The sequence below is a fragment of the Hoplias malabaricus genome, chromosome X2, assembly GCF_029633855.1.
Source record: "Hoplias malabaricus isolate fHopMal1 chromosome X2, fHopMal1.hap1, whole genome shotgun sequence".
Classification (NCBI taxonomy): domain Eukaryota; kingdom Metazoa; phylum Chordata; class Actinopteri; order Characiformes; family Erythrinidae; genus Hoplias; species Hoplias malabaricus.
The window spans coordinates 14940441-15084222 of NC_089819.1; the positions used below are offsets into that span (position 1 = coordinate 14940441).

Consider the following 143782-nt stretch of genomic DNA (forward strand, 5'->3'; position numbering starts at 1 on the left):
TGACTGTATCATCAAGCCCTAATGAAACACTTGGTGGATCTTGTCATTGTAGCTCATCTGTTGCTGTAAAGTGTTAGTCATCCTCTAGTCCTTCATCAGTGTACACAGTACGCTGTTGACTGTTTTTTTTTTTTTAATCAGTGGACTATTCTCAGTTCAGTGGTGACACTGAGGGGTCTGAAACTCCAGCAGTACTGTTTTGTCTACAGAGCACTGTAACACACACTAACACACCACTACCCAGGTAGGGCACACGAGATGAAGCCTAAGAAACATGGAAAGCAACTGAAGGACTACAGTTTAATTGTAGATTTACATTGCACCTACATGGTCAGTGGAGCTGAAGACGTGAGGGTAGAAACAAAGTCATCTTAAAGTTTAGGCTTGTCTGTGTATGTATTATATGCAATAAGTCAGGCAAATGGCAGTCTTTTTGATTAGCACTGGTCAATGTATAATAGATGTGTCTCCATTTGTTTCTGGTTATTTTGTACCAGGACCTGAAGCAGTCTAAGGCATTGCACTGGGCCAAGCATTGACTGAAGCTTTAAACAATGTGACACCATGTTTTTTTATATGTCAGGGAACAGAGACAATTTCAGCTTATTTCCTTTTGTAAATCTCATTTGTCTTGATAAGTAATGAGGAGAGGGTCTTATTGAACTACATGCATCTGGAGAACTAAAGTAAGGAAAATGTAGAGCATTTGCTCACCAAGGTAGGAAGGGAGAATGTTGGGTGTAGACCATATTCATTCATTCATTCATTCATTCATCTGTAACCGCTTATCCAGTTCAGGGTCGGGGTGGGTCCAGAGCCTACCTGGAATCATCAGGCGCAAGGCGGGAATACATCCTGCAGGGGGCGCCAGTCCTTCACAGGGCAACACACACTCACACACACACCTACGGACACTTTTGAGTCACCAATCCACCTATCAACGTGTTTTTGGACTGTGGGAGGAAACCGGAGCACCCGGAGGAAACCCACACAGACACAGGGAGAACACACCAACTCCTCACAAACAGTCACCCAGAGCAGGAATCGAACTGGTCCCTGGAGCCGTGTGACTGCGACACTACCTGCTGCGCCACCGTGCCACCCTGTAGACCATATTGACAAAACCAAATGATGTGCAAAGAGTGTAAAGGTTGAACATGTTTTGACAAAGAAATGGAAAACTAAATTTGCATTAAACCCAAAAATAGTTTAAAACACCATTTACTCTCTTCCAAACTTCTTTAATCATTCTTGTTCTTGAAGACCAGTGTGTGTTAGTGATCAAATCTAGGTATTAATATTTTGATGAGACCACAAGGTACGCACAAGGCACAATCTACTCTAGGTAATCTACTTTTACAGTATTGAAAAATATATTAAGGAACATCCACATCACGCTAAACCTAATTTAGAATATTGTGTATTATTACACTCCTGGTCAGAATGGTGCTTATACTCAAATGAATATTCAGACACATTTGTTTTACAGAACAGAAGAATGTTTTGGCAAGAGTGGGTTGTTCTAATATTTTTTTATATTTAATACTTTTATTTACCAATAAAATGTTGTTCTTTTAATTTAATCTAACCTTAATTTAAAAGCATGTCTCTAACTTTTATCCAGGTGTATCAAGTTACAATTTCTAAATATGACTAATGTATGTTTTTTGGGTGTGTGTATGCACATGATATTCACTGGATATCAAGAAGAGTTTGGTGTGTTCTCCTTGTGTTCGCAAGGTCCACAGGTTGGTAGGTGGATTGGGGACTCAAAAATGTTCGTAGGTGTGAGTGAATGTGTGTGTGTGTGTGTGCGTCACCCCCTCCAGGGTGTTTTCCCGCTTTGCGCCCAATGATTCCAGGAAGGCTTTGGTCCCATGATGGCCCTGAACTGGATAAGCGGTTACAGATAATGAATGAATCAAGAATGGCCAAACTGACATAATGCTGAATACCTTGATCTTATTTGGATGAACATGTTTGTTTATTTTCCAGCTTCCTAACATTATCTAACAGTATTCGCTACTGTGTGTATGTACCTGGCACTAGAATTTCTAACTGGAGATGAGTTAATTATGAACATGTTAAATATGAATAATGTATCCAGGACACACTACACTTGACAGGAGAACTGAAATGCAATCTTCAGTCCCAATTACACACTAGAATGAAAATAATTAATGAAAACAGGACTTCTCTGAGTAATACAGAAAATAAAAACAGTCTTTATTCTTCACAATCACCATTACTGCCAACAGTATTGAGAACATGATTAAAATTGGGATGATTGTAAAAATATATTTTATAACCCTCCTAAAATGCATGTAAATCTGAGCAGCATTTTGCACATTTTTTTCTTAAACTTAATCTGTTAGATGCTCAAATACTGATTAAACGTAGCATATAGTTAACATTTCATCGCTGTCCAATTATAAACATGTATCTCCCAAAATAGTACAGGAGAAGGTGAAAAAAAGGAAGTCAATGCAATGTAATTTTGGAGCATTTCTATTGGTCCATTTATAATGAAATGTGAAAGACAAATATTAAAAATCTACAAAAATGGAGATACCTGTTTTTAATTGGAACAAGTCTATCTACCTTTCATTAGTGTGGGTAAAAGTTGTTCATTTCATTTTTACCAAAATAAAATTCTATATTTATTATGCTGTAAAATAACCTTTAAGAAGTGTGCAGTTATATAATATACATTTGAGTAAAATGTCCATTTCATGGCATTTAAAAAATAAAAACAGTATGAAGACTTGATACTGAACACTATCAAGAAACAATCATCTAATAGCACATAAAACTGTTAATGGCTGCAGCATACTGTAGTTGTTATGGAGGCCTCAGAGTTTGGTTACTGAGAGCTTGCCGAGTGAATGTGCTCAGCGCCGAGTACCTGAGCTGAGGACTGTATAGTGGGCATTTGAGCTGAGCTGTTCACATGGCTGCGGCCCAAAATGCTCCCAGAGTACCTACACTTCGGAGAACCACATTGACAACTGAAGTACTTCCTCTTGATCTCCCAGTACTGATCTCCATAGTCAAACCTGAGGGTAAAAATACAAGCAGAGGTTAGAGCGTAACAAAAAGATGAGGTGAAGAGTATAAAGCTTACAAAGTTACATCTTTTAAATATAGATACTTTAAAATATCTACTTTAAAATCCTTGCCCTTTTTCAAGTTGAAAATCAAGATGGTCTAAATATAAAAGGTCACTTTTATTTCAAATTTAAATTTATTTAGTAAAAATTAACCCAGAGAAAAACAATTGTTAATACTACAATTTTCACTGATGAATGTATGAAAAACAAATCCGTTCATTTTCCTTTCTCTGATGTAGAGTCTTACCCAATCTCGTCTCCAGCCTGTATGGCTTTGAAGGAGAAAAGTGCAACACGTGGGAAGCGCAGATCTTGGTGCTTGGTGAACACTCGCACAGGGAACAGATTGGGCTCACACAGGTGGTTCATAAACCTGCTGACATTGCCATAGAACTGGGCATCGATGCAGTAGAGTTCTCCAACCTACAAAACAAAGAAAAATAAATCACTTCACTGGTTTGCGAGAGCACACCCTGCTGGATAAATGCATTCCAGGAAGTTTAATGACTGACTTGTAATGGTGTTTTAAATTTTCATTAGTTTGAAAATGACCTTATTTTCCAGATTGAACATGTAAGAGTCGTTATCCCTGATATTTGCTTCTCCGTCTGAAATGACCTCACCAGCAAACCTGCACACAAAGCAAGGCCACAGGGTAAATGCATTTGAGACAAAAAACAGTAAATACCTGCAATTTCTCATGGATGAAAATTAAGTAATTATTGTGGCTCCTTTTACTTTTACATTTCACATTCAAATAAAATATCTTTTGGGGCATCTAAAGGTAATTCTATAGGAATTATATTAGAATTGTTGCTCCACAGCACTGAATACCTCTAAAAGATATTACATTACCTGTGATGGATACGTTGCCTATGCCTGAGTCACTATTTTACAATAGTTCTGAAAATTTAAGTTAAAATGTTTCATTCATGTAACAGAGAAAAAACATTTTAAATGTTTTCAGTTATGCAAGAAGGTGACCATACTCGCATACAAAGGTTCCTTCAGGAATATCCTGCAGAGCTTTTACTCCCCAACCCATTTTGGCAGTCCGGAAGACCTGCAGACGTACCCTAACACAATGAAAAAAGAAAATGTTCATTTTCAATTATGTTTCAATTACTGTGCCATTTTGGACCAATAAAATAAATGTCAATAAATCTTGTGTCAGTAAAATTTTTGAACATGCTTCTTCAGTCAGCTGTAGCTACAACATTAGACAAGAAAAGCAGTATTACCGGAGTTGGTTCTGCACCACTCTGTTCCGACATGTTCTCCAGCATGAGCAGGCATGGTTACACTCAAACAAGAAGGGTGGGTCTTCTCTACTAAACTCCTGCAACAGACGTCCTTCCTGATCACATTAGGGGGAAAAAAGCAATTAAAACATTTCTAATAACATTTCCAGCAATGATTATGCCAGTGGATTTCTTAGATGGCTATTAACTAAATAGTAGACAAAAACAAAAAACAAAATAGTAGAACACATCTTTTTTCATTTATTTATAAATTCAGAAATGTGGTATAGTAACAACTGAGTACATGGAGAACATAATCCTGTATTTAATTATACATTCTTACTTTGAATTCAGCTATATAAGTATATCATAAATATTTAAATAGTTAAAAAAAAAAAAAAAAGTAAACGGAGTTTTAGGGACACTGTGTTTGAAAAAAAAAATAAAATTAAAAAAAAAAGGTTCAGAGAATATTCTAGGAATAATTGGGTAAAAAGATCTGTATAATTCTGAGAATATAGTCAGAATATTTAGAGAAACACTGTTTGGGTTATTATTTATTATAATACGTAGACAGACAGACTCACAGTCTGTGCGCCATGAGCGAGATGTGAAAGAAGCAGTCAGTGAAGTGAGAATTATTTATTAAACACATCCACACGACATGGCGACTAAACCCCTCAGTGCAGCCCCTGAATGCGACGCCTAAGGCTTTAGTTTAATGTACGAGTCCGAGCTGTAACATGATGGAGTCTCGTGGGCATGCCGGAGTTCCACTCGCTCTGGATCGATCATTTTTGTGATCATTAATTGTATCCTGTGAAACTACATGCCATGGGTTTGTGCACAGATTCAGGGTTTAAATACTAATCACAATGTGGAAGAGAACTGAGTGTTTATTCCTGAAATTTATACCATAGTATGACTGTGTCTGCCCCATTATACGTGCAGCAAATTATCTTTTTGCTCAGAATTCTGACTTTATTTTCAGAATCTTTTTTCCCCAAATGCCATGGCCCTAAAACTTCGTCGTACAGGGGTGACAAGTATACGCCAAAAAATGAAATCACACAAGTAGTTGTTCTGATTGGTGAAAGTGAGAGACACCATGGTCTTACCCGGTCATACCAACAGCGCATACTGAGCTGGCCACAGATACAACTACTGGAGGAGCAGTCATCTTTACATGTGCAGTGCTTTAAAACAGACACACACAGATACTGTTCAGTACAAAGATTTGCATCCCCTTATTTAGTAAAGGACAAAAGGAGAAAAGACTAAAGTTCAGGTTTGTCAATGCCCCTTAATCATCAAAAGAAAAAAATACGGTCAAAAAGTACAAGACAAAATGATAGTAACCAACAAAATATAATCACCATCTTTGCCGCTTAATCCATTTCAGGGTCGCAGTCCCTGACACTGCACACCATTTCATTAAATACTGTCTTATTAACACTTATGTTTAACCTTTGCTTTAATAACCACCCCAGCACTTTTTTTTTACCAGACTGATGAGGTGTTTTATGTACTGCTTTCATAAAATGTTCAATTGTATTTAAGTCTTGAAACTGAGGATGCCATGGCAAACTTACACTAGCTTTTAATCCACGCATCAGCTGATGTCACTTTATGCTTTGGATTGCTGCTTTGTTTTAAGAAAGAGTTACACTTTAGTTTTAACTTTCTTACTGATGACAGAAGGCTTTGTTCTAAAATAAGTTGATGCTGGTCTGCAATCATAATTCCTTTCAGTGTCTGAAGGGGTCAAGGCCCTGTTGGAGACACACTGCAGAACATCAGGATCCTCCTCCATGTCTTACTGTGAGAATGGCGTTCATTTCTTCACAGGCTACCTCATACACCTCTCTGAATTATGGCCCTATTGGTACACATAATATATTTCCAATTTTCATGTTTTTAATTAATATGACTTCAGCACATTTAAAATATTCCATCTTGTGTCTAGAAGTAAACAATGACGGTGTACTTTTCTCCCAAATAATCCAGACTTCTGTACATTGTCATTTACTGTTAGGATGTGGATTTTAATCCCATATGACTTTGCATTCCGATTTCTTCTTAAGGTCCAAAACCACATGTTGGTAGGTGGATTGGTTACTCAAAAGTGTCAATGTGTGAATGTGTGAGCGTGTGTTGCCCTGCGATAGACTGGCTCCTGTGTTCCACCTTGCGCCCAGTGATTCTGGGTAGGCTCCAGACCCACCATGACCCTGAACTGGATAAGCGGTTACAGACAATGAATAAATGAATTCATATAATTATTATTATTATTATTTTTTATCCCAGCAAAAATCTTAAACAATTATTGTGTTAGTTCTTTTTCTTCCACTTTTTGGTAGAGTCTTCATGTGTTCATTCCATCCCATTTCTGGATTAGGGTCTTCATTGTTGCTACCATTTTCCTTTAACATTTTGATAACTTATATAACTTATTTATTGCTGTCCAGCTCTAAGAAATGTTAGTTATTTTTTATGAATTTTTTAAATTCCAATGAAAACAGATGCAAACCTTTGGGCTTGGTATTAAAGATAAATGGTGAAACAAACAGAGCTGTTCTCACGTGCAAAACCTTGAAAAGATTTCAGAAGAAAACTACTTGAGTAATGAGTCTGTAACTTTATTTTGACAATTAATTGTAAAATAGGCACATTTTAAATAATTTTTCACATGAACTACAGGAGAAGCAAACTTTTCACTGAGCTGTACATAATAAAATCAGGTCAAATTCAATCCAGGTAAAATAAATAAATAAAACTCTACACAAAAAAACCCCTCCTGCTTAATTCTTTCTGATGCTCTTACCTGTAAGTGTGTGATATTTTCATCAATGTTCACTTGCGTGGTGAAACAGTTCTCAGGAACATACTTGAAGTCGCTGGGGCAGGGCGCTTGGTCGACTCCATTCACACAGGTTACAGGTACCTCCTCATAACCATGCGATAGATCTCTGGATAATAACACAGAATACAGACTAAAACACAAACAAAGCACATCTCTGTACGTAATCACATGGAGTTATGCTGCAGGCCTTTAGAACTACTCTTCTGATCTGAAATCACCACACTATTAATTATATTTGGACAAGTAAACTGGTTCTGATTTAAAAGAATGAAAAAGACTGAAATTCTCCAGTAACCTGCACAGCAGCTTCTCTCCCTGGCTCTCTCTGCCTTTGCGTGCATCAGTCAGTTTCTTGCTGGTGTTCAGTATGTTCCACACCTTAGAGTTAACGCTACAGCAATCCAAAGGAGTCTCACCATCCTTATTCTTCAGATTCACGTCCGCTCCCCTGGACAGAAAAAGCCTGGAAAAAAAGTATGCAATTTAATTGTGAAACAAGGATTAAGCAGCAGCACAGGTAGCAGTAAGCAAAATGATCAAGGCTATTTGTATTGCTGCATTGTTATATACTGAATATGTTTAAATAAATAATGTCATTACAAGTATTACAGTAATATGACAAGATATACCATATCTGCAAATTGTGAAAAAAGATTACATTACACAAACTACTACATGTTTTGTCTCTTAGGGTGGTTAGTCATTTCAAACTCACATGACACAGTCCAGCTGGTTCTGTCTGACTGCGATGTGTAGTGGCGTGTCTCTGTGGATGTTCAAGGCCTGCAGATCTGACCTGTTCTCTAGCAACAGCTGAGCAATATCATCACAGCCAGCAAATGCTGCCCAGTGCAGACAGATATTCTCCTCCTGTATAAGTATAAACATTGCAAATGGCAACTTACAAACACACAGATTACGACACAGTATCCCACATGTATATTGAGAAGCCAATTGTACTTGATATTTGTTGTCCATAGTATATTTCACTAACAGAAACATACAATGACACTTAAGTAGTTGTATGCTCAAGTCTCAAACGGAAGATAGCTTTCCAAGAGATAATTTTCCAAACAACCTCATTAAAACTCATTTATGATTAAAAATACATTAAGGTTTAAGAATGTATCTAAATGTGTTCATTATAAAGCCCCACCATTTTGTTACACCTACCTTGTCCCTTATATGAACGTCAGCTCCTTTGGCAATCAGCAGCTTCACCTGCTCTTTGTGCATATTTTCAGTTGCCCAGGTGATAGGAGTCCATCCTCCGTCATCCTAAGAGCAGTCAAAACACAAACTTTCTCAGTTTTTTCTCTCACAACCTGCCATTTCAATTGGGATAATGTGTTCCTAAATATTATTTATGTAATGGAGATGTTCTTAAACGCTGAATTGTTTGTATAATGGCTAACCTAGTGGACATTAAGAATTTTCAGGTTCCAATTTTTATGATGCTGCCAAGATACAGAATGTCACTTTTACCTTACAGTTCACATCTATAAGGGAAGAGGACAAGAGATGCTGCAGAATACCAGAGTGGCCTCCACGTGCAACCATGTGGAGACAAGTAGATCCTCTTACATCCTGTAACAAATAGATACAAAATAGGTGCATGTCTATTACAGTAATGTGGCACATACTTTTCAGACAAGACCAAATTTATAAAGTCAGTGTGTGATAATGTGTATAGAAAAAAATACAAACAGACAGGTAAAACTTTAGTTCTAGGAAAAGCATCATAGATTTACTGAGTCTGCTCTTAACACAATGCATACACTCCTCACTGACATACTTATTTGATGTTTCGGATTTGTACAAAATTACAGTAATTTATACAAGAAATATACACACCTTATGTGTTGTTGAGGCCCCAGCTTTCAGCAGGTACTCCACTACTTCTATGTGGTTGTTCTCACAGGCGTCCATCAAAGGAGTCCGCTGTTGATCATCGCACATGTCCAAGTTTGCACCCGCCTCAGAGAAAAACAAGTGTACTCAGAAATCTCAGCTTCATGAAATCATATCTTGGATTAGCACTACATGCTTTAAGTGAAAATCATTGGTCAAAGCAAAAAAAAAAAAGCAATATGGCAGATAAGATTTAGATAATGGTTGTATGTGGAAATGAGGCCAAATCTGTATTTTTCTTAATTGAAATCTCACAGGGACACCATAGATCTATTGAGGATTTGTGATTGTTTGCTATGTAGATGATAGTGGCAGTATTAGGGCTTGCAATACCTGAACCAGAATATGACAAATTTCTTTGTGGCCCTCAGCAGAAGCTGCATGGAGAGGAGTCCTCCTCCTTTCACTCTCCATCTGCAAGTTTGGATCCACACCCTCCACTGATCCAAAAGCCAGAGAGAATGTATTATTCAGGTAAAGTCCATTTATATATTATGTGCAAATATTTTTTGGTTCTACAGATAATTCAGAAACAACTCCTTACCAAGCATTTCCATTACACGCTGAAGTTCGCCTCTTTTAGCTGAGCAGTACAGCTGCTTTGGAGGAAGCTTTGACTTCTTGTACCTTAGAATGTACAAGAAAGAATTTAAAGGGAACAGATTCATCAATTAAATAGCTGAATAAAAATTCACAAATCTGGAAATCTTACTTTCCATCCTCTAGTGCTTCCAGGACTGTCTCCAGTGACTCTGATGCAGGATCCTCAGGTCTAGCAGGAGGTGCAGAGTCAACTCTAGCTTTCCTTTGTATAAAAATAAATGAAAAAAAAAATTAAAGAATTAAGACAAATAAATAACTACATAAGCCTACAAAAATATGGTGTATATTTAGATACATAAAAAACAAGCAGCAGGGGCATAAAATACAAGTAGCAGGAGACTATCGTTACATAATAATATACAGGCTCATTTTTCTTTGGCTAAAATTTAATTAATTGCTTGTATACAACTATTTCTATATTGCTCTAAAAAAATAAATAAAAATAGCTGGACAATATGACATTTTCAGAGAAATAATTCATTCATTCATTCATTATCTGTAACCGTTTATCCAGTTCAGGGTCGCGGTGGGTCCAGAGCCTACCTGGAATCATTGGGCGCAAGGCGGGAATACACCCTGGAGGGGCGCCAGTCTTTCACAGGGAAACATACACACACACACACTCACACGTATGGACACTTTTTGAGTTTCCAATCCACCTATCCACGTGTGTTTTTGGACCGTGGGAGGAAACCAGAGCACCTGGAGGAAACCCATACAGACACAGGGAGAACACACCAACTCCTTACGAACAGTCACCCGGAGTGAGACTCAAACCCACAACCTCCAGGTCCCTGGAGCTGTGTGACTGCGACACTACCTGCTGCACCACTGTGCTGCCCCAGAGAAATAATATTAATACGAATTAAAAGTTATTGTATTATTGATGTACAGATAGTTTAAAAATGCTGTAGTTGAAAAGTATGGTATCAAAACATTTTCTTGCATAAGCAGGCAGCATCACTTCAGAGTTTGGCACCACTAACAGAGAACAGAGACAGCATTCACACTTAGTATTAACATATGTCCTGGGTGATCCGATCATTAAAGGACAGAAAGGACAGATGTGAACTGGGTACGAAGCGTTGAGCCACTGGAGTACAATAGTCAAGCCACTGGATCTCCAGCCTGAATCCTGAGTAACTAGCTCTGCTTTAGCTTATACGCTGAGGACGCATTGAGATTCAATGTTACAAACCACATTCTGGGGTTCTTTATTCTTTTTTCCACATTATTCTTGTAGCATGAATGACAATGCATCTCAATGCGTCTCCATCAGCAATAAGCCTCGCCCACACAAATGAAACGCTGCCTCATTAAAGACTTTCCAAAAAAAACAATAAAATTTCAAGCTTTAAGTTTCAAGTAGTGTTTGAGTGAGAGAAGGACAGAGAAATGAGCTTCTCGTAAATTATGTTTCGCTCACAACAATCGAAAAATGTATTTCTGATTAACCAGTATACAGTTGAAAAGTAGACCATTCAGGGTTTTGGGGGTGTGTTAATTATGTTTCTAGGACAAAAACATGTAGAGTTATTCAAGTGCTTTTACAAAATTTCTGTTTAATCCAGCCTGCGGGAGCGAGGACTGAGGAGAGAAAAACAAAGGAGAAGCATTTAAATGCCATGTGAATGGCTATGCATTTTTGCCATCACTAATCAGATCAGCTGAGACACATGTTAATACCAGGTGTGAACGGGGCCAGAGGAATGGGCAGGAGTTTTGAGGTCTTGCAGCCAGATTCCAAAATAATTGTGCTGCTCTTAAATTTAGCTTTATGAAATGAAAAAAGAAAAAAAAAATTAAAGGATCAAGACAAATAAATAACTACATAAGCCTACAAAAACATGGCGTATATTTAGATACATAAAAAACAAGCAGCAGGGGCATAAAATACAAGTAGCAGGAGACTATCGTTACATAATAATATACAGGCTCATTTTTCTTTGGCTAAAATTTAATTAATTGCTTGTATTCAACTATTTCTATATTGCTCTAAAAAAATAAATAAAAATAGCTGGACAATATGACATTTTCAGAGAAATAATTCATTCATTCATTATCAGTAACCGTTTATCCAGTTCAGGGTCGCGGTGGGTCCAGAGCCTACCTGGAATCATTGGGCGCAAGGCGGGAATACACCCTGGAGGGGCGCCAGTCTTTCACAGGGACACACTCACACACACTCACACACACTCACACTTTTTGAGTTGCCAATCCACCTATCAACGTGTGTTTTTGGACCGTGGGAGGAAACCAGAGCACCTGGAGGAAACCCATGCAGACAATTAAGAAGGTTCAGTGATGGTTCTGAGAGCAATTAATCTGGAGCACCAAGTATCCCAAAAATGCTGAATATTAATCTCATAAATAAATTACTCATGAGATCTAGGATTAACATCTCTCATAATAAAGAGACCTAAATATACAGAGCTATGAAAAGGGAACAGAAACAGCTTTGAGGGGAAAAAAATTCCCCGTTGTTGAACTTACTCTGCTGAAGATGCTCTCTTGTCTCTAGGCAAAGCAGCTGTGGTGATGACAGGCATGGTAGGAACAGGGTCAGCTTTAGGTATGGTGACCTCTTTAGCCTGGCAGGCCTCCTCCCCGCAGTGAGGGCAAAAAAGCTGACCATGGATCACTGAGGCACAGCTTCTGTGGAACCTGTGAGAGATGTGGCCATCTGGCTGGCACTCCATGAAGGTTCCCTACAAATCAGGAAAAAGCAGTTATATTCAAAACTTGGAAGAAGTAAGAACTGTGCAAGATTTATTACACAGTTTATATTCTGTGTTAATATATTAATCTTTAAAAAAAATTATATCTGCTCGTTATATGTGGAGGATGCATTCATTTATTTACACTTAAAATAAAAAAAAGTAACTGACCAGAAGTTGTAAAATATATGCAAATTACATTAGCATAAAACCTATTAGATGAAGTGTACTGATTCAGGATAAAATATTCAGCTTTTATATCCTATCCTATAAGAACACACAGTAGGAAGCTAGGATCAGCATTCCAACTCTTTGACTGTGTTTATGTATTCAGAAGCATTAATGCTGAGTCATGCTTTGTTGTTCAAATTCCAAAACAAATTTTAATTAAAACATTGACAGGAGCGCTGACAATAAAATGTATTTACATATCCAGATTAATATAATTGAATCTTTTCTTGGATCATTTATTTATGGTGCCTCCTCCAAGTACTTACAGATCGGCAGAAGAATCCACAGCCAGGACAGCTTTGGTGTTTGACCATGCCGGCTCTGTGGTCCTCACACAGCACCAGGAGGGGAATCCGCAGAGATGGCCGCATCATCTCCTGCTTGTGGATGGGCATCCGACACAAGCTCAGCTTTGGAGGCACAGAAGAGGACAGAGAAATATAATACACATTAAAATCTAGGCTTATCAGTACACAACACAGGCAGAGGAAAAGGTGTTCTATGTTGCAATGGAAAAAAGTGGCCTTGAGGGAAGCACAGAGACAGCTCAACATTCCCAAGTATACCATGATAACAGACTGACCAACCAATGACAGATTTGTTGGTCAGTCGGTCAGATTGGTTACTCAAAGAAAAAATGTGATGTCCAACGGTTTCTCTACAGGCTTCAAAGTGTGACACCTATCATCCTAGAACCAGTTGTAGTGACCTGATGTCCGCACAAAGGTCCCATGCAGCTAGAGGCTTTCTTTAAGCCATTTTTCTCTATTTTTATTTATTTATATTTTATTACAACATATTGAAGCTGCAGTGTTACAGTTTACAGTAATATTTGACAAGCTCATAGTTCCACTGATGGTCGATTCTGTCATCCTGCTTCAGCACATTCATAGCAGTCACAGAGAACTTCACCATAGCCATTTCCACTTAAACCTTGCCAGGGCATTTACTAACTCAAGCATAGTTTAGAGAAATAGTTTCATAAGGACAGCTAGTGTTTCATAGCATGAAGATCAGAAATCTCTATTTGCTATTTGGCTTACACTGGCACCATGTAATGACTTTCACTGTCATGAATTCAAGCTCTTTTTTTTTTTTTTGATTGTTTAAGTGGCTGATAAACACTTGCCAGGTGGCCCAGTGATGTAACCTGTGTTATTTTTAATAATTTACACAGTTCCCTATACTGCTTTGTATCATATGAATCTGTTGAAAATATTGCTATGTTGGCATTTTGGCCATCAGTTCTGAGTCAATCTGCATATTGAGGTACATTTCCACCTGGCCTGCACACGAAATATACACGTGGCTGCAGTCTGTTGTGATAACAACCTGATACTTCACAGCCTAAACAGAGAATGACTGGTCAACTATTGTGAGCATAGATACTGAGCACACAAACAAAGTCAGTGGTCAGGTGCAGGAAGTTTGCATTCTCACTGGTGTTTCATTAGCGGCAAACAGTGGGCTGGCCTTTGATTGATCTCAGAGGAATCACAACTTTACAGTAACAGTATAAACCATCATTTAAAGCAAAGCTTAAAAATGTACCTTCCCATCTACACTCTCCACAGCCATGCACTTCCCCTCTGCAAGTGTTACTACATCCTGGTTCCTGGGTGTCTCCATGCGGCAGCTGCAGAGTGGAGGCTCCAGCATTTCATCTGCTTCCATGTTTTCTTTATCCTCAGGCAAGCCTGCAAAACAGCAGCCAGGCCTCTTATCTGTAGCTACTCGGAATCTGAATATCTTAACCAGCTGTCTAAAGAGAATGTGTGACACTTAAACATATGCCAAGAAAAGGCAATAATAAATTATGCAAATAGAAACTAGAAGTTCTTGAAGACAAAGATAAGCATGTAAATTATTTCACTGTAAACACGTCTCAAAGTCAAATGAAACACCTGTCAGCTGGTCTTCTCTAATGAGGGTTGCTTATAATAAAAATGCAAGAAAAAAGTTTAGATATCCAGACAAGTCCTCATTAAAGTAAACAGTGACATGTTGCAGTGACAATCATTTGACATTACACTGGGTCTACATGCATCGAATGCTATGCTTGTGTTCTTACCAATTACCTGTGCGCATAGCTGTGAACATGCTTTCCTGGGCCAGAGAGTATAGAGGAAGTTCTGTGTATTCTTCACAGACACTTTGAGGAGCTTTTGCAGTACCATTCTTATGTTGAGTTTCAGCAGCACCAGCTGGTTTTCCAGCCTGATTCTCTTGTCCATCAAGCTTGTTTCTGGGCTTAAAAGCCTCTTCTAGTTGCAGCTGAACACACTAATAAAATAAAATATATAAAATATCAAATATATATATATGCATTCATGAAATTCAAAGATGAATGGAGTAAGCATCCTGCCTTTTCAAAAGAATCTTTCCCAGAATTCAAGTGTTCCATAAACTGAATTTACCTGAAACAATGTAAGGCCCTTATATTGATTCAGTAGATTTATTCAAAGAAAATATTACACCAATGACTTATAATGCAATTGCATGATGGATTGGCTAAAACATCAGTTAACATCTGCCAGTCTGTAAATGTCAGCAGGCTTTTTTGGCTTTCACTGTCTAATATCCTGCCATTCAACAAATGAAGTTCTTACATCCACACTAACCAAGATTTTAAAAGTTTATCCCAAAGCAGCAAGCATGCTGCAGTTGGAGAATTGTTTAATAAGAACACTAGCTATAAGAATAAATATAGCAGTGCAAAGGCCAATGTAAAGAAGTATATAATTTGGCAAAAAAAAAAAAAAAAAAAAAAAAAAACTTGGCAAACCTAGTTTAGCTGGACCACCATTAGCCATATAGCAATAATCACAGAGGCATTTCAAAACAGGAAAGCCCAATTAGAATATCATAAAAAAGTTGATTTATTTCATTAATTCCATTCAAAAGGTGAATCTTGTATATTATACTCATTCATTACACACAGACTGATATATTTCAAATGTTTGTTTCTTTTAATTTGATGATTATAACTGACAACTAATGAAAACCCCAAATTCAGTATCTTAGAAAATTAGAAGACCCGTATAAAATAAAGATTTTTAGAAATGCTGGCCAACTGAAAAGTATGAACATGTACAACACTCAGTACTTAGTTGGGGCTCCTTTTGCCTGAATTACTGCAGCAATGCGGCGTGGCATGGAGGCGATCAGTCTGTGGCACTGCTCAGGTGTTATGAGAGCCCAGGTTGCTCTGATAGTAGCCTTCAGCTCTTCTGCATTGTTGGGTCTGGCGTATTGCATCTTCCTCTTCACAATAAAATCTATTGGGTTAAGGTCAGACGACTTTTAAGAACAGGGCCAATTAAGAACAGGGATACCATGGTCTTTAAACCAGGTACTGGTAGCTTTGGCAATGTGTGCAGGTGCCAAGTCCTGTTGGAAAAAATTAAATCTGCATCTCCACAAAGTTGGTCAGCAGCAGGAAGCATGAAGTGTTCTAAAACTTCCTGGTAGACGGCTGCTTTGACCTTGGACTTCAGAAAACACAGTGGATCAATACCAGCAGATGACATGGCACCCCAAACCATCAGTGACTGTGGAAACTTTACACTGGACCTCAAGTAACGTGGATTTTGTGCCTCTTCTCTCTTACTCCAGACTCTGAGACCTTGATTTCCAAACGAAATGCAAAATTTACATTCATCAGAGAACATAACTTTTGACCACTTTTTGTCTTTAGCCCAGGGGCGAGATGCTTCTGTCGCTGTCTCTTGTTCAAGAGTGGCTTGACACAAGGAATGCGACAGCTGAATCCTGTGTCTTGCATACGTCTGTGCATGGTGGTTCTTGAAGCACTGACTCCAGCCTTTGTGAATCTCCCCCACATTTTTTAATGTGTTTTGTTTCACAATCCTTTCCAGGGTGCAGATGTCCCTATTGCTTGTACATTTTCTACTACCACATCTTTTCCTTCCCTTCGCCTCTCTATTAATGTGCTTGGACACAGAGCTCTGAACAGCCAGCCTCTTTAGCAATGACCTTTTGTGTCTTGCCCTGCTTGTGTAAGGTGTCAGAGATCGTCTTTGTCAATGATGGTCAAGTCAGCAGTCTTCTCCATGATTGTGTAGCCTACAGAACTAGACTGAGAGACCATTTAAAGGCCTTTGGAGGTGTTTTGAGTTAATTAGCTGATTAGAGCGTGGCACCAGGTTTCTTCAATATTGTACCTTTTCACAATATTCTAATTTTCTGAGATAATGAATTTGGGGTTTTCATTAGTTGTCATTTATAATAATCAACATAAAAAAAATAATAATAAATAAACACTTGAAATATATCAGTCTGTGTGTAATGAATAAGTAGAATATACAAGTTTCACTTTTTGAAATAAATCTGAAATAAATCAACTTTTTCATGACATTCTAATCTTATGACCAGCACCTGTACATACTCATCGGGGTGTCTGGAGAAGCTTTGGTGCTTTATATCAATGTTTTTGTTTACATGTTTTTATTATGTGAGTTGTACAGAAAATACTAAGAAAGCACATGTTAAAGAAGAAATTACATCACAACTCTAAGTCAGTTTCATCCAGTCTATGTTAGTTTTACCATTCCCTCTTACCAAAAACACTTTACCCTCTCAAAAACACAAATTAAATGATAAGATGGCTCACCTGGTTGTTTGAAGAAGGCAAAGTGGGATTTTGCTTAGCTGACACTTTTGTTTTTTTCTTGGGAACAAAACTGTACAAACCCATCTTCCTCTTCTTTTTCTTCACAACTGCGTAAAAAAAAGATGCATTGTTGAACTTTCCAGCACTTTGCACTGGCTAGCTGAAAAAAGGCTCATTTGTTTTTACTGTCACAAAAAGGTAATACCAACCAGCTTGTGGTTTAGCTGGTCCTTTTTGTTTCTGAGGTAGCTTTAAATGAGGTGGTGGTGAATGCTTCTCCAGGTCTAGGTCTCTCACTGAAGAGCTTTTTCCAGCAATCGCAAACTTTATATAATATAAAAAACACACACACTGTCAGTGCCATCACATATTGATGCACAATAATTAAAAGGATCTGAGATCAGCATCTATGTGAATGCAGAACACCAGTCCACTACCTGGCTTGTGTAGTGCAGTGTTAACACCATTGGCTCACATGTGAGAAACCTGGGTTCGATTACCGGTCTGGGCTGCACCAACAAGAGTGCTTAATAATTATACTTACTTGTACATAGATTGCCACTTTAAAAATCTTCCTTAAGTGTAATTTGTAGGTGTACAGCTGTGTAATGTAGTTTGTTTGATGCTGCACAATCTACAAGCTACCAATGCCTTGTATATCTGTGGAAAGAGACTAGATAACCTAAAGCCTCTTACTGTACACCTCGAGACAGACAGAGTAAATGGGGTCTGAAATTATGCACCAAAAAAAGAGCTTCAGTCAGAAATTATTAACCATGACAATGTACGTAAAATGCAACTAGTACGTATTACCATAAGAAAAATCTATTTGAGTGTAAAAAAAAAGATATAAACAATAGCACAAAGGAACTATTAAAATAAGTACCTGTGACAAACTTGGGAATAGTGTGAGGCACCAAACTGAACATAATTACCTTGAGTGCATCTGGAGGAGACGCTGGCCTGGCCATTGTCTTCCAGGCCAAGCGTATCTGCATCGGAGAAGTTCTCCTTGCTTCCTCCGAGCCTTTTAAAGCCACTTCTTCCACTCCGGCGTCCACTGATGCTCCTGCAGATGAATCCTGCATATTCTTCACAGCATGACTAGTCACACTGCTAGAATGTAAACTCTCTGTCTGTTGAGATTGTTGTGTTTCTCTGATAGGTACTTCAAAGTCTGAAGTAACGTGAGAGGTGGTTGTTGATGATGTGATTTGTCCAGAAAATAAAGAATGGGCCAGTTCCATGCCTTTCTTTAGCTGTACTGCTGGCTTCTGCCCACCAAACTCTGTGCTTGGTTTGGATTTGTTCTTCCTCCCCTGCCTGGAGGATTCACCAGACCTATCCATTCCTTAAACATTTACAGAATTGATAAAATGTACATAACACTGGCATAGGCAAAAACTTTATAAGATATTTATAAGAAATTTCTCTGGGCTCAGATATATGTGGTATCATTACACTCCTAATATGTGACAGTTCACATACTGAGCTGTGTTAATATTTAGATACTAAAATTAATGATGAACAAAATGCTTAATAATATCCAAGATGATTTTTGTAAAGCATATATAAATTTGTATCAATTCACATATCTAAATGACTTTAAAAGTGCATAGCAAGGATCATAAACAGATTTGAACTGGGGTCAGAACCTCACATCCCAAATCTGGTCATATCTCAACAAATCAGTCCCTCAAGTTCAACTGTCTGAATAGTCTCCAGATTGGGAAGCAGTATTGTCTGAATGATTAAATGTTAAGAGAATATGGCATTCAGCCACTAGAAGACCAGAAGAGAATCCAACATTACAGTATAGAATATGTCATAAATTTCACAATACATGTTTCTTGTTTTAGATGGAATACAGAGGTGAAAAAATTCAGTAACTGGTAGAATGAATGTGTTCATGGTCTAATCATTTTACAAAAGATACAGAAATGTAAAAAGGCTGGAAGTTTGGACTGGGTCCAGAGAAATCTCTCACCCATGACCACTATCTGATGACCCTGGATTTAGGGATTTATCAGTCATATAATATGCAATGCATTAATTTGACTTACCAGGTTTTTTGGGTTTGGCACTCATAACTGTGTCCTGTTGCAAATCCCAACAGGACACAACTGCACAGAGCCAGTGGACTGGAATCAGACGAGAAATTTAAAAACAGAAAATTCAGTAACAGCGTACACTGTTGTATTGGTATTAATTTTTAAACGTTACTGATGATTTAGAGCTGAGTATCCACCATGCAGACCCTAATATTTCCCTTCGGACGAACACTATACGAGGCTGTAGTTTGTGTCCTTTTCGCCACCTACATAATTGAAGCTTCTATACCGCCTTAAAGGATCCAAAGTTACAGCCAGTACGTAACGACCTCTTCGTCAAATATAAGGTGAAACTTAGACTCAAATAAGAAGCTTGCAAACTGTAAGCAAACTTCAAACTCGTTACTTACAACTACAAGCGTTTACAGTAGCGTTACAAAGACAAAGCGCAGATTTAAAAACACGACTCTGGTTAAATAACGGTCGTAACAACTTTCTATTATCGGAACATACACATAAATCGATAAATAATATAGAAATGTGTAAACGTCCACGTAAATTCAAAGACAATCGTATTAGCAACAAGGCTAACTAAGCAAAACAAAATTATCAACCAAAACATTAATGCGGTTGAATTATAGATTTTTCTAAACACTCAAACCAGAGAAGTTTTGTTATGTTCCGGTCCGTTTGAACATACATGTCATACCTGTTATCCGCTAAGTACCTGCATATGCGGGAAATACAGATAAAAACAAAGAAACTTTGGAGGCAGGCTTCCTCTCTTCCTTCCCCTCTCGCTGTTTCTAACACGCGCTCACTGACCATTCGCACAGCGCCGCCTACCGGAGACTTTAAGCACAGCTCGGAGATTGGCAGCTCGTTCAGTTTGTACGAGTGCGACTCTGTGGAGAGTCCTCCAAGTACACAGGAGCTCATTCACTTAACTGGCTGCCTGTATTTTCCATCTATACAGGCATTCAAAAACCTTAGAGCACTGATTATTTTTCTGTTTTTTTTTACTTTAAAAACGTAAATCTTTGATAGCTTAAAAAAATAAATATTTAAAAAGATTTTCACCTGAGAAATAATTGAAAAAAAAAAAAAATAATAAGTTAAAAGTTTTGTACCTAGCATTTGTATGCTCAATCTGCAGTAAGTGTATTAAACATCCTTTTAGATGTGGAGGATGTTATTTAAAATAATAATAATAAACATAAAAAAATTACAATTTAAATTATATTAACATTCATAATTAATTAATAAATAAATAACATTCATAAATAAATGTTACCTCTGCCCTAAATCCTGATCTTTGTCAGATTATGTCAAATGTTTTATGAATTATGTTCAGTGCACAAGAAAAGCAAAAAATAAAACATTGGCTTAAAACCAGGTTTATTAAAATGTAACGTAAATTATTAAAAAACAAAAATAGGTACAGCTTAATACAATTAGGTTTAGACGGAACACCTGTGCAATGACAAATGTCTTGAAACATAAAGATGAAAACATAACATTTATCACAAATATTTCAGGTAGAAACAGAAAAATGATTAAATTAAACAAATGTATATTTCCTTTATTGCCCAGCTGTGTAGTATTATCAACATTGTAGTGTTTTACTCAGACTCTAAACTGATTACCAGTTAAAATTGTGTTTTAAAGTCTTACTTGATTAATGCTTCTTTATAGTATAAATAGAGCCCTGTTGGTTTTTAGGAATACATTATACAATAAAATATTTTGTTGGTTAGTATCTTTAATAATTTATAATTATCACAATTAAAAATAATTTCTTTTTCCTCATGGGGTGAGTTTCAAAGATCACATTTTTTTGGACCCTGGAACTCAACATATTCTTTAATAATTTGATATGCCATGGGGAAAAAGCTTTTATTTTTGAGGATGAATCAGTTAGAAGACAAATATCCAAAGAAGACAAACTAATGACTAAATGAATAATGACCTCCATGAAAAGGCTAACAAACACACATATATTAATGGAAGCAGCTTCAGAGTTTCTGCTTGCAGAAAGAAATACTTTTGCTCTAATAATTTCCGATGTGAACATGGTCCCTCTGTCCCTAAAGAGCAAATGTTTTGATTACGTCAAGTTCAAGAATGAGAGATCAGGTGTTGCATTCAGGTATTTTTTTAGCACTGCATAAATCCTTTATGTGTTGGTGCAGCTGTCTTCGTAAGCTGGTGGTGGTTCTGAAATAAAAATAAAACAACCACATATTTATCTTTACAGAGAGAGAGAGAAAGAGAGAGAGAGAGAGACTACACAGTTGAAGGCAAAGGGTTTTTTTCAGAGAGTGTGCAAACCCAGCCATAAAAACCTCAAGTAATCAACAGTTATACCACTAGTCTGTTACACTAGTCTGAGAGGTCTGCTTTTAAAAAAGGGTTCTCCAGAATAACCCAGCCTGACCTATATGCTGTATTTGTTGTATGCATTTACTCAACCCAAGGATACATTTCAAAGTATACTAGTGCTTTGCTTCAGCTGCCAAATTGCTATCTCTATGTTTGGGGTTTATTTCTCTAGGGATTTTCAAGGTTTTTGTACAGAGACAAATTATTATCCTTTATATCAAACTGTATTCCACACATGCAGCAGAGAGAGATTAGGTCATGAGGTACAACAATACACCTAAACTTGGTCTAAGATATACACATTTAATTTAATTTCAATTCACAACCCTGCCACCCCCAAACTCTTAACAGATCATGATTTCTCTGAAACTGCATACAGCATACACAAAAGCTAGTAGGTTACTGGGTCTTACCATGTGGGTAAGATTGACTCCTGTAGTCTGGAGGCAGGATGAGCGGGCAGTTAGTTGGGACAGGTGGGGCATTTCCTTCGGTAAAGAAAGGAATAGTGGCCCCTGTGGATACACTAAAATGAGGTGCTGAGGCACTGCTGTTGTTGGTGCGCTGCCTTTGAGAAAAATTGAGGCCTGGAGCATAGCTGAAGGCATTGGGGGACACGGCAGCCTCAGAGCCCCTGGCCTGTTGCTGAGAGTGGATCTTGGTGGGAATATCCTCACTCTGACGAGTGCCTGGGACCAGCATGTCAGGATCTGGTGGAGGAGCGCTGGGGGTAACGCAGGTACTGCGGGGCCGTGGACGTGGTGCCGGTTTGGGGGCCAGTTGAGGAGACGTGCTCATGGAAGCAGAGCGGGATGTACCTCTGTTGGAAGAGCCATCTGTAAGAGTTGCACGAGGTGTAGCTACAGGAGGAACCGTCCTGGCCGGAGTGCGGAGACTAGGATCAACAGCTATGTTTCCAATGTAGATGGGCAGCGTCAGTGAGATGTCTGGGTACTTCAGAGAGATCTGTCAAACCAGACAGTTATTCACAGTCATTTGCAGGTTTGTGCACATGTCATAAACCATGTTTTGTTGATTAGAAGTTAGGATAAATACATGTTCTCAACAGATTACATGGTCCTGCACATTTTTATACAATATTACTATTTATATGACAAATGTAGCACATTTGGGAGGGAAAGAAAATAGGCCTGTGGAAAATAAGGCTTTTATTCCATCCAATAAGTGAAAACAACAATTAGAATAAGCAGAAAATGACATTTTTAAGTTTGTTCCAGACAGATTCATTGATTTCTCATGGAAAAGCTACATAATAATATCAGAATTTTCAGAATTTTTCTATATGTGATATGCAGCTACCCCAAAAATTATTTGGATTCTGACCATTTAACCATTTGTGATAACTTGTGTAGAGAAAGTCTGGAAAAGAATTCCAAACAGACTGCACTGTAAGTTCTGTAAAGTAATGAACTAGAAACTGCTTTTGCTATAATGTTGTTTGCAATCTTGTCCTCATTGATTGGAACAGGAAAAGGCAGGATTAGCTGACAGGAATCAGGAAATGCCACATCTAATTTGCTTGAGCTTTTGCTACAGTGGTGGTTCTCAGTCCTGGTCCTGGTGGGTCATTGCTCTGCATGCTGCAGTTTGGAGTAGACTGAACTATATTTTCATATGTAGTTTGTGGTTTTGCAAACATGGATGATATTTAACCCTTAGAAATAGTGTAATGATTTATTGTTACACAGACATATATATATATATATATATATATTTTTTTTAGAAAAGATAGTAAAAGATAATTTGATATCACTTGAATCTCAAAACATTCGCACGCATGTAATATGCATTGCCATGTTCCTTTAATTGATTTCCAGTCAAACAGGGACATTATAGGCATAATTTGGTACATAACTCTGCAAAATTATTTGTATGACTGTTTGATTGAAAGTATATTTAAACAGGATCAAAAATATAGCAGAACAGTAGTTAATATTAATGTCTATTACTAACAACTAACGTCTAAGGGTTAAACTGTAATAACTAACAGATATATAGAAAGAACACAGACAAGTACATTACAGTGAAGGTATGTATTTAAAGGAGTCCATGAATGAACATTCCACCCAGTAATGACTTAAGACTCACCTGAATGAAGTAGCTGATTTTAATAAGATCACAGCCACCCAAAGAGGTTTGGGGCAAAGGAGGCACAATGATCTGTTCTTTCCACACAGCCTGCTTTCCTCCCTTCACTCCAGCTCCTTCCACTTCTGCTATTGCCCGCGAGTCATGCGTTGGCCTTTTTGTATTATAAGAAACTTTCTGACAGAACAAAAGACACAAGAGAACTGTTTTACTACTTTGCTTGGGCTACATGATAGCATTTCTTTGTTACTGTGATAAATTACATCACAGCAGGCCTTTATAAGTAAACTCTGTATATAACCAATATTTTAAAAACACCAAACTAAGCTTTACACTTAGAATGTAATAGTCCTGTTTAACTGGAACAATGGACAAAAATGATGTGAAATGATTGTGAATAGCCCCCTCCAGGGTGTATTCCCGCCTTGCGCCCAATGATTCCAGGTAGGCTCTGGACCCACCGTGACCCTGAATTGGATAAGTGCTTACAGATAATGGATGGATGGATGATTGTGAATATTGGTTAATTTTATCTGTGCATATTTATCTATTCGTATGTATAATAAGTAAAAGTGTGATGATATATTTTCGTACTATATCTCCAAAAAAATAGTAAAATAAAGTAAACCTGTCAGTTCTAAAGGTGAAATACGTTTACCATTACCTGCATTAAACTTGCCACCACATGGCCAGTGGACTTCCCTGATTGGTTGTCGATCTCAGCAGACACTTTGATGATCTGACCTGGAGTGTAACCCCGCAGGTCACTGTTAGCTGACAGCACAATTGTCCCGTTCTTCACCAGATTGTATGAAAAATTCTTAGTTACAGATGATGAGCTTGGCTCCTTTGAAACACAATGCAAAAAAACTGATTTGTCCATGTAAGTATAGATATGCTCACCCATATTACAATAAAAGGGTTGTCACAAATATTAAAATAATCTATTTTTCCATATCTCTGAAATGCAATGCCGAATTTGTTACAGTTAAATCTATTTGCATCTATATATTTGTCATCCAATTACTCATTCGTCAAAAAAATATATATATTTTTTTATTACAGTTACTAATATGTGAATACGCAGTAAGATCTTTTTGCATGAGTAGTCATGTATTACTGACAGGACTGATTTTGACTTACATGTATATCCGGGACCTCATTGAGATTTACGTTGTTCAACATGTAAAAGGACTTCTCTGTCCGGTAGTCTTTTGTGAACCGAGGAGTGTCGATAAACGCTCTAACTCTATACATAATCCTTCCGTATGGCCCTTCATAAGATGTTGGTGCAGTGGCTGGGGGGGAAACAACAAAAAAAAAACTAACTAACTACTGATTCAAACATTCACTCTGCAAAAAGACTGCAAACTTTTTTGTGAAACTTTTTTGGTGAAACCTTTTTTTTTCTGAAAATACTAATTCTTGAATGGATGAATAGGCTTTAAAATAATAATAAAAAGAAGTAAACATTTCAGGGAATAACTTTACTAAGTTTGCAGTAAAAGCCTTACATTTACACTTCTTTCTTCTTTATTACTGAGGACTGAACAACTTTACCTTAGCCAAAAGTTAGATCAGATTATTTAACAAATCTCACAGAAAAAGGAACCACAGCAATACAGAGTTAAAGCCCTTAATTTTTCCAGAATAAACAAAGTAAGGGTGTGTAAGTACAAAAAAAATGTAGGAAGTGACATCATGTCATCACATTGCAATCTCACCTGGCAGGAGAAATTTGAAGGGGAAACTGTGTTCACCTTGTTTCAAAGTGCCTTAAAAAAAAAAAAAAAAAAGAAACAGACACCAGTGATTAAGGAGGAAACAAAAATAATATAATATCAGATACAACATTTGACATTAAAAACATTAGATTATTACACAATAATCAAAATACAAAACTGTCTATTAAGCTCTATGCTTGAGAAATGTAGTTTCTTATTTAATTATTATGCTGCATAAGAAATCTAGAAAGCATAGAACAGTAATTCTCAAAGAACTTTGAATACATCATCTGGGACAATAAAATGAAAGGCAGAATCATGCAGAAGGCAGCTGATCATGTTTCTGATGTTTTACTCACTGCAGATGTGAAACAGATTTTGTGACATTATTTTTTTCTGTATTTGTGTTGAGGAACAATACAATATCCAAAGTCTAAATTTAACACTCTGTACCAGTGGTCCTCAAACTGTGGTACACGAAGCATCAAGAGGTGGTACACCAAAAAAAATGTATAAATAAATTTACCACAAATGAATATCTAAAGTTTTCAGGTGTAAACTGCATAGTGTTTCACAGTTTTCACAATTATGCCCCTATGTGCTACGCATACACCATAATACATTACGTATGTAAGGTAACAGAGGGGATGGCGTTCCCTTAATTAATTGAAAAATCAGTGTCAAGAAAGTCCAGTGTCAGTTGCTCACTGGAAGTAGGCAAAGGCTAGAGACAGATGTGAGCAGTTTGAATGAGAAAAACAAGCCGAGACCATGTCTGAGAAGTACTCTGGAACCCAAAAGTACTAAATCCAAAGTCAAAAATAGACAAAAACAGAGTGATAATTTATACATGAAGTCTAAATAGAAGAAAACATTCAGCTGAAAGAAAACAAAATGGTTGTTTTTCACATCATTAGAGTCCTGAAACACTGTTTAACACAGCGCCACGACTCCTTTGCCTCCTGATACAAGTGGTTTTCACCTAAAGCCTATAGCACATAACTGATTAACTGATAAAAAAAATGTATTTTCTAATTTTTTTTTATTTATGTCAAAATGCTTATTTCCCATAAATTTTATACTTTCAAACATTCAGTCAAGGCCTAGTTATTTGTATTTGCTCTAATATTTTTAATTTTTTTTTTATCTTTTGTGAAATGCATGCAAATTTCTAGGTAAGAAAAAAGAAGCAAAAATTCAGGCAAGACTTTGCCTTATTTCCCCGGAAAAGAGGAAGAACCAGGGAAGCACATGTTTCTGTTGTAGGAGGTAAGTAAGATATCGATCAAAACAAACAGTTCTTATCTTTTTGTCTTCAGTTACATTTAAAAAAAAAAAAAAAAGGACTTCCAGGGAGTGTAGTTTGACTTAAACTAGTGCATAAACTATTGGAGAAATTGATATCTATCAGTAAAATGAATCAGTATTGTGTTTGTGCGTTCACTACCACGGATTGGTAAAATGCAGAAGTAATTTTCCTAAAGGGATCAATAAATGTGTTTCTTCTTCTACCCCAATTTTAACCATGACACTCCCTGACATTATTTCAAATAGAAATACAATACAGTACCGAAGAAAAACCTGATGGTCTTATTTTAGGCTAAATTTTACTTTAATTTACTCTTCTACACTTTTAAACAGTACAATTTGTTTACTTAACAAAGATAAATATAAAACAGTAAATGTTTTTAAATTAATAGAGTACACCTAAAATCATCCTAAAAATTTGAGGTTAACATAAATTCTATTACATTGTTATATTTTGTAATGTATTCAAAAGTAATATTTTAAAATCTAGCTTGTGTCTCCAGTACCACACGAGATGCAGGTAATATCTAGTTACTACAGCATATCCTGCATTATTCATTAGTCTTTTTACATGGTGTGGACAATAACACGAAGCAGACTGTGGATATTAGATGTTTTAGGTGTACCTTTATCTGCCACTGACAGAGAACTGCTGAAGTACTGCTCCTCCTCTACCCAGGCTGTGTCGTTCATTTTGTTGGTTACGCCACAGTAACCCTGGCAGTTCACCTTGATCTCTGAAAGTCAAAAATAGCAAATGTTAAACAGATGGCAGATTCCAAACAAGTGCAGACACCAGAGAGAATGATACTTTGGTGAAAAAACAAAACCAGAATAAACATTTAAGAAAAACTGACAGTAACAGAAACATTCATAAAGAAACAAATAAAAGAAATATTTATAACGGCTTATTCCACCAAGCATCACATGCAGACACACAATAATAACAATGGAACAATTTTGTTCAGCATATGCATATGTTTACAGGGAAAGAAAATCAGTTCACTGGTAAAGCTGCAAAATGTGTAAACCTATACAAGCACACCAAAGGAAAAAATAACCATCTGCTTTCTTTGTGCCAAACTACTTAGAAGTAATTACATTTTTTTGTTTTGATGTGTAAATTTCATTTTAGTGAATTAACATCTGAAGTGATGAGTTAAATTCTCAGTGTTTCAAACAACCACATATTCTCTTCTGATTCATTAACTTAGGAAGAACTCTGTACCACAGACCATTGACGGGTGGTTTAGATTAACTAGAATATATCATCATGGAAACATGGGGATGATCACATAACTAGAGAAGGAATGGATGGAAGCTAACCCAAATAAACATTGAGTGACTGTCATGTGACTGTGTTTATTTAACCCTGATGTTCTAGGTGTGTGAACAGTAATTGATATGATGAAACTTATTATTACAAATTAATAAACTATAAAAGACATATGGTCAAAAACAAAACATGTTCATTTTACAGTATTATTATTTATAATATAAAAATAAAATGATAATAAAGTCAGATTATCTAAAAACTGTATGATCCTTTAGTATTTGCTTCATCATAAGTTTCAGGTCTATGAACATCACACACTCCTTGAGCTTTCTTTAATTTATATATAAATTAATTGTCATTTGACGATTGAGGAATACAGTCCGGCTGTATTTATCGTTCTACAGATCAGTGGCAAGGCTAGTAGTCAGAATTGGTTAACAACAGATTTCCAATAAAATGAAATGTAGATAAACAAAAACATGAAAACAATAAAATAAATAAAGGAATTAAAAAAAAAATCATGAAGCAATAAGGAATACTTTTGTTCTGCAGTTTTTTAAAGCACTCTCTCTGCAAATCCAAGCAACAAGACATATTTCAAAATGACCTTCAAAACCAAGAAAACATGCACCATACATTAAACGTATCTAAAAACTAGCTCCACAATCTGGAAAAATATCCAGAGCATGAGTATCAGTATTGTACTGCCTGTGAACAATGTCCTTGTTCATTTCCTGTTCTGAACTACTCCTTTTCATTCCTGTCTATTTTGCCGTACCAGGAATGTCAACAAACCAGTTCTTCATAGCCTCAACACTTTGTAACAACCAAGCAGGGTGAGAGCAGTCTTTCACTTGTAATTCATGTCTTATCCTAGTCTCACAAGAACACAGAAGTAAAAGAGCTTACATACACAGTCAGGGTTCAAATATTCCCACTTTATATTAAATCTACAGTTTCAATGAGCTTGTCACACCTAAATTTGCACACAAACCAGTTAGACCTCAACCGTGGGCCAAAAAGCATTTCACGAGCATACTGTAAAAGTATATATAAAATATAAAATTTACACAATTTCACCTTTCATCTGAATGCAGTGGATTAGTTTAGGCATGTTTGGGATACCCATCTTAAAAATAAAAAGAAGCAGTTTATCGCAGAGTGCATAAGCCAAATGAGGGTCAAATAACAGGTGCAACAATGGCAATATTGTCAGCCTTGGGACCAAAGGCGGCCAGCTGGGGTTTTTTTTGTGTCTTGTTTGGTTTGACTGCTGAGATGGCCCTACAGCTGTGTCTTTGTTACAAGTCTACACCATTTCAAGTGCTATGTCATTTCAAACAACACTGTATTAAAATATAGAGAAAGCAAGTGCTAAAAAGATATGTCTCTATATAGTTCATGTACATTTCTGAATAATAAATTAATCATTTATTTTGCATTTGAAAAACGGTCTGCTTTTACATTATGTATGTAATCATTTTAAGACAACCGAACACACTGAAACTTTATTACTGAAATTAGTAGAAATTAAATCATGCTATATTACACTATTTACTGTTAAATTATTACTTATTTTTTTTTACTAACTACAGCAATTGTAAGGTATGGAACTATCACTGAATATGGCCAACTCTTTTCAGTAAACAAAATCATATTCATTTATTTTGTTATACAGTAGATCACAGCCACCATAAAAATGTACCAACACAAATAATGACAACCTTACAGGGGCTGTGAAGCGTACTGTAGTGTACACAAATGGCAAGGTACACAAGTGCTATACATGATTGTATATATGATTTTTGAAAGCTTTGCTAGTTGAAAACACAATAACATCTCTCTCTCTCCACCTGCCTCTGCAAGGGCCCATATCTGAAGCAAAACTGACCTGGATTGAATGGCACTCAACATTAACAATAAGGCTAGAAACAACAATAATGTGAATAGTCCCTCGGGACTGACAAAGAAATGTCTGCCGTTAAAACAGATTGTGGGCGCTAATGATAACATAGGATATACTGAGATGCCCGTTTAATGTATTTTCTTTGTTATTTAAGGTCTGCCTACGGAAGTTATTTTGGATTTATTTGCTACCAAAAGTCATGTACATGTATATTACAACTTCAAACTTCATCAGCTAAATAATAACATTCACATTTGTGCCATTGTAAAAGCAGTGAATTCCAAATGGGCTGTTTTGCTGCTTTCTAGTGTATTCAATTATGAGAATTAATTATACATTTTCAAACCATTAAAGTTTCATTTAAACAATTAAAGTTAACAGTAGGCGATCAGGACTGATTAGCATATAATTTAAGGTACAGTGTGAATCATTAACGATCCAGACTGGTTTCTGGAAAAACAATAAACACACCACAACTGCTGACCAGCACTTCTACAACATGTGCAACAAGATTCTTTCTACTCTTTTCAATGCTGGCAAAATATTTCCTCATAAAAGGGCCATCTGTAAGAGCTATCTACAGATATCTACTTTAAAATGATCAAATATTAATTGATCATATTAAGGGTTTAACACTACAATAAAAAAAGAATATTGTTTAATATAAGGGCTTATATCACAATTTTCTTCCGCTTTTTTGAAAATATTTACATAATGTTAAAATTGAAAAGTTCTAAATACACTGTTTAATCTCCAGTCCATATTTAAAGGAAAGGAAAATAGCATGTTCTGCATTCTCTACTTTTGAAATGTAACGAGAAACCAAAAAAAATGCATACGCGTGCAACTATTTCAGTCGTTGCGGTTAATCATATCCCATTTATATTAATTTTACATGATCAGATTTTTTGGAATCTATATGTTGTATAAAATAATTAAGCAGCACAGGTAGGTAACTGTCATGTAAATATACATTTTGGCCTACAACACATTTCAAACATCACAACAGACCAGACAGAATAAAATACAAGAAAACTGTAAGATGACAATAACACTTCTTCTTCTGTGGTTTAATGAGCCAACTGCAGCCTCACATATCTTCAGGTCTGACAACCCTAACATTTACATAACTTTGGTTTTGACTGGATTAGACTAGATTTTAAAGTCCCATTCAAGTCACTGAATAAAAATCCATACAAAGTCATCTTTGTTAACAAACTTCAAAGTCACATGAGAAAAAAAATTGCCTTAAAAATAGGTTACAGAGAACTACAATTCCATCCTTATTCAGTATGCATAGCTATATCAATATGCAATTTGTACCTGCGTGTCTTCACCAGACACTGAAAAAGTTCCACACCGCAAGCTCATGATACTGGTGTCTAAGGGTAATGACATCAGAAACCCTGGCTGCCTGAACCTGCCTGTTTGAGACAGTGTTTAGAGTAATTGAAAACACTATTTATGATATGCCTTTTTAATGTATAAAGAAGGCCACAGGATAAGTTAAAATGTTAAAAACCCAATCTTTACTCTACTTTAATGAGTTTTGACTGCGTGATATCTGAACAAACAGTGCTGTGAACCATTTGAGAGAGGCCTAAATGCTACATTTTCGGTTCCTTCGGTATATAAATGTAAACCACAGTCTGATTCATGGCCCCAAATTAACTCTCCAGTATTCGCAGTAGTCACGTATAATATTACAGCTAATCTGAAAACAAAATGTAACTATACATCTGTGAAAAAATACCCAGTTTCTGACGGTTTTAGAAGTTAAACCTAAGATTTAAAAATGTCATACATATAATTTTAAAATACTTTGCTAGGATAGCGTTTGTGGTAAATACGTCGCTGTTGAGTTTTTTTCCTCGAGTTAACATCAAGAAAAGGTGTTAATCAGAGAAGAAACAAAGTGGCGAAGCGAGATGTTTACCTCAGACGTGTGGCGTTTCACCGGGTGTACACAGCTTTCTCTTACCTTTGCATTGTATCGCTTGAGCAGTGGTGATTTTCAGAGTGCCAGAGACGGACTCTCCGGGACTATAAACCACTTTATTGTCTTTCAGAATAATCTCAAACGTCTGAAGTTTCCCCATTATTCAGTGTTTTTGTTTCTGTGTTTCTAGCCACCGCGGAGAGGCGGCTAATCTGAACAGCACTAAACAAGGAGGAAACTTTCTCACCTGACTTTCTCTACGTCATCATGAGGTCACGATGCTCACCTGGCTCGGCAGGTGGAGCTGTACACAAATTTGTCTGGCCCTGTCCCAATTAGCTCTCTTTAGAGTGCACACTATATTAACGTCATTGGACGTTGTACAACAGTGGAGTCAAGTGCACTTCTGGGGGTAGTTATCTAGGTGGCTTATAATTTATAAAACAGCAATATGGAGGCTGTGATTAGAGATTTAACTCTAGCTCACAGCTATTTTTTTTTCGTGCCGTTTACAGGCAATATCATTGCTATGTCCAAAAAGTTATGTTAAGCTAATTTATAAGATGCTAGCATGTGTCAATGTTAGTTTTTTCTATGTGCTTCAACACAAATGTATATAAAAATAAAACGTTTAATCGTTTCACTGTTTATATATTAAACAGCTTTACCAATTCATTTAATGTAGAATTTGTAATGTATAATGTGATTTCTTACAGATAATTAACTTTTCCAGTCATGATAGAAATTACCTTGATGTCAAAACTCAGCTAATTCATGTGGCATCAAGACTTTCAACCAACTTGCTTCTGACCTCAGATGGTGATGGTGATTCCTGGTGGAATTGTTTTTCCAGATTACAGTCATTAAAAGCTTTGGACATCTTGAAAACACAAAGGCCACCCTTTAGATGTTAAAATTGCACCCCATCTACATACATTTGGAATGAATTACTAACATTAACAGATATTACTTTTTTACTATAAAGAAAAACGTTTTTTGGAAACAGTCTGAATTTTCTCTCCATCCAGTATTTACTTCTAATTGCTGTCTAAACATTAAATACTTTGACATGTATATTTTCATTTCATTGTAGGAGTCTTGCTGTATGAAAAACACTTGCATGGGCATATGATATATATTGGTAATATGGATCCAATATTTTTTAATTTGTATTTATTTTATTTGCTGTACAAACATTGAAATGTTTGAAAAAACTGTAAAGGACCTAAATGATATGTAAACATTTTAGGGACCATTATTATTAAAAGTGTGCTGCAACATGGAACTAAAAAGAAAAACAAAAACACTGAATGGAATGGTGAACTTCTTTAATTTAAGATCACAAACTGAGCTTTATATTGCAGGTTTTTTGTAGCACACTGCATAACTGCCCTATTCTCATTCCTAGTTAATGTAAACACATGAGCATATCTTGTAAGCTGATATTCTACAGGAAATATGTTCAAGATGATCATGAAGAATTGCTCAGATATGTGCATATACTATACACTGCAATGTCTAGCAACTGTTTTAGAGGGATTTTTCTGTCATTTCACTTTATTAATGAAAACCACAAACATGTCTATACAGTATATGTGAAATAAGAATACAATGTCATAGTTTATATATCTTATTAACCGATCAAACCTGTTAACCCCACTGAGAACCTGTGGGAAATGAGTTAAATATGAAACTAACCACAATAAAGCAGTAAACAATATTGTGAGCAGCATTTTAATACATTTCATTTCAACAACATACATTTTAAAGAAGCTGAAACATTAAATCATCAAGATACCTGAATAGCAATAAAAACATAACTGTCTGTGGAAAATTGACAAGTATAAATTCTTTGCCTAAACTACATACCAAATAACCATATGCTGATTAAATAAAATCTTCAAAATATCAATGTCCCAATAAATGTAAGAATAGTAGATTTCAGTTCAAGTAGATATGATATAAACAGCACTTCTTTTTGCAGAGTAGCTTACTGTTTCTGATTCACTTCTGTTTTCTGTGTTCTGTTCCTGCACCCTTATTATTTTCAGAGATTTTCTCAGTGCTTTGCTGAAGTTTTGTGAGCCAAAGAAGTAGATGAGGGGGTCTAGGCAACAGTTTATTCCTCCCAGAACCAAGGATGCATAATACGCTGTTTCCAGTTGCAGAAGAAGATAACAGTGCTTGGGGTAGTACTTCTTTACCACAACAGCAACAGTGCGCACAATATTAAGAGGCAGGAAACACAGTCCAAATATGACCAGGCATATTCCTATCATCCTCAAGGACTTCGTTTTAATTGTCTGGCCACGAGGAGAGTCCTCATTGATGCGGGACAGTGAGCTGGCGAGACGACTGTAGCAGACCACAGATATAATGAAAGGTATGATGAAGCCAAAAATGAAAAGTAGAAAGTTGATGACAAAATATGCATGTGTCAGATTTTCCTGGTGTATGGAGAGGCATTGCTGGTGGCCTTTATCTGTGGTAACAGGCAGAAGAACCCCATAGACAATGGCTTTGATAACTAAAAAACACCACACTCCAAGACAAAGCTTCTTCACAAATGTTTTCCTTTTCATTGGTGAGGCTTGTTTGATGTGGACCACCATCACGTAGCGATGAATGCTGATGAGGGTGAGGAATATTATGCTTCCATAAAAGTGAGCACTGAGCAGGGCAATCTTCAACTGGCACACAAAAGATCCAAATTCCCATTTGCTCCCGTTGGCAAGATAAACAGCCATCAGTGGTGTGGCTGGGCTGGCGATGGCATCACTAACTGCTAGATTGAACTGCAGGACTGTGCCAGTTCTCCACTTGGACATCTTGCAAGTGAAGACCCACAGACTGAAGCCATTGAGGAGGAGTCCAGTCAGATAGACCAGGCACAGGAGCACGACAAGTGACACATGCTGCTCATCTGGTGTACACTGAGTATGCGAGCTGTTGCTGCTGTCCTCCAGGAGGTTGGCCATGGAGTAACTGAGAAACCAATTTTGAATGTAGACTGCGAAAGTGGATGTATTTAACATCAATCACCAGTGGAGCATAGTCAACAGAAATGAGGAAGAAGAAGTTGATGATCCACAACAGGGCAGTTCTTTATTCTTCTTTGGATTACAAGAATAGATCAGAAACTGAAAACAGAAATTCCCGGCTGGTGAATCTTCAGTGACAGTCACCACAATTAAAATGCCCACAAAAGGTCACCAACATAAAATATTGCATGAAAAAAAAAATTTGGGAATTGTTCCATAGATTATCACAAAGGATCTATCAGAGTATACAGTACGGGTATTTTATTTGAAAATGTCTGGAAATAATTTAAAATATTAAACAACAGTTAATGTACAAATATTTCCATCAAAAACATTGCCTCAAACATGTCATATGTCACTTACCTAAACATGAAGAACTGAAGAAACACTAGCATTTATATTATTGCTTTGACTGTGCACACTATGACTCAGTGAAGATAACGTCACTAGCACTTCCTTTGCAACATGCGTGTGTTCTCACGAGCACAGCATGACATTCAAAAAAGAAGCTTTTACAAATTTACCAACTTACAAGTAAAATGATTTTGGGCAGGTCAATCAGTTCTATCAGTCAGTTAATGGACAATCTGTAATAAAAATCTTATATAAAAAAACAAATTACCTTATTGGCAAGCTGGCTGTGACTATAAGATAAACAGTACTTCCACCCTTGAGAGATAAAAGAAATTCAAGTGCCTCTCAGATCTATCAAAAAGCCTCTACAAAAAAAAAGTAAATCAGCAAAAAATAGTTTGTGAATATGTGCTAAATCAAAGAAAAAAAAAACAGAGTTAAAGCAGAAAATTCAACCAACTTTTAAGAATGAACTTTGGAAATATTTGATGCACACTTATTACTGAAAAAATATTTTGTTGCTGAGGCTTCCTTGTAGATTTCTGAAAAAGTAACGGAACTGTGTGAAATATCTTTGTGATAAGAGTGGTACGTTGTGGTAATGTGTATCAAAGGCTTGTGAGAAGAAGAACTAAGGGCAGCAAAGGAAGATGATTCTGCAGTGTGCAATAACACAAAACCTTTATTTCAGTGCTCAACAAAGACAAACGTGATGAAAAGAAAAAGAAAACACAAATGAAAAGTAACAAAAACCAATGTGGTTCTCAACAGAACATTCAACAAACAAATGGCCAAACATCTACCTCTACTCAGTCTGACTGCCCCCATCCCTCTCAGTCTCCCCCTGAACTCAGTCAGAACTACTTTTAAAGCCCTTATGTTTGGTACAAACCATTATGGGGGCTAATCTAAAAGATGTGAACACAAAGAATAACAAAGCACATAATTTAAACAGATATAATTACAGTGGCATCACAACATACACATATTTACATGAGCTTTTTATTATTCTCTTTACCTTAGCTACACCTGGACAACAGGGAAGACAACAGGGATAAGTACTCACTAGCATTAATTACCCCCAGGTGTGCACACATTAGACACACAAGATGATTACCTATAGGCCTCTATGAGGATGCAGGTGATGTGTCTGGTGCCCAGCATCATCACATACTTGTGATCTGGAAATACTCATTTTGAATATTTCCAGATCACAAGTGCAATAAATAAATGCAAAAAAAAATCTCACTGTAATGTTCCAGTTCTTAGTTTAAAACCTTTCCAGAATGGAAAACGCTACTATTGCACCCTTGATTTTGTCTACAAACGTTTTGCTCATATAATTGTACACCAAATCGTTCTTTTCCCTTGACTTTAATATTCATGTTTAATGTTACCTTATATTCAGTTATAGGATTATTGACCAAATAAACATTTTTTCCTTATTAAGTGTCATAGTGCGTGATTGGTGGGTTTATTGCACTGTCTTGCTCCTGGACCTGGCCAGGAGTTTGGATCCTGGCCCCAATTTTCCTTAGTGAGCTGTGAATGGCTCTTGTGAAGTTTTTAGAAGAAAAACAGTAAATGAGTGGGTCAAGGCAGCAGTTGGCTGATGACAGAATCCAGGACACATAGTACGCAGTCTCAACATGCAAAAGAAGGCCACAGTTGTTGGCAAAGTATTTCTTGACCACCACAACCACAGTCCGAACCACATTCATTGGCAAAAAGCAAATTCCGAATATGACCATACAAATGGCTACCATTCTGTGTGATTTACTTTTTATCAGCCTGCCCTGCTGGTGGCAATCGTTGAGGCTGGACACAGATTGTGCAAGGCGGATGTAGCAGTACAGTGATATGGTAAATGGAAGAAGGAAGCCAGGAAAGAGTAAAATAAAGTTGATGATGAAATACACTTCAATGTTCTTTGCCTGGTGGATGCTAAGGCACACTGTATGATTCCCCACACAGCTTATGTCCAGTAACATAGAACACACTATCGCTTTTATCAGCACCGCAAGCCATACTCCTGCACAAAACCTCTTGACAAAGTACTTTTGTTTCCAACAGGAGTCCTGATTGTGGTAGACCACACAAACATAACGCTGGATGCTTATGAGAGTAAGAAAGATGATACTGCCGTAAAAATGAACTGTTAACAGGACAATTTTGAGCCGGCACATAAGGCTCCCAAAGGGCCAGTTTCCTCCCTGAGCAAAATAAACTGCAATGAAAGGTGCTAGTGGACAAATAACGGCATCACTAATGGCCAGGTGGAATTGAAGAATGGTGCCAGGCTTCCATTTGGGCATTCGACGCATAAAGACCCACATACTGAAGAGGTTGAGCAGGAGGCCAAGCAGGAGAACCAGGCAAAGGAGCACAGCAATGGAGATATTCTGAGATGGATAGGTAGTATCCTCAGTCATGTTCCCTTTACAGGAACCTGAGGCATCAATAGTGTCTTCAGTCATATTCCAACAGGAAATGGAAGATGAATGTTTGCTGTTCATCTACAACACAAAAATTTGGACAAACAGAAATGGATAAAGTGTAGGTTATGTACATCCCCCATTTCCAGAGAAGATGGGACATTCTGTAAAATGTAATTAAACCAAGAATTAGTGTTTTCTGACCAACTTCATTATATTTTGTTACTAATGAAGAAATTTGCAATTTGATGCCTGAAACACACAAAAATTTGATTTGAAAAAATTTGCCACAGTGGCAAAATAAACAGAAAATTTTGAATCATTTCAATTTGAGCAGGTATGAAATTTAAATAGGGAGCATTCAGGAAAGGCTCAATATCTGCAAGCAAAAATAAGTCATTGTTCATCATTTCATGTAAGACTTCATTGGAGAATTATCTAAGAGTTCATACAAAGCCTTTTTAAATGCAAGAAAGCAAAGAATTGTATATCTTGTATCATCAACCATACTGAATATTGTGAAATGATTCAGGATTCTGGAGCAATAAAAGTCCATATGGGGTAGGCCTGGCCAAAATTGTTGAATGAGCATGACCCTTGAGCCCTCAGATGGCAATGAATAAGAAATTACATTGTACATCATGCTACAGTAATAAATAAATGGGCTAGGGATTATTTAAAAAAACTGTTGTCACTTAACAGAGTCCACTGCTACATTAAGAAATGAAACCTGAACACTATTATACAAGGAGAAAGTCATGTCAATTCTATGTTGAAATGTTATTTTATTTCTTTGGGCCCAAGCTTATCTCAACTCCAAAATACAGTAGATATGTGTTCTGTGGTCTGATGAGTCCATGTTTCATTTTAATGAATCATTAATGTCATACTTTCTGTGGTAATGATGAAAGACACCACTGTTACCAATGATAGGTGCAAATGCCTCTTATGGCATGGGGGGTTGCATCAGTGACCACAGCAGGGGTGATCTTCATATATGAGACGTTTTCATTAATGTTCAGGCAAAAATGCTGCCATCAAGACAAAATCCCAGGACGAGACTGTCAACTGGAATGTTCCTGGTTATTTCAGAAAGACAAAGACGTCATTCGTGCTCCAACAACATGACTTTATAGACACAGATTGTGTGTGCTCGGCTAACAGTCCAGATCTATTTCCTGTGGCACACCATCAAATGGAGAATGTAAAAATGACATTTTTGGAGTGTGTAACAGGTGTCAAATTTATTTTTAAAACACACCTTTATAAACACCCTAATTTATAAATAAATATGTTCGTTGTTCTTTGTGCTTTTGTCAGTTAAATAAAGCTTTAGGCATATATTTTAAGTAACATTATATTGTTACTTAAAAGCAACAAAACATCATTCATTAATTAATCTCCTGTACTGCCTCATCCTGATCAGGGTTTCAAAGTAACTTACAAATAATCACTGGGTACAAGGCAGCAACACTCATATTCATGTAACATTTCTATGGATTGTTTCTACATTATTCCACTCAAAATGTACATTTGCTCATACCTTGAACAATTTAAAACTGGTTAGGCCTCCATATGTAGCCTTCTGACTTTAACTGCGGCCTATTTCTACATTGGAAGAAAATTAATACTTACACTTAAGTGATGTGGGACCACTTGCAGCCACAGTGTACTCAGAAGAGAAGCGACTGAACTACTTTTAGGTTAACACACTTGTATCGATAAAGTTTCAGTGGGTAAAACCTTTGCACAGCTTCCTGTTTAAAATGGTTCTTTCATTTTCATAAATAGCAATTCATTGTTTGCATATATTCATAGCAGATGACTTTCTTAATTTTTCTCAGATTTTCTTAATAAACTCTATGCACGCTCATATATTCATGTACATGAACAGTTACATATAATAAGACTATTATACTAAATTGGATTATTTACTTCAAAATTATGTTTAAAATGTTATGTTAAAATATTTTACAGATTTAGATGCTATATCTCTAGTGTTTTTCATAATGTGAGTTATTTAAAATGTGAATTTTAAGAAGTGACTCTTACTTATATGTGTATAACAATGGTCTCTTTATAAGAATAAAGAAATAATATAGACCATATTCACATGGTCAGTTTCATTTTAGATATAAAACACAGTAACTACAAATGAAAGCAATCTGATGAGTGAATTAATATGGAACCAACATCAGATGACTGCTGTGTTAAGAGCTTTATAACATTATCTTTGGGGGTTGATGAACTCTCGCCCCTTGCTACCGTTGTATGCTTAGCTGAACCTATGTGTGCTTTTAGGTCCTTTACACCTTTATTTGCTACACAAAACATGGCAATTTATTTTTTAATTCATCCGCGAACTTACATTAACATTTCAGCATAGCTGCTCGAGATGAGGCTAGGTACATGAGTTTTGCCTGACGTGCAGACTGACCAATTAAATGTTTACAGAGAAGGTTATCGACCAATAACGGTAGCTCTACAGTCAGACCGTGCAATCAGAAGATTGTAGGCTACTTCACCACGCCCCTTTCTCACTCAAGCGAACCAATCGGAGTAGGGGAGGGCGGGACTAGTTTGTGAACGAAACGTTTTTCGAAATTCTATGTAAACTCTTGAAAAACAAAATCCCGGACGTTTGTGAAATTCCGGCGGGACATTTTTTTAAGTTTAAAAAAAGAGGACATATCCAGGTAAAAGATGACGTCTGGTCACCCTACATAACACTGATACCATTTCATGTTCTTTAGAAGCTAATACGTAGGTCTGATTTAGCCTGTGGTCTTCATGAAACCACAGAATAAGTGGCAAAATAAGCCCCTCAACTTGCTATTGAAAAAGCTCAGTTACAACAAAAAGTCATGAGCTGCTAATAAACAAAAGCGTAAACCAAGCCTTGAATTATATCAGGGTTTCTCAAAGTGTGGCGTGCAGGTGCAGGTGGGAGAAATGAACATTTCTTTATTAATGAGCCTGTCTTTATTAATTAATTAATTAAACCTTTCTGTTTTGCCAATAAAGCTTACTCAGTAAAAAGCACTCAGTCATAAAGGATTCATTAATGGCCCTCAAACATACTAAAAGAAAAATAAATAGGATACGAGAAACCAAACATTTTGAACCAAAATATGCTTTTATTCGCAAACTTTTATTTTGAAAATGCGCCACCGAGATTAAGGCGTTTTGGCAGCGAGTCAGACGCGGTTGGTCTTCTTTCAGTCCTCGTTAAGGCACCCGTACAAATATCAAGCTCTACCCAATCATCAGCTTCACTGGCTTTCGGTTCACAGGCGGAGTTTATTAACTTAATAAAGTTAAGGTCATTAACGAGAGCACAGCAGATAAAAATGATGGGTAATTACAGTTAGGAAAGCGGCTTGTATATAAATGTTAGAGAAACAGGAGATTCTTAAGTTGATGTTACTTAAATAAATAAGTTGCATGTGTATTTTATTACCTCTTTTTGGGGGCGATATGGTACAGGTGATGCGCGGAAATTCATCTTCGTCTGAGGTGGTTAATTATAGAAAAAGTTTGAGAACCACTGAATTACATAAAATGCATTTGGTTAATGTTCCGACCCTTTCACTTTCTTGTTGAGGCTTTGTGCTAAAATAAAAATACATCAATACCTCACAACGAGAAAGACATAATTTCAGATAGTGTTTGTTTTAAATGGCGTGACTGTAGTCATTACGGTTCAGGCAGAGAGGTAGGAACAATACGGCTCTGGGTTCAGGTTTAGCGCTCCAGGAAATTACCAGACTCTGCGCTGCCTCGCACACAGACTTTAGCGGCAAAGTGTTGGGAGAGAAAAAAGGCTTGAGTATCGATCTTTTTCCACGAGTAATGATCAATACCAATACCAGCGTTGGTATCGATATTTCGATCGATCCGCCCGCCTCTACCAGATACCGCTGTTCTGGAGAAGGGTATCTCTGCAGGGCGGAGGCAGCTCCAAGTGAGCGCGGAGGAACATTTTAAGCACCACTCAAGCACGCCGCTGGCCTCGAGATATGTAGTTGTTGTAAAGGCTCTGGAGATGACCCAGACGCTAAAGAACCCTTTTTATTTGTTTTTAAAAACAGGGCTGATATGGAGCTGTTTCTAAAAGCTTGTGTTGATGAGCAGGGTCTCAGGGTCAATGCAATGTTTGGTTACATCATGCCCCTCACCCCAGAATTTTTAAGGCATGTAAACTGGACTGTAGGGCCCTCACCTCAATTCTTAAAGCACATATACTAGACTGCAGGGCACCTTATACACCACAGTTCAGACAGTGTGTATAGTTTGATACTTTTAGAAACTGTCTGGTTCACAGTGATGTCCTGCTTTGCATAAAATGCCCTGCACAAAATAAGGATCCTAGTTATTTTCTTTCTTCTAACAAATTTCTCTAAGTAATGCAGCTCAAATTGCTCTGTTTGAGCATTGTTTGGAAGTTTAAGAGAATGTCAGTGAGTTCTTTGGGATATTGTGTTAGATTATTGTGTATTTTGTAGTACAGCTGTGTGCCTGGTGACCATGTAATAACTGTTTTGTTTTCAGTATTAATATTGTACCTTGTAAACATTGAGTACATTATATGGAGTACATTTTCAGCATTATGTGATTTACAGACTTGTTTGTGTTTGGCTTAATATGTGAAATTCTCGCAATAAATAGAGAGAATAACCATTTACCTGAGACCACATGTACTGAGAATGATAATGTTTCCTTACATAGAGGCTACTACTCACTTCCTAACAAGAGACATGACAGTAAATATGGGTTCATCAGCACAGCTCAGTGCTGGGGTGCTATATATACTTCGCCTGGCATTAGGTTCATGTTTCTCTACTCCAGAGAATCCAGTTCTATTGTCAGTATTTCTCTACAGGGATTAGAGAGGCAGTGTGTGCACGTTTGCACATCTGTGTTAGTAATGGGTGCAACTTAATGTAGAATACATTCATTACAAATTTGTCCTCAAATATTTGTACATATGTTGTATTTCTGAAATACATTAAACTGAATAAATGAACTATATAAAAATAATTTGATAGCCCTTTGGGCGGCATGATGGTGCCGCAGGTAGAGTTGCAGTCACACAGCTCCAGGGACCTGGAGGTTGTGCATTTGAGCCACACTCCATGTGACTGTCTGTGAGGAGTTGGTAGGTGGATTGGCGACCCAGTGGGAGTGAATGTGTGTGTGTTGTTTGTGTGTGTCACCCTGTAAGGGACTGGTGTGTTCCTGCCTTGAACCCAGTGATTCCGGTTAGGCTCCAGACTGGACCCACCGCGACCCTGAATTGGATAAGCAGTTTCAGGCAATGAATGAATGAATGAATGATAGTCCTTCTACAAATTCACATGCACAATCCAGGTAATAATAAAGGGAGGCTTTCTGACAGTCTAAGCCAGTGTTATCCAATTCTGATCCTATTCTACCTGTTCAAACAAACTTGATTCAACTAATTTTGAGTAGGGTGTTCCAGGACCTGGTTCTGATGCCAAATTAAAGCATATGTGATCATCTGAATGCAAGAGTAATACATAATACTCTACAACAAGGACATACTTCTATAAATAATCATTTAAAACCATGCAAAGGAACTAGATGAAGTACAGTGAACTTCTCTTAATGTCTATTTATATTCTTAGATGTTTAGTTGAGCCAAATTTCCAGAAAGGTTGCACCACTATCTTGGAATTCATTAAACCATAACTACATTACAGTGAATTTCCATCTTATTAAGTTCACCTAACTTGTAGCAACATACACTGACTATATTGTCATATACACCCTCTATGACTGAGTGCTCATGGTAGGCTTGCTGAATATTATGATTATTTGCAAATTCCTCCCATGTCCATTAATGGAAAGGAGCTGCTTTAAATATTTATTTCAATAGTGGGCCATTTTCGAGGGCGTTACTATAGGGTTTACACATTTAAACTGATTATAATCCAATACTGTGCTGAGTACAAAACAAATAATACAGTCTTATAATTCTGTAAACAAATTAAAATAATGATTGTAGACATGAGAGACCTAATGGATTTCATAAGTTTGCAGTTCACCCCATAATCAAATTACCAAAAATATATAATTAAAATATCAGGAGTGCTATGTATTTCCTTTTCACTGAAACCTAATATTTTAAACTATATAACTAGTAGAGGGTATCTAGTTCTGTTGGAGAGAAACTAGGACCTTTTTTCAAATCACAAAGGCTGCTTTTCATATGTTCGCCTTCCCACAAAACATAGATCGCCTACTTGCTGGTTTCTACCCACTTGCAGGTTTCCGCCCACTTGCTGCGTACGCCCCTCCCACTTGCTGGCCTCCGGCCTGCAGAGATATGTAGTTGGAGTCCTGAGGCCAGTAAAATATCCAAAAGGACGTGATAAAAACTCTTTTGGGACTCTTTCAGGACCACAGTTTTGTGTGAGGTAAAACCAGAAACTTTGAAAATAAGGGAACGATTTCGGGTTGACGTTTTCATAACAGATAAGGTCCCGCCCTCCGGCAATAAGAACCAATCAGATTGCTGGTTATGTAAAGCAGCCAACAGCAAGTACAAACCATTAGGGAATTTATTTACATATGCTTTTTTTTCTTTTTCAAAATCATTGTGATTTTTTATCAATTTTACTTGAAATGAAAAAAGGACATTTTATGTATAGTATTTGTTAATTGTAATATATATGAATCTTGCAGAAATATATTAAAATGTAACTGAATGTGTGTTAACTACATAAAATGTTGCTATAACTACAAGGCTGCTTCAATGTGCAGGATATGGCACTGATCATAATACAGGTTATACATTATGTTAATGAAATTTAATTAATTACTCCTGATCTATGAGATGATTCTACATTTTGACTGGAGTCCACCTGTGATAAAATCAGTTGATTATACATTTTGAAGGACAAACACACACACACACGTTTCTATATAAAATCTCCCAGCTAACAATGGCTATCAGAGACAGGAATGTGTGAAGGCACAGATCTAGAGAAGACTACAAAAAATTCTGGTGTACTTAAAGTTCCCAAGCAATGTCCTGAATACACTTAAAACAGAAGACATTTGGAGCAACCAGGAATTTTACTAAAGCTGGCTGCCCAAACAAACTAAGTAACTGGGGAAGAAGGGCTCTGGTAAGAGAGCTGATCAAGAACCCAATGATCAATCAGGCTGAGCTCCAAATATCTATTGTGCAGATAGGAGAAACCTCCAGAAAATCAACCACCACTGCAGCAATCCACTAATCTGGCATTTATGGCAGAGTGGCTAGACAGAAGCCTCTCCTCAGTAAAAGAATGTGTATCTGGAGTTTACAAAAAGCACCTAAATGACTCTTGAACTCTGAGAAACAAGGGACTCCGCTCTGATGAAATCTGGATTTAACTTCTTGGCCTCAATCTTGAGCATCATGTCTGGAGCAAATGAGGCACTGCTCATCACCTGCCCAAACCACACATACAGTGAAGCATGATGGTGGCTACATCATGCTGTAGGGGTGTTTTTTCAATGGCCGGGACAGGAAGACAGGTCAGGGTAAAGGTAAAGCTGAATAGAGCAAAGTACAAAGATATTCATAATGAAAAACTGACCTCAGACTGGGCCAAAGGTTCACATTACAACAAGACAATGTCTCTAAGCACACAGTCAAGACAACACAGGGGTAACTTAGAGACAACTCTAAGAATGTCCTTGAGTGGCCCAGCCACTCAAGCCAGAGCCCTAACTGACACACAATCAAATAGCTCTGAAGAGATATAAAAATTGCAGTCTTCAACCTGACAGAACTTTAGAGATCTGCAGAGAAGAATGCCAGAAGGTCCCCAAATCCAGGTATGCAAACTTGTGGCCTAATACTCATGAAAACTGGCAAAAGTGAAGTGTCTTAATACTAATATCAAGGCAATATTTTGGTTTTCCTTTTCAGTAAATTTGTTATTATTAAGTATTGAGTTCAGAAAGGGCAAAACATATTTTTTATTATGCATCTGCTAATTATTGAACTGGGAAAATCGGCTGCACCAGTGAGCTGAAACCTATTACAAAAACACTTTCTGCTTGCTAATGTCACTCCACAACCTTTAATCCAATTAATAATGTTTTTATGTTTATGCTCAACTAATAAACTAGGGTTGATCTCAATGCACCCTAAGTGTAAAAAGTGGTATGTGTGTGGTATATATTGGCCCTGTTCTCAAGCATAGTCTATTAGTTGATATGACAGAATTGGTGGGTCTGAAAAATTGTGGTTAAGTGTAGCCTATTTCATTTAAAATATTAATGAGGTGGTAACAGAATTGTTGTGGATGCTGGTAGGAAGAGAGTAGGCTGGGCCCAATGTGAAGCTCTAATAATTTAGCAGAGTATATTTTACATCTTTTTCTGTGTTTAATTACAACATAGTATCCACATACTTTTACAAATGTTCTTTACTCACACAGTGTTAATTTTATTTATAAAAATAAACCTTACACTGAAATGTTGCTGAAGTAAACAGAACTGGTTCTTCTATGACATCTCACATAAGTTCCTCTATTTTTGTCTCAATGATCTTTGCAAACTCATGGGACAGGGAGGTGTCAGGAAGATGTCTGAGTAAAACCTTGTATAATTAAAATAATATATAATATATAAATTATAAATATATAATTAAAAAAATACAACTACCCTTCAAATTGTATTTTAAACTCCTGTTACAACAGCTTACATAAGTTAAGAATGACAATGATGCTACCTAAAGGCATCAAATGAACATGAGCATGAGGAACTGAAAGTGGAATGACTGTTCAGAGTTCCAGTGCAATAATGCACATCATGTGAGTGTAGACTACAGAGACTTAATCACACATCTTTCACAGTCAGGACACTGGTCTACAGTGTATCTGGTCTACAGTGTGATTACTGGAATATGTTCAGTGTTATACTGCTACAAAAGAGAAATCCTTTAGCAGTGATCTCAATAGAGTCCTGTTTTAGAGAATCTCTGTAAGAATGTGGTCATTTGATAGTGAAACCCTAATATACTGCACAGATGAGTTTTCTGAATTCATATTTTTATGCTTTCAGTCATCTGAAGCCTCTGAAACATGTTATCAAGCAAAGCCCAAGCATTTTGTAGAATGTTAATATTATGTCAGGTGAATTGTTAGCATTGTTAGCTATATATATTTGTTTTTCTGGGCATTTTTATTATTATTATTTATATATTTTTTTCAAGCTTACTGTACCTAGTCAGTTGTAAATATACACAGAAAATTATATTAAATATCCTGTGCCCGAAAAATATTTTCGTTGCATTATGTTAGTAAAAAAACATACTTTCCCACATAGGGGTGCCACCCACCCCTGTCCTGAAAATGATCTTTCTGTATGACAGGCCACGCATACATATTTCACTTTCTTCTTTTGCGTCTCCAAAATGCTTTTTCAGTTCCTGTTACACAGCCTTGGTAAAGCACTTACCTCGCATAGTAGAAACACCCATTTGTTAAATATTAGATATGTACAGACACTCAAGTAGGTCAGATTAAGAGAGAATTCAGATTCAAAGTATACATTTCCATTACCTGCTTTAAATTCAGATTAGTAAATTATTGTCAACCCCAAAGAAAGTAATTATTTACATAATGTTTCATATGTTAGATGTAGCAGGATATCAAATTGTTACCACCAGGCCAGAGTACAATGCTGAATGACAAGCATCATTGTACTGATATTTGTGGCAGATTTAATTGGTTTGTAATTGTGCTACAGAAAAATAGTGCAAGTTTACTGAAGTAAAATCAAAGTGTTTACCATTTGGGCCCTAAACCCAGACTCAATGTGTAAGCAAAGCAACAGGGACTGGATGAAGGGGCCACAGGATAGCATTCTAAGTGTTCCTTCTCAGATATCAGGCTCTGCATCTGCGCATCTGCACATGAAGCAATGTGGCTGTCTGCAAAGTACACAACCACCATCTTAAGAGGAAACCACCCCAGACACCACTAAAGGAAGGAGTCTTTTTGTGAGGGAAATAACGAAACAAACCAAGAGCACATCTTTTACTCACACTTTACCTTGTGATACCCAACCCAGTTCAATGTGTTGTTTGTTCCTATTATAGCAATTGCTATTAGTCATGCATCAAAAAAAGCATGCCCACTTGAAATAAAAATGTTAACAATCTCCCATGATGAAACACACTTACACTGATAAATACAAATCTCTAAAATTAGATAAATCAACCATTTGTGTTTGTTCTAACCTTATTACAATGTGTGTGATGATGACATTAAAGAAAAAAGGAACTGTACCATAGTGAAATATGAAAGCTTTTTTCAATGCAATGTGCATAATCTCATTACTACAACCATTTAATCATAAGGCAGTAAGGAGAATATGCATTATGGAGAGAGGCCAAAAATGAGCATAATTGTTTTGCGTTGAAAAATCAAGTATGAACAGACAGAATTTTATCCATGTTCTTAAACAGAATTATCAAAAACAGTGGAGCAAAAAGTATTTTCTAAATAAATTTATTTACAAGTGTGTTGGCTACAAACACATTTGAATCAACATTTCACAATTAGTATGTTGTACAAAAGAAATTTTTACTTATTTCTATTCAAAAAGCACAAGTCTACACTTTAATAAAACACTTATCAATATCAAAAATGGCCATCAAACATAGTCACTCTGAAGCAGGAAAAAGCTATTAATACAGGGAAAAATAAATTCTTGAAATTCTTGTCACCAAAAATGCATAGTGACTAAGAGAAGCCATGTTGCTTTATTTGTCCATCAGTCTCCAAGAGGCTTTTGTCCATATCTAAAGTAGATGTGCCTGTTCCTGCTTGTGGTGGGTTCCTCAGTGAGGAGTGGTGGGTGTGGAAGTTGTGGTGGGGACAGTAACAGGGTGGAGGCCCAGGTCTAAACCTGGAGCTTCCTCAGGCGCAGGTGGACTCTGCTTAGAAGCCTCTAGCTTTTCAGCCAGCTGCGTGTAGAGCTCCTTCACCTGCTCGCTGCTCTGTGGGCACAAGTAGATCAGAAATAATTTATAACATATACTGAACATCAAGTACAACTGTTAAGCAATAAAAATTGACATTTTATAAGGGAAAATGTGACATCTAAACTTAACACAGCATATAACTAAGATTATCTCATAATCCATATCATTTACACTATTATGACACACTCATTTCACTGTTAGTTTTAATCTGGCCTGCTGTTGTTCACTGGACTCAGCCCTCTACACTGAACACTTTTGTCTCTGTGGTTTCTAATACATGCGTCTTATATAAAACTCCTACGTATATAGACCCTCTTCATTTTTATATTTAGGTTCGTAACACATTTACCACACTTCCTTTACCCTGCTCTATTTACTCTTTTATCTGCATGTCTTCTCTTGCACCCTATGTGCATTGCTTTGACACTGCAATTTCCTTCAGGATCAATTAAGTGTTATCTCTCATCTTAACAGAGAACTCAATCATACAGTAAATGTAATTATCAGACATTCAAATACATTTAACAATATAAACTGTAAAATTTACAGCATCAAGTGACAATGTAAAACATAACATGACACATTTCAACCAAGTAATACCAGCCAAAATGAAAAATACATCCATTGCTACATCCACATTTTCAAATTCTACAGTGATGCAGTCGTGTCTGGAGCGACAATTTTCATTTCCTTCTGACAATGTATCTTTAACTTTGTTAAAAATGTATTTTCAGGTCAGAATGCCCCATAAAATACATTAGTTCTTTACTAAGAAATGCTAATTATTATGCATGCAACCTACCTGTTTGGGTGGTTCAAGTGTTTTCATCAGGGTTTCCATAGAAGATGGATGCATTTTCTGGTGGAGATGGTTCAGTAAGCGCAGTGTGTGTCGGTGCACATTCTCCTTGCTGGCAATGTAAAATGATGCGGGTATTAAATAATTAGATAAGGTTAAAACATCCCCATTAAGAGAAGAGCACATTTTATGGTGTGATTGAAAGATGGAATAAAGCACAGCATAACATTATACGAGAATACAAAAACAAGATCTTTAAAAATATATTGTAGTACCATGTTTCAATCAATCAATCAAATTTTATTTATATAGCGCTTTATACAACAAAAGTAGTCACAAATCAGCTTTACAGAGATCCAGATCCAAGCCTCCTATGAACAAGCCAAGGGCAACAGTGGCAAGGAAAAACTCCCAGTACAGCAAAGGGCTTGACCTTTGTGACTGTCCTGAACAATTCTGGTACTAAAGCTAACATTTATGATAAGCAGTATTATTCATTTTTAGTACCTTTATATTGCTCATTATTTCTCTATTTTTTGTAGTAGTTTAAGAACATTAATTAAACTAGTGTTAAGCCAGTTTAGTTAGTTAAGCTAGTGGTGTACAACAGAACAATAGCCCATAATTTATCAGCAATTTAACAATAAGAATTTTGCCAATAACTAGTGTGTGAGACATCAGTATCTGCTGTATTATTGGCTGGCTGAGTTAAAATGGTATTAATCTTATTGTAGAGCCTTATTTTAGAGAGACCTTGGTGTTCTCCGCAACATTTTTCACTGATTTGTCCATCTACAATTCAACTGCTGAAAATTCTTACTCTGTCCAATAACTAGAGCGCTGAGTCTATTGCTGTATATACACATCTTACAGCTAGAAGCAGTGTCATGGTGGCAGAGCTGAATCACTATTTCATGTCAAGTTCTCTGGCTAGTGAACAATCTAGAAACTGTAATGAAACACCAACTCATTCATGAGCTATGATAATACTGACCTAGAGTAAGAGGTGAGGAGGAAGCTGTCAAAAACAGACGCGCAGAACTCCTCTGTGCCAAACTCATCAGAAAGAAGGGTCAAATGTCCTGTCAGGAGATGGAGGAAAATGTCTCCAAATGCCATGTCATTGTAGGTCTCCACTGCAAAATACAAACACTTGGATCAGATATACTGCCACTAGGGGGCAACAATACTGTTTAAAAAATTATAGGTATTGGAGAAAGTAAATCTTAAAGACTGATTTGAGTCAGTTGTATTATCTCATAATGGGGGGAGAAAGAAAATATGTTGCCTTTCAAAGAAAATACATGCCTTTCAATACTAATGACAATACGCAAAAAAAACTACACAGTTAACTGACATATTAATGACGGACTTACCCAGAGCAGGCAGCAGTCTTTGCAAAGCATTCTTATTCCTTTGTTTAGCAATATGAAGAGCATAATAAAGACCCATCTCACATGCTACCCTGTTGTCTTGCATATATCTATAGAGAAAAGAAAAACAGAAAACACAAAAACTTAAAACAGATATTTTTGTTTTCAGCAGCCTGTGCAGTAGTACTAGTGTACATGTGATCAAAACTGACACATCTCTGGTGAATAAATATGTTTTAGTGAATTTTTAAGTGGAAAAGTGAAAATAAAACAGAACCTGTGACAAAATCAGACATGGATAAAATGAGACATTCCAAAATTTGGCAAATTTGTATTTTCCCAACTTGTTAAATCCAGGTAATACATTTTTGTTTCAGTTAGAAAATCAACAATATGTGTAATCTGACTCTTGAATAGACCTGTAATTATGTTGTGTGAGATGATGGGTGTGTCTGTACCTGGTATACGCATTACAGTTTTTATAGCTGATAAATATGTTGGGCTGGGTGTGTGTACCTTGCAGACATTTTAGATAGTGTGTTACCTAGTAAAAGTCTCAGGCAGTGTGCTGGGGTATGTGAGAGAGCTCTTTTCTTCACTAGGAAGTTTTTGTTCCACAGTAAATGTGTAGTCATCCACCACTATTGACATCATGGCTGGTAGAAAACGTGTAACAACTTCCAATTCCTAATAGCAGTACAGAACAAAAGCACTAATCAGTATTTGTTTGATCACTTTGATCAGAATCTATTAGAGAATACAATGTAGTCCATTGCAATTGCTGATCTTACCATTCGTGGCTCCTTGAAAACTTGGCTGTCTATCATATCCCAGGCTCCCTGACCAAGAGAGAGCATCCTGAGCAGCAGGAGCAGATCTGGACTGTCCTATTGATACATGTAAGACACACAAAACACAGATGATCTAAAAGTAAAACTAATATATATTCTGCATTTTTATTACTTTATACGTTTATAAAAATCAAGGCAGTTACTAATAACATCATTAATTTATCATTGATCTCTTCTTTGCCTGACTGCTTTTATTAATGGCTTAACAAAGCAAAGATATTTTGAGTTTCAAAACTACACTATATATTAGCTTAGTGATTCCATTCACTATGAAGCTTGTCACACTCTAGACATCTCACTCTGGGTAAGGCGTCCTGGCTAAGCAGTTCTTGCAGGTTCCTCACTGTACTCAGCACCAGTGTGTTACTGGCAAAAGGGTCGCACAAGATCATAGAGAGGTCCCTGGAAGAGAAAGAAGCATAAATGGTATAAAAATCATGCCAATAAATCTGTTTGGAACATTTTCATTCATTCATGTGATCATACCCCAACACTTGCTCTTGTCCTTTTTTCACTCCATCCAAAAATCCCTGCAACTCACGGGCCCGTTTAGCATCAACAAACTTTTCTCTGATGCAAGCGTCCAGGCACCAGGTGAACTGCAAATAGCAAAGAGACCAAATGAATGAATAAATAAAAACCCCTGTTACACTGAAAGATTTGCATACCTCTACAGGTGTTTTTCAGATGGTGGGTCATACTGGCTGCACTAAAAAGCCTGATAATATGCACACCATAAATAGTGATGCAAAAATTAACTTTGTTTCTTGTCATGAGATACCTGTCACTAGAACATTTTCAAAATATTCAAAACAACCAATCTTGCTTTAGACTAATTAATCAACAGAGAATGCAAGTGATAAATGGATTGCATATAAATACAAATATGTGTTGCCATTGGGCCACTATCAAGAAACGTACGATGATTCCTCTAATAAAAGCCACTAATGCTGGCAATATACAGATGAGTTGAACCAAGTGTGTTTGAGCAGAAAATTACAAAAGCATGCTAGACAATGGCCCTCGAGGACCAGAGCTGTACATGTATTATTTAGACCAATGCATGTTTCAATATTTTTATGAAATTCTATTGTGTGCTCTTGATGGACAAACAGTACAATATATAAGAGAGATTTAAAAGCTTTAGCCCACATTGTAGCACTGCTAATAACAGGACGGGTCTATGGATATGTACTCCTAAGTTTGGGAAAGTTAAATGTGCTGAGAGTGAGAGTGGTTTCCCACCTTGTGGCAAGGGTCCACAGAGCAGATCTCACTGATATCCAGGTCATGGAGGGACATTAGCAATTCAGCTCGCAGTGTGCAATAATGTACGTTGCGTGTTCGCAGGAACAGTGTCCTCAGGAACTGCAGCACCATGTCATATAGCTTCACATTCTTCCCAATCATTTGAGTGAGCTTCTGCACCACCTGATAATATATACATATAAATTAATTAATTCATTGTTTGTAACCGCTTATGGTGGGTCTGGAGCCCACCTGGAATCACTGTGCACAAGGCAGGACACACCCTGGAGGGGCTATACATATAAATGAAGTACAAAATAATTTTCAGCTAAAATATTGTCTTTTTTTTTAATCCTGTCATGTTATTTTTTATAGCTAATATTTTTTGTACATATTCTTTCCTGTCATATTTATGTATGGAAGTCACATTGGCCCAATAGGTATTGTCACTCTCACACAGTTCCAGGTTGTGTGTTCAAACCCCATCTTCTGTCAATGCCTATGAGGAGTTTGAGGTGTCCTCCCACAGCCCACAACACATGCTGGTAGGTGCTTACCTCCCCCTGACGGCGTGTTTTAGGAGAAGGACTAAAAAAGTTGTGCAGGATGGAGAGATCACTACTAAACAGTGCAGCCTCTTTTTCCACAATGTACTGCTTCAGTAGAGGAGAGACTTCATCCCCGAACAGTGCCTGGTTGTCCTGCCAAATCTGTCTCTTCACTTCCACTGCGCAAACTTTGTACAGCTCCTTATCAGCCATTACCTGCTTCAGTTTCTTCTCTGGCACCTGCATGAAAGAAAGAAAGAAAAGAAAGGAGAATTCAGAACAACACCAACTAGTCATCCTAGCAGTAACATGTATACATAAATGGGCACCATTCTCATACCTTTGGTAAGTGTTTCATAACTTGCATTACAACTGGTTGTATAGAGGGCATCTTGACCAGAGGAAAGCTCTTCTCTAGAAGTTCTTCCAGCTTAGTGTATCTGTGTTGGATTCAATAGATTAGCCATTTGTAAAGATCTGAGACCACTAGGTATTCATATTCATATTCCAGCTTACCTGTCTTCCTCCTTGCCTTCTGCAATGAAAGCAACTCGTTCCATCAGTTTCTCTCTAAGCTCGTCAAACACTGACTGGTGGAACTCCAAGCGAGGTGTACCATGAAGATCCAGGAAAGGCAATGCAGACTGCAAAGTTGGCAACAATATGCCATTCTCTGTCTACACACAATAAAATACTGTTGTGATAAATATACAATATATACAGAAGAAAGAATGTTTGTGCACAACAAATAAGCCAATTAACAAATTAAAGCATGTCTAGATGACTTTTGATAATTGAATTCATAAACAAGTTCCAGCTGGGTACTCCCGCTGTTTGTTAGACTACTTACTGATAGACGGTTGTTAGTGTTTTAGTGGTTGCTGGGATGTTGCATGGTGGTTGCTAACTTGTTACTAGGTTGCATGGTATCTTAAGTGGTTACCCGGGCACTTGTAGTTAAGTTATGAATATCTATGTGGTTGCTATTGTACAGGGACGGTTGCTATGGTGTTTTAGATAGTTGCTTCTAAGGCATTTATAGGTGACTGTAAGATATCTGCTGTACAAGGATGTAATACGATACATGCTATTATATTTGTAAGTGACTGGTGTGTATTTTAGATGGCTGTACTGTTCTCTGCTGGTTGTTTTGGTGTTGCAGACCGTTGCTATGGAATCCAAGGTGGATGGGTGGGTGTGCGCCACGATGTGTTAAATAGTAACGTCTGTGAAGTGCATGCGGGTCACTACTGAGGTTTATCCACGGGCTACATCTGGACGCTGTTTCGCTCTTTACCTGAAACTGGTCGATGGCTTTCAGCGGTTCTGTGCAGTTTGTCAGTGTTTCCTTCAGATCTTCTCCGTTAGAAATCCCCAACTCGGGCAGGCCCGCGAACATTGTTGCTATATAAAATGTAACCACAGTGTCCACGAAAAAGATGAAATGTATTTAATAAACAACGCCGATGTTGTTTTTATTTTTCTACTCCGTCAGCTGCATTGGCGCACTGACTGAACGTGCGCCTAAATCATCCGGATCGCACCTGGCGCGGGTATAAAAGGTTCCTCACTAAAAGTTCCTAGGCTTTCAGATACAGGAAACAGGGCAGCAAAATGTACGTAAAGACATATAATGAGCAGTTAAATAAGCAGTTAACGCCGATATTTTCCTTTTTAAAAATTCCAAACTTTGAAACTTGCAAAAACCGCCTCAAACAGGCTAGTGAATATTCCACGTTTCACCACAGGAACCAAAGCTATTTACGTTTGTTTTTCAGGCCAGCTATTTGTTGCTACTTCGGTACTGAGCGAATGTAGCTGTGGTGTTACATCTAAGCAATTTTAAGGCATCGGGGGAGGTTTTATTGTTTGTTTGTTTTTGTAAGTAACTTTAAAGTATGTAATCTTTGCAAAATTCTGTTTTTAAGAGTTTAGCCCATTAACAAGAACAAACTTAAGACTCCTAAATAAGCAATTCATTCATTCATTGTCATTAACCACATATTGGAATTAATAAAAAATATAAAATAACAGTATTTTAACCTAGTAATACAATATTTACAAAATACATGGACAGATTCGGCTTTGCCATGCCATTATTTCAAAAATGCTGACAGGTATTGACAGCCCTGGTGGCAGTTGGCTTCATAAATGTCAGACAACAAAATATTTTATCTGACTGACTACATTTCAAAAAGGATTTACAAGTGCATACTGGTCCCCCAGCCGCTGTGTTCCTTATTTTGATTTCAGAAAGTTGGCAACCCTAAGTAGGAGCGTTAAAGCAGGGAAACCAATTACATGTGCAAGGGGGTATTCCACAAACAGGAATTCTGTTTTTAACAAGATAACTTATCTAGCTAAGAAATCATGCTCTGTGGAATACCCCCAAGAGCTGTATGCCTCTAGCTGAGAAATACTGGATTAGTTAATGAACAGAAGGGCCTTAATGTGCTTCACTATAATTTTTACAGTGGAAGAATGTAGCAAAAAAAAAAAACAGAAAAACAAATGTTTCCCTTTACACTACTATATAACTGCCATATACTTAACTGCTGATTAGCAAATGTCTCAGAGCTAATACCTACAGTAATATTAACAAAGATCATTAGGACATTTTAATTAAAGCCTCTTAAGATTTTTATTCATCACATGTAAAACCACCACATTCTTTTTCATCTTCATGATGATCAGTGTATGAATTCAAAACGATTCACATGTAAAAAAAAATATTCAAGTGATAGCTTTCCAGTAAATATATGTACTGTACATATATTTTTTGTAAAACATGTAACATAAGCCACCTAGTACCTTCCTTCTAAAATATAGCTCAGAAAATAATATATTGAAAATATTTATTAGTACCAAAACATTTAATAATTTATGCCTAATGCTCAAAGCTATTTTTCATTACAGGCAGACCTCTGCTACAATCTTGTTTTCAAAAAGTCAGTGACAGTTTTTATTTAATATTTCCAAAGTACTTATCTGTAAAGTAATTAAATGGTCATTTAACCATTTTTATCTGATGTATCAAATTTCTATCCAAAGATGTAAACACATTTAACTAAGCCTTTCCAACAACTCTCCTGTTCAGTGCATTGATGATTACAAAATTATCTAGACAATTCACAGGGCTGTGCAGCTGTTATTAGGGCATGCCAACACTTCCTTTTTTCTTGCGGAGCATAACAATAAAAATAGACACAAGGGCTCCAAAGAGCAGAATGATGAAGAGGAGGAGGAGTGCGGTCCAGGCTCCTGGACGCAGAGCCTTCCTCAGGGCCAGACTCTCAGATGGAAGAAGGCTGCTCAAGCTCAACATGTAACCCAGAGCCCAGCCAACAGAGGTGTCCCCTGCCTTTAAATAAAACATAAATAAATAGAGTTACAATGTTTTATACAATTTAATAGTGTGCCACTTAAATTAAGCAATTAACCTAATCTATGCATGTTAGACAAGTTTTACAGAATGATGGGAAAGGGGGAAAATAGTTTAAAACAAAATTGTAATCAATTGGTCAGTTCAGATCAAGACAAAGTAACCCTAAGCTGACAGAATGGCAGATGAAACATTGCACCATTTTGCTTATATGTGTTTTGAACAGGCCCCCTTTCTAAAGTGTATACAGTCAAAAATATGTACTCTGTTACACTGTGCTCAAGGCTTACTTGTCTCTGGAAGGAGATCTTGGGGAAGGTGATATTATCAAAGCCATAGCTGCGGAGAAGCAGCACACGCATGAAGACTGTGGCGGCACAGTAATCCTGCAGACGTGGCTGCTGATCTGGAGCCTTCTTCAGCATCTTTAATTGAGAAAAACAGAGAGAGAGAGATGTAGCCCATATTGATTTCTTCCATCACAGGGAATATTATTTGTAAGATTTATTACAGAAATAATTATTTTAAATGCTAAACACAGTTCAGTCTGTATGCATCTGCATTTTCACTGCCAGGCTCTGTTTATCAGAGGATTTTAGACAAGGTTATCAAACAGATACTCTGATGCCGGAATCAATCTATGAAGAGCACATTCCTGAAAAAGCCTCAAGGAACAAAGAAGTCCAAAATAAGGGTTTGCTGCACTCATTATTTCAATTCTCAGTTCATACATAAACTACTTAGCAAAAACAATGTTAACAAGCGCATATACATTTATCCATCAATTCATTCTACAGCAAACATTATCACTTTGTAGTCAGTGCAGAAATTCCTTTGAAAGAGAAACAACATATGAACACCGGTTCCAAAAAGGTGAGGACTGCATGTTGTAAAATGCAATACAAGAATTTGTGATTTCCATTTTCTTGAACATTGATTTAATTGAAGAATGTACAGTAAGTAATTTGTGTTTTTCAATGGCCAAGTAGATTTAAATTTGTAAATATAAACTAATTTAAAATTTGGTGCCTGCAGCATTCAAAAAAGCTGGGACAAAGGCATGTTGATAACTGTTCCAGGAAAGACATTTCCTTGGTAGGACCATACGTCTCTCTGAAAGAGAAAAATACCACTCCAAATCACACATCTGATGCACACCAATACCATCACAAATGCTGTCTGGCTTTTGCAGCTATGTCTGATTATCTGTGTTGTCCCTTTTGCACAGAGAGCTTAATGTCCGGACAAAAAAAGCAAATGTTTCCACTGTTTTTCAGACCATCTGAGAGGATCTTCAGCCCAGAGAACTTTCCCATTTCTGCACATAATTGATATATGGCTTATTTTTTAGTGTAATAGAGTTTTAGGTTCCTGATGCATCAGCGGACTGGTGACAGTGGTTTTCCAAAGTGAAACCAAGTACATGTAACTTTATGTATAAATTACAATGCCAACCGAGAACTTGAAGGTCATGCACAAACAGAGTGGTTTCAGGCCTTACACTGCAACTGAGACTTCCCTAAAAACATTTTACAATACGATGTGCAGTAGATGACCAAAGATCTACATTCTTTGCAGTCTTGGGCTGAGAAAGGTTCTTTATGAGCTATTTCTCTCACATTTGGCGCAAAATGGTAAGCATTTACTTTGCCAGCAATCTTTGCTTGCAGTGACTGAATTTATGTTGAACGCTCCATCTTTTATATTCAACTGCTTTTTCACTCAATTTTTTTTAAATATACCACACATGTTTTATTGCACTTTATAAAATTTCCCACATTTTTTTGGAAATGGGGTTTTTAGTTGTCAGTATATATTATAATGGTTATTTAAAAAACACAGAGCAACAGCTATACCGTCAGTGGCTGTGACTAATTTTTAGCTTTCTCCTTCATGAGTCTAAGATGAAGGTATTAGTGCTGTAATGCTGAAATAGAGAGGCATATCTCAGAATAGCAGGAACAGATTTAGCTCAGCAGGCAGGGTGGTACCTCCTCGAGGCTCATGTTGCAGACTCTGATGGCTGCCTCCTCCAGGATATTGGGGGAAGTGACAGTGATACCAGTGGTGCGCTGAAGAAAATTATAAATGTAGTAAAATGCAGAAAATGCCTGGAACAGAAAGAGAAGGAGCACGTTTATACATCATAATGTGTCAAGTTATTAATTATTAAAGCAGCAATAAGTAATGTTTACAACCAATCTACCCATAAAAGTTATTTATTCATTAACATATATTAAAATTAAACTAAATTTATTAAAATAAGATGCAGCATCAAATCACTGTACAGTCCAATTCTGCTCCAGAAATTGGAACCAGAATATGGAGGTGGCCATTTTTAAGCAGATTTAGCTAAATTTACAGCTAAGCACTAACCATGGCTGCAAAATAAGCAAACAAAATATATTTTTTTGCTTCTTTCCTTCTTGCAAGCAATAAGAATTTGTGCTTTGTTCCATTATCTGAAACATGAGATGGTGAGTGACAATTCAGTTTATTCCTTCTTAATTTTAAAATGTAGTACGTAAGCTGGTTTAGCAATAGGTGTCTACTGAGATATTTTAGTATCTGGATTTCAAGGTTTATAGGTGAAAATTCAATTGTACAATTTGTTTGTTTTTTCAATACTGACATCAAAGTGCACTGATATATATATATATATATATATATATATATATATATATATATATATATATATATATATATATATATATAATTATTATTATTTTTTTTTTCCCACTCAAGCTTGATAGTTCTTCATAAAAAAAATTAAAAACACCTCAGTACCTCTGAGAAACAAGAACACAGACACTTAAACTTAAAATAAAACAACATGAATATATTCCATTTTTTTGTTTTTTTATGAAGAACTATATAAAAAATAATAATTCACTAGTGCTCTCAAATTTATTTTGGCAGAAAAATATGATGAAGTACAATATTCTTTAAGCAGTTGTGAAGAAACCTGATTCTAAGCATATTAACCTGGGAAGTTATGTTCCCCTCATAAAAATTCAAATGATAAATGAGAGAGAGTGAAGCCCAAAAATAAATAAATAAATAAATAAATAAATAAATAAAAAAAGAAGGCAACAGGGACAGACAGACACAAAACCAAAGAGCAAGATTGCATAATCATATAAGAACTATGATGACATATGCAGTGTGCCCAAAGGATCCCGCATGCTTAAACTTCAGAGCTGCTTTGAGCTAATACTGTTCCGCCTGTCAGCACTGCTTAACATCATCACTGCTTCTGCATTCCCTCAGACTTCTGCAGGAGTTAATATTGTTTTGAGCCTTAGACTTAAAAAACCAGCAAAGACATTAACACTTCCCAAGGCACAAGAGACAAAATAACGTTAGTGTTGTGTTTTTCCAGATGAAGGGACATGATTGTTAAGCCTTGTCCTAGTGACTAAACATAATGTTTCCAAAAACCAAAGCAAGTGCTCCTACCATAAACTTGCCATCGACGTTGGGCTGAAAGACACCATTAAAGGAGCACTTGGAGTAGGAGCAATTGTCGAATGAGAAGATAGTGGACATATTGCCTAAGCAGTGGTTATAATTCCCTGAGCCTTTTATTTGCAGCTCCTTTTCAGCCTTATAGGGAGAGGGTCTTGTAGCTTCTGTGCATGGGGAATTGAAGATAGCATCCAGTTGCATGGACACATCATAATCCAGTGGATAGCAGGGGTTGATAATGGGACCCTCAGAGCCCTGAGTCTAAGAGAGGAAACAAAAAAGTGAAAATGTGAATAGCTAACCATGTATAAGATTATTAGCAGGTTTAAATTGAAATGCAATAAGGCCAGCTTACAATGAATAACTCAGTACCAAGCACCATAAGTGTGAATAAACTATTATTTTTTTTTATTATCATTAAAAATAAATAATAATTTGTATGTAGTTTGAATACGAGCTGCTTCTTGTCTTCAATCTCATGTTTTTATTTCTCTGCTTCTCCTACATATTGGTCACATTCTGCATCTTTTTATATCATACCTGATTTTCTCTCTTTTTCAATTCTCTTCTTTGTCTATATTCTCTCTCCCTCATTCCATTTTCCATTGCATTGCATTATTCAATGCAAATCTGATATATTCATTCACATAATTGCAGGGTTCAAGACTTTTTGGTGAAAAAGCGCCCACAGGTTAATTTTACATTCAGTCACATTTAAAAAGCAGTTGCGATACTCCAGATAAATATTTTTCCTTTAATCATATACGAAAAAAAAAATTATATTCTCACATAATCACACATTTGTTGACAGCGACACTACCTGTTGCGCCACCGTGCCGTCCTTGTAGATCTCATTCATTCATTCATTCATTATCTGTAACCGCTTATCCAATTCAGGGTCGCGGTGGGTCCAGAGCCTACCTGGAATCATCAGGCGCAAGGCGGGAATACACCCTGGAGGGGGCGCCAGTCCTTCACAGGCGCCCCCTCCATGGACACACACACATTCACTCACACCTACGGACACTTTTGAGTCGCCAATCCACCTACCAACGTGTGTTTTTGGACTGTGGGAGGAAACCGGAGCACCCGGAGGAAACCCACGCGTACACGGGGAGAACACACCAACTCCTCACAGACAGTCACCCAGAGCGGGAATCGAACCCTCCTGGAGCTGTGTGACTGCGACACTACCTGCTGCGCCACCGTGCCGCCCTTGTAGATCTCAATTAATATTTATTACTGTGCTGTGAATTATTTGTGTATCCTGCTTTCAATATTCATATATTTTGATACATTACACAATATAAACTTTCCTCCAGGTATGACTTCTCAAAGCACTCACATTAAATGCTCCATTTGAGAGGAAATTTTTATCTGGGACGTTTTGCTGCTGATTGATTTTGCTTAGCAATTATTCTGGTAGCCAGTATGCATTTTTGCATGTGAAATCAACACAGTCTTTCATTTGAGAGGATGGTGCTATCCAAATACGTAGCTGAGCCCAGTGTTGGCCATTGCTGTGCTGACACTCTGCAGTCTTCTGTCAAACAAGTTTTTCTCAAAGCCTGTTGCTTTAAATTTTGCAGTGGAGCTTTACATTTAATGTAGCAAAAACATGATTGAAGCGAACAGCCATGGAAATATATATAAAGAAGATATATAAAAAAAACATGTATATCATTCAGTTCCAGAAAACAAATAAAGAAATTAATATTTTACATGTTTTGAGACAAGTGGGGAATGATTGGTGTGGGTGGCTATTAGCTAAATGTTAATTACTTTAACCTTGTAGCAGCTGTACAAGCCTTAATTATTTTATGGTTGCTCAGCAACATTTAGGATAAAAGGAACATTAATATATTATCCTTATAAAATTGCTTCCATCTTTTTAAGAACAATTGTCAATTAATACTCTTGGCTACTATTTACTGTTTAAGTGCCATTGACAGATATACCTAGAATCCTGTTTTACCTTGACCAAATGAGCCAGCAGCAGCCGTAACATCTGGTCTCTGCCATAGCATAAGAAGCTTTGAGTGTATATGCTGTAATTTCGCCCATACAGCTGCAGTATCTTTAGGTTGTCCTTGTCTTCCACATGTGCCTTTGTCTCAAAAGTAATCTGAGTGGAGGCTCCGCCAAAATCTAATGCACCAACTGTCTCTCTGCCTGGGGCCAGCCAACGACCTATAAAACCATACTGAAGAGAAGTGGGGCAAGGTCAGAATGACTACAGACCACAAAGCAGTGCTAAAATATTCTGATAATTTAAATATAAAATACAAAAATAAAATATTCCAATGACAAGAGTGCGTAGAATGTCCCATCTTGAATCTAATCACTCAGGTAGTGTAGCTGTGAGATTTTGTGGTATCCATTATTTCTACATGTTCACTAAACTGTATGGACTTGGGATAAAACAGTATGTTTCTTATACACTAAAACAGTGGTTCTTAGATTTACTGTCATATGATTACCCCATAAAACAACTAGTCAAGTCTTGACTCCCTCCTGTTTCCCAACTGATGTGAGTATTAACCACGCCTATTGAAAATAATAGATTTAAATGTTAAAACTATTATTAATAAAAAAATTTAAAAAATGTGGTGACCCACCAAGGGGTCACTCTCCTCAGTTTAAGAACCACTGCAATAAAACATGCTTTTTCATTAGAAAGTGAAAATTCTCTTTGATATGGCTTTAAATTTTGGTTTGTTGCATTATGCATTTAACATAAATTGTTCTTTAAAATAAACCCATTAAACATTTAACTATTGAGACTACTGAGAAAAAGCTTTTACCTTGACAAAGTTTTCTAACAGGTAGTTGACAGTGACCCAGCCATATGCTCCTTCCTCTTGCCCAGTCAAAATGGTGGCTCCTTTGAAGTTAAATGGATATTCTTTCAGCTTGTTTGCCACTTCCTGTAAAATCTCATCCGACTCTTTGGACTGAGAAATTCTGTAGAAGACACACACACAGCGCCATGTATTTTGTCATATGGCATGCATTGTCATGTGTTCTCATGCAGCTTATAATACTCAGCAAAGGTGGTGTTAGGATATCTTTTATGAAATCTGAAGTAGAACTAGCACCACTGTTCTTTTCTGATGCTGTTTTTAACTGAATCAACTTTTTGATTGGCGCAGCAGGTAGTGTCGCAGTCACACAGCTCCAGGGGCCTGGAGGTTGTGGGTTCGATTCCCGCTCCGAGTGACTGTCTGTGAGGAGTTGGTGTGTTTACCCCGTGTCCGCGTGCTCCGGTTTCCTCCCACAGTCCAAAAAAAACACACGTTGCAGGTGGATTGGCGACTCGAAAGTGTCCGTGTGTATGAGTGAATGTGTGTGTGTCTGTGTTGCCCTGTGAAGGACTGGCGTCCCCTCCAGTGTGTATTCCCGCCTTGTGCCCGATGATTCCAGGTTTTTTCGGTTTTTCGCCTGTTACTAAAACGGTGTGCTATATCTAGAATTTACAATGTCTTGACCCAACATGTGTAACTCACTTCAGCAGTCTCATTCCCGCTGTAGCTCCAAGATAAAGTGGAGTAAGCTGGTGCCTGGCTTTGGGAATCTCCTGGACAGCTTTCTCCATACACTTGTTCAGGCTATGGGCAGCTTTTCCTCTGCTGCCTGCATAACTGGATATTCCTCCTCCTAGAGAGGAAAAAACATTAACCGTGTTAACATCAAACCAACATCAGCATATCTACTTCATCCCCAAGAGGGATAGGAGTAATTTATTTGTGCAGACCTCATTCTCCCTTTTCCAGATGATATCAAACATTTTATTTCTTTTAAGATGTTCTATACTGTTAAGGAAAATGTGGTGTCCAAACATCTCATATTAATATTTTTTCCTATAATTTAATATTGATAACTACACATTTTTTGTGCAATTTTAATAAATTGTATTTTTAGCCATAAAATGATGAATACCTATTCTAGTGTAATACAACACTCTGCAAACATAAAGCCAAATAGAAATGGAGCATACTTAATTTATGTAATTTCAAAGCCATTTAGATCAAATTTTACATTGTGTTACAAGATATCTGTGAATAGATTTGATACACAATTACATCAGGGATCATTTTTAAAAAGCAAGTATAGTTTCAAAAAATGATTCTTAGGAGAACTAGTGTACTCATAATCGGGTAGTGTGTTGTGCTTGTAGGAGTGGATCAGACATAGCAGGTATGCAGGAGTTTTTAATTCCTTAGGGTTACTGATGGACGGAGAATGGTCCAGCATCCAAAAATATCCACTACCAAATAATACCTGATCTGTGGTTGCGATGTGGAGGGTCTTGACCTTTAAAGAACAGGGGGCAGAGCAACAGTTGCATTATGCTCTAAATGTATGTATAGAGTCAGTGCACAGTGTAAAAACAAGGAAGTGGCAGTAATGTTATGGTTCCTGCTTCATTTTAGTCATTAGTATTTAATGGCCGACAATACATTAGGTTTGGTCTCTGATTTTTACGGCACTGTAAAAAAAATTTTTATTAAGAATGCGCATAATATGAATATTTTAAATGACATTGACCTTAACTAAAGATGTTGTGCAAGCACCCAGTAACTGACCACAATTTGCCCTCACTTAAGTTTCTAAAGCAGCCATGGAGAAGTTAAAGGATTGTCTCAAGAGAGGAAACACAGATAAATGGGGAAAAGAAAAGGCTTATTCCTCCATGCCAGATGCTTCCGGTGAAGATTACTTGTCAGCAGTAATCGGGGGCACTGGCAGGGTCATGACATATGTCAGAAAATTGTTGTTGGCATATTTCAAAAGATTCTAATGTGAATGGGAACCTGAAGTGGACTGTCTGAGGAACGGCATGAAGTGGTACCATGAAAAACTCTCAACAAAACAGGAAGTGTACTCAGAATAACAGAATTTTTCCCCACACTTCTCTAAAAGACTACATTTGAGGTTAGTGCAAAAAGAAGATAATTGTCAGAGAGATCATACTTTACATAAAAAAAAAATGTCATCTCAGAAATGCTCCTGGATGAACATGAACTTAAATTAGCAGCTTCTGAATGTCCATCTGCCTGGATTCTGAATTTCTGAATCTTAAAACTAGGCACAATTATTTTGCTTGTACATTTTGTCAGTTCTGACTTATTCTGAAACCATAGGAAAATGAAATGCTGTTTTGCATGTGGTGCATTTAATAATGTGCATAAAAATGTCCACAAGAAACTTGATTAGATGGAACAGAGTTCAAAACTTACTGGGCTTGAACTGGAGAGCATATATATGAATTAAGTACTCAGATAATCAGCCAGTTTCAAACAACTGGCCTATAACAATACCTACTGAAATATGATGTATGTGAAAGGTAAGGATAAATACTCACGACAGACATAAAGACAGTAGTTTATGATAGAATACATTCTGACAAATCACTGAACGATCACTGGTAGGTAGATGTTCCTAATCTAACGATCGTTCAGTGTATACAATTGATGCATACACTTGCATGTAGAAGTTTTGTTTGGCCAAATGACATCTGTCAAACACTACACAACGTATTTTCCACAAATCCTAATGCTGTTATTCTATCTCACATGGCATAAAATAATCAGAAAATTAACAAAGATAAGCCCTTTAATTTTGTAAAGCTGTTTACAACAACAGTTCAAGAATGGTCAAGATGAGGTCTAGAAGACAAAAAAAATTCTTGGAGAGGACTGCTTGAATGCAGGTATGAAAGGCAACACTCATATGACTACCAAGAACCTGTAGTAAAGTCAGTGATAATGGACTGATCATAAGAAGGAAAACTTACCTCATCACAAAACCGAACATCACACATGTTGGTCCAAAATAGGTATCATTCTACACAGAATGTATAATGAAGATTATAGATTTAAATTATCAGGGGGAGTCAAACAATAATTTGAAGAAGTAATTCATAATAGGTTTTAAGTGCTTGATTTTATGATGTTATATTGGCCAGATACTCTTCCTATGCATGCATATTTCAACAAACTCACTCACTCAATCATGGATTCAAATGTCAAACCATCTGTAATAAGGCTGAAGCTGAAAAGACAACAGGATAAAGATTTTAATACCTCAAAATCTACTGGACTACATGAAGAAGCACAAACTGAAGCTTTCTGAATGGATTTCACAGTACCCTGACCCAAACTTCATAGAAGATTTGTGGACAGGCCATTAATTGTTTGTTAGTTAACCCACAAATATCTCAGAACTAGAGGCGCACTGAATGTAAGAAAAGGTTCAGTGCAGGTGAGTTTTAGTTAACATTTGAACAGACCTCACTGATGATTTTGATATTAAGAAAGGTTTCTGGGTAAGATCCAGACCTGCCACAACCCTGAACTGGATACCTGGTTACAGACAATGAATGAATATTTTGAATGATTTTTTAAATTTTATTATATTACACACTTTAAAATAGTGACTGATTCTGGTAATTCTGCTAATGTCTTTTGTGACACACGCAGTCAGACGCATAGTATTTGATTAATAACATGATTGTATCTCATATCACCATTAAGACATTTAATCACTTTATAAAACACTGCATTTCATGTCCACATCCTGCAACCCTAAGAGACACATACATATACACACACACACACACACACACACACACACTCACCCTCCACATGACACTCGCTGTGTTGGCTGACAATGCCTGTCCCGTTCTGTTTGTCTGCAGGCCATTTGTAGATGAACATTGCTGTGTGAGAGGAGCCAGCATCCAGGACTATGCCATACTGGAAACACATGAACAGAAAATGTTTGACACACAGTGAAAGTCAAATAACTGAGATGATTAAGACTGACAACATGAAGATTTATTGTATACAAGCCACCTGCACCTATTTGCCTAAAGCTGTCCTCTCACACAAACCTCTCCCTGTGTGAAAGGGCTGATTTTATAAATCACTTTTCTATGTAAAACCAGTTTGGCTTTTGTGAAGGCAGTTGTGGTTTCTTCAGTAGTACCAGAACAAATCCCTTAAGTTCACTGTGGTGCTGGAAAATGTAAATAGAAAAATCAGCAAAATTAAATGTTTCAATTAAATTTTTAGGGCAGGGCTGAAATAGCACTCTAGGGCTTCTCTCACAATCAAGGTAGGATAATGTGGACAAGACAATACATGAAACTAGGGCAGTGGTGTCCCCAGTTCAGACACGCCTTCCACTATTTTGCAGGGCTTTCCTCTGGCTTAGCGTACAGTACATATTTGCCCCAGTGACATGTCTACCATGCACTTATATGAGCTGTGTGTTCCCTACAGATGCAAATATTAAATTTCATTCTTTTGATCTTTTCACTTTGCTTTATGCTCATAAATAATCTGTTTCTTTCCCATGTTAAATAAATGTTACATATTCTCACATATCCATTTGGTGTATGTGTTTTAATTTGGCAGGTTTAAAAATCACTTATTGGCTATACGATTTGTCAGTTTGAGATTTCATATCTTAAAGTATACTTGAATTTAATTAATATATAATTGAATATATATATAAATGTGCAATGTGTTTGTCATATCTTGTTAATACCTTTCCTTGTTTATGACATATCACAGTATTTCTTCTTTCTTTTAGACTGATCAACAAAGAATGTCATGGTTAAAAAGTGTCATATTTATTTTTTATTTAATATATATATATATATATATATATATATATATATATATATATATATATATATATATATTAAAATATTTATATTTTATACAAAAAAAACTACAAATAAAAACAGAAAGCAGTGATTTGTACAAAAACGAGATATTTAGTATTAACCAATCAACGTCAATGTTTTATGTAAATATTCACTCTTTGGAAAAATGACTCCTGAATTATTCTACAAAAAAACTTTTAGTGAAATATTAGACTTAAACAGTTGTGAAATGTTCCAAAAACATGGATGATATAATCATGTTTTGGCATAAAGAAGTTTTTCAGGAAACCTTGTCCTACAAAATAAAAGGATGGGTTCAGGCTTGCCCCTTTGCCAAACAATGTGACAGAGAATAATCCAACTGCTTAAATGAGTTATTGCATGGATTTTTTATGCATTTCTCCCTGTATGTTGCATAGTATCATAAAATCGGTACAAAAAAATCAAAGGTCAAAGTATGGCCAAACACATCAACTAAGACCCACTAGAACTGAATAACAGAAAAAAAAATCAGCTTCCATAACCGAATTCAGTATAAAGGTGTGACTGTGAAATCTAACAGCGTTACTGCAATTACATCAAAGGATTACGTAATAATGTTGAGAGGTGTCCTCAGAAAAGCATATCATGATGTAATATATCAAAATAAAATATTTTCACAGACAATTGCTACTAAAAATCAGTGGTAATTATACAGTATATTAATAGAGGGGATAGCTATGACCTAGTGGTTAATGCAAGTGTGCTTGAGTCCTGAAGGTCACTGGTTTGATCGCATGGCCAGCAGGAATTTGGGGACAGGAGAGTTTAAAGTAAGGCTCTGTTTGTCTCTTCTCACAACACCCACAGCAGAAATGGCCTTGAGCAAGACACCTAAAAACCAGCTGCTGCCAGGGTGCTGAGATGTGTATTCACTACTATCAATGGGTTAAATATACAGAAAATATTTAATTTTCAATAACAATAAAATCAGATGGCACGGTGCTGCTGCAGATAGTGTCGCTGTCACACAGCTCCAAGGTCATGGGTTGTGGTTTAAACCCCCTTCCAGGTTTTTTATGAGGGATTTGGTGTGTTCTCCCCATTTGTACTCCAGTTTCCTCTCACTGTTTAAAAACATGCGTTGGTAGATGGATTGGCTGCTCAAAATAGGTGTCCATAGGTGTGAGTGTGAGAGTGAATGTGTGTTGCCCTGTGAATGACTGGCTCCCCCTCCAGGGTGTGTTCCTACCTTGCGCCCATCGATTCTGGGTGAACTCCGGACCCACCGCAACCCTGAACTGGATAAGCAGTTACAAACAATGAATGAATGAATAAAATCGGGTTTTAACATGTTTAAATCTTTTGGTATATGGTGTTTCTGATCACAATTCTCTACAAGCCGAGAGAGTGCTTTTCAAATAAGTGTTTACCTAAGATCAGTCACTGAGTATATATATCTAAAGCCATAGATTGAATACAACAATAATGCTTATGAAATCAAAACAAACTGCATGTGTTAACAGACATGGTACTGTTGTTTAGAGTTTGCTGCAAAGCCACTTGTACCACTCCTTTTTTTGATTGTGCTGATAATCTGAGCACAGTGAATGTAGCTAGAGAGGTTTCATTTGCTTTTTTTTTTTTTTTTTAAAGATCTCAACTGAGAGAGAAAATGTTTGTTAAAAGAACTTCTATAACGGACTCAAAGGAAAACTGTAGCGCATCGTTTAACACTTTACTTCCCAAAATAACAGTACAACAATATAGGCAGAGAGGAGAACACTTCTGTTCACTATTGAAACACAGTATGCCAGAGGCAACACATTTTGTTTTATCGGTCAAGCAGCAAAGTCCTACTGTTTTGACACAGACTGTTTCAAATGAAGTTTTCACTGCAAAGCAGTGCTAAAACACAGTGAAAGAGTGATTATCCTGAATTCTACCATGTGGTTAAAGCTATTTACAAAGCCTTTCCAGTTGAGAGGTATGAAGTGATTCAACCTGATGAGGCTTAAATGCAGAGTCATTTAAATAAATATATTAACTAATGTCCATCCATTATTCACCCCACCCCACACCTCCACAAAGTGCTGGTGCTCACCAATGCAGAAATCTAGGGCGGCAGCAGCAACTGAAATAAAGACTACCAAAAGCACCCCAGGCCAGATCTAAGGCATTTAACATAGAGAACACAAAGCAAAGAAAGGTTGTCTTATCACGCCTGGATGGTTTGTATCTTCCAAATTTGAGTTTCGAATTACATTTGTCCTCATTTGAATGTGAAAGAGAATTTATGGGATTGTGCCACATCCAAGGGCAAATTTCTCTCAAACAAGTGCCACTCAAAAGAAGCATAAGATGTTCTTACAGAGAAATTCTACAGGTTTATAAAACTTCTGTACAAGTAAATGATTATGTAAACAAAGTAAATCAGAGTTGTTTGTTTTGAAATGCTCAATTCTATAAATCTATAGAGAAAATGTATTGTTTACACTGCTGGAGATAAGAATCACACATCTGAAGGATTCAATACTTCTAAAAAAAAATGACTGTTCTGTTTTATCTCCAAAGGTCTAGTGTGGCTTCAGGTTTTCATTTCAACATATCAGAAGTAAAAATGATCAGCTTGTCTGAGGACTGAGGGCAACTGATTAAACAGATTGAATCAAAAACTTAAGGCCACATCAGCTATTTGCAGATATGATTAGACATTCCTCCACTATAAGCTTACTCAAAGATAATATTATGAATACATTGCATTATGCTTCAGACATTGTTTCGCAATAATTTTTAGACGATTTTGGCCTAAGGCATTATTTAAATATATTCTTGCTGAAGAGGAACAAATGTTTGCATTGTATACATCGTGACACCAGGTTTCTTCACAACCTAACATTTCACATCAAAGCATACTAAATGACTTTACACCATTAATTAATTAACTGTGCAGAGTTGCTGAGATATAACCAAATCTTCCCATATTTAAATTGAAAAATATTAATATACAAATACATCTACTATGGTTTAAACAGAACTCAGAACTTCTTGGTACCAAGCAGTGGCATTTTGAATGAGGATGACCACGGGACAAAAAATCAAATAGTGCTCATTGCTTTGTTAATAATTGCAGATTTTCTAATTAATAATAATAATAATAATAATAATAGCACTAAGGAACCGATACAAACTCACTATTAATCTTTTGGTTTGATCAAATTTGAAACCTCTTTTCATCTTTGTTGTTACTGACCTATGGAGCAGAAATATGTAACAATAACTAGTTAGACTTAAAAATAAGGGTCCCTAAAAGTTTATTTATAATGTTATACAGTTATTTAGAAAAGAGAAGCATTAAATCGCACGTGAAACGGTTGAAAGATGCTTAACACGGAGAGGAGAGTGGAAAAGCAGCTGAAACGAGTCCAACTCTTTCACTAGGTAACAGTGTAGCTGCTGCAAGAAGCCATCAGTTCGTGTTTATCATACAAACAGCGGGCTGTTCTGTGGAAACCTATGTACACAGACGAAACGTCTCAAGAGTTTTAAATGGATTGTTCTCGAATACCTAAGTCAATGGCTATGTCTGAAGAAAATTAATTACCATGTACTGTGGTGGCTCCTTGACGTCCTCGATGTTAATGGCGAGCAGGAAAATGCCTACAATTCCCAGCAATAAAACCGTGACCGGCGCGAGGAGCCAACACCGCTGTTGGGCCGCCATGAACGTCTCAGACAAGGACTTTGGGACCTGTCGTGCAAGTCAGCCGGGACTGGGAGACTGAGTGAGTGTGTGTGTGTGTGTGTGTGTGTGGGAGAGAGAGGATGAAGGTGTGTGTGCGTACACATCATAAAGTGGGCTTGGCGCTCGTGTTCTGTAAAAACTTTCTCAGCCCAACACACAACACGTGGAGGCAGGCTAGGACAGAGCCCCGAGTAGAGACAGTGTACACAGAAGCCCATTACAAACCAGGGCGACTTTTCACCTTTCCCGCCTAGATGTATTTCTGTGTTCATGAGAGCAGTGCTATTTTACGTAAGAATGCAGCTGCTGTGTGTACTGTGTCAAAATAATCAGTTATAGGCATATGAGTACTTTGCGAATGAGACACTTATATATATATATATATATATATATATATATATAATGTGTGTGTGTAATTATTTTTTAAATAATGGTAGCCTAAGGACACTTAAAATTATTATTTTTTCATGATACGTCTTTGAAATGTAGTAATCATAAGATATAGTATGTTGGAATTCTATTTTAAAAAGAAAATAATGTTATCTAAACTGGAGAAATCAGGAAAGGAGAGTTATTTTTGGCAGGATGCCATAGAACAGTAAAATTCAGAGAACAAAGTCTTGGATATAAGAGCAGGTATTAATTCCTTTATTTTGGCTTTCACATTAGGGAGGGGACAGATAACCACAAAAGAAGAAAGGATGAAAGGGAGAAAACTGGAACTTTTATGAACATGGGAACATCACCTGTGGAGTATGAATTTTGAGAATGAAATAATATTGAATCTATTATGGGCTGCTATCACAAAATGCAACTTTGTGAGTATTCTTTGTAATCCCTTATCCTGTATTAACATGTTGGAAAAGCAATTTTTTAAATTTTAATTCTTATTTGAATTTGTTAAAGAATAAGAAAACATATCTCAGCATGCCTTTTATATGTTCAGGCTTCTACCTATGGCAATGTACATTTTGTTGTTGTAGAAGAGGTTTCCTGTGTTAAACTCATACGGGATGTGGTTTTTCATATATATTTCAGGTTCTGTTTGACGGTTGACATCAAAAAGCACACCTAAAATGAGTATTTGTGAAGGTATCATTTAACCTTAAAGCACCAAGAACATTTCATTCACTGACTTTCTCAATGTATCTGCTCATTTTAGCTAACAGGAAACGATGGGGTCATACTCAGAAAAACACATGCTCATTAAAATATGCATAACTTCTGTTTGTTTGTTTGTAAACTTATTTTTAACAAAATGTATTATTTGACTAACTGGCCCAACTTTTGCATATGACTTCTTAGATTTACTGAACTAAACATGTTAAATTAAAGCATTGAATCTATATTTTTCAAGAGATTACATTTGAGGCTAAGTGGAAAACTAAACAAATTAGATAAAAGATTGGGCTACAGTTGCAGTACATATGTGAAGTGTATTAATCAATTAAGAAAATGACAAACATGTTTTTATATCTTATGTATTGTAGTGCTTGGAATACATTTAGAAATGAAACACAATGTATGGGAAATGTAGTTCGCATATAACATATGGCTGTGCATTTCTATATGGGTACAGTCCAAATAATTCAGGTCACAGAGTCATTGAAAGCGAGAGAACAATCTCACGCAAACCTCTCAGCTGCCTTGATTGTTTGATGAAAATCTCTCTCTCTCTCTCTCTCTCTCTCTCTCTCTCTCTCTCTCTCATTCTCTGTGACCCTGTTTAAATTCTAGAGTCTTTTCATGAACATCTGGCCATCCCTCAAGTCCGTCAAGCTTGTTCATGTGAAGAAGGCCCCTCCTCCTCATTCTCAGTGGCAAAGTGGACGAAGCTGTCCCCTTGGTCCTGACACACTCGTGTGACTATGTAGCAGTGATAGTTCCATAACAGAAGCAAGACCATGATACACAAAGCCACCAGAACTAGGCCCACCAGTAGGAGGCGCTGTCTGTCCAGATGTAGTCCTCTCTGGCAGATCTGGCCTCTGACATGTTTGCACTTCCAAAGCCATCGTTCTGGCAAGGATTCAGAGGGGTGGGGTAGTTCTATGACAGACACACCTCCAGAGTGAGCTGCACTTTCGGTTGTGCACATACTTCAGATTTGACCGGAAATATGCAATGGTCCTGTAGGGAAAGTGAGGGACAGGAAGGCAGGTGAGGTTCCAGTAAGGAGTGCAATATCATTGAAAAAATACAATAGAATATGATAAAACAAAAGAAAAAAACCTTTCCATATTTTTTAAAAACCCACAAACTTCCCGATGTGCAGATTAACCATTTATTGACCCATTTATGTATATGCTCTGTCTTTTGCCTTGGCTAGAATATACATTTGACCATTTTCAAAATGATAGATATCTCCCAGCCTTTCACTATCATCTCTAAACTTTCCTTTACCCATTGAATGTAAGAATAACTTGAATGGCAGACCTCCTAAATACAATCCTACAAAGATTATTGGTAGTGGCAGTAAATTAGTATGAATTATTATACTATCTTTAAAAAGGAAAGATATGTTAAAGAGTAACATACTACCTGGAGGTAACTTAAAGTAAGTTAATCTTTACATGTGTTTTTTCTACACTATTAAAAATAAAGATGTTATAAAGTGTTCTTTGAGTGATGCCATAAAAGAACCAGTTTTGGTGCCATATAGAACCTATTTTGTGTGAGTGATTCCATCACTCAAGGTTCTTTTTAAAGTATTAGCAAGAAATGGTTCTTTATGGAACCAAAAGTGGTTCTTCTATGGCATCACATTTTGTGGATCCTTTATATTGAAGAGTATATTAGCTAAAAATAAAGACATTTCAGAAAAAACAGAGAATTAACTTAAAGGTTAGCTGAAATTAATGGGTCTAAGTCAGATTAAACATGTCTGTAGTGTTCATGTTTGTGAGTAAACAATGCATGTAAAAATAAATATGTAAATTAAAATAAATACTGAATTTGTACCCATGCCATTCTTTGTATTGTTTTTATTATAGTTTGCTGAAAGGCCTTGTGTACAATGATGGTCTCCTCTGCATCATTGCATTGATTAGGTCCTAATTTAAGACTTAGCATTAACTCAGGTGATGGTGTAAATTGCATTGCTAAAACCTTTACATTAGATATATCTCATGACCTGTCACTGTACACACTTAACAACAACTGTAAGCTGATTAGAGGACTAAGCTTTTTAAAAGGTGTCAAAACCAGCCATCTGTCAAGTTTCATGTTTTTTTCTTGTTCTCACCCTGAGGCTGTAAGTGCAGGCGTTGCCTGAGAGACAGCTCAGGTCCACTCGAGTGTCACTTTGACAACATGAACAGTGAGTCACTGTGCCATATTGCCACAGAGTATGAGCCTCCACAGCTTACGTTGGTCTTTTCACACTGCTGATTTACTTCCTAGCACCAACCGTCTGCAAGCGTTCAACCTCAGAGTAGTTCAGCCTAAACATGGTCATTTGATCTACACCTCTTTCCTAACTGTAGTCCAAAAGTAGATTTTTTTAAAAAAAAATTTTTATTTTTTTGTAATTTAGATTATTCAAATTATTATACAACACTCATGTTATATTAATTGTGCAAATAAGGCAGCTTTACCTCTGTATGGTTTCCTGCCAGTGGCACGAAGAGGTTGAGCCTGATCCTGGTAGAGATGGAGCACGTGCACGTTTCTTTCACTGGTCTGCAGCACACGGGGGTTGTTCACTTCCTGACCCAAGGTCTTGGACGTTTGGACTATTCAAAGCAAATAGACCCATGCCAGCTCCACCCCTCTGTTTGCCGTGTTAAAACCCATTGGCTCCTCAGCTCCAGCAGAGAGTGACCTTGTCTTGTGAAAGATATTGATCTTTGTTTTAAACTAACTTAACCTGTATGTCCTCTCTGATATTACAGACTGCTTTAATAAATGGTATACAGAATGCCTAAAAAATTAAGCAAAATATACCAATTTGGGCAATAAAAATAGTGTAATATTATTCAGTGTCTGTAACCGCTTAGATTACAGAGTCTACAAGGAAACACTGGGTGCAAGGAGGGAACACACCTTGGAAGGGGCACCAGTCCTTCACAGGGTGACAAACCACTACACTCACATACGGACACTTTTGAGTCACCAATCCACCTACCAATGTGTGTTTTTGGACCATGGGAGGAAACTCACACGGACACGGGGAGAACACACCAAACTCCTGTCAAACAGTCACCTGGAGCGGGACTTGAACCAACAACCTCCAGGTCCCTGGAGCTGTGTGACTACGACACTTCCTTCTACGCCACCGTAGTATAATATTATATACTATAATATCCTAGACCCAAGTGAGCAAGGTGATGCAACAGTGGCAGGGAAAAACTCCCTCCGATCATAAAGATGAAACCTTGAGAAAAACCAAGAATATAAAATGAGCCCATCCTCTGCTGGTTGAAACTGGAATAAAACAAATACATATAAGTGTATAGACAAATGGTAGTCCTCCCACAGTCCAAAAACACACATTGGTAGATGGATTGGCTACTCAAAAGTGTCCTTAGGTGTGAGTGTGCAAGTGAATGTGTGTGTTGCCCTGTGAAGGATTGGTGCCCCCTGCAGGGTGTGCTCCTGCCTTGCGCCTAATGATTCTGGGTAGGCTCTGGAACCACCGCGACCCTGAACCGGAAAAGCGGTTACAGACAATGAAGGAATGATTGAAAAACAGGCAGCCAGCAACTTGTGATCAAAGTAGGCGCAATGGTTCATAATGTGAAATAAGTTTACCCAACTGCTGAGGGGTGAGGCCATTTACAGCTTCATGTGTAAACAGCAGAACATTGTGATATATTCTGGATTTAATTGGCAGCCAATGTAGCACTGATAGCATCTATCTAGTATGTCAAACTTCCTGGTTCATCTAAGAAATCTGGCTGCAGCATTGTGGACAAACTGAAGTTTTATGAACGCTGAAAAAAACGTAAAAGTTTTTGCCTTTAATACTTACAGGTTGCAATATTGCAAGGCCCTGCTGGGAACAATCCAGCATTTTAAGAACAGTGGGCCTCATTATCCAATACCATTGTAAGTGTCTGTGTCAGATTCATGACATGTTCTAAATACCCTGGGAACGTAAACTTGAGTTTTTTATCTAATTAATTTAATCTGGAGTGGCACGGTGGTGCAGCAGGTAGTGTCGCAGTCACACAGCTCTAGGGACCTGGAGGTTGTGGGTTTGATTCCCGCTCCGGGTGACTGTCTGTGAGGAGTGTGTCTCCCCATGTTTCCTCCGGGTGCTCCGGTTTCCTCCCACAGTCCAAAAACACACATTGGTAGGTGGATTGGCAAGTGTCCATAGGTGTGAGTGTGTGAGTGAATGTGTGAGTATGTGTGTTGCCCTGTGAAGGACTGGTGCCTCCTCCAGAATCTCTTTATTTTCGCCAGGTATGTTTAACATACTAGGAATTTGTCTTGGTGAGAGCAACACATGTATGACATGTAACACAGACTGTTAACAAACATAACTCTAAAAGAGGTACAATAAACAATAAATAAACTAAAGAATACAGTTAAGTACTAGAAAAAAAAAAGAGCGTTAAGACATAAATTAGACAACATAAAGTATAAAATCTATACTGTACAGATATGAGTATCTGTACAGAGTGTATTCCTACCTTGTTCCCAATGATTCCAGGTAGGCTCTGGACCCAACGTGACCCTGAACTGGATAATCGGTTACAGATAATGAATGAATTAATTTAATCTGGTTAATTTAAACTGGTTTCTAAGGGCATCCAACTTATTGAACAATTATTACTTATGAATATCCTACCAAAGTCTAATAAATATCTGCTGTATTGGAATACAGCAGATATATATTAAAAGATAAATATATTTGGATGTGGAAAGCTGCCAAACATCAATGCCCATAATGGACAAAGCCTTTCCTGCATGATACTTTGGTGTACCAACGTGAATGCACCACCTGTTTAAGATGATAAGTCCCTTATGTATATGGCTTGGATGTTACCCATAAATTCACACACTCTTTCAGAATTTTTAAAATGGCATGCCTCACACCCAAAGGTTATGGTAGCTGATTAGTTATTGGGCTCTCACTCTTGAACAGGCTGAAAACCTAATTGGCTTTTTTTTAAACAATACCTGTCACTGCTTTATCCTGGTCCAGGATGCAAAGGGTCTGGATACTAACTGGATTCACCTGGAGGCAAGGCAGAAACAAACCCTGGACATGGTACCAGTCCACCGCAGGGCATCAAACATTCAAACTTCTATGGAAAGTTTTGAATAGCTAGTACACCTACCAACATGTTTTTGGATCGTGGGAGGAAACCAGAGCAACAGAAGGAAACCAACACAGACACAGGGAGAACACACCAAACACATCTTAGGCAGACTTAAGATGGTGATCTATATCACAATTCCTGATCCCTGGAGCTGTGTGACATACCTGTTGCACCACAGGGCTGCCAACATTCCAAACATTTAAACATAGTTTTCATTCATTCATTCATTCATTCATTCATTCATTGTCTGTAACCGCTTTTCGATTTCAGGGTCATGGTGGGTCCTGGAGGGGGCGCCAGTCCTTACAATATTGCAGAAAAGAAACATCAATAGTAATTTACACATGGCTGAAAACACATAAAATATAAAGTACATTAGTTAAATTAATCAAATAGTTGTGATTTTCCCATCATATTTTGTCTGAAAATCTGTTTACTTTTATCACATTTTAGCCTTAAATTGTCCATTTAGCAACCTTTTGCTGCGTTGCAACAAGGCAATTTTATTTCAGTTGTTTTTGTTGTTGCTGTTATTGTTTAACTGGAAGTCAGTGTGGATTTAGAAATAACTGATTTAACATCCCATTGAGCTTTGTAGGTGCAGAGCAGTCATACAGAGACTTTGGCCACAGTAAATACTATACTCAAGTGAAAGTGAAAGTCAAAGTGAAAGCAAATAATACTGAAACACAATGACTTATTTGCATTTCAAAATATTATAAGTACATAAAAAATTGGTCCTCTTTCAAAACATAATACCATTTCCCTCTATATTTATAGATGAAAGACTGGGGTAGATTAAGTCAGTTCTTTTGTGCTTTATTCAGACACTTTATAGACTGTGACAGCTAAACAAATAGCTTTATGACCTCTTATTCTGAAGTACCCTAAAATGTTCTATAAATAGAAAACATTTTGATCATTCCAACGATGGTTAGAGCCGACCTACTTTTTTCAGAATTATTTTCTCAGATGAAATGAGTAAAATCATGACAGCACAAGAACATAAACCACTTAAAAAATAACTGAATATTTACCCTCAAGTATGCAAAAACAGAGGTCAAAATGTGATTTAAATAATACAGCCAGATACTGAAAACACAGTTGTTTTTGCTATTTATTCAGCCCAGAACTTGTAACATTCAAACAGTGAATATGCATAAACCACTTCATATACTAAAGGTCAGTTTCAACAGCCTAGTCGCGTGTTATTGCCAACTGACAAGCTTCGACATTGTTGTAAATACTACTTAACTGTTTACTTAATGTTCAGAAAGTACTGTTCCACTTGCCACAGGCAGAAAACTTGCACTAGTTTCAAAAGACCCTCAACATGAATTATATATAATATTGATTCACACACAACCCCAAACTAGTCCCTCATCAAATCTCTGGGAACAGTGAACCAGTGAGCTGCAACATCATCCTACAAGAACTATGCATAATTCACAGGTCAGTTTTTCCATCTGATATATTTTATTGGCACATAAGAGTATAGACTTATACATTTTCAACATATATTTTCATTGTTCTTTCATCTCACAGAATAGGAATGATCTTCAAAAGCACATCTGGCTGTAGAAAATGTAATGAGAGCTCAGTTAAACTTTATTAAAATATTTTCAAAGCCCTACAGAGTAAATCACAATGTTTGTGTACAACAGTGGATCGGACAGATTACATGGTTATGCTTTTTTTTTCTTTTTTGAGGTCTGTCACTTTATTATATGAACATCTCTCTTCCTCAGATGACCTCAAGCACTGCATTAGCACTAATCATACATGGAATACAACTCCCTGAAGCACCCAACAAATAACTTCTCACTATCCTACCTATCCAGTATTCAATATACTTACATTAAATACACTTTATCATTACATGAAAAAATATTACTTGTACATTATGAAGAAAGATTTATCTATTTATATGTCATAGTTCATTTTCACTGAGCCACTGTTAAATATTATACTTAAATGCTTAAAGCATTACAAGAATTTTACTGGTGGATTTGATGTTCATAGTCAAAACTTTGCAAACCCAAGAGCCAGTATTATTGACAACATACAAGGATCCACTGGAAACAATACCAGAAACAATCTAAAAATAATTGCCCCATGTAATATTTTCAGCTTACAAAATGGTTTCATAACAGGATCATAGGTCACGAGTAATTTCACACATCAGTTCGCAAAGCCCTCAGACTGATTGTTTTAAGACAAAAGTGCAATACAGTGTTCTAATGATCATAACTATCATTCATCAATCAGTGTACTGTTACAAAGACCATTTCAAAAATGCTTATGATCTCTTTAGCTAGCCCAGAGCACAGAAATTGATAACATAATGAAGGAAATATACAGAGGTGTAACCTCACTATATATATATATATATATATATATATATATATATATATATATATATGAGAAGTGATACTTACAACACTGCACTGATTACATTTCATAATACTGAATACATATCATAAGCTGAATGAAAGGTTCCCTATTGGTAGCAGAAGGAGGCATGCTACCATTTTTGCATAATGATACTGAAATCATTACAGGAAATTTCAAGCCGAACAAAATTCAAAACCACAAAGCCACTCAAAACAACCTGTAATAATAGCTGTATCATTATATCTACGCCACATTTTTATACATTAGGGTTCCTTTCACTGACTTGAGCCACAATTCTTAATTGTCCAACAATAATAATAATAATAATAATAATTAAAAAAAGAGTTCTGCTACATTTCGCAATTGGCATTTCCAAAAAGACCCCAATCGTTTTTGTAAACCGGCTTGTCATATTAAGAAAGACTGAGAGTTTATGAAACAAATTACATACAAAAAGAAAAAAATAAGAAAGAAAGAAAATCAGTCATCAAGAGTCCACACAGTAGTGTTGTCTAAAGTGATCCAGAACACATTTTGAAGAAGGCAGTGTAGAGAAGAGAGAGATCTACATGTAGGACACTGCGGGATACAGCAAAGTGCAACAAGGACCCACAAATGTGCCAAACTCTATTGCACCTACAGCATTATTTACAGTACTGCTTGATCTATTCTAAATGTACGACTGATCTATTTATGTATTGCCTAGTCTAATAGTACAAATAACAATCAGATATATAGTCTATATGTGCAATAACAAAATGTCCTCACATGTGAAACATTAGCAAAAGTCAGTGCTCAAAATAGCTACATATATCTTAAGTTTGTGGGAGTAGGTGGAGTTAGAAGGACAGACGTTACCATATAATGAACATATTTATGAAAAGGGGGAGACTAAGCTTGTATGTGGTATCAAAGGAACATTTGATCATAGATTAAACTTTGAGCTAAGAAAATGTCTGTATGCTGAAGTGTAAAAATGATGTATATGTAAAATAAATAGAAAAATCATATGAATGCTCTGGATGTTTGTTTTTATGAGACTGAGGGTATAATGTGGCAGTGTTATTTATTTAGTTCTGTTGCTTTTTTGGCAAAGTTTGGTTCATGTGAGATGTTCGTGTCCAGCACATGTTTCACAGAGGCCCAGAGGGGAGGGGAAATGAGTGACAGATTTCATTTTCTCCCTTTTTGTTCAAACGAACATGTCATTGGCTCAGATGGTGGGACAGCAGCAGCAGCAGCAGCTAGGGATCGGTGGGTTTGGCTCAGTGTCAATCAACCCCTCCCAACCATCTCCTTCAATTCAAGTCCACAAAGTTTCGCTCTCTCATTCTCTCACACTCTACCTCTCTTTCTCGTTCCCTTCTTTGTCTTCACACCACTGTACTCACAGAGGGGTCTGATAGGTTGAGCTGGCCGGTAATATCTGTGGGATATGGCTACAGATGAAGGGGAACACAAACAAAAAGAAAAACAACAGAAAGAATAATTTATTCCTGTCAACACAAGACAATAAAATCACAATATATTGCATATATAAAAATTATAGTTTGATTATTTATTTGTTATGAGTGAGGCAAATCCCCCATCCAATGTTTGTGGTGCTTGGCCCCAAATTGGAGCAATTACACTGCATATGTGCAAAGGACACAGCAAAGCTTTCTGGACATTGCTGTCTAATCAACACAGTGCATAGGGTCACTGATTCATTGCACATAAGCCTCTTCAAGCTTCATCACAGAGCCAGTCTTCATTGTTAGCCAGTTTCCATTTACAGTAGCCATGTTAAATTGAACATAGGGCCTCATTAATGATGCCAATACATCTTGGGCAGGAAATGTCTCACTGAGAAAGCCCTAATGACATAAATGCCAGTGCTAGAGTCTCTCAGCCCATGGCTAATAATTTACCTGACCTAGAAGTATTATCACCATAGTAACTGTCCTAATGAAAAATGAGGGCTTCAGCTCGGCTCGCACAGCACTGAGCCCTAAAATTCCAATTCAGTCCACTGCATGCTTCACATCTCATTGAAGGCCAATTAAACAGGAATATAGTCTCAGTTCAGATTATTATTTTCATGTATTTTAAATAGCCCCACAAAGTTTAGATCTCTGCCTTGACTCTCCTGAGTAAATTCATCCATGATTGTTTCGCTAATACAGTGGCTGGTGAGCATCTCACTTTTTGTACATTTTAGCTTGGCTTTTTGACTTGGCAGGGAGCTTGGTCTCACTGACAACAAGGTTTTGTGGGCAGCATAAGCATTCCGTATCACAACCTACACCGCCCCCTGTCTTTAGACAGGCAAAAAGCACAACAGGTCTAAACTCTACAACATCCACAGGAGTCATGCTGGTAGAGGAAGAGAGAAGGCAGTGTGGCATATGGCGTAGACACTGACATTTAAAACTCCATTCAAATCCATTTATAAAAACACACTGATATAAAAGAAAAAGATGATTAGGACTGAGATGGGTAAACATCAGTTAAAAGAGACAGTTCATTTTTAGCTGACTGTAATGTCTGTAGGTTTCCCTTCTAAATACCATATTTGTGTTGTCTGTCTACATTCTTTACTGCTGGCCAAAAAGGATAAGCCTGTCTGGATATGACAGGATATATCAAATGCTGTGAGGATAAACAAAATGAAAATGTGTTTGTCATCTGCCTTGAAGCTCCTTGTGTCAGTGTGGAAGGAAGAGGATCTTCTTATCTGACTAACTAAATTCTGCTCTCAGATGCAAATGATTTGAGTCAGCTGAAAAAGTAGGACGTGCCTGTTTTAGATTATTATTGTTTGTGTCAGATGTCTTAATGGCAAAATACGTGTGAACGGTTAGGTTTGGAACATGCTCCAGAAAAGCAAACCTGAAAAACTCAAGAGCATGTCACCTGAAAAGCAATAGGGTAATGAAAATAATACATTTGCCTGTATTAAAAATAGTTGCTTTCAAGATTGTTTGTGTTGAGTCCCCAGAGCCTGCTGCTCTTTCATGTGAGAGCTGGCACTGGCTGAACCTGTGGGAGGATAAAAAGACTGTGGGCAAGTGCAAGCGCCGACGGGTCCTACAGGGAGTACTAGTATTCACAGCATTCATAGAATTAAGTACTGTATCAGCACCAGACAATAAGCAGTCCACGGAACCTTTCCTAGAAATGAAATGAAAAATGTACTTGAGTTGATAGCACTGCAAAGGAAACATTTGAAGGTTAAAATAAACGCGGGGGACCTTAATGGAACAAAACCTGCTGAGGGAATTAGGTTATTTTTGCCTTGCTTTATATATATATATATATAAAGTTATATAAAATGCTATATATATATAAAGTCTTTTAGGTTTTTGGTGTTTCCTTAGCTTATTAATCGTGCATTTAGTGCATTTACAAGAGAAAGTGACTTTGAGTGTGACACTGACCACATAAAATGGGACAAGGGAGGTGAAAAACATGGAAATAGATATAAAAAAAAAACCCACAACAACAAGACTGAGCAGTGAAGGGGAAGATGACGCACACATATAGAAAACTTAAAATGTGAGAGCGTCAAAATAAAGTCCCATCCAGGTTAGGCACGGGAGAAAGTCCAGCACAAGGCGTTAAGGGAGAGACTACCTTGCCCCTTTTTGTACCCACATAAGACCCCCACCCCCAACAACCCTTTCTAAGCCCTAAATCAACAGCCTTCATCAGCATACTCCCTACAGTTTAGCGGTTACGTCCCTGATTGGGCTTTCCCAACAGATGTCTGGATGGAGCACTGATGGGCTGACAGACATGTGGCCATGACAGCAACTCCATGTGTGAGTGTGAAGAGAGTCTGAGATGAGACGTCGTTTCGCGAGGAGAGATGAGGTGACAGGAGAGAGAGAAAAAGAGCAAGAGGAAAAACAGGGCAGGCTTGAGCAAAAGAGATAGAGAAAGAGATAGAGTGAGAGAGAAGTACAGGGCAGGGTGTCATATTCTTCATCTCCTTACCGTGTCTTTGGAGGACCTACGTCTCTTGATGTTGGAGGCCAGGTTGGTACTGATGGACCTAAAAGAGGCTTTCTTTTTGGGGTCGGGCTCTGCTCTACCACTTTTCCTATCCTAAAATAAATATACAGTATTATGTAGAACAGTTATTTGTGTTCTCTTCAGGAGTGTGCTTGGACTCCAATCATCACCACCACCCACCAACTTACTACTACCACTACCAAGCTACTGCTCCTAATACTATTCATGCTTACTGTCTACATGCCTACAATCAACTGACTTTGGCTGAGGACATTTTTTCTTTTCTTTTCTTTTCTTTTCTTTTCTTTTCTTTTTCTTTTTAATGCCGTCAGCTGTAATCATCTACCGTTCAGTCTGCATCTCCGTCCTGGCTTTGAGTCACAATAGTGCTTTCATGCACCCTCAGGGTTCTACAGAGCAAAAAGGACACTGGCAAGCACTACGTTAAGAGAGAGATACTTACAAAATCTACTTATATATAAATATATATATAATTTTTTTATGCAATCCTGAAATTCTAGCGGGGGAGAGGACTACCAAGGATGGCATGATGATAAAAAATTTGAGCCATCCCCATTTGTTACTTATTTTTAATGGAAAGCAAAAAGCATTAGCAAAGGAAATGAGCAAAAATGAAAGCAATCAAGACAGAAAGAAGCTGCTTTTTTTTGTTTTGTTATTGATTTCAAAGGTAGGAGTGGTTCGACTGTTTCATGGAAAAAAATGAGTAACCAAGAATCAAGAAGTATTCGAAATCCAAACTCAACACGGTCCCTTGGCATTATACTCAGGGGGATGTGAGTATAATGGGTGGGAGGGCAAAGGAGGGGTATGAGAGCTCATAAGAGGGGGCGGGATAATACCAGGGAGGAGGGGAAGTGACTTCAACCAGAGGACATGCAGTACATGGAACCAAAAAAGGAAATGCAAAATGAATGACATGACAGTTGACCTTGGCCAGCACCGTCCTTTATAGACTTAGAACCAGATCAGGAACCACTGTACCTGATCCTGTCTAGTGGACACTCACTTTTGCAAAGTGGCAAATGAAACCAGATTTAAGGATTGAAATTTTCTTTGCACTTTATTGTACAGTAATAAAATGAATTAGTTAAGCATCAATATAATGCTTCAAAGTCAGTTATTAGTCACACACACTGGCCCTGGGTTAAGTGGCCAATTCATCAGAAATTCTTTTAGTAAGCCTGTAGAATAAAGTGCTATATAAATACTTGTATGATGCAACAGTGTGAGCATATTTCTGACTTCATTGGGTGGTACAGTATTTTCCCCTCTTTTCTCCTATGCAGCATAGCAGGATTTCTCCTTCACATTTCACCACAGATAGTATGCACAGTAACATTTCAACCATGAAATGACATTTCATTTTTTCTTCAGTGGTTAGTGGAAGAACTTGGATGCAGAGAAAGCGTGGCCGTTCTCTTGCTCCTTCTGAGCGTCCATGCTTTCATCGATTGTGTTTGAAACCCCTCTGATGAGCCAACGTCTCGGAGCCAAGCAGCCCATTTCGGAGCACATGGATCCTTGATCTGCACCTGGCCAGCATTGTTTGAAGTGCAAATGCAGCCAGGGCACATCAGACCAGTCATGCATTCAGAAAGCCACAGAGTGAGGCGGGCAGTATCACAGGCCTACGGCACAGGCACCATGGGATGAGCATTATGCTTTGCATGGCATGGTTTTGTCTTTTAAGGGCAAATTATTTAGTGGTGCCCAAAAATCACCAGTAGTGTTTTAATGCATGTGTGGCTTTTTTTTAATACAGTCAAAGGCAAAAGTATTAACACTTTTAACTTTCCTTAAAGCTAACACATCCTCTACAGAGTACTTAAGCATGATATTTTCCTTCAAATTTCTACATATTTGCTGAATTTAACACATTAATATTAAAAATGTTCCATGACTTTTGCATAGACCGCTTTATGTGTTTTATTCTATACAATAGGTTACATTCAGCAAATAAACAGTAACTGTGCATTACAATGTGCGAAATTATGTATATAAGAAATGTAATTGTCACTTTTACATAAGACTGTATGTAATCATACGAACAGGTCATCCACATACCTCTGTTTGTCTCTGTTCTCTTTTTCCTTTGGCTGATGAAACAGTAGGGAAAATCAAACAGTAAAATCCAGATTGCCTCGAGGGCCAGCAGCAGTGATTCATTCTAATTATATACCCTCATCAGTGCTGGCCCTGTGACTTTATGTGGGTAGAATGGGTGGGCGTAGTAACCATGCCACAGTGTCTTTGGACACCAGTAGGCATAAACAGCCTTCAGGCCAAAACATCTCTGATGTGAGGAAGACAATCAAATACAAACATGATTCAGTATTTTGTTACTAAAAGACCTTGTGTCAAAAACTGTGGGCACTGTGGCTGAAAAGATGTTTACATTCACAGAGAGAAATCTGTTTTTTTCTTGTTTACGGGTCTAGTTTAATGATTGTTACTAATAATACTGTCACTGCTACATCAACTGGTTTAATGTCAGCAGTGAATGTTTCACACTGATGTTAAAAGCACACTAATGTTCAAAAGTTTGGAATCACTGCTTTCAATAATATAAGACCAATTAATAAAATGCTTAGCATGATGTGTTTAACATGTGCTGTATGATGGTGTATAAACCCTAAATATTGTTAAGGGCAAAGCTATAAAATTAATTTCTGAAAATCTGACATTAAAAAACATATTAATCTAGAGAATAGAGTAAATTACAATCCCAATTCACCATAGAAAACAGAGCACATGTGATGTGGAAAATTATACATTTTACCATTTGATGAAAAATATTAACTCTAACTTTATAACTTGACAGCAGCAATACATACCAAAAAATGTGGGACAGGGCAACAAAACTGGAAACTGGAGAAAATGTACTAATAAAAAACAGCTGGAGGATCAATTTACATAACTGGGTATAAAAATAGCATTTTAGAAAGCAGAGTCTCTCAGAAGGTTCACCAATCTGCCAAATGCTGCACCTAAAAATTGTGAAGCTATTTCAGAAAAATGTTCCTCATAAAACTGTGAGGACTTGGAATATCCCACCATTTACAGTACATAACATCATCAGAATATTCAGGGAAAATGAAAGGGACAAGGCCAACGGTCAAGACTGGATGCTTGTGGTCCTCTGGTCTTCAGGCAGCACTGCATTAAAAACGCATGATTCTGTACTAGAAATTGCTGCATGGGCTAAGGAACACACTGAGAAATTATTGTCTGTGTGCAGTTTGTCGTGCAATCCACAATTGCAAATTAAAGCTGTATCATGCAAAGAAGAAGCCATATGCCAACACAGTCCAGAAAGCTGCCATCTTCTTTGGGGTCAAAGCTCATTTAAAAAGGACTGAGGCTAAATGGAAAATTGCTCTGTGGTCAGATGAATCCAAAATTGCCAGACTCAAGAGGAGAGGGACCATCCAGCTTGTTATCAGCACACAGTTCAAAAGCCGGCATCTCTGATGGTATGTGGTTGCATTAGTGCCTATATCACGGGCAGTTTACACAACTGGAAGGCCCTATCAATGCTAAACAGCCTATAGAGGTTTTAGAACAACATATGTTCCCATCCAAACAACATCTCTTTCAGGGAAGACTTTTCAGATTTCCGTAAGACAGTATTAAACCACATATTGCTACCATCGCAACAACATGGCTTTGCAGAAGAAGAGTCCGAGTGCTAAATTTGCCACCTACAGTCCAGAACGTTCACCAACAGAAAACATTTGGCACATCATGAAACGGAAAATCAGACAAAGACCCAGGACTGTTTAGCAGCTAAAATTCTACATCAGACAAGAATGGGACAACATTCCTTGTCCAAAACTCCAGCAATTAGTCTCCTCACATCCAGATGTTTTCAGATTGTTTTCTATAGTAGAGAGAATGCTACACAATTGTAGAAAAGACCCTTTTCTTGATATGTGTAATTTCTTGATATGTGTTGCTGTTCTAAAGTTCTAAATTAATTAATATTATACATAAAATGGTAAAACGTCTGACTTTCAATACTTGACTTTCTATGTTCTTTCTATGCTTTATGTGTTCTATGCTCTGTTGTGAATAAAACATGGGTCTATGAGATCTGTTTTTTACCTACATTTTACATAGTCTCTTAACTGTTTTGGAATCAGGGTTAAGCACTGTTCTTATGACATATAAAAAGTTATTGGTCTGATTAAGCCTAAGTCTAAAGAGAATTTCTTAGTGCTGAACAGTGGCACTGCAAGTTTAGTTGAAATCTAGGTTTGATGCAGAACTGGGAAACAAGCTGCTACTTTATAATTACATAATAATACACAAAAAAATTCTTATTGTATATTATAAAGAAAATGGTTAAACTGGACAGGTAATTCCAAACCTCTGAATGAATAGACAGTATGTATGTTCAGCCTAAGCATCTTCTGATTTATACTGAGACAGATAACTATGTTACTCCCATTGTACCTTTATAGAAACCCAGCTAGGTTATTCAGTCAGTGAAAGGCAGGTCATGCTAGTTTTTAGAAGCTTCCTGCTGTTTTGTAGGCCAGTGACCCAGCATGTACTGACCCAGACGGAGGCCAGTAGTAAGGGGACAGTGATCTGAACACAGGCAGAAAGAGACTCTGATCCCGGTTGGAACCCCACTGAGACATTCGGCTAGCATGGCCTTTCAGTTAGAGCTCTGCCCAGCGTGCATTTTCTTCGCTCCGCTACAGCAGCACAGCCTGCTGTTGGGTATGTGTGTGTTACTGTGTGTGTATATTGCTCTGCTCAGAGATTTAGTAGGGGAGAATGGAGAAGCTGTTTCTTCATGCTGCGCACTCTGATTGGACAGTGGAAGACGTGGAAGGAATTGATCCTTAGTATGGATCTGCAGTGAACCACTCATATGATCTCAATCACCATGTTGTCACCATGTTATGGGCAAAAACCCAAATGTGTACAACAATATTTTCTGCTGCTCTCTGATATTTTACAGTGGGTGAATGCAGTATTCACTCACTGTACCTGCTGTATCATCATTTGATTGTAAAGCAACCTACATACACTGCTTGTCAAAAGTTTGTGGAAACATATTGTAATGTTTTAAATAAGTGAGCATGTCATTTTTTGTCTGTTTGCAATAACTGAACCATAAGATCTTGCAATATTTCTTTGCAAAAATAGCAATATGCCATATGATTTATCGATTAGTTCTTTGTGTTAATCAGCACACAAAACTTTCCACTGTTTAATCCTACTATGGGAAAAAAATATTTTAGACAAAACCTACCCACAAGTTATTAAAAAAAAATTCTGAAGTAGGCAAGATGTCTCCCACTTTTGATGAGCAGTGTAAATACATTTTCATCTCTAATTTTACATGCATTACTTCATGGCCATTTGAGGGTAAAGTCAACCTTTTGGCTAACAACATATTGCAAAGGGCTAAACATGCACCTCTCTACAGCTGTCTGTTTAATTGAACCCTCAGTGACTAAATTGGAAGCCATCAACAATTTGTCTCCATTAATGACAAAAACTTAGCAGGTAGCAGGAGTAAACAGCCTGCTAAAGGCCCATGCAGATCCTCATCCAGTAGCAACAGTGATGGAGCTGACAGACATACCTGAAGGTTCTTCCTCCAAACATTAACTGCTGCAAAGGCCAGCTGCATCTGCTTTCTGCGAGCATCTTTGTGACGCTTATATGCAATCTCGATGAAGATGAGGAAGATCCCGGCGACGATGCCACCAGCCACCAACATAAACACGCCTGTGAAGTAGATGTTGCAGTGTTAATGAGGAATTTCATCTATCGTTGCTCATTAACAGCTCAATGCAGAGTCACAATATTACAGAATTTTTCCCAGTTCATCTGAGAACCGAGTTACAGAAAAATATATTATTTCATTGTATTTATAAAAAATATACTGGATTTCCATTTTGTTTGTTGAATGGTCACTTAAAAAGGCTGCAGGTGGTCCATACCTGCCATATTCTCGAAGGTGAGTGTGGCTGGCGCATTGCTCCTGGAATCACACTCCTGGTATCTCACCCAGGTTTTATCCAGGTCCTCCATGAAACCATTCTCATGAGAGCTGTTGATTCAGAGAACACACTTACAAATACAATCCTCCCACTCTGCATCACTCAAAGCCTAAGGGAACCTATATTCATGTGTTCTGTAAACTTGGAAAGAGGTTAATCTTTTTTGCATGCGAAAACAATTTATATGTACAGAGAATGTCTTGGAAGTGACTTTCCAATGTTTACTAAATGGCTGATTTTATTTGCCAAAATGTTCCTTGTTGAGTGTAAACTCACTACCCTAATTTAACCATAACATTTCAAATGACTTGTTCCTTTATATTTCTCTCAGCTGTATATATATATAGGATATACAACGTTACCTGAGAATAGCCAGGGAAACATTTTGCTTCCATGGGCTGTCTTTACGCATGCCAATACCGAACCCCGAGCGGAAGAACAGCTCACCCGTGGTGACCAGGTCACATTTCTGCGAGGCTTCAAACTCCAACACGGCTGAATCCCAGATAAAAGCATGGAGTTTGCTAAAATATGCAATGGAAGTGTGTGTTAGCATGGATTTGAATCCCCTGCTGAGACTGGATTAGTTAAGCAAGAAAGTGAGAATTTGTGGTTTCTTTTTGGGTTGAACTTACTGCTGTGAATCCTCTAAGCCCAATTAAGCTGGGCCTGGTTCAGATACTGGGTGAAAACTTCAGAACTTCATTTGATTTGAATGCGTTTCTTTTTTCCTCTCGCATAGGCCCTAAACAGTGCTGGCCCTCTGCCATCAGTCCCTGTCTTTGCTTTGTCCGACACAATGATTCATGAAGGTCCCCCTTTGAAGTGCTACTCCCTCTCCTGCTTTGTATTCTGCATCAATATGAGCTCTTTTGAATAGGACTAAGCACTGCCTTATCCACATTCTGCTTTCTGTTTGCTCATTTAGAGGAGAATCTGTCACCCATAGCAGCAGCTGGCAAAACACACCAATGTATTGTACAGTACATATTCCTTTGATGACTGTTTTATCAAACTCTTTTTTGAAACATAATAATTTAGTTACTATAAATATCTCAAATGCTTACATTCCCAGCAGTCCACGTTGACACATTTACACAGTCATCTGGTCTAAATGTAACTAAAGGTGTCTGTTTTATCTACATAAATTGTACATTACATACATTGTGCTTGTTGTTCATTCATATGAAATAATCAAGGAATAATGTAAAATATTTAGAAATATCTTTGTGTGTATACTCTTAGTGAACGGTAAAGTATGTGTAACTGACCCGTCTCGCACAGCCTGGATGGCTTCCGCGGCGCTTTCGTAGTTGTGCTTTTCCATGTGGCGGTACATGGTGCTCAGCTCAACTTGACGGCGGAAGTAAATGTCCACAGAGCTCTGCTTGACTGTGGCGTAGATGAACTTGTCTGATGGGTTTCGCAGCTGCAAAACAATAGCAAAGCAGGAACTGTCCTGTTGAGCTCACAAGATGCATAATCACTGAAGTGACAGTTCATCCAAAACTTCTAAATAATTCAAAGTCAGCTTGTTACGGGGAGGGGGGTGGTCTTGCAAATCCAAAGCCAGGCTTTTCTAAATGTCTATACAAGAAAGTAGTGCTACAGGGGAAGATGCTGAAAGTGAATAGGACAGGCCAAGGTATGCATGTCCTATATAACATGCCCCAGAATCCAGATTGGTTAACAGCTACCACTGAGAACATGCTGCATGCGATGCGCTACCACTGCTGTGCCATTTAATGCTTCTCAGATTATTACCTTTTGCCTGCTGTGTAAAACATCCTCACCAAGCCTCATCAGTTTGCAGTGTTTTATGCTCAATTAAGCTAATGCATACTCTGACTGTACAACAAATGCTTTGAATTTAAATGTGCACTAGTCTTGAACTATCCTTATACAAGCTATTTGATATTAGTGTTCTCTGACCATTTCAGTATGGCAGTTACCATAGAAGCTTTTATGGTCAGAAAAAGTTATCTAAAAATACCCTAAAATTAAAGAGGTCTGTTGCACCTTGACGAATTAGATTGCCTTCTCCAATGCTATACATTGCAAAACCATGGGGTTTGTGTCCAAAATTTGTCCAAAATATTTGCATTTTCTTGCACTTTCATGACTTTTGTGACCTGTATGCACTATGATCTCACCCTAGGGTCGTTGATGCCGGTAATGCGCTCCTCAGGCCGATCCAGCACTAGGAAGGCTGCCAAATTGGCAGTATAAGATGCAACTATAATCATAGCAAAACCTGCCCACACCATACCTAAAATCCTTGCTGAAAAGCTCCGTGGGGCACCTGCAAACAGAATGTGAGAGAGAGAGATTGCCACAAAATCATACATGAATCGAATCAGTATGATTCGTATCAGATTGATGTGTTTGAGTAAATTATATTTCTTGATATTGTGTACCTTCTCCAATACCGGAGTTCAGTAGTACACCCCAGGAGAACCACATAGCAGAGGATAAGGTGAGGGCATCTTCTTCTTCCTCTTCACTATTCACTTTAAACCTTCCAAATGGGCTGTAAGACAAGGAAATTGTACTATAAATGTAGTGAAAAAGGATCGTGTGCAAGTATTTATTTATTTATTTTATATTATTATTATTTAAAGAATTATGTCAAAGAATTACAAAGAGTGACAATGAGCACTGAAGGTTCTGTCTTGAACCAGGTAATAACCCCACTTAGTCCGAAGCATTGATGCCATGTTATACTTATGATATTTGTATTTAATTATTTATTTATATTTACACTTATATAGTGCCTTTCTAGACACACAATGATGCTTTAGAATCAACACTGCACTGAATGCCATTCAATTTAACATTCAGGTATTAATTTCAGGGTCAGTTGTAGCCTGCTATATTAGGATGACCTGGTAGAAATAATAAGTGGGCAATGTGGGTGGTATAAACAGTTGCTATGAACATGTGGTATACCCCCTATCAAACTTAACAATAAGACCACCTCATTGTTTCTACACTCAATGTCCAGTCTCTCAGCTCCACTGACCATACAGGAGAACTCTGTAGTGCTACAATTAGCACTAGACTGTAGTCCACCTGTATCGCTGCATACTTTTTGTGCCCTTTCACCATGTTCTTTCCCCATCATGGTCAGACCCCCACAGGACCACAGAGGTCAGGTATGATTTGTGTGGTGGATCATTCTCAGAACTGCAGTGACATTGACAGATGGTGATGTGATAGTGTGTTGTGCTGGTACAAGAGGATCTGACACAGAAGTACTGCTGGAGTTTGTAAAACCGCAAGTTTCACTGCTAGATTGAGAATTGTTCACCAACCAAAAATATCCAGGTAGCAGCATGGTCAAGGAAGTGGTCATAAAGTTGTGATAAATAAATTGCACTTGTTCATAAACATTACAGTTTCTGCAGCAGTAGCTCATTCACAGGATCTACTAACACAAGAATAGTAAACACAGCTCATCAATTTTGCTGGATCAAGTCAGGCTAACTAAAATTGAGTTTTGGTCTCCTCATACGCATGAACATCAAAAGCCTTTTTTGTTTTTTTAAAATCAGGTCAAAGTTAGCAGTGTCTAGTGCTACTGCAGACACAGCCTAAAATATCATTCATGTTCTTAGTATTTCTGTGACTGGCAGCCGGTAACATGGTCCCACCCCTTCTTTCTAGTCTACGATACACAAGTTGAAGCTATGTTTCTAAGAATGAACTGCCCACTCAAACAGAAGTTCTGAGAAATGGTACTGCTACTACTAATTTTCAGTTACTGATTGGATGAACAAGATGCACATTTCTAACGCTTCACTCAGATTTCAACTCACACCTTTCTAAACCTGGCCATATCTAATTACGGCCTTGATTCATTGTATCGTCCATGGGCTGAGAAATGAGAAAGGTTGAGAGGAGCTTCTTTTACCTGAAACGGTCTAATAGGTAGAGCATCACCGCCACAACATGGACCGATAGACCCACCAATAACCACAGAGTACTCTGAAAGGGCTGCATGAACGAGTCCAGTGTACTGCGTGGTATTTCCTGCAGTCAAAAAAACAGCGTTAGTCACAGCTCCAACAAACACCACCCACACATGCGAATGTGGCACCATATGGAGCGTTTAACTTGGTCTTTAGTTAGGCTTGTCCTAGATGTATTAATAGATTTTAGTCCAAAATCCTTACAATGTATTCATATGAGTTTCCTTTGCAAAAATATGCTCAGCAAACAGATTTTAATTAACTAGAGGAACTGTAAAAGATTTCTAGGCAGACAATCTACAACCCTGCTCTCTAGGGAGTTTAATTCAATTACATTTTTTTACAAGTTTAAATAAAACTGACCCCAAATCTAGGCCTTATAATATTGTGTATTACTGCATCTTTATTTAATCCTTAACTGAATAGATTTGCTGTGATTCAGATACATAATTCACATCATAATTCGGACTGTATTAATGATGTGATGTTTAACGTGGTCTGCCTCAGTCACAGTTTGATGTAGTCTTGAAGATTTCAGTAGTGTTTTGCATGCTCCCTACCTTTTTGACAAGGATTGTGAGACCTTGGTACTTGAATGGTTTAGAGAACTCTATGTACTGGGCTCGTTCATTGTTAATTGTGAGTGGAGCCACGATCATGTCTGCCAGGCCACCCAGGAGCTCTCCCATCATGCCATTCCACTCCTTCTTGTTGCTGTTATTCACCTAATAACAGGGGGGGAAATACCACGCTCAGTAATTTGTCATGCTTGAAATGTTCCTTAGCACTGCCAGGGATCCATAATTACACCTGTGAACAATGACTCTGCAAGCCGTAGATATCCAAAGAAGACAAGATTTTTATGACTCTCCACTGCATGACCTTGGGAAAATACAAATGAGAAGCAAAATCAATAAAGTGCTGATGTTACTCACACGCTCCTGAGTGCCAAATTTGCCATCAGCCACTAGATGTACTTCGTAGGTGAAATTCATTGTCATCGCAAGCTTGATCAAGAGGTCGATGCAGAACCCATAGCAACACTGAGGCACTATGGGCCGACCTATAGAAGAGCCAAAAATACTAAATTATTTTAGTGCAATAATAAATACCTTCTCACTTAACCAACATACACTGCTCATCAAAAGATTACTTAAATATTTTTCTTCTTTTATTCTGACATAGGATCAAAAAGTTATTCAAAATTATTGAGAAAATGACAGCCCTAACAAATTTCATGCCTTTTAGCCTTTCAGCCGTCAAAGCCATATATTCATGTTATTAAGTTTAGCTGCTGTAGAAAAGTGTACTTTTTTGTTACATAGTGGTGTTCTGCTTTTTTCCTACATGCTAAAAATAAATGAGCTCTTAGATAATGGCTGTTTGACTGGAAATAAATGCTCTGACTTATATACAGTATGTGAAAAGTTTTTTTTAACAGGAAACAATTAGTTATGAATAATTTATTTATATTACTCTGGTTCATGTATGTATATTCCTTGCCCAAAACAAAACAACTACTATCAAAAGCACATATCAATGTGTCAAGAAATATCAATGTTAACATGTTCCCAGTGTTACCAGGAATAGTCTCGTTCGGGCCAGTGCAGATCACTTTTTTAATCAGGACTCCATTCACAGTGTACTCCTCCTTGCATGTTCCATCTCTCAGGGTCGGTTTCACATACACAAAGGGCTCTTGATGAATGGTGACAATCTAGCAGACACATAAAGCTACAGTTTCTCCACAGGCAATTAGACATGCCAAAATAAATGAGAAAGTTAGCAAAACTGTGAACTATCCGGAAAAAATAATGAATAAACACCTTCAATCTTGTTGACATCTGATAGCCCCTTGGCTTCTCCGTCTCTCCTCCTGGCCAAATGATCTTCCTCTGAGTGTTCATCACAACCTGGACATAGACAGATTTGATTGTAGAGTATTTTCATTATTATCTAAAGGTTACAAGTATTACACTGTAGTATATTATGTGATTCTAAACAAGGCGTCAAAGACTGCATAATTGTGACTGCCTATAATGAGAGAAGTTTAATAATTCTTATAAATGTAATACAGTTCTGTACAAAAGGCTGCCTGCTCCAGTTAATTTACACATTTAATTTGCAGAATAATGCCTTTTATTATATTAGTTTCCTGTAGAAGATAAACAAAATGTGTAATCTAGCTGGGGGTGACAACACGTGTACATATGCAGGTACTGATTCTCAATTAGACTTTTTTACATACTTGTGAGCCATTGTAGACGCCCACTTGGATCAGTCGAGTCTTCTGGTAGTTGAGGATGCTATAGTGGGCGAACCTCCTGTCCCCATCGTCATTAAACTCCACGCGGCCTGTTAGGCCATCTGGATACTTGGATGACATCAGCACTCTAGCACACCGGAGGGGGTCAAGTAAGAGACTGCACAAAAACCCTCCCCATTTATCCACACTCCAATAGCGCTGAGTGACACTGACACTGAGAAAGATGAGAAGTAATGGCATGGGAGAAGGGTGCAGGTGCGTAGGAACAGACATGGAGAAGAGAACAATGCAGGAGATGGGTGGGAGAAGATCGTGCTGACAGTATACAGGCAGAAAAATAGGTAAGCTAAATTGGATACGACATGGAGAAGAACATGAACATGCCCGCGTTTTGGGATTTTGAGACAGGATTCATACTGGATTTAAAATATCACATTCCCAGTGTAATCTACAACTTAACAGGCTTGATCAAAGGCATAATTCCCAAAAAGGATGGGGGATGGGGGGTACAACATTCCTATTAGTTATAACTAAGTAATATAAACCACTAAAAATCAAATTTTATGATAAATATTTGATGAGAAAAGATGAAAAAATAATGGTGAGAAAACAAATAATATTAATCAACATTTATAATATTACTAATACTGATATTATAAATACTGATAAAATCATTTTTAATCTCCCCCAAAATACTCTACATGCTGCATGCCTCCAGACCCCACATTAAAGGTCCTGTTCAAGCCCCTAGTGCTCAACCCAAATTTGCACCCATTGACTTGGTGCATCTTTAGCTCAAATGACCACAACCCCCCCTTTCCCACACACACCCCTCCCCCCCTCCCCCCAGACCTACATCACACTTTACAAATGTTTAGCAATGTAGCTTGAATCCTTATTTTTTCCCTCCCACATTACTAATTCGTTCACATTGCACACCGCTTGTTTATTCCAATATTTGCAGTGTGTCAGCTCCCACCCTTGTAAGTGCCAGCGGTAATGTATGGTAATGCATGAGAGCGGATGGATGGTGGTAGCGGAGCGGTGGTTGCAGAGCAACAGTGCGAACTCTCTGGCCTCACCGTTTGAAGAGCGGACCAGTCTTCCAGATGTTTGTATTGCCCACGCAGCCTCGAGGAGGCTCTGTGATATTCTCCTTCTCAAAGAGCTCTTGTATGGACTGGGCCACCACTGCCACCGCATCGTAGATGTGCGCGGTCTCGTTCTTGCCATTGATTAGCTGGAGGCCGAGCAAGCCTGTCCAGTTGACAACATTACATGGTGTTGGGCAATGTTCCACAAACTCAGAACAGATTCTCAGTCCAAGGCAACAATCGTTAAGAAACAGATACAGACGTGCATAGAATTATTCAATAGTATAACAAAGTGCCTGAGGGCAAACAGGAGGGACATCATAAGTTATGGGTGGAGGAAAGGGGATGGGATTAGGACAGGGTGAGAAAGCACTGAAAGCACACTGATGTGAAGATTACATGGATGTGCGTAAAGAAGCCAGGACAGAAAGAAATTGCGGTTGTAGCTTACCATCGTATTCACACTTCAATGTGGAGGTAGCAAAGCGCCACTTATAAATAAACTCATGACCAGCCAAACCAGTACAAAATGTACACGCATTCAAACCAATATTGGATTACCACAACTCTCTATTGCATCATTTTGTAGTCTACTGAAAGAAAGGACACACACTTAAAAGATGAAACAAATTAAACGTTAGACAGAGCACACAGTACAATGAGCAGAGAGATCACAGTGTTTAAAACCTTTAAACATCTAGATGTTTAAACGTTTAAACACCCAAGTACGCCACAAACACTGATTTGCTGATGTGGATTGCAAACTGTAATCGTATAAAAAGCTCTAAGGCCAACACGTCCAATCTGTTACACAGTCTGTGCGAGAGAAAGAGGGGAAGAGAGAGAGAGAGAGAGAGAGAGAGAGAGAGAGAGGGATGGAGTGAAGGAGTAGTACATACCATCTGGAGCTTCACTCAGTGCTTTACCAGACATCTCCCTTTCTCCGACCAGCCACACATATCCAGAGCCTGTCATATTGAGCTGGCGCGCTGCTTTGTAAATGGCTGCAGCCTCGTCTTCACTGTGATTGGATAGAGGTTGTTAGTGCTGGCATCAATGCAGTGTAGATGCCTCCAATGTCAAGCTGATTGTTGTGTTAAAAGTGCAATAACACCTCCTCACACACAAAATCTGACATTTGGGAGGTCCCTACTGATCCCTTGTGTACAAAATGGACATGAGATGCAAATGGCTTGTGATTTTTTTTTCCCACATAGTAGTAAATAAGCAGACTATTTACTTTCAAATATGATGGCAAAATTACTGCTTATTACTATGGAGGCGAACCCTTTTATTGAAATATATGCTTGAAACTCAGCTAAGCCATATTCTGTCAATTACTAGACTTAAATATAATTTTGGAATTTTATTTTTAAATTTGGAAACTTGAAAACTTTTAAATTGTTTTAAAGACACTTTCCAGTAATTTTTTCTACACTGTTAAAATGACCATGTGTTTGATATCTGCTAAAAACATATTATGCAGATATACTGAAACTGCAGACAGTCTCAAAGTAATTGAGTCAGATAGTCAGGGTTTCTTACATAATAAACTGAGGGCAGGGCTAATGGCATATTACATCTAGAGTTACATCTAAGACATTTTTGAGTACTTAGGGGATATCTTTAAAATAATTTCTAATGTCTTTCTGAAGAAAACAGGTTGGTTTTAAAGGTTTGATCGATGGCTAGAGAAGGAAATAAAATATGTTTAAAATGAAGCAAATGTAGTCTTTTATGGCAGGGGTTAGGAAGCCATGTTTTACCTGTTCTACCTGTCAATGAATTAATGACTTGAAGCAGATGTGTCTGAACAGGAAAATTACCACACAGCGCAGGAATCTGGTGTTCTATGACTAGAGTTCTCCACCCCTGTTCTTCACAGCCCCTCTAAAGTGCACCTTTGGATTCAAAATGCTAAAGCATACACTACATCCAAATAAAAGCTATTACATATTAAAATGTAATGATGTAATGTAATGAATAAACAGGTATGCATCCAATGCAGGATTCTAAATAAAATGTCAAATGTCTTGAAAACTACCAAATGTCTGATTTAGTTTCTAATTCAGATCTTGTACAGTTTCATTTCTTGCTGGCGTTTCTATTGCATTTGACCACATAACAAATGAGCTCACCTTGCAGACAAGATGATGACTCTAGCCTCCAGCTCCTTGGCCTCCTGGAGCAGAGCAGTCAGATTTGTGTCTTGGCTGAACAGGAGCACTTTCTCTGCCTGGGATTGGGACACAACATTAGTCAAGTGGTTGACTCATCGCTACCCTGAACCATGCTCTGTTCAGCGCTCTCACTTCTTTTTTTTTCCTCACTTTTTCTTTCTTTTTTTAAGGGATTGGGAAAAATGGAATAAAAAATTTCCATGAAAATCAGCTTAAAATGAAAAAAATTAAGCTTGGAGGAGAAAAAAATTCTCATTTTGTCAGCATGCAAACTGAAGGGAAACAAGACTCCAAGGAAGAGCGTGCATGTTAGAGGAAAAGGGAGAAGAAGATTGATGCAACCGGAAAGCAAAAACCGGGTGGAGGAAGGGGGGAGCAGGGTGGTGGTGGTGGCTTCTTTCCCAAAGGAAAAATTAAAAAGGCAGTAATGCTGCAGAAAGGTGGGAGTAACATCTGGATTGTGCCTGTCCCACACGACCAGATCTCCACGCACTGTGTCAAAAGAATAGACTTGCAAATCTTGCTGGCTTCAGTACATGCATTTGTTTACAAAAAAATTAAAAAGTGGGAGGTAAAAAGGGGCGATTCTTTTGCTGAAATTATACGTTTTAAAATAAAAAATAACCCATTCTCGATTGAAATCATAAAAAGAACCCAACATAAATATACGTGCTAGCAGGATAAGGAATTTCTGGAATCTGTTTTGTTGATTTTCTTTTTTTTTCTGTTTTTTAATTCTTTTTTTTTTTTGGAGTGGCTTCTAGTTGCTACGTTCAGATAACTGTTGGGCGGCGTGCATTGACCATGCAAATATACCTTGGGTCCTCGCTTGTTGTCATAGGACAGTTGGTCGAGGTTTTCATAGTTCCTGTTTTTACTCTGATGAATAATGTGCACAGAGAAAATATGCAGACACAGAAGAATATTATAAACAGGTATAAATGGTGTGCAGTAAAGCATTCCAACAAAATCTCCACTTTTCTGCTTCAAACTGGGAAACTATAACCCTGGGGCTTGCAAAAACATCAAGATCACAGTAAACGGACAGCTCTAGACAGTTCTTCATTTTATTATGAATGTCACTTACTAATAAGTGACATTTTGTTCAAATACCACCCTCCCACCCCCTACGGTAATGGTCCTGTGAAAAATATCCATTTTACTGTCCGAAAAGTCATTTTTGCCTGCTTTAACCTGCAGTTAATTAAATGGTTAAGAAAGCAAGCCACTTATGGTCTTCAGAGAGCTCTGCAGTTTAATATTCTCTAGTGAATTAATTTATGATTTTTAAAAAAATAAATATTAGAGTTTATAAATAATTTGTGCAGTGAGGTCTAAGGTCAAATGAGTAACATAGTTGCAGGTACCAGCACCAACATCTATCTCTTTAAAAGTCTACCACAAAACAAAACTGCAGCCCCTGAAGCATAACTTATCACCACCATGGGATCTGCAAAACCAGACATATGGCCTAAACTAAAGGGAAAATCCAGAGTGCTTCATCAAGATAAACTGCACTTTTCAGTTTCAGACATAATCTATTCAACACTTCATGGTTCTAATCAGTCTCTCTGTTGTAGCCGTCCTCAGTGAGTCAGCTCATTTCATGCCTTACAAAGAAAATGGAAGATATAAAAGCCAGAAATCTGTGCACACATTTAGAGCACTAGTCGTGCTGTGCTATCTGTCTTTTGCATTTAATCTGCACATTATCCCTCACAGAGCAAATGCAGGGGATGGATGTGTGCAAAGACACTCCATTTCAAGCTAACTGTATTAGTGACTAATAAAAATGTTACAACTTTTTGTCCATGGTGTTAAAAATTTGGCCTTAAGGATTTTTTTTTTCGTAACTTGAAAATTGATAAAGCTTTTCAAAAGTGAATGGTTGCTGTCTGGCTAGAAGCTGTAAAACAATTGTATGTTTTACAACATGCAAGTACCAAGCAGCATCTTTATGCAAGTTTAAAAGCAAACTGATCAATAAAATACTGACTAATTGTTCAACAGCTACTCACACATTTATAATTCATATCACAGGGTCAGAAAACTGAAGACACAAAATTACTAAAGACACACTGATATACGTATTAAGGGATATTATTGGTATCCAGTACACTTCCCATACATATATATTGATTAGCTAACAGTGCCATGTATAAAATGCAGAAATTGGGACTAGAAACACCTAGTTTATCTCCAGACAAAAATATATAAACATGATTTCTACATGGGTACAAATGTAAAAGAGAATACTCATCTAAATGGTCTGCTCTTGCTTAGCAAAATAACCACTATTTTTTCATTTTGAAATACTAATCAAATCTAAACACCCATTCAATGGACGTTTTAAGCAAATATCTGGCATTAGCAATATGGTTCAGATATCATTGCCCAACCTAATGTGTTACAAAACTAATGAAAACCATAACTCATCATCATTTCAATAATCACATGATCACAGCATTGACAGAGCCTTGTTAAAATCAGACAGTAAACGCAAGCAGCCTGTTCTGATTTTATGAGGTTCAAGCTTCCCTGATGGGTTTTCTGGAATAGCAAGAGATAGCTGCATTTAAAATGAGCAGGCCTTGAGGCTGCCATTGCTGCAAACGACATTACAATGACATTGAGGCTATTCCAAATATATTCAGAGGGCTAGAGATACAAGCATTCTGCTCTGCACATACACAGACTGTTTCTGAAAAGCTAGGGTTAGTAGCATAGCACCTAAAAGATTGTAAATCTATAAAGATAGCAGTAATGTCCACAAACAGTAACACTATGGTATTATCATTTAATACTACAAGTAAACTGTTAAAGACAACAGGCATCAGCTATAGCTTTAAACATAATGGATAGATCTGGGGGAAAAAAATCTCCCACACAATGCCCACAGCCCTCAGGCCTTCCACACACTGTAATTAAATACCCACATGTCCCTGCCATTGATTTTTTGCACAGCCCCAGGTTAAGTCCCTCATTTTGCTCCTGTTTGTGGATCGAAAGACACGTAGGAGAAATCTGACTATGGCAAAAAGCAATGTGAGATGAGTAGAAAAAGTACAAAGTTCTGCAGATAAAAACCACTTAAGACGCTGTTGATGCCTCTGGCATAAATAATGTTAGCCAATGGAAAGAAATGTGTTTACAAACAGAAAAGGAAACAGTTAACGTACATAGAGGACCTCTGAGGTACTGATTACAGGTGCACACTGACACACACACAGCACGCACCCATACGTGCCAGTGACTCCCTGCACCTCACCTTCGTCTCCCTCTCTTCCAGCAAGGTCTCCAACTTCTTCTGGGCCGCACGGCCCTCGTGGTCATCGCTCACAATCAGGATGATGTGGTTCCAGCGGAACTCGCGCATCATGTCGAACCAGACCTGAGCCTGGTGAGAGTAGGGAGGAACTGTACGCAGGAAAGAGAGATGGATACTCTGAAAAAATTAAAGAGAGAGAGACTGGTTACCCTCCAGAGGCATGGCAAAAGCCTCGCAGGCTGCAACAGTCTAGAGATTTTTAATTACTTTAACTGTAATTAATTCACCAGAAACTCCAGCTACCTTCTTTCACTCAGTCAACATGCCACAAGGGAAAACGCTCAAAATGCTAGTGTGTTGCTGTAAGTCAGACTCTATACATTTTAATAATTCAAACATAGCATTCCATTGCGGAAAACCTACTTCTGGGAAACAAGAGTTCTGGTTCTAAATGTTCTATTTGCTAACTTTCCAAAACATAGAGATGATCAAAAATTACAAGATATAAACTACTTCATAGAACTGCAGCATAAGTATATTCAGCATCTTTCAGCTTAAACTTTAAATGAATATGTTTAAACATAAGTCTGTTTTGGGGAAAAGGTTTGGTACTTTTAAATAGTTGCTATTGCTCTCTGTGGTACACAAATATGGGGAGGATATATATGTTTGCAGGGTTTTATTTTCCCCAAGGCCCTGTGTTCCCTAGGGTCAACTGTTTCCCAGTTTAATATTTTGTTTTAAAAAATCCCCTCCATCAATTAAGGCATTAATAACTCTTCCATGTTAATCAAACTAACATAAAAAAATCTCCTTACGCCTTAAAATTAGCTTAGATAAAACTCAACACTTTCAAATTCATTCAGTGCAGGTGGATCTAAAAATATCCAATCAGTCCACGCTTACACTCCACTGCCTGCCAGCATCTCTAAAGCCTATCCTGCAAGTTGACTTGGACTGGGTCCTAGGTTTGTGATGTAAGAAATCCTGGCGGTGTGAATGTGCCTGTTTTGGAACACTTTTAGTTTCCAAACAGACATGCTCATGATATGTACTCTAACAATAAATAAATAAACAAACAACAGTCGTGTTTATATATAATATTAAATCTACACGTAACAGGTAGTAGCCTAACTGCTAGCATTAGCAAGGCTAAAAACAAAGCAGCTCTATTTAGAAAGAAGGCAAAAAGTCTCATGCTGTTTTCGTTTGAAACATCGTTTAATGGTGGATTGGAGCTTACTTTGTATTATTAACGCTTTATCAAGGTTTAAAGTGAATATAGTAAATTGTTTTGGATTCGTGTGCAGGTCGTTGTGCATTCTTGTGTAGGCTAAAGCCCGGATGTGCTCACTGCCATACATCCTAATGTTGCTAACATCAGCCCATGTCGTTTATTTTTATATGACTCGGTAAAATATTCAGCTATTATATATTTCAGTATAATAAAATGAGGACAGTCACACTGTATGACGGTACATTAGCTACCTCCCAAATCAAAATATTTACTACCTATAGCTGGTGCTTCTCTCTGTCACAGGCTGGGTTATTGTGACCTATAATCATTCGACCTAGCCCCACCCCTTCAATACGAAATCAATAAATCAACAAAAAAATTAAATAAAGCTGACCATACTTGCTCAAGGATTCACCCATATAAAACAGTCCCCCCTAGTAAGTATTTTGACATGCAGATTTTTATGTGGGACACATTTAAAAAGATAACTCTACTGACAGCTGACAAGGACAGATAGCATCTGTGACAAGGAGAGCAGGATGGAGGAGGAATGTAAATGGGAGCCCAGCAGCGAATGCCCCAGGTCCTGGTGCCATTGTGCTCTTGCAGAACAGCACACACACTCACCTTGTCCGAGTAGATGGACATGCGTGTGGTAAGTCCCACCACTGGTATGCGGTAGAATCCGGCAGTGTAGGACACTGGTGTTGGGGTCAGATGGTCATTAGACTGGGGTGGATGACTCACCAAAATGGCATAAACCTGAGGGTGGAGGACTGTTATTAGAAAGAGAATATAAAGTAGAAATATGAAAAGTAATTGTACTAAATATCAGCACCTGGTATCTCAAATACAGCAGTATAAATATTAATGTTTCTATTGCTGGCCTTACTAGAGAAGCAGTGGGAATCTTTGGTGGGGGACTGGACCCTGAACAATTAATTGGCCTCCTTATATGGTTCTGACATAATGATACACCTTTGACATCACAGAAATCTCTGATTTCTTGTTCATAATGTTCCTTTCATCATAAAGATTTCATCATTTCACAAGTATATTTTTAAAGCCATAGACCTACAATGAAAGGACTACACATTTCTATACACTGTATGCCATGAAATAATGGTGTCTACTCCCAAAATTTGCTTTATATGCCTTATGGAAACCCTTTATATTTAACCATTTAAACCATTTGTGTGTAGAAATCAATAGTTTTAGGATTTGAGATTTAGCTTTAAAAAAAGTAGGCAGATTTAAACACTTAGGTCAATGTGGCATGACTGCAGTGAGTAACCTTGCAATGTTACCTGTTTTTACATGCTGTTACATTTATCTGTATCAGTTCAGTTTTAAAGGCACATAACTTGATTTTAAAAGTAAAATGATAGAGGTTGGGAGATAAACTGTGACAGTCTTTGTTGTATAAACCCACAACATTAAGAATTAGGAGCAGATAAGTGACAGAATTGTGTACAGTAATAAGTCAGTGAAAAAGGCCACATGAAACAAACTAGTGTGCGTTTGTGTGGTCTGTGAGTAAGTGCATGTATGATAATCCATGCTGCTGTGTTGGACTCTAATCTCTCTCTCTCTCTCCATCTTTCTATAATACTCTGCCTGTGCTCTTCCCACCAGAACAAAGCAGCTGTTATCCGTGGGGCGACGCCATGTTGGCCTCGTTTTACATTTTTCATTGAAAGGTGCACAACTCCTCCATACTGCTGTAAGTGTTTGATTAACCGCTCTGCGAACCCTCATACACTACCATAATGGGCCACCAGGGACCTCAAAGCTAAATACCCCCCACAACCATCTTATAAGCACAGCCGTTAATCTCTACAGCTGGTTTGGAAATCTCAACTTCTACATATCTGCTCAGAAATATGACATTGTAGTGGATCCTGTTGAATGTCCATAAACAGGGTATATAGTGATTGGCTCCCTAAACTGAACCATTCAATTTAGATGCAGTGGTCTTAATAGGCTGAGTGAGCTGCATAGTTGCTATATATTTCCTCAAGGCAAATAATCCCTGCACAATGTATATTGCACAATGAATATTGTATTTCTTTGTATTGTTCTTTGTATGTAGTTTGAGTTGGTAATACAGCTAAGTTGACCTGATTTGATTATTTGTAAAGTGACACAATGAAAAGCAAATTTCCTCATACAAGCCCGAGGTGATGCTCATTGAAGCATAATTAAATGGAAAAAGATGAGCCTTTTAGGCAAAATGATTCAAAAATATTTATTTATAAATATGCCTGTTAACAATTTGAGTGCATCATTTTTTTTTCAGTTCTCTGTGATAAAGAGCCATTTAAATATGTTTCTGTCATATCTGTGGGGAACAGTGAAGAACACCTAATACTATTGAGAATCATCTGGCAAACAACCCTGCCCTTTTGTTTAAGTATTGAATTAAACCTATGCAGTCTGATCCTACAGGTAGACATTAATTTTTCATTCTAGAAAAACAACATATTCTGCAGCAGTATTTTCTTTTAATGTTACTGTTATGTAATGTTAGTTCCATAAATTACTGGCAGCTGGGAAGTCAGTACAATACAGTATGTTTACAGTAGCGATACTTGGGAAGAGTTGTATTGCAAATTAGACCACTTTCAAATGAATATCAGGGTCTAATACCCGTGATTAATGGAGAAATATGTTGCTTATCATGGCAGCTGTTATTCCTTTCAAAAATGCAGTACTTTATACTAAATCCTTCTAGGATTAAACCAGTCAAATCGTCTCTGCCCAAAGAAAAACACACACAGAGATTACATTCCAGGTTTCATTCCTTATCATTTGGAGCATTTCTACTGGTCCATTTGGTGCGAGAGAACTGCTGGATTCAAAAGGGTGTAGAAAAATCGACATATGGCTTTTTGACAGTGATGATATGTAGTAGTAGAGAGTGAGTCCAGTGTAAAGTGGGCAATGTTTGCACTTTTACCTGGTTGGAGATGAGGTCCTCGCACACGGAGAGTGCCATCTGAATGGCGTTGGGTTTGTGTGTGACGGAGATCGCGTTCATTTTGAACTTGTCTTTGCCGTAGATGTTGTTGGCCTGGCTCACTGCCTCTTTGAACACCTGCTCGAAGCGTTTTTGGCTCAGCACGGCCCCGATGTTCACGATCTTGGGCTCGCAGCCGCCCCGAGCGCACGAGCACGACACGAGGAAGGCGAACAGAACCAGACGCATGATGGTTTTGTTTTGTTTGTTTGTTGTTGTCCTTTTTGCCTCAGATCACGGTCCTAAAATCATACAGTCATTGAGCCCTGTTGAGCCTGAGCTGTTCCATAGAGGTTCACCCACCTCAACCTTGAGCTGAAAGCAAGAACGTATTCACGTTGTGGGCACGTGCATGGTCCAATTGTTTTTGTGCAAAGGCAATTCTTAAACGAAAAAAAAATCCTGTTAACAGCCCGTTAAGCAAAGGCTGGTGTTAACGACGCGTGCTCCTGTTGATATTCACCACTGTCTGCTCTTTCACTCCGCGGTGAAGCTGAATTCACAAACAAGTGATGAATATACGGAGCGGAATAGAAGAAACAATTCGAAAGCAGCTCGTCTTCTTGCCTCAGTTGAAGTGAAAACAATGCAGAATTCTGTAGTGACCTGGCGCTCAGGAGCGCGCCGCTGTCCTTGGTACTGATTGCCGCCGTGCCCGCGCACTGACGCGCGCTCCCGCCCTCATTACGCCTCACACGCTCGAGCAGTCTCGAAAATATTTGCATGAACGCGATGAAAACGTGTCACAGGGGAGAAACCATAAGCCTCTCTACTTCACGCGCCTGTCATGATAGATTATTGCATTATATTTATTAAACTATATTACCAAAACGGGTTCTATGCGTGGAACACTTTTTTGGGCTCTATATACAATCATTAAATGCTTCTTTAAAACCATTTTACAACAGGTTTTCCAACACAACGACGGCTCATCTGAGTGTCCATTGCTCCACACTGAAACGCTGCCTTTATTAAAGAGCCATTTATTTAGAAGACGTCAAGAGCTGTCCTAAAATACAAATCTCCTCCATTACGCTCCTCTGATTCTTTAGAGATACACAATTCAGTCATTGAGATTCAGAGTGTTTTAATGGGAAATTGTGCATGGAGAAAACAACTCAGATTACACTGGTATTATGAATATGTCTACAATGAAAATGCAGCCATTTAATTAATTAATTAATGGTAAATCTGAAAAATTTGCTTCACACTTTCCTGCATGTAATTCATTTGCTTTGCTTTTGTTTTTAAATGATTTACATCTTAGAGAAAAAGCCTGTCAGAAAACAGTGTTTCAAATCAACCCACTCTGAATGACGTTACATCTCAAGCTATGCACAGTGTAAACATGTTGGAAATTGGTGATGTTCCCCTTTAAGGGTTAAATGATTCACTTTCATTCCTTAGCAACCATGAGCCTTACCCCACCACACAAACAGAAAGGCAAAGCCCCTCAAAACAACATTTCTGTTCACGTATAGCCAAATATAATATTTCTCCTTTTTTTTTTTAAATATGAACTTCCATTAATGATTGTTTGCTGTCGCTTGTGTTTCTTAGAGCAGTTTCCATCCATCATCTGTCTGCACCTTCACACCATCTGACAGCGCCACAGTATAAGCTACAGTCTTTCTTAGCTGCGTTTCATTTAGTTTATGTTTGTGTGTGTTTGTGTGTGTGTGTGTGTGTGTGTATGTGTGTCATTATAGGCATTATGGATGGAGAGCAGCACTTGTTTTACAGCATAGAATAAAGCAGAGAAGGATGCTTCCTCTTAGGAATAATCAATGGCAGCATTTGCTCCATCCATCACTCCATGCAATAGACAGAGAGGAACAGGAGCAGCAGCAGCAGCAGCAGCAGTGTGATGGGGGAAACTCAGCGAGACCCCCGTTGCCAAGGAAACAAGCATCTCTGGCTGGAGGTGCAAGTCTCCTCATTTTTTTTTTCATCCCAGACAGCATAACTTACAATTATGAGAAGTGCTTTTGATCCTCATAAAAGAGCCAATGCAAAGTGTCTGGTTGGAAGGTAATGTTTCAAAGACGTTGCATTCAAACCTTTGAGTTTGGCTAATAGTAAATAACGTGGGAGAATCATCTGTGTTTCAGTCAAGGGGGTGGGGTGGGGGGTGGGGTGGTTGCATTTTTATTACATCATTACTGGCGGCTGGGACTGTATCACCCACAGCCATGGAAAGAGAAATTCTGCAGCTAAAGTCAGACATGGCTGGAATTTTGATAACCTTTCCCTGTTTTGAAATTCAGTCTCTTGTGTGCACACCTTGTTTTTAGCCCCACTTGACATATATATGTATGTATATGCAGTCAGCTGAGCTTACAATTCAACCTTTACAGGGGCCACCTTCAGCCAACATTTTCTGTCCACAACAATAATGTATGGAGAATGATGTGCATGCACACGCTGACGAATTCCCTCTGTAACTCCACAGAGAGTGATTAATTGATTGGTAATCGCAAGGATGGGATCTACAAGTCCGCACAGTGCACACAAAGGCAAAAAAGCACATATTGAGGGCAGATTAGTCATATGTACACACATAAATGCTGGCTTGTGTACTGCATGTTAGTCATTCTCTAGGGGGCTGAAGGCATGACATCAGTCCAAGCCGAGGCATAAACAAGCAAAGGGCTGAGGCTAAGAATGCACCACGCACATCAAACATCACTCCGTCTCTTTCCAGGACAAGCCGTTTAACTTTTTTCTTCCAGCCCATTATCCGCTCAGCCTGGTCTCCTCATGTTATGGAAGGAGGCCATTTGTGTGCTCATTGGCTGAATTGGAATCAGTAGATTGCACAGCAGAAAGTGTGAGAGGCCCTGCAAGAGACATGGCAGCAGCCACTAACACCAAATCCCAGGCCTGAGATGCTTCAGGCTCTCAATAAATGATACGACTAGAGTCGTTTTCAAACTAGGTCTCGGCTCTCAAAGTGTCAGCTTGGATCACGCTGCAGAGTCCACATGCCCTGCTGTGTGCTCCAGTGCTCCTTGCGTGATTTCACTGCAACATCATTCTCTGCATGCACATATGCATGCTATACTACAGTGATCCAGGTACAATGCTTTTTATTATACACATTTTTTCTCATTTTAATCTGATCAACCTGTAAGCCCTAAGACAATTTATAGCTCATACGGTGGAAGACCATTGTCTGATATAGCTCCTAAACTCTTTATTAGAAATATTAGCTCCATAGATGTTTTTAAATTTAAGATTAAATCATATGGCCAAATGTTTGAGAACACCTGCTCACCGTTTATTTTGAAGAGTTTTAACAGGTATGTTATGCATTGCATTTATCAAAATCTCCTATTATTTTTGCTTCACAGGTTTGCAAATGTTGCTGCGAGGATTTAATGGAATTCAACCACAAGAAGATTAAAGGGGAAATATACTGTTTTGGTTCCCAAATACCTGTTCAGATCATACCAAATGTATTAAATACTGCTTTACTGTAGAGAATGCACTGCACTGCTTCACATTCCAATGCTTGGGGGGTTGTAAACCATTAGCTCATGCTCGGCATTGAGGAAGATGAATGTATGCTCATGTGGAGCTGCTTCATAGCATCTCATTTCCTTTTACAATTTCTATAAAGAGATTTTACAAACTCAGTTGTATTTCTGTGTCCTCAGTAGATGCATCTTAAAGTAGCTGAACTGACTAATTATAAGAGGTGTCTGTATATCTTTGGACACATAATGTACATATGATTAGAAGCATGGTGACTGATTTTCTCCGGTTTGTAAGTGGGTTGTTATTTCCATTTTGACCATAATGATTTTATGTTTAAATTCTTTAATTGTATTCCAATGTAAAATTGTTCAAGATTCTGTAACTAAAATGAAATTGGTCGTATAAATATATATTATTTATTATATATTATATATTATACATAGTTATATAAGATATATTATACATTATTATAAAATGAGTCACTCTGATTAGAGAGTTAAACATATAAATAGTAAGAGTAGCCCTCTTTTTTCCACAAGGTATTTTGCCTCTGGATATGTTTAAGGGCCCATTAGAGGCTGATCCATAATTACACGCTAAAGCACGAACACAGCTCAAATTAGGCAGGAATGTTTCCGACTACTTTCCATTTGAGACATGCTTATTTGACTTCTTTTGTAGCTTCTGCATAATTTAAGCAGCTCCGCCCCATGCAAAAAGGCTTCACCCTGAATGTCTCTTTAATTATTCTTAAGTGTCCCTAAATGAGGTGGCTGTTTCTTGCAATTGTCTCGCTCAACACAAAACAGTCACAGTTTGCTCCATCCCCATTAGGGCCAAAAAAGGAGAAGACGGTTCAGCTGAGCATTCTTATCTCCTCTGACACACACTTTTCCATAGCTCCAAATGGCATACTAAAAGAACTGGATTGCAAACTTAAGCACATTTCAGGCACATACAGCATTTAAGAGTCCACACTGTGTGTACTGCTCTGGCTGATAAAAGGAGGAGCCAGGAAGATGGTGCCTTTGGAAACCCAAACCATAAGCAGTTACTGCAGCTGTTAGCTCAAAGTAATAACACACAATCAGTGCTAGGATTTACTGATAGGATTCAATACAGTGTTGTACTCAAATTATACAATGGGGCAGAATTTGATGAATATTTTAAAAGTTATGAAGTTAATAAACCTGCTTAGTCAGTAGCTGAGGGTGAGGCACACACTAATACATCGTAAGGTATAACCTTTTCATTTTTTTGAAGCACCTTATGAAACTGGCATATTGCTCACTCATTTATATATTCACTTAGTTAGTGTCGCAGTCACGTTGGTAGGTGGATTGGTGGCTCAAAAGTGTCCATAGGTGTGTGAGTGAATGTGTGAGTGTGTGTTGCCCTGTGAAGGACTGGCGCACCCTCCAGGGTGTATTCCCGCCTTGTGCCCAATGATTCCAGGTAGGCTCCGGGCCCACCGCGACCCTGAACTGGATAAGCAGATAATGAATGAATGAATGAAGTAGACCATAGTTTTTCATTTACATATCTTTTCATATCTATAGCAACATAAATGATCTTCACTCTGACATTTGTTGTTTCACCAAGATTCACAATTCATTCATTTGTAACCGCTTATCCAATTCAGGGTCACGGTGGGTCCAGAGCCTAACCAGAATCACTGGGCGCAAGGCTCCCTGGAGGGGGAGCCAGTCCTTCACAGGGCACCACACACTCACACATTCATTCACACACACACACCTATGGACACTTTTTTGAGTCACCATTTCACCTACCAATGTGTGGTTTTGGACTGTGGGAGGAAACCAGAGCACTCTGAGGAAACACACACGGACATTGTTTGCATTAAGATTAGATTAATCTAGCTCAGATATGTTTAGCAGCAATCTCACTCCCCTAATACTACAGCATGTCTCTCAGACCTGGCCATTTCCAGAAGGAACACATCGTTTTTTTACTTTAAACAGGGATGGTCCAAACTGATTGAACAGAAGATTAATATGTATATGATGCACATGATATATCAGTGAAACTAAAACTGAAAACCATTACTATGATGCAACATAGCTATGATGTTGAGATAGTAAATATGTCTCTCAGTAACTTTTAAATTTATTTGCTCCGAATAATTACATTAAGCATGAGCAGAATTGTGAATGAAGAAGAGTCTTATTCTTGGCCTTTGCTAAAAGCTTAGAAGACACTCAGCTCTGATGTGGAGGCACTCTGTGTGTAATCACAGTGTAATCTTTTCTGGTGCTTTAGACCAAATGGACACTGTTGTTTAGGTTGACAGTTAGATGTTAGTAGGATTAATGTGGTACTGCTGTGTGAGATTGGAAAGGGTGTTGCGGGGAGGGGGTGGGGAAAGCCTTAACTGCAGAGAGTTAATAGAAACAGAGAAACAGCTCCACCTCATGGATGAGCAAGCAAGCTAGGCAAATTTAAAAGCATATATCAGTTATTGTTCTCTTCATAGAAAAGTAAATAATTAATAAATCAAATAATTCTAAGGGAAAAACGACATCCTTTATTTGTAGATGTACATCTTTGTGTGGTCAAAACATGGATGTGGTGAGCATGTTTCTGTAACAGAGATGGCAAAAGTAAATGTTACATGTTAAAATCCTCCCCAGGATTTCTTTAACACTGTCTGGCTTCTCTAACCAGCATCAGATGTGTCAGGGCAGGGGAGAGGAAACTGGATTTTTAATTTCTGGACCTGAATTAGACAATTCTGTAAGCAGTATCATGCCTTTGCATGCTTGTTTACTCACTGACAGCCCTCTGATCCACAATCTATAATACATTGATGAATGTAAAAATAGTAAAACCCTTATTGGTACTATTATTTTATAGGATGTGCTCTATATAAGGGCTTCCTAAACTCTAACAATAAAATATGATAACAAATTAGTCTGTGAACACCAGTTTCTAATGAATAATTCAATGAAAATAACTGAGATCCAGTAACCATTCATGTCCTCTGATTTTGAATATAGATTTTATTATTATTATTATTATTATTATTATTATTATTACATGTTTTTTAAATAACATTTGATATTCATAATTACATTTGTTTCCTAGACCAGACTGTTTCTTAGCATGCTTCCTTTCTAGGTTAAATATATTAAGGAGGTACTCAGGAGAATAGGAGAACAAGGTCAGAGAGAACAGAACATAATGACTATTGGTGTTTTATACTCAGTCCAGTCATAGCCAAAGTGACTGTGCCCCTTTATCCATCTCTGTCCAGACTGAGAACTCTAGGAGACATGCAATTACTTCATGCTCTTCCACGAGACTATCAAGCAAAGCCAGAATTATTGGGCCATATAATTTCCTAATGGTAAGCATGAACATTTAGTTCTCAGTATAGAAATGAGGCCTGTGTTTACTGGATTGGAGAGTAATGGTTTGTTCCACTGTAAATAATCCCATTATTAAATGTAAACAGAAGTGCAGCACAGGAATATGAGCCAGGCAGCAGAAGAGAAATCACCAATTATACGGATTTCCATGTAGGAGTTAGTATAAAGGTGCACTCTGACCTTTCCCCTCGGTAAGCCTTGCCAGCTATTTAGATAAAGAGAAAGAAATTAAATTTCCATTAGAAAGAACATCACAATGCCTCTTAAAGCCAGGCTTGGATTTATACTTCATTACTTAGTGCTCTCAGATGGAACAATAGCACTTTGAAGCCTACCATTTAATGATCTTGTGTTTCTGATTAACTGAATGCGCACCCATGCCAACAAAAACGTCTGTCTGTGGGTGCCAGCAAAGGTAGCTGATGTTAGCATAACTGTGAAGCACTGTGCTGGGATAATCTTGGAGAGAATGTCTATACACCACAGGTGGGGTCTTCAACAGGTCTACTTCTAAAAATCTGTAGGATATTTGCAGGGATCATTTTCCAAACTTCTAAAAATCAGTGTCTGCCTATATGACATTCAAATAGGGCAGCACGGTGGTGCAGCAGGTAGTGTGTCACACAGTCACACAGCTCCAGGATTCTGGTGTTCAAACCCTGCTCAGAGTGATTGTCTGTGAAGAGTTGGTGTGTTCTCCCCCTGTCCGTGTGGGTTTCCTCCAGATGCTCCAGTTTCCTCCCACAACTCAAAAACACACGTCGGCAGGTGGATTTGTGACTCAAAAGTGTCAGTAGGTGTGAGTGTGTGACAGAAGGTGTGAGTATGTGTCGCCCTCTGAAGGACTGGTGCCCCCTTCAGGGTGTGTTCCCGCCTTGCACCCAGTGATTCCAGGAAGGCTCTGGACCCACCGCGACCCTGAACTGGATAAGCGGTTACAGACAATGAATGGATGACATTAATATTTTCTTTGAGATTTTTTTCTCTACCTAGATTGGCCATAATAATGGTCACCAACAAGTTGGTAAGAAGTTGGCTGCCTTTTCTGCTTCTCTCAATTCAACTAATAGCTCAAGAATAAAGGGATACTGAGGTCTGGACAATATGTTCTTTTAATATATTTATTTTTCTGATTATCTTTTTCAAAGATACACAGACAGATAGATTGATAGATAGATACTTTCTTGATCCCAGAGGGAAATTCAAGCTACACATTATTTATTTAATATTTTCTGACAGTTGAAAGCCAATTATTTTCAGATCTAAAGCTTCCCTCAAACATGAAAGTTTTAAGTACTGTTTATATGCTGGTTTAACATTTTCTTTATCACTTAATTGTTTACAGTTCTGACAAATTTTGTGCTGTATTTATGAAGCAAGTAAAGAGGTCTCTGACTTTATGCAGATCCTCATGCGGATATTCACTTCTGAAATACATTGCATAGTGCTACTAGTCTAATGATTATCACATTAAAGCCTATAAATAATTACTCTAATTGAACTTTGGATATTTGGACCTCACAGTAGAATCTAATAGACCACTGATGTTCAAGCAGGATACTATCTGCTCTGCTGTGGTGCAGTCAGCTTTCTGAGCACTGAACAATAACTATATTTCCCAAAGTTTTTGCTTGTCTGCTTTTGCTCATATATGAACTTGAGTGACATCTCATTCTTAATCCATAGGGTTTAATATGATGTCAGTCTACCCTTTGCAGCTATAACAGCTTCAACTCTGGGAAGGTAGCGAAGGCTTTCCACAAAGTTTAGGAGGGTGTTTATAAAGATTTGTGACCTTTCTTCCAGAAGCGCACTGGTGAGGTCAGACGCTGATGTTGGACGAGAATGCCTCTCCGCTCAAATTCAACCCAATCGTTCTTCTACACCAGTCTCTCTCATCCATGTCTTTATGGACCTTGCTTTATGCACTGGTGTGCAGTCATGTTGGAACAGGTAGAGGCCATATCCAAACTGTTTCCACAAATTTGGGAAAATGAAATTTGAAATCCAAAATCTCTTGGTATACTAAAGCATTAAGAATTCCTTTCACTAGAATGAGCACAACACCTGAAAAGAAACCCCACACCATAATCCCCCTTCCATCAAACTTTTCACTTTTAATATTTCATATTTTACAGCATTTAGCAGATGCTCTTATCCTGACCGACCCACAAGAGTGCTTAGTGCTCAGAAAGAATGTGTATCTAGCTAATACAAATAGTTTTTTTGCACAATGCAGTCAGACATTCTCCTAGTAGTCGCCAAACCCAGACTCATCTATCGGATAAGTGTGATTCATCACTCTAGAGAACACGTCTCCACTGCTCGAGAGTACAATGGTGGCCTGCTTTACACCACTGCATCTGACCCTTGCATTGTCCTTGCTAAGCAATGGAAACCCATTCCGTAAGGCTCTATATGCACGGATCTTGAGCTAATCTGAAGACAACATTAAGTGTGATGATCTCTAGCGACTGACTTTGCAGATAGTTGGCAACCACTAAGGACCTCAGCATCCACTGACCCAGCGCTGTCATATTTTGTGGCCTACCACTTTGTGGCTTTTGTTGCTGTTGTTTCCAATCTCTTCCACTCTATTATAATACCACTGACAGATGACTGTGGAGTATTTAGTAGCAAAGAAATTTCATGACTGGACATTTTGCACAGCTGGCATCCTATCATGACAACATGCTTGAATTCACTGAGCTCCTACACAGTAAAATAATCTGTAAAATTTATGGTAAAAAACCATTTGGTGTTTGCCAGAATTTCACTGTAAAATATACAGTCACATTTTTGGCAATCATAAATTTCACATTTAAGAACTGTTTTGTTTACAGTAAGTGTCTGTAGAATATATATATATATATATATATATATATATATATATATATATATATATATATATATATATATACACATATATATATATATATATATTACACTTATAAAGATATACACCGTTAAAAACCCATAATATTTACATAAAATAAGAAAGAAACATTGCTTTGCCATAAAATTAACATGTAAATTGTGTGAAAATGAGAGAATGGAGACTGAGACATATCCGTATTTAGATATAGCCAAACTGCATCCTATAGTCAGCCCTTAAAAGGAGATATTGCTAAAAGGACCAAAGAAATGTGCGGTATCTGGATGCCACACTCCAGCACTTGGAACACAGGCTGATTGTGAACCTTCCTGATCAACACACATCTCGTCATAACATGCACAGAAACACACACACACACACACACACACACACACACACACACACACACAGACACACACACACAGACAGACACACACACACAAAATAATCACCCCAATGCAACCCAAAATCAAAAAGTCTCAAAGACAGAAAAAAACAAAGAAACTCTGAAAATCATAGAAAATATGGAGAAGCAAGGCATGCTGGGAAATTCCCTAATGAGTCTCAGCTCCTCCCAGTGCTTGGACACTTGTAGTACCCCTAATGGTTTGTGTGTTTAACAGTGAAATAATGTATTTTTACAGTAAAGAGATGTTAAAATGAGTGTTTTGACTGATAAAAGTATTTATGGTATTTCACAATTACAGAACATTTTTAGAGTTTACATTCATTTACTGTCATGGTTTTACAGTTTTTCACCATAAAATTCACAGACATTTTTACAGTGTAAGAGTGACCCATTCTTTCACAAATGTTTATAGAAGCAGTCTGCAGGCCTGCTTGGTGCTTGGTTTTATACACCTGTGGACATGAAAATGATTGGAACATCAGAATTCAATGATTTGGATTGAGAGCAGATCAAGTGATACTGGTAGACCGTTTCCTTTACTAGAATGTCTTTTCCTGTACAGGAAGGTCTTTCCATTATTGTTAAACTGTGTGTGAACTACGTGTCTCCAAATTCTATTTTCAAGCTTCCAATTTCTTGACCACTAACTGTGCACTTTAAAGAGGACCTTAAGGCTTTGTATCCATCAAGGTGTCTAGTTTCACCAAGCTGTTGTTAAATAACCTTTAGTTAATATAAAATAACATTTAGCCTATATGTTGAATGTTAATGTCTATTAATCTTTGTATTGTTGAGTAACCTAGAGCAGTAGAAGTATGAAATGCCAAATGGAGACTGCAGGTATGCCCTGAGCCAGCCAATTTTATAGACCTCAGAAGAGGGTATCTTACAAGTGTGTACTAATAGTAAAAACAAAGAATGATTAAAACCAAACTACAAATAATATATATAACGTTTTCCTAAATAATTATTGGTTTGAATATTTACCTTTATTATCTCTGATTTCAATACTTTGAGGTTCTGGATTATGACACTTACTATCTGCCACTCTTACAACTGACTATTCAAAATGGTACCACTGTACCACAATGGTACAGAATAAGACTACATTTATAAGGGTTTGTAAATGTTTTATTAATCTGTTTATTTATGATTAATAATTAGGTTGTAAAACACATTAAATATAATGAATAACCCTTTATAACACATAGATAGAAAAGGTAACTGTGACCTGTTATTTATAAAAGAACAAAAGTAAACAAAAGACAAATAATATATATATTAAAATAACTTTTAAAGTGTTAACAACCTAATAAATAACCATTAAATAAACAGATTTTTTAAACATATAACCTTTATAAGTGTAGTCTTATTTTAAAATACCATCAAAACAGCACTAGCATTTTATATTTCTGCATAATACACTGGAGACACTAGCAACAGGTTAAAAACTTCCCTTTGAGCAAGAGCAATTACTGCATTTGTACCAACTAAATGAAAACTAAGGGGCTTAATAGGGCCTTGACAGCAGTTCATTATCATCAGATCGGCTCATTGCACCGAGATGTTACCAGTACATTCAATGCGACTTTTAAAACCAGCCATAGAAGCCCACCATTTTATTTAGCCTAATTACTAAACAGATCACATACTTAATCTGTGCATCACTGAAGGCCAAATAGTCTGCCAAGACTAATGTGTTTTGGGAATTAAGATATCAGTGGGAAATCTGCAAATGTTCTGTGCATAATCACCAGTAATCTATTTTTGTCTTTTCAAAGATTGCATTTGTTTTTCCCAACACAGCAATGTATAATATGTGCTTGTGAGCTCAAAATAATGACTAGTTTGAGCATTAATGGCACAAAAGTGGTAAAATCCTATTTGAAGAATTTAATTTTCCAATATTCTGTTACCTCTTCAAATTAATCAGGGTCACTGTGGACTACACACTCACCCAGTCACTCACACACTCACATCTGTGTACAAATTCATACAGCCAGTACACCTACTAGCAAGTGTTGGATTGTGGGAGGAGAGCTCATCCAACTTAGAGAGTGACCTGAGGTGAAGATAGATCCCAGAACCCCAGGACCCAGGCATTTGTTTTGACAAAGAAGAGTATATAATATTTTGAGTATATAATATATGCTTATTTTCAAATGCATGATAAACAAAGCCAAATTTTTTGCTTGCAGGCTACAAAATCTCTTAACATTAACATACAAAAATTGGCATGTTTGGCAAAAAATGTGGCAAACAAAATTAAAAACAAATGTTGAATTATACACAAGAGGTAAAAAAGGTAAAATATCCTATGCCAATTCATTAGAGCATCACCTAGGGCCCACCACACGCCAGCCACAAAATTTCTGTTGAATCCTACACCTCAACACTAAGGTTGCTGTGGCCTTTTATGACCCAGCCCATGAGTACCCAAAGCACTCACAGTATCACTAGCTTTTCACAGGGGTCATCAGGCAGGCACCCCCTCTCGTTGGTGTTTCGCTGAATTAAGCCCACAACTCTTCCAGAAGGCTCAACAGTGAAGTCTGGCATCCCAGACCCACCCTCCTCCAAGCCAGCTTTACAGTGTACCCTTTACCATCAACAGCTGTAAATTCACATTGGTCTCACTGGTGACTTATGCTGTACTTAGCCCCACTGGCACCATTAATGCATACTCAGTGCCACCAGTTCCATGTGAACTTTACATGCTACATCACCAACGATCACAATAGCACCTCTACAGTGCATTTACCCAAGTAATCTGTGCTCTCCTAGTCCACTGACTAGACCTTTCAGCTGTTTCTGGAAATGGAAAACTCAAGAGAAGATGCAAACTTTTAGAACTAACAGCTTGTTACTGATTTGATATATAATAAAATAAACCAGAGTGTGATAAGGAAAAAAAAGAAAGAATTTGTTTCAGTGTTTATTTAGACTGGTCAAATATATTTAGTTATTTTGATTTATTATGAGAGAGAATGGATTTGTGGGATCTTGCAGGGTTTAAAGGGTTGTAAACCCAATTTATTTTGTTTTGGGGTGCCATTCTTCAGGCTGCATTCTAATACATTTCAAAATATTTTAAAGCATTACATTATATATTGTTACCAAAATGACAAACTATTAAAAGTGAAATAAGAATTTAGTAAGCTATACAACGAAAATGTTTGTTTTCACTTGTTTAGGTAATTTAGGATGGGCCAAATCAAATTTTCTGCAAGGACCATCATTGGTCCACAGGCCACACATTTTTACAGCCCTAGTTTAGAGTAGATCTAGGCTGGAACATGTAAATTTTGACTACCAGTTAACCAAAAACACACTGGTGCAGACATCTGTTTTCATAAACTGAAGTCTGTCATATTACTTGGAGCATTAAGCTGGCTCACGTCTCATAAAAAATGTTTGTTTTTGTCCCAGGCACTCAATGTTGACACAGCGGAGCCTTAGAATACACTGTGAAAAAGCCTGTAGTTCTGCTCTCTGCACAGCACTGCCATGGCTAAGGACCAGCCGAACGTGTTCAACCTCCTCCCCTTTTTGGAGTCCTGATAACTCCTTCACAGCTGCCTTTAGTTTCCGATCCCTAATGCCGAACTGCACAAGCAGGCATGTGGCAGACTTGGCTACAAAGCAAATCCCCTAACACCTATCTCCACCTTTCTTACATGTGCCTGCCGCAAAAATAAATAAATAAATAAATAAATAACAAATCAGCATACTTCAGCTTCTTCATTTCAAATGATTTATCTACTGCATCCTCAAATGAAACTATTAACTCTATGAAATAAACAAAATTTTCAGAGTAGAGCCCCATGTCTAGCATCAGTGTAGTTAACACAATGCACTCTGGGACCTGCAGCTTTTTTCCTACATCCACCAGCAATTTCCAATATCGTGCTTCACCCCATCTACAAATATTTGAAGCCTGCGCTAGTTGTTGAAAACATTCCCCCTCACGCACAAACCTAACTATTTTATTACTACAGCCACTGGTCAATGCATTAACCTCTAGCTATTTGTTGTCCAACAAAAATGCTAAAACACTTAGCACCTGATTATCTCTCCATGTATACCTCCCCTGTGACAAACTAACCTTACAAGCTGATAGAATATGCTTCAGAACGCCAAACCCTGTACATTAGCCAAAATAATGTCTTCACCTACCCACTGTCCACTGTGCAGTGTTGGAAGGACGTCATAAGTTACTCCCAGCAAAAAGATTCAATTCAAGACAACCATGAAAATGTAAGTGATATTTTGAGATCAGAGTAATTTTTAATGAAATTTTAGAACTTCGAACTTCAAATGTAAGGAAGGCATACATACAATTTCAACACAGCTTGGTTTTCAATTTTAACATGAGGCGTCTAAAGACACGGCCTACACAAAGATCCACAAAAGACCTGATATATATGGGTGAAATATTTCCCTAAGGAGGACAATAATTTTAAAGCATGCCTTAAATATATATATTTGGTGTTACCAAATAAAAAAGAGCATGAAAGTATCATTAATCAACAAGTTTCTTAAAGGCAAAAAATAAAAAGTGTAATTTATCTAAAAACATTCGGGAGTTATTTCTCAAGTAAGAGTTCCAAAGATCCACATTTCTTAACATTTGGTAGGAAAATCTAAATATTTTATTAATGACATAGATAAAAATGTATGTAATTTTTAAAGCTACACTACAGGTGTATTTCAAATATACAGAGATAAGTCTGGGTGGGAAATTATTCAAACTGTATTTGCTCTAGAAGGTAAATTCAGAATATTCCTAATGTGAACATTATTGCATTTAGTGCTGCAGATATATATTCCTTCTATTCTCAGCGATGGGACAAAACTCTCCCCTCTACCATATATTAAGGACCCTCTTATCAAGTGTAGAAGTGTACACTGGTGTATATCACTACCCTACGCTGAGATATAAACTTGACTGACGTCATTTGTTTTTATGCAGCGCATGCGCAGTGATCGCCTGTCACTCGCCAGTCTAAGCTGGCTGCAATTGCGCTGCTATTCATACCTTCACGTTAGCGAACACGATGTCGTAATCCTTTGATATTGTGGCTGAAGACTCTCTTAGAGGTGAAAACTCGTTGGTGGTAACAGTCAATGTTACCGTGATCGCTGTGTCTTATCTTGCCCCCGGGACCTTATCACGGAGGTTTTGCGGACTACTTTTTCCTTTCTTTCGTCCGCGCAAGCAGACGGCTGATGGTCGTGAGGTGCCGAAGATGGCGGTCCACACTTTTTAAAGGGTAACTAACACAAATAAAGTGCTTTTTAAAGCAGGTGGTACATTGTAATCAAGTGAGATAGATCATACATGTGTCACGTGGATGTAAACGTAGCTGTTAGAAAAGTGTCATTATTATTTGGAGCTAAACCTGTATCGTGCTGATTAGCTGTGATTGCTGGCTGTCAGTGGCTATGCATAATTTTGTCCACCCTTGCAAACAAAAGGCTATGTAAATACATACAATTTCCATCTGTTAATGTATCTGTTTCTTGTATTTTTCTAATTACAACGATTATGATTTTGATAATGTCTTGCATTATGTAAAGAGAGGAGAAAGCTGAATGTAGATCCTTGTTTGAATTTTCCTTTCCACCTTAAATGGCGCAGCAGTCAGCCTTCTGAACGTAACTGGCTACGCGTCAGAGCGTTCTGAATCGAACTGCTGTCGTATTTAAGGTGGAATGGAAAATTCGAGAAAAGATGCAAACTTGTAGAGCTAACAGCTTGTTACTGGTTTAATATATACTAAAATAAACCAGTGTGATAGGGAAAAAAAGAAAGAATTTGTTTCAGTGTTTACTTAGACTAGTCAAATATATTAAGTTATTTTATTATGAGAGAGAATGTATTTGTGGGATCTCGCAGGATTTAAGGGGTTGTAAACTTTCCCAATTTATTTTGTTTTGGGGCGCCATCGTGCAGGGTTTGTTTTAGGCCAAAGGCAACATTGCAATACATTTCAAAATATTTTAAAGCAGTAAATTATATATTGTTACCAAAATGACTAAAATTCTTAAACGTGAAATAAGAATTTAGTAAGCTATACAACGAAAATGTGTGTTTTCACTTGTTTAGGTAATTTAGGATGAGCCAAATCAAACTTCTGCAGGGCCCAACATTGGTCCACAGGCCACACATTTTTACAGCCCTAGTTTAGAGTAGATCTAGGCTGGAACATGTAAATTTTGACTACCAGTTAACCACAAACACACTGGTGCAGACATCTGTTTTCATAAATTGAAGTCTGTCATATTACTTGGAGCATTAAACTGGCTCACGTCTCATAAAAATTTGTTTTTGTCCCAGGCACTCAATGTTGACACAGCGGAGCCTTAGAATACACTGTGAAAAAGCCTGTAGTTCTGCCCTCTGCACAGCACTGCCATGGCTAAGGACCAGCCGAACATGTTCGACCTCCTTCCCTTTTTGGAGTCCACAGACTTACACCAACTGGATCAGGTCAGGAGTCTGTTACAGGAGAATCTCAGCACAGGTTTGTCACCTAAACACAACTTTTGTTAACACTAGCAGTTTTTCCTAAAGTTTGCAAAAACTTTCTCATACAGTGTTTCCTCTGAGTTTGTCCTCTTTTTCGTGCACTAGTAAAAGCCTCTAGGTTTTATGGAAAAGATTGCATTAATTGTTCAGCAGTTCTCACTGCTTTGAGGATTTGCTTTCATTCGGCTTCAAGTGCATTAGTAGGATCAGATATTGTTGTTTGCAAAGTTGTGGATCTCAAATACCAACCAAAAGTACTTGTGCTTCATTATTTCAGAGAAGACTGCTCCACTGCTGTATAGCCTAGTAGTGAGAAGCATTGTACCCCTGTTGCCAGTTTTTGTCTTTAGGCCAAACTCATCATTTGCTGATCCAGAACATCCTGCCCTGTTGGCAATGCTTTGGCACAGCTGAACTTATTTGTGAGCACTAAGGGCAACTTAAGCTGAATTTACTAATTTGAAACTGTGTGTGTATTTAGACTAGTATTAAAGCTTGGCTAATTAGTTTTCTTGTGACTGTGTGTTAGTTATTTGCTTATGTTCTCTCTCTCTCTCTCTCTCTCTATATATATCTATATATATATATATATATGTGTGTGTGTGTATGTGTGTGCTAGATAAAGGATCGGTGCTTCTCAATGGCCTAGTGGATTATTATTTGGAAACCAGCTCTCCTCAGGCTGCCGACATCTTGTCCTCCATCAGGGAGCCTCACGACAAGGTGAGGAAACCCTTTGTACTCACTCACTGGTTGATGGTGTGGAGGAGGTATTATGCACTGTATCAAAGGTGTAAAAGTGTGTTCTGTGCCTTCAAGCTCTTGGATTTAGAGGCATATTTCAAGCTAAAAACTTCTTATTTTTTCAATTTTCTTTGATGTCATAACCTCAGATTAATCATTATGGGTTTTCCTTCACCCTAAAGCATTTTTTGGACAAGATGAATGAGTGCATGGCCAAGCAGGCCTGCAGACTACCAACCCTCACCCTCCTGAGCCATGTCATTCGCAAGCAGCCGCCATGGATCCACAAGATCGCTCGCTTCCCTCTGCTCGGTTCACTGCTCAAATGCCTCAAGGTACTGTACGAAAGGCCATCCAAGTAGAACTAATTCTGAACTGGGAGTTTTTGAAAATGCATAATGTCCTGTATATGGAGGGTTATTTTAACAATGGTTATGTAAACATGAATTACACTAGTAGAGAAATTAGTCTTGTATTACCGTGTCTCAGAGCTTTTATGAATTTCTGTAAATTTACATTTGTGTAATGAACAAAAATTGTGATCTTGGTTGACTAAGATTAAAAAAAAAAAGCAAAAATAAATAAATTAATAATTAAATAAAACCTAATTCATGGTCTTTTTCCCCTGGTGCCTGCTGACAGACTGAATCAGATATTGTAGTTCTTATAACTGGAGTGCTGGTGCTGATTATCCTGCTACCTATGATACCACAGACCAGCAAACAACTCCTCTTTGAGTTTTTCGACATCTTTGGAAGATTGGCAGCTTGGAATCAGAGAAACCCAGGTAAGCGAGGATAATCCTGAAAAATATTGAAAACTGCCATTCAACATGATTAAATGTACAACAAAATGTGTCCCAGTCTACTGCTTTTAGCATGCCTGACAGAAGTTAATATAATGGTCACAATACAAAATGCAGTATGACTTCATTTAATATTTTTATTATAGGCCATGCTCAGGGAGTGTATGCAGTTCACCTTCATGCCAGTGTTTACTCACTCTTCCATCGCCTTTATGGCATGTACCCCTGCAACTTTGTGTCCTACCTGCGGGCACATTATAATATGAGGGAAAATGTGGACACTTTTGAGCAGGTGGTTAAGGTGAGTTGATATAAGCCCTTTTCTCTCTTATGGTAATTAAAATTCTGCAGAATACGTATTACTGAAATATCACCAATCAAACTGAAATAAATATCCATGCATATCACTATTAACATAAAAATGTAATGATTAAGGTTTTTTAATGTTGGTGGTGGCAGGTCTTTTTGTTTTATTACTATTTTTTCCCTATCAGCCAATGTTACAACATGTACGGATCCATCCAGAGCTGGTCACTGGAACCAAAGACTATGAACTGGACCCAATAAGGTGAGCATCAATGCTCTCCAGGTATATCATGTCTATGTACTATTGAACAGGCGCATTTTTGAAATTTTATTTCTTGTTATTCATCCTTTTCCAGGTGGAAGAGATTTGAAACCCAAGACATTGTGATTGAATGTGCCAAAGTTTCCCTGGACCCAAAGGAGGCGTCTTGTGAGGAGGGTTACTCGTCTCTGCCTGATCATGTACTGCGGCGCCCTGTTGATGGCAGCAGATCCTATTCTGACCTCTCCAGCCATGGTAAGAATGACCTGATTTTTTTTTATTTATTTATTTTTTTTAATTTTTTTTTATTTATACATTTCGTTTAAGGATCTCTTCCCACAAGGTTAATTTTTCCTGGAATTTAATTGAATCAGAAATGATTTGATCATGGATGTCTAAACTTAGCTTTCTTAATGCAAACTTTGTTTGTTTATCTTTATACAGGGAGTTCTTTCACTTCAATTGCCACAGTTCGTCAGTCTCTTTCCCTTTCGTTACCCCATCTCACAGTCACCCAACATGCATGCCTCAGCCCACAGAGCCCCTGCCTGCAGGTAAGCCGTTCCACAAATGTGTTTGCACTTACCAGTGTAAAAGGTTTACGCATGTAATGTAATCACGCAGACACTGGACATGGTTATCATATTCACACGGTGTCACAACTTACTATAGAGGGACTTGAGATGTCAACAAAGGCAATCTTTAGTTAAGTTTGAAATATAAATGTGCTGCTCTATAGAAATTCGATGAGTCAAAATCATTCACAAACGTTGTGATAGGAACCAGGCATCCATATCCAGAAAACCTGTTTGATAAAACAGACAATTTAAAGGCAATTTAAATCTCTCATTTTCAGTTCTTATGCACATTAATTTGAGGACCTGGAGCCAAACAACTCACAAATTCTAAAAAAAAAAAACACCCAAAGTCTTTATTTTTGGATTATCTATGCCAGCAAACATGGGATAAAATGAGCTAATTGGATTTTGCTCCATTTCCTAAGTCAAGAGCAGGCACTTCAGAATTATAATGCTTCTTTCTCTGAGTATCTCCAATCACAGTGTGGGACCCACATTCGTGTGAACAAAGTTGGGGTTAAACTGTGTAAAACAGAAATGACCACAGTGGATAGATGAGAAAACTGAGCAAAAGTTGAGAAAAGAGAACTGCACACAACTGACAAAAATGTGCAGAGAAGAAAACAATTGAACCATACCTAAATGAAGATTCTCAGTGTGTGTACTGGATGTGGCTCGTTGTCACACATGCCAGGTTCACACTTTTTTTTTTTTATTATTATTTAATTTTTTTTACCCCTGATTTTCCAGTCACTGACATTTTGGAGATTGCATATCAAACCCTCATGCTTTTCACTTGGTGCTGGCACAGGTCCTATGTGTGAACTACTGAAAGACATGATCTGAGAGCTTGCAGAGTGATCACTGATGCCTCACAGACACCTGACAAATATGTAGCAGGTTTGAAATCTGGACCTGTTGATAACTCTAGCTCCACTAGTGCAGAGATGACCTTCAGCCAATAAGATCACCAAAGCTGGGCTCAGGGGAAAGAAATAATATAACTACACTGTTTGTGCTAGGTTTATCGGTCCCGTTCTGTATTTATTTTAACTTCTTCATAATTATTGCATTCTATTGTCTGTTCTTGGGTTTTGCACCCAAGGTTCTGAATTTTGAACATTGTTGTGTTTCACTGTGTACTGGAATGTAGTTAAAATAACAATAAATCCTCTTGAACTATAGTATAGTTTATATGAGGAAACGCATGCAAATGTGCAGGCTTTTCAGTAATACAAGCAGACAGGTTTGTTTTCATGGCAAAAATATCCAACTATGTGCAACTCGAAAAAGCACACTGGCCTCTCTGGTGACTAAGGCTGTACCTAGCCCCACTGGCACCGTTAATGCATGCTTAGGGCCACCAGTTACATGTGATCATTATGTGCTAATTCATCACTAATAACCATAGAGAGTCGTTGGGGGTTTCTCCTGGTAAAAGATCTTGTAATTTGTATCCCCGTGTCGTCAATCAGTCATGTGGTGTGGAAGCCAGAAAATTTGAAAGAATACTGATTATAAGAAAACAAGTTGTGTAGTGTGAAAGGCACAGCAATCTGACAACTAGTTGTGTAGCATGTACTTGTGAATAATTGGCCAATTTCTGAAACTAGCCATTCTGAATATGGCTGGTTAGATGGGGGAAGCGGTTCTGTGGTATGTTGATGAAAGCATGTCGCAGATGTTTTATTAAAACCCCAGGGAACTGGTGTATCTTGTGGACAATCGTTAGAATATGTCACCTTTCATTACCCCTGAAAACCTCCTAACAAAGTTATTAACAAAAACCATGAATATGTTGCCTAATGCCTGAGATATTCTTTTATGATAGTATTGATAAATTTTGGCCTTAATATTTATAAAGTCCTTTCATATAAGAGGGATATATACAAGGCAAAATATTAGCTAAAAAGCACTACCACTATTTAAAAATTCCCTTTCACCATGACTGTAAGATAATTTTTTTCTATATTAATAATTATCTCAATATAAAATTTTGTAACAGCTTCAGTTATTTAAGAAAATGTCTAAAAATTGTAGAGTACATAAAGGTTTTAAATGTGAATGCTTTTAATGTCATTATTAAAAATGTTTAAATATTTATCAGAACATTGGACATTATCAGAACAATACAAATTTGAATTTGAAGTCCCTCTGGATAAATGTAAAGGATAATAATCACACACAGAGTTTGCAAGGAAAATCTCACTTGACCGATATAAATTTATATTTTGATTATCCTGCCCAGATAGTGAAAAACTAATATAATTCTCTTGCCATTTAAAAAAAAAAAAAAATCTGATCTGTATCTGAATACATCATCTCCACAGTTCAATGTGCAGGCTTTGCTCTGGAGAGTAATAATGCTACATTTAGCAGTGTGTATATACAAGCAGAGCCATTTCATGACCAGTTCTTCCACTCTAGCTGTACATAAACAGATATCATGTTAAAGCGGTCTGTTGGGATACTGTATAATCATATTTATGTCTGGTTTTTTTTTTTGGCTGATGCTCATCGGTTAGTTTGCCCTTTGGTTGCTCAAACTGAACTCGCAGTCGCTTAATTGTACTTAACTTAGCCAATTACAGACACTGTAATGATGTTGTTTAGCATGTAGCACTGTATAGTGGCCTCTGTGTTATTATGGGGCTTAATTGTTTTTTCTTTAATAATTTGCTAGTCTCAGCCACAGATGCTTCACCCACAAGTAGACAGAGTCTCTGATACCCTCAGTATATTAATCTGGCCTCACTGTCAGGATTTTTATTTTATTTATCACTATAGCACTTTTCCAGATAACCAAGGATGCTTTACAATCAACGCTGCTTAGAATGTTATTCTATTCAACACTCAATCCATGCACACAGTGTACTCTCAACTAGGAACGACCGTCCATCTGGAGGAGTGCATCGGGCAATAGCGTTTCACCTAGGATAGAGTGCCAGTCCATATCTGGGCATGCACACATTCACTCACACCAGGACAGTTATTATGGAAGGCAATTCACCTAACCTCGACCATGTTTTTGGACTATGGGAGGAAACCAAAGACCCTGGAGAAAACCCACGCAGACACGAAGAAAACATGCTAACCACAAAGCCACCATTCCGCCCGCTTCAGGATCTGTACCTCCATGTAGACACAATTCTTTGTATCATTGTGTACTGGCTATGGTACTAGTCCAATGTGAAAGAGTGCCTCCACCTGTCATGCCAAAACAGCAAACTTGTGATTTGTCCTTTTGTGTGTCAGTTAGATTTTTTTCCTTCTGTAGTGTGTAGTTCTTGGCCATAATAAGTGCTGATATGTACCACACTCTCCCTAGAGAATCTGGCAATGCGAGACTAATAATTTGCTAACTGCTAAATTCAATTGAAGGTTGAAGCTCCAGACCGATCACTTCACTGCAGACAAACACACCAATTATCCATACTTTATACACCATGAACCAGTATGCAGCATTATATTACTGCTTTTGGTCAGGGTAGTGCACATTCTGATTAAAAACTTCCCAACAGGTGATCTGACCAGTGCTTTTAACCACAGAATGCTCCATTGGCTGCTTGTATGTCACTTGTAGCACATTTCAGTATGAAGGGATCTAATCCAAGGTTTAAGAGCCAGGGCAGGATTATGATTGGGTTGTGATCATAAAGCCAAATCCTTATGTGTTTTCCTGGCACTTTATATTTAAGGCATTTAAGTATATTCAATCAATTATTTTTCTTAACGTAATCGATGAGTTATCTATTGCAATACAAATTGCTGTTGTTTTATTGCCCAGTCATAGACAGTAATTTTTGTATTTTTTTTAATGAACAATTTTATGTTAGATCACACTGAATGCATCTTAACAACAGAATTATTTTGACCTCAAACTTTGACGTTCAAATAATGCAACTGTACATATGGCCTTACTAAGACTACATAGCTGGTATTGTCCATCTCTGCAATTTTCCAAAAATGTGCAGTTTTAGCAAAAGTAAATGCTATTATAAACTAGGACATATCTGATTTGGCTGTGTTTTGTATGACAGGGTAATGAGGTGACAACCTCAGGGATGAAGGATGTCTTGTGGAGCCCTTCCTCTGTCTGTGGAATGAGTACACCTTCCAGCTCTAGAGGAATGTCTCCCACTACTGTCTCTGATCTCTCACACAGTGCCTCACACCTCTCTGGACGAGTCCCCGGCACACAAGGTTGGAGAACAAATAAATATTGTGAAATTTGGTGGTTGTTTACGCCACTTCCTCTGGTTAAAATTCAAATATATGAGGCTTTAGTGTTTGTGTGCTCTAAGGCTATGTTTGCTGGAGGTTAATGTTGAGTAATATATCTTCCACAGTGGATGGAAAGTGGACTCCATCTGCCTCAACACCCTCGGGGTCCTCTCCTCTCCCTTCACTCTCCGAGGAGCTTGAGCACACTGTTCAAAACACCAGCACTACATTTCCTACTGCAAAGGTATAAGATCATATGGAATAATTTATTGTTATGTTAATGTGAATTTTAAGACTATTCTGTCATTACTCTCACTCATTTTGTTTGTTTGCTTGCTTGCTTATACATTTTTTTTTAACGTTTAAATGACCATTCCTGACACTACATGAATTCACCCAGGCAAACCAGGACCCAATCAAAGAGTCTAAAAAATGCACACCAACAAATATCAACATCGAAGGTATCCTGCACCTTCCTAATTCATTTTGTTTTGTTGTAATTTAATTTTATGTCAGTGGTTTTGCAAAAATACCAATGTTTTATGGACTTAAAATTGCTGTTTCTCAGGGTGTGGAGGTGGTGATTTGCATCCTATTACACTGAATGAGCTTTCAGATTTTGTGAAGAGGACAGAGGGAGACAGAGAAGAAGGTAAGGATAGAAATACTACAGGTTACATTGCGATTAAAATTGTAGCAAAATACGTTGATAATGATAAATTGATATGTTTTGATAAATATATATTTAATCATTTATACAGACACCAGTTCATAATTATACATATAAGTGCTGGATTATGTCAGCAAGTGGTATGTGTTAGGATATAAAGGGTACCTTCTTGTTTACTTTAGTGTATTCATTTTGTTGAGAGCGAGACTGAAACCCAAGTTAAACAGTTTGTATTCCATGTCAAAATAAGACTTAATTATGCAGGAATATTGTTAAAGTTTTGTTAAAAATCTATATTGTTTAAAGTCGTGTTGTGCTCAGCTCTGTAACCTGTAATCCTTCCTTTATATGTTCACCTTGTTTGCACCTCAGATGCCATCACAGAGGCAGAGTTGCGGACACTAACCAAAGGCAATGTGGACCCCCTCCCCTCACAAGGATTGCAATCTCTCTCTAGCACCACTGATGCTCCCCTCCTCTTAAACCCCAGCCATGATGGTCTGCCAGGTAATCTGGCTTCCACACCGGACAGAGCAGCAAATGCAGCTGAAGGAGTGGATCAGCAGACTCCAATGTCCTTATGGCCCTGTTTCACTCCTATAGAGAACCCCTACAGCCCTTGTGCTGCTGAAGAAATTGCAGCGGAGCTGTCCAAGGGGTCCTGTCCCTACGAGCCGCTATTTGACTTGGCCTTGCCCAGGCTGGCCTCTCTGTTTATGGAAAAGAAGACAGCAGAGGCCCAGCTAAATTCTGGAGGGCAGCAGGAGCAAAGAGAAGAACTAGAGGGAGAGGATCTATCTGCTACATCACCTCTGGAGGTGCTGGATCGCCTCATTCTTCAGGGTCATGACATTCATGACAGAGTGTTGAAGAGGTAAGTGGTAAAGGTCTATGGACTGTATTTATGAATAGTTTCCAATAAAAACACTGTTAAAGAGCAACACCAGAGGCCTTTTAGCTCCATGTCTTCTCACTCCTTTGGGTTCTGGGGGAATGGCTGCTGTCTGTCGTAACGTAATTGTCCCAACTCATTTTACAGAAAAGTGCTACCTAAACATAACATTTACTAGCACAGATAATGTTCCATTAAAATGACCCACACTGAATGTATTGATTTTCTGAACCTGGACCATTCAGAATTTAGCCATTCAAACCTATATCTAGTGTAGTGAATGGACACTGAAGGGCCATCACAAAGTCCAGTTAGTTGGTAAGTAATTTTAGCATAGCGAACAGTACTAAAAATATCTTTACTGAATTTAATTGTATGATGTTTTCATCATAATCAAGCTTTCCTGTAGTAGTCTAATATTCTTTAGTACTTTAATAAACTTCAAACTTGTTTAGATACAGCTGTAAATACATGTCAGAGGCTGTTTAGTCCTGCCTCATCACCACCTCAGGCACATTTTAAAACTTCTGCCAGTAGCAACACAAAACATCTGACTGTAAACCTCCTTTGAAAAGTAAAAATGCACAGTTTTTTTCCCCTGGCCCCAAAACTATACACTCACGTTGCTTCCTGATTACTAGCATTTTGTGTGAAAGATGAATGCTCTCCCTGGGCACTGTGAGCGGCTCACTGCTAGCGAGTTGGTGCGGGTGAGGGTGTGCACCAGAGTTTGCGTATGTGTGCACGAGCATGTCTCACTGCTGTTTCACGTTATGTTTAACCCTGACCCAAATACTCTGTGTCATCATGTCACATAACTTTAATGAATGGTTAAACAGGAGGCTTCTAATATAAATTGAGAGACATTTCTTACATCAACAGTCATAAACAACTAAAAGAATAAAAGTTTGAGAAGAAAAAACTTCCAAATCATGTTTTTGTAAAAAAATATTTTTATTTCACTGGTGTTAATGTTGAATAAAAAAATCTTAAATCCAGTTTAAATACATAAAAATGGGGGGGGTCAACATATTTTACAGTTGAGGTGCTTATGTTGTCCCTTTCATTCTAAATATATTTCGTAGGATGAAGAAAACATGAACATGACTTCATAGGTTCTAATTATAAAGCTATTTCCTATTGTGCATGGAATTCTTATTAATTTTGTTCAAACAGAGACCAAAAAATATTTGCTGTCTTTTAGGTCTCCTTCTCTATCCAGCCAGTCATCCGAGACACATTCTGGAGGTAAACATCATAGCACTAAAGGAAAAGGTATTTAGTAATCTAATGTAAAAATAGACTGTGCATACTGTCAAGAAGACTCTGTCCTCCAAACTGTCATTTGGGCCTTTCCTGCTTTTCTCTTTGTATGTTTTTTTTCAATTCTCTATTTTTGTCTGTCTTTAACAATGAATCATCATATTTTTTGCTTGGTTTATGTTTTTAATGATAGATGTCATTTGTACCTGATTATCAGTAGTGTATACTTTCTATGCTGCAGTGAGCTTACAAAATAGGGATGTGCCTGTGATGTGTTTCTGCACCAGTCCAAAGTTAATTAATTTCAATTTAATACATAGCGTCTACCTAGTATTGAGCATCCAGCAGGTCCTATCAGGTGCTTTTATTTTGTCTGATAATGCAGTATCACATTTTTTTCACATGCTGTTCCCAGTAAGTTTGTAATAGACACACATTTTGAAATGTGGAATGTAGCTAGTGGCTATTGGAGTAAATTGAGAGAACATAACTAAACTGGTAGTAGTAAATATTTGTTTTGAGCTTTATTGGAAATGGGGTATGTATTTTAACCTGCACATTACCTTAAATACATGTTTAACAGCAGGAATTAAGTTGTAATTTGGTAGCCTCCCATATTTATGCCTTAGATCAGGTTTTAATCCCAGCTATATATACACATGAACTTAACAAAAACTAGCAGAGTTTGTGATGCTAAGGCAGGTGGGTATTTTGCAGGTGTAAGCCCAGGAACTCCAGATGAACTAGCTTTGCTGCGCAGTCAGCTGCTTCTACTACATAACCAGCTGCTTTATGAGAGGCACAAGAGAGAGCAGCATGCACTGCGCAATCGGCGCCTCCTCCGCCGTGTCATCAATGCCACCGCACTGGAGGAGCAGAACAACTCCATGGTAAAAACCTCAGAGTTATTACGTTGAAACATATCAATGTTTCTAACCATATGCTTGGTAATTTCTTTCACATTACTTTTTTTTGTTTACTGTAAATTAACATCCATTCATGCTGAACTGTGATGGATTATAAAGTTATACCCATGCTTACTTAAATGGTTTCTGAAATGCATTATATGTACAGGGTGGTGTAGTGTAGTGGCTGACACCACTGACCTCAAAGCAGAGGAAATGGGTTAAAATATAAATTTGATTCGTTTGTAAAACTGTTCTTATAAAATAAGAGAATTAAAATAGAGATTTTTTTCATGGGTTGTTTAGTGCCTTTACAAATGTAGAGTTGCATGTGTGTTTGTACAGAAGGACCAACTTCGTCTGCAGGAGGTAGAGATCCAGGCTCTGAGAGTCAGTCTGCAGGAAGAACAGCAGCGCTCTAAGCTTCAGCAGCAGAATGATGAGGAGCAGGTGCAGCAGCTCCATGAGCAACTTCAGCAACTCCAAAAGCAGAGGAACGACTACCACACCAAGATTCAGGAACTTCAGGTGAGTAACCAGAACTAACAAGAATGTTAGGAATACACAGCTGACAGTGCACAAGCCAACACAAAGTAGTTGTAAAATTAGAGACCATTTAGGCATACATTTTACAGAGTAATAATTAGTGATTTACAAGTTTTCGTTTGGCAAACTGCCTTAGATTTGTTGTTTTTTTGCAAAAATAAAGAAGCAAAATTTGGGCACCAGGCATCTTTTGGCTGATTGACTACACCTAAGAATGTTGATAATAATAGCCAAACTCAGAACGCCTTCTGATTTTTAAAATGGATCTAACCTAAGAAGCAAAATCAAAGGTTAAATCCCTCTGTGTTGATTGTCTGTTTCATGGAGTAAATGTGGCACACCTATTTTTTCAGAGTGACTTGCAGGAGAGCCAGAAAACAATGGGTGAGATGGAGGCAGATCTGCAGAGAGCCAATAATAAATTGTGCAATACAGGACACCTGCTCAGCCAGCTGTCTATCAAGGTGAGATGAACTTTGAGACTGCTGTCTCCAAAATCAGCAACTTTATCTGACTGCATGTAAATAAGATTACACATGGCTCTGTGTAGTAATTTTCTTCAATGCAATTCATTTTATTTGTCTTAAACACACTGAAGCTTGACAACAGTGAATGCATGGAGCAACAGATGGCCTTCTTGAACAAACAGCTGTTGCTCCTAGGGGAAGCCAACAAACTGTGTGTGGAGGAAATCCAGCGATTAGGACCTGAGGCAGATAAGGTGATTATGGAATATCTCTTATGTGGTAAAATCACAATTTATAATTGATAATTCTATCACCAATTTACTGGAACCATGTTGAAATTATTTAAGATTAAGATGTGTGCTGTTTGTTTTGATGCTTGTATGATTGTCCATGTGCATCTGCATTTAAACTACAGTTTAAAGCAATCTAATTTTTGCCTGTTCAGTTTTCTTTTTGTCATATGTTTAATGCTGTTGTTAAGAATCCTATATAATATTTGTGCATTTGCTTCTGGGATTTTGATATAGGATATATTTTGTTGCATTCTCTGTGAAATGTAGGAGCAGAAAATGCTTCAGGCATGTTCTCTGCGAGAGGTTGAGCGTTTGAGGCAGAGCTCCACACAGCAGACTCAGAGGCTGGAGGCAGCTCAGCAACGCATCACAGACCTGGAGGGCCAGCTCACCAAGAAAGAACACCTCATACTGGAGCAGAAGAAATTGCTGGAAAATGTCAAAACCCAGGCCAAGTATATGCTCCTTTCTGAGAGTCACAGTATAGTATTGATCGTAAAGGTTGCTTAATATGATTACTTTACTATCATGCAGGACACCTCTGAACATGCAGTGTATAAGATTGCCTTGTCTATTTATAAATGTAGAAATTCCTCTTGATGATTTGTGGCTTGAAAAAAATGTGCACTTGCGTATTTTCTCCTGTAGGGGGCAGCTACAAGCTTCGGAGAACAGGTATCTGGCCCAAAAGCATGTGACACAGGCACTGCAATCAGAACTGCTTCAGCTCTACAGCCAGCTTGAGATTAACAATTTTTCCAAAGGTTCACCAGCAGGGGGCACTATTGAGCCCAGCATCCCTTCAAACAAGAGGTGAGCTACCTTTTCAACACAATTTTTTTTTCATTTTACATTTAATTGGCATATTATTTTAATATATTATTTTTATATATTGTATTTGAATCCCTGTAATGATTTGAAATTGTGAAGTTTTAACTAACTAATTAATTTAAGGTCATGTCCATTTATTTCTTGTTCAGCCCAAATGGCAATAACACAGGCCCTTTCACACCAGCCCAAATCTCTGAACCAAACAAGAAAGAACAGAGTTCATACACGTGTGTCAATGGTGAGCTCTCTCCAGGATCTCCACCATCCACTATACTGCTTAACGGCAGTCAGGAAGACGACCTGTCTGTCCTGTCCTGCACCACCCCACTGGATGCAGGCTCCTGTCCCAGTGCTCACAGCTTCCTGGGAATTCACAACCAAGAGCTGCTGAATAAGAACAAAAGCAGGTATGAGGAAGGGCCCCTCACTAGCTTATCCCATGGTCTGCAGGAACACAGCTCAGAGTCTGCAGAAAAACCCCAACTTGCCCAGAACACTGAGGGCACGTTATCTAATGCTACCCTGTCAGAGCCTCCTGACGTCCAGCCTGTGGATCGCCCCAGAGCCCGGGCTTACAACATCCAGAGACGAAGACAGCAAGACTTGAGAATCATGGACTACAATGAGACCCATTAGGAGGAGACTTAAGGGGAGTTAAGAGGCTGTGTTAGCAAGACTAACGCTTGCAACACAAGATAGAGTGAGATAATTCAACAGCACTCTTTATTTTAACAAGAGTGAACTACAATGTTTTAGGTAAATTTTAAATGCTCTATTGTATCGCAAAAATGGCCAAAAATTTAATAAATAAACCTGTACACTTAGGGCTTAAAGCTGCTGTCAGTATGTTTAGGAATGGCTTTTGTTTAGAGCTTCAGTTTACTGTAGTTAGAGTTCTGCACTTTTTCTTTTCCTTTAGAATGTATGTAAACTAAATTGAATGATATTATGTCATTTAAAGCCTGGAACATACTGACTGTGGCTTTAACCAATCCATCCACCTTTAAACAGTCTCGAAACCACCGCAGTATGAAATCAGAGCAGTTACCTGTTGTATTAATGAGAATTTTTGGCTTTTGCCTAACCAGGAGTTAATTGGTGGACTATATTATCTGATTTGTGTTTAAGTTACAAAAATATTAGAAACCAAGCGGTAATGGTGGATTGCGTTTGGTCCTGCATTGTTTTTCCCCAGCAAACCTATCACATCAAGATTGTATTTGTAACTGCAGAGTTGGATTATGGGCCCTTTTTAAAGTGGTCAAGTCAAAAGGGCCTCTTGAATTATGGTTAGACTAAGCACATGGATATGTTGTTAATTATCCTAAGCTTCTCTGACTCATTAGTTGCAAAAGAAGCAGTGCAATAGCTTATTTTTGCCCTACAAATTGAGCACTGTAAATAGTCTGTGCATCTTCAGATAAAGCCCAAAGAAACTAAAAAATCTGAAAGAAAAAGCAAACAAAAAGGAGCTATTTAGATAGGTAGGAGGAAATCATACGTTGTGTTGCAAAACCTAGTCCGATCTGTATGATGTCATAGCCTTGCTTATTGTGATTTGCCCATAAAGGAAAAGATGAAGCAAGTGTTAAACGATAGAGATATTATTTTTATGAATTCAGTTTAGTACTGGGATTGCAGAGCCCAGTCACCAGTGCAATACTTTTCTTAGCATTAGACTTCATGCCTGCTCAAAAGCATGAGAGATGAAGCCACATAGGTGTTTTCGCTGCTTGGCAAGATACGTCAAAGTCTTGCTGCACATGAGCTATGCTGCTGTTCAGTTCCTTCTGCAAAAATGTTGTGCCTCAGATTTGACCCATCCAGACTCTACACTGAAATAGGTCTCAGCTGTTAGATTTTACAGTTACCACAGTTGCATAATGAGAAAACCATCGCTGCTCAGAATGTATGTGAAATGTGAATGTTCCGTGGTAACAATGTAGACTACAGCTACGTCAAATACACTAAAACTTAATAGAAGATCTTACACCGGAAATCTAAGCTCTATAGTAAATGAACTAATGTCAGGAGGTATTTTCCACATTTCTTTTTATCCTTTCTATTATAAGTTGAAAGTCTTGTAGGCAGAATAGCCTGTTGGTCGCCAAAATAAAATATTCCTTCTAGCCAAATTAAAGCTAGAATATCTTTTGGGATTCAGATCTACGTACCCTGCTGTTTGAAGCAAAATATGTTTAGCAGCAGTGTGATCACGGGTAGAAAGCAAAAGTGAAACACTGCTTAAAATAGCACAGTTGTAGCCTGTAACTGAGGGGAAATGCCTCAGATATGCAGTGATAATGATGTTATGGCAATTGTGGGCTGTTTGAACCTAGTCTTGGCCTAGGATTTTTAGCTGTGCATTTACTCTTTGGGAGTGCTCCCAGTGGATGAAAAGTATCTGCCAATTCCCATTGTTGCACCTGTTCACAATTACAAACTTTGCAGCTTATGTTTCATTTTAATGAAATGTATCCTTAAAAGTTTTTACTGCTTGTTTTGCGAGCAAATCCCTCCCTGACATTTGTGTGATTTATATAGTTCACAAAATGCCTTAATAAGAATAGGACATCTCTCCTCGCCCCAGAGGCCAAATTCTACAACTATGGTACAGTTTGACTGTAATCTGGAGTGGAGTCAGTTGTCCTCAGGGACTCTGTTCAAAAAGTATTGATTCTGAAAACACACAGAGAAAAGGTGTTCTAATTGTTAAGCTATGATCAAGAAAAATAAAAATATATGTTTTGCACATTTTTACCTCATTGTTTGATTTCCTTTTTAATAATGTTTAATTGAATTTTAACACTTATTAATACATAATCTTACTGGTAATAAACATTCATTCATTGCACTGATATATGTTACAAAACTCTCAAATTAGTAAAAATAAGAGAGATACAGTGGTAACAGTAATAAAAAAGAAATACATTTTTAAGTGGTTACACATCGCTACCTTGAAGACTGGCTGGAGGAGTAACACAGGCACTGGCTGTATGACAGGAGGTGGGGGGTGGGTGGAATAACGGAGAGTAGGTGGGTGAATGGGGGGAGACGAAGCGTAGATATGACTTAACTTAGCACGAATTTCGATGTCTGCTATTTACACTAATGCTAAATTGTTAAAACTACAATTTGCTAATCTTAGAAGCTCACTCAAGTCTGGGTGCGCTGAGAGACTCGCGGAGGCAAAAAATATTCAAATGCCCGGTTCGTATCTTGGAAAGTTCGTTAGTATAGGCGTTCGTTAGTAGAGGTTCCACTGTATAACACTTGATTAGAAAGAAAAGTGTTACAGTATGCTTTAACGCGAACCAATTTCTAAATAAAAATGCTGATGTTGATTTCATTTTCTTGTGCGACCTGGTGGTCTCCAGGCAGGTTTCCCTGCATGCCATTCCCCTCTACTTTTACATGTAACCTTTGCAGATTTTGAGATTTTAGAGGTGCAAGTACTTTGCTTGCTCTGCTCTTCATGAGTGCTTTCTGCATTACTGGCTACAGCTGCTGTTGGCTGTGGAAGGCTGTTTGTAGTTTTTGGTGTAGAAGGCAGGGCTTGGTCAGCAGCTCTTGTTAGCTCAAAGCTGATCACTTTCAGCAGGTCTAGAGCCAAGGGAATCACACTCACTACACCACCATAGTAGTTCCTTGCTTCATTGCAGCTCAGCCGGTTTATCTCATCATGTGGGTATCTGCAAGGAGGGCATTAAACAGAAGTTAGTAACACATCCTAAAATTATTAAATAATTAAGATTAATGTAAAAAATGTATATAAATATATAGAGAAATTAACCCCCCACTTTCAGTATTGTAGCAGGTTTGCAAGGGCACTACGAGGAATAGAATCTATTAGACTTTTCAAACATCACTTGCCTGATCAGCATTTTTTTAAAGGTATTTATTTATTTATTTTTAAATGACTGAAATAAACTGAATGTGTGAGCACTGTAATGTGTGAGCCCCAGTAAGTGATTTTATTTAATGTTGAGAAATTAACAGATCACCACATAACTGAGCCTGTAGCTGGCTGATGTTGCAGTTTGAGCTGAGAAGTTTCTTGCAAGTCTCCAGAGCTTCACTTGAGTGGTTTAGTGTAGACGATGTGGACTCTACCAGCTTTAATACTGCCTCAAGATGTGCCATGATGTCAAGAAAGAGTGAGAAGATCCGCCTGTCTGTTGCATTGCTGCAGTGGTGGGTCATATATTTTTGCACCTGCATAGAGAAAGTTTTTAATTTGAGAAAAAGCAACCAGCTACATTTACATAATAATATGCTCAGGTAAAACATTGACTGGTTTGTACATTCCTGAGAAATCTCTGAACCATTGCCTCATCTTGCTGCCTTCAGTTGTGCCACAATAATATCCTAGCACAAAGACTAAAACTCTTGTCTGATTATGTCATATAAGGCTGAGAGGAACTGCCTCCATGTGGAGACAAGAGAACAGCTAGTCGGAATTGTTTTTGATCAGGGGCTATGCTTTGCAATGCACTGGCATCCTGACCATAGACCCACCACAACCCAAATCATTATGGAGCGGTTACAGAATATGAAGGAATAAATGGTTAGTGGTGAAAGCGAAATAAAGAGAATAATGATTGTATTAATGGTCTGCAGAAAAGAACCATATATAATATGACAATGCACTAAACTAGGGTGACCGGGTCTGAGATGGTAAAAAAAGAGGATACGTCTCTTGGGGAGGGGGCTACGACGACTACTGATGTGCAGACTGACCAATAAATGTTTACAGAGAAGGTTATCGACCAATCACGGTAGCTCTACAGTCAGACCGTCCAATCCGAAGATTTTAGGCTACTTCACCACTCCCCTTTCTCAATCAAGCGAACCAATCGGAGTAGGGGAGGGCGGGACTAGTTTGTGAAAGAAACGCATCTCGAAATTCTATGAAAGTTCTAGAAAAACAAAATCCCGAAATTTTGTGAAATTCCGCCCGGACGTTTTTTTAAGTCTAAAAAAGAGGACATGTCCGGGTAAAAGAAGACGTCTGGTCACCCTAACTAAATTCTAATCTTAAACTGGATTGCCCCTTAATTTGTGCTTTGTTCTGTTAGTTTTGTACTTCACAAGTTTGTTTTAGGAACATGATTTTACTTTTACTTGAGTCAGTATTTCACAAAAGTAACAATAATTTTGTGTGAACAAGGATTTAAGGTGTATTACTACTTCTGGTTGATTAAAGAAAAGTTTAAGTAGGTGTCGTAATTTAATTTAATTGAACTGAATATACTTTATTTATCCCCAAGGGTTAATAAATCATGGTGGGCCGACAGACATTAAAAAACATTAGGACAGCAGACGATAACAAATGTTTAATCACTAGAAATAAAACCAATCCAAACAACTAATGAATATTCTCATTCAGTAGCACAGTCCAACATTTAGGACAACGGCACCGACAACCATGAGGCAACAATTCAAAAGTAAGATATAAGTCTTCAAGTGTGGTGTACCTGAGCTACTGAAGACACTGGCTCAGCTTTTTCACGAGCTTGTTCTCTGGACCTCCCCAGTGCTGCAATGAATATAAACTGCTGCTGCTTGAACAGTTTATGTTTCTGCTCAATGGATAGCAGTCTTTCACGTACTTCATTCATTCTGGCACTTTCCTCATTTAAACCTGTCCATGAGAATTGTGACCTTTTAAAATCACCATTTGGAAGCTGTTAGTAAATTGAATTAGTTTTATGCAAAAGTCTGTGCACCCCTGGTTCAATGACATTTTGATTTAATACATTTTTCAACACCTATGAGTTATTTTTTCCAAAATGTTTTCCACATGTTATAAAACAGCTGTTTACTTACTGACACCTAGTGGCCTGTGACCTATTTTTAACATGGATCACCCCAGTGTGAGGGGCCTCTTCTAAATTGAATCCTTTTTCTTAGATTAATTGCACTTCATGCAACTTCTTGGTGGTTTAAATTGCTATTTAAATGTGTTGACTCACATCAAATGTGTCTTTCTTAAAACCGTTAAAATAAGTTTAAATTATAGCTAAAGTTCTTCTTTCTATATAGTAAACACAGTAGTGGTAAATATAGCGTGTGAACTAATAATCGGCAAATATGCTTTAACTTATTTTTCGCTGTAGTTCATGCATCAACCTTTTAATTTCACAGACTCCAGGGGGTGCAAAATCTGTCTGAATGAAGCCTTATAGAAAATATCAATACAGAGCCTTTCACAGCTGCAGGCAAGCAGAACATTACAGGTAATAACACATATGCGCTTAAATGACATCACAGTTAAGATAACACAGACTTATGAAAACAAATGATTATTTAACTTCTTTTACCTATTTCACGACGAGTGTTTTCAATCAGAAATCACACTTCAGGCAGTTTTGTATAGCCGTTTACCGTCACTGTTATTGGGCAGTTGCTGAGCAACCGTTAAGTTTTCTGCGCATGCGGGATTGCCGAAGCAGAGGTTTTCTAAAAGGAGAAACACCACTCGGCGATGTTTTCTCAGTCTGACGATAGAGGGCGCAGTACAGAAAACAAAAATTAATTTGGTTAAGTAATGAATTAAAATTTATTACTTAATTAAAAGTTCCAGTGAGACAAAATGTTCTCAAGCCAAGGAACATAATGTATAACCTGCATTACTATCAGTGCCATATCCTG

At 37.7% G+C, this 143782-nt stretch overlaps 9 protein-coding genes and 1 long non-coding RNA gene across 20 annotated transcripts; 2 read left to right on the plus strand and 8 right to left on the minus strand.

The window, feature by feature from the left end:
- Positions 1-2202: 2202 nt before the first annotated feature.
- Positions 2203-20209, minus strand: LOC136676996 (histone-lysine N-methyltransferase EHMT1-like). The gene is made up of 24 exons (XM_066654328.1): positions 20070-20209; positions 19373-19450; positions 18245-18660; positions 17519-17633; positions 17310-17416; positions 14755-14959; positions 14228-14373; positions 12943-13086; positions 12222-12436; positions 9838-9930; positions 9670-9752; positions 9459-9565; positions 9069-9191; positions 8700-8801; positions 8388-8492; positions 7930-8084; positions 7510-7677; positions 7176-7320; positions 5470-5547; positions 4352-4467; positions 4100-4186; positions 3663-3741; positions 3358-3533; positions 2203-3056 (listed from the first exon to the last, which is right to left on the minus strand). The coding sequence occupies exons 2-24, from the start codon at positions 19395-19397 to the stop codon at positions 2864-2866; spliced, it is 3183 nt and encodes a 1060-aa protein (XP_066510425.1). The 5' UTR covers positions 19398-19450; positions 20070-20209; the 3' UTR covers positions 2203-2863.
- Positions 20210-20750: 541 nt separating this feature from the next.
- Positions 20751-32285, minus strand: LOC136676993 (arrestin domain-containing protein 1-like). 2 transcript variants are annotated; one of them, XM_066654326.1, is made up of 8 exons: positions 32252-32285; positions 27510-27620; positions 25576-25626; positions 24995-25149; positions 24516-24698; positions 23852-24028; positions 22156-22708; positions 20751-21577 (listed from the first exon to the last, which is right to left on the minus strand). In XM_066654326.1, exons 2-8 carry the CDS (start codon positions 27574-27576, stop codon positions 21537-21539), a joined length of 1227 nt encoding a protein of 408 aa, XP_066510423.1. In that variant the 5' UTR covers positions 27577-27620; positions 32252-32285; the 3' UTR covers positions 20751-21536. The 2 variants fall into 2 exon arrangements, with proteins under 2 accessions (XP_066510423.1, XP_066510422.1); XM_066654325.1 differs by lacking the exon at positions 32252-32285 and adding an exon at positions 32047-32243.
- Positions 32286-33358: 1073 nt separating this feature from the next.
- Positions 33359-34990, minus strand: LOC136677462 (P2Y purinoceptor 1-like). The gene has a single exon (XM_066655005.1). The coding sequence runs from the start codon at positions 34980-34982 to the stop codon at positions 33951-33953; it is 1032 nt and encodes a 343-aa protein (XP_066511102.1). The 5' UTR covers positions 34983-34990; the 3' UTR covers positions 33359-33950.
- A 1122-nt stretch (positions 34991-36112) lies between these two features.
- LOC136677347 (2-oxoglutarate receptor 1-like) lies at positions 36113-39503 on the minus strand. The gene is made up of 2 exons (XM_066654875.1): positions 39470-39503; positions 36113-37915 (listed from the first exon to the last, which is right to left on the minus strand). The coding sequence occupies exon 2, from the start codon at positions 37913-37915 to the stop codon at positions 36845-36847; it is 1071 nt and encodes a 356-aa protein (XP_066510972.1). The 5' UTR covers positions 39470-39503; the 3' UTR covers positions 36113-36844.
- An 8888-nt stretch (positions 39504-48391) lies between these two features.
- On the minus strand, positions 48392-55219 carry LOC136677065 (negative elongation factor B-like). Its single transcript, XM_066654447.1, has 13 exons — positions 54962-55219; positions 54181-54341; positions 54005-54104; positions 53674-53904; positions 53114-53299; positions 52355-52467; positions 52168-52270; positions 51809-51904; positions 51562-51704; positions 51021-51127; positions 50639-50780; positions 49648-49756; positions 48392-48860 (listed from the first exon to the last, which is right to left on the minus strand). Exons 1-13 carry the CDS (start codon positions 55061-55063, stop codon positions 48702-48704), a joined length of 1752 nt encoding a protein of 583 aa, XP_066510544.1. The 5' UTR covers positions 55064-55219; the 3' UTR covers positions 48392-48701.
- Positions 55220-56243: 1024 nt separating this feature from the next.
- Positions 56244-72040, minus strand: LOC136677289 (ectonucleoside triphosphate diphosphohydrolase 2-like). The gene is made up of 9 exons (XM_066654784.1): positions 71773-72040; positions 67155-67272; positions 64021-64171; positions 63319-63478; positions 62490-62717; positions 60506-60775; positions 59038-59157; positions 57337-57471; positions 56244-57025 (listed from the first exon to the last, which is right to left on the minus strand). Exons 1-9 carry the CDS (start codon positions 71890-71892, stop codon positions 56816-56818), a joined length of 1512 nt encoding a protein of 503 aa, XP_066510881.1. The 5' UTR covers positions 71893-72040; the 3' UTR covers positions 56244-56815.
- LOC136677290 (uncharacterized) lies at positions 71606-74772 on the plus strand. Its single transcript, XR_010796351.1, has 4 exons — positions 71606-71953; positions 72583-72731; positions 72952-73005; positions 73651-74772. It is a non-coding gene; the product is annotated as an uncharacterized lncRNA (long non-coding RNA).
- A 5817-nt stretch (positions 74773-80589) lies between these two features.
- On the minus strand, positions 80590-108298 carry LOC136676425 (glutamate receptor ionotropic, NMDA 1). Of its 6 annotated transcripts, XM_066653429.1 has the most exons (22): positions 107598-108298; positions 105266-105400; positions 103402-103578; positions 100950-101012; positions 100092-100189; positions 98853-98974; positions 97942-98116; positions 96842-96986; positions 96420-96506; positions 96175-96310; positions 95529-95656; positions 95154-95318; positions 94536-94654; positions 93040-93152; positions 92776-92924; positions 91894-92051; positions 90985-91146; positions 90563-90672; positions 90202-90347; positions 86664-86695; positions 84558-84668; positions 80590-82018 (listed from the first exon to the last, which is right to left on the minus strand). In XM_066653429.1, the coding sequence occupies exons 1-22, from the start codon at positions 107844-107846 to the stop codon at positions 81967-81969; spliced, it is 2832 nt and encodes a 943-aa protein (XP_066509526.1). In that variant the 5' UTR covers positions 107847-108298; the 3' UTR covers positions 80590-81966. The 6 variants fall into 6 exon arrangements, with proteins under 6 accessions (XP_066509526.1, XP_066509528.1, XP_066509527.1 ...); XM_066653431.1 differs by lacking the exon at positions 100950-101012 and having other exon boundaries at positions 80591-82018; XM_066653430.1 differs by lacking the exon at positions 86664-86695 and having other exon boundaries at positions 80591-82018.
- A 14527-nt stretch (positions 108299-122825) lies between these two features.
- LOC136676647 (hamartin-like) lies at positions 122826-139875 on the plus strand. Of its 4 annotated transcripts, XM_066653785.1 has the most exons (23): positions 122826-123083; positions 124151-124337; positions 124962-125065; positions 125269-125421; positions 125729-125873; positions 126038-126192; positions 126386-126459; positions 126554-126714; positions 126904-127013; positions 131078-131240; positions 131387-131505; positions 131662-131722; positions 131830-131913; positions 132304-132438; positions 132535-132805; positions 134028-134098; positions 134804-134976; positions 135337-135519; positions 135891-136001; positions 136136-136258; positions 136565-136752; positions 136946-137110; positions 137278-139875. In XM_066653785.1, exons 2-23 carry the CDS (start codon positions 124229-124231, stop codon positions 137762-137764), a joined length of 3345 nt encoding a protein of 1114 aa, XP_066509882.1. In that variant the 5' UTR covers positions 122826-123083; positions 124151-124228; the 3' UTR covers positions 137765-139875. The 4 variants fall into 4 exon arrangements, with proteins under 4 accessions (XP_066509882.1, XP_066509879.1, XP_066509881.1 ...); XM_066653782.1 differs by having other exon boundaries at positions 132304-132805; XM_066653784.1 differs by having other exon boundaries at positions 132304-132805; positions 134028-134071.
- An 86-nt stretch (positions 139876-139961) lies between these two features.
- Positions 139962-143540, minus strand: LOC136677510 (sperm acrosome-associated protein 9-like). 2 transcript variants are annotated; one of them, XM_066655075.1, is made up of 4 exons: positions 143452-143540; positions 142606-142772; positions 141141-141343; positions 139962-140820 (listed from the first exon to the last, which is right to left on the minus strand). In XM_066655075.1, the coding sequence occupies exons 2-4, from the start codon at positions 142747-142749 to the stop codon at positions 140475-140477; spliced, it is 693 nt and encodes a 230-aa protein (XP_066511172.1). In that variant the 5' UTR covers positions 142750-142772; positions 143452-143540; the 3' UTR covers positions 139962-140474. The 2 variants fall into 2 exon arrangements, with proteins under 2 accessions (XP_066511172.1, XP_066511173.1); XM_066655076.1 differs by having other exon boundaries at positions 142606-142792; positions 143452-143527.
- Positions 143541-143782: the final 242 nt, after the last annotated feature.

What these genes read in the sequence shown, in the direction of transcription:
- LOC136677065 (XM_066654447.1), bottom strand. Translation starts at nt 55,063, where the DNA reads ATGTTCGCGGGCCTGCCCGAGTTGGGGATTTCTAACGGAGAAGATCTG. An exon ending in CTGTGGACCCTTGCCACAAG is followed by an intron (nt 52,468 to 53,113) that starts GTGGGAAACCAC and finishes TGCTATTTGCAG; the next exon opens with TTCACCTGGTGCCTGGACGC. An exon ending in AAGACTGCTGCCTGCTCTGG is followed by an intron (nt 50,781 to 51,020) that starts GTAAGTCCGTCA and finishes TGTATTTTGCAG; the next exon opens with TGGAGACCTACAATGACATG.
- LOC136677289 (XM_066654784.1), bottom strand. Translation starts at nt 71,892, where the DNA reads ATGGCGGCCCAACAGCGGTGTTGGCTCCTCGCGCCGGTCACGGTTTTA. An exon ending in AGGAGCCACCACAGTACATG is followed by an intron (nt 67,273 to 71,772) that starts GTAATTAATTTT and finishes ATGTGTTTCCAG; the next exon opens with TATGGCATAGTCCTGGATGC. An exon ending in GCAACATGAGCCTCGAGGAG is followed by an intron (nt 57,472 to 59,037) that starts GTACCACCCTGC and finishes TCTCAATTAAAG; the next exon opens with ATGCTGAAGAAGGCTCCAGA.
- LOC136677510 (XM_066655075.1), bottom strand. Translation starts at nt 142,749, where the DNA reads ATGAATGAAGTACGTGAAAGACTGCTATCCATTGAGCAGAAACATAAA. An exon ending in CAGTGTCTTCAGTAGCTCAG is followed by an intron (nt 141,344 to 142,605) that starts GTACACCACACT and finishes TTCTCTATGCAG; the next exon opens with GTGCAAAAATATATGACCCA. An exon ending in ATCAGCCAGCTACAGGCTCA is followed by an intron (nt 140,821 to 141,140) that starts GTTATGTGGTGA and finishes CCCTCCTTGCAG; the next exon opens with ATACCCACATGATGAGATAA.
- LOC136676647 (XM_066653782.1), top strand. Translation starts at nt 124,229, where the DNA reads ATGGCTAAGGACCAGCCGAACATGTTCGACCTCCTTCCCTTTTTGGAG. An exon ending in CACAGAGCCCCTGCCTGCAG is followed by an intron (nt 127,014 to 131,077) that starts GTAAGCCGTTCC and finishes TTTGTATGACAG; the next exon opens with GGTAATGAGGTGACAACCTC. An exon ending in AGCATCCCTTCAAACAAGAG is followed by an intron (nt 137,111 to 137,277) that starts GTGAGCTACCTT and finishes TTTCTTGTTCAG; the next exon opens with CCCAAATGGCAATAACACAG.
- LOC136676425 (XM_066653429.1), bottom strand. Translation starts at nt 107,846, where the DNA reads ATGCGTCTGGTTCTGTTCGCCTTCCTCGTGTCGTGCTCGTGCGCTCGG. An exon ending in TGTCCATCTACTCGGACAAG is followed by an intron (nt 103,579 to 105,265) that starts GTGAGTGTGTGT and finishes TAATTTTTTCAG; the next exon opens with AGTATCCATCTCTCTTTCCT. An exon ending in GCGTCTACAATGGCTCACAA is followed by an intron (nt 96,507 to 96,841) that starts GTATGTAAAAAA and finishes GTCTATGTCCAG; the next exon opens with GTTGTGATGAACACTCAGAG.
- LOC136676993 (XM_066654325.1), bottom strand. Translation starts at nt 32,164, where the DNA reads ATGGGGAAACTTCAGACGTTTGAGATTATTCTGAAAGACAATAAAGTG. An exon ending in TCAAGCGATACAATGCAAAG is followed by an intron (nt 27,621 to 32,046) that starts GTAAGAGAAAGC and finishes TTTGACTTTCAG; the next exon opens with AGATCAAGGTGAACTGCCAG. An exon ending in ATGAGGTCCCGGATATACAT is followed by an intron (nt 24,699 to 24,994) that starts GTAAGTCAAAAT and finishes TGTGTTTCAAAG; the next exon opens with GAGCCAAGCTCATCATCTGT.
- LOC136677347 (XM_066654875.1), bottom strand. Translation starts at nt 37,915, where the DNA reads ATGAACAGCAAACATTCATCTTCCATTTCCTGTTGGAATATGACTGAA.
- LOC136677462 (XM_066655005.1), bottom strand. Translation starts at nt 34,982, where the DNA reads ATGGCCAACCTCCTGGAGGACAGCAGCAACAGCTCGCATACTCAGTGT.
- LOC136676996 (XM_066654328.1), bottom strand. Translation starts at nt 19,397, where the DNA reads ATGAGTGCCAAACCCAAAAAACCTG. An exon ending in GTGGATTCTTCTGCCGATCT is followed by an intron (nt 12,437 to 12,942) that starts GTAAGTACTTGG and finishes CCTGATTTGTAG; the next exon opens with GGAACCTTCATGGAGTGCCA. An exon ending in GTGGTGCAGAACCAACTCCG is followed by an intron (nt 4,187 to 4,351) that starts GTAATACTGCTT and finishes TCATTGTGTTAG; the next exon opens with GGTACGTCTGCAGGTCTTCC.